General features: G+C 45.6%; 2 protein-coding genes across 4 annotated transcripts in view; one reads left to right on the top strand and one right to left on the bottom strand.

Moving 5' to 3' along the window:
* The first annotated feature begins 32,247 nt into the window (after nucleotides 1–32,247).
* On the top strand, nucleotides 32,248–129,719 carry CBFA2T2 (CBFA2/RUNX1 partner transcriptional co-repressor 2). Of its 3 annotated transcripts, none has more exons than XM_073309909.2 (11): nucleotides 32,248–32,396; nucleotides 104,408–104,551; nucleotides 108,731–108,972; nucleotides 111,686–111,775; nucleotides 112,781–112,962; nucleotides 113,767–114,020; nucleotides 114,741–114,826; nucleotides 117,224–117,419; nucleotides 119,642–119,710; nucleotides 120,646–120,836; nucleotides 126,376–129,719. In XM_073309909.2, the coding sequence occupies exons 1-11, from the start codon at nucleotides 32,369–32,371 to the stop codon at nucleotides 126,664–126,666; spliced, it is 1,773 nt and encodes a 590-aa protein (XP_073166010.1). In that variant the 5' UTR covers nucleotides 32,248–32,368; the 3' UTR covers nucleotides 126,667–129,719. The 3 variants fall into 3 exon arrangements, with proteins under 3 accessions (XP_073166010.1, XP_073166012.1, XP_073166009.1); XM_073309911.2 differs by lacking the exon at nucleotides 32,248–32,396 and adding an exon at nucleotides 64,239–65,331; XM_073309908.1 differs by lacking the exon at nucleotides 32,248–32,396 and having other exon boundaries at nucleotides 120,649–120,836.
* Nucleotides 129,720–143,547: 13,828 nt separating this feature from the next.
* The window catches only part of LOC140897363 (interleukin-17D), a 7,144-nt gene continuing 6,512 nt past the window's right edge, over nucleotides 143,548–144,179 (bottom strand). The window contains exon 3 of the mRNA XM_073309907.1: nucleotides 143,548–144,179. This exon is cut by the window's right edge and continues 703 nt beyond it. The gene's annotated coding sequence lies outside the window, so the exon portion shown is untranslated.

The raw sequence follows: 144,179 nt of genomic DNA, 5'->3' as shown, positions 1-144,179 counted from the left end.
GGCTGCAGCCTGTGGTGAGGGGGCGGGTCTCTGACCAGCTCCAGGAGGATGACATGGTAGAGCAGGCTGTTCAGCTCTCAAGGGCCTGGTGACATGCCACCCTCCATAGGCTCCCCCTTCACCTCCACAGCAAATGCAAGCTTATTGTCTTTACCTTTGAGGCCCTCTATTGCCCAGCCTCACCTGAGCTAGCTGAGCACGTAACCTCTTGTGACACCAGTGCCACCAGCATTCCCAGCCTTTGCCACCCACTGGTCAGCTCCTTCCATACACCCTCCGTGCTTCCCCCCACTTGGAGAATGCTCTCCGATGTAATCCAAACAGCCACCACCTTGTCCTGTCTCAGCCCCTCCTTCAGACTACCTCACCCAGCCTGAGGACCACAGCGAGGTGAGACCAGCGGCGACTGTCCCTTACTCTTCTGTCCTTTCCGACCACCTTCCTCTAGCCCCAGTTTCAAATAACAAACCCAGCAGTACAACCCTTGGGAGCAGCAGAGCTGGGCCAGTTCCTCCCCAGTTCATTTGCCAGTGCTCTGTATCCACGTCCTGTGCCCTTATGTCTTTAGCTCGTCAGCCCTTCAGGGCAGTGTACCCGGGCTGCTACTCGCTGCTACTGCGCCTCCTTGTGGCTAGGTCAGGGAACGTAGCTCTCGCTGTGTCAGGCGCCCCCATGCTGATGATTGCGCACTGTGCGATGGTCTGTCTTCTGGTAACTTGGCACTCGAGCCAGGTCACAGTTTAGTCCACCCCTTCCAGGGTTACAGAGGCCAACAGGACAATTGCCCAAATGCTGTTGCCAGACAGCATTCAGCCCCTCTCCAGGCTCTGAGTCCCTATATCAGTATCTGGCAGGGGAACTCATCCCATCCCCAACACCAGGTTCCAGCCCAGGGATCCTATAACCGGCAATCCAGGTCCTCAGTCCCCATCCCCTCGTATATTTGTGTAGTATTCTGATCTCCACTGTCTCCACTAACCTTAGCCCAAAAGGTTCAATCTAACAATTTCATCTTTCAGTTTATAGGCATTTCTCTGGTCACTACCTGCAGCACACACAAGTGTCGCAATGCCCGTACCATATGTGATTGGCAGAGTTTGGGCGTGGGTCGGCTCTAATTATTTAAATGTTGATTTAGAAGGTTTGGCAGCCACAATCTATAATTGCTCTTATTAGAGGCCTATACAGCATCAACAACATGTTCTTATCTGCACCCCAAGCCCCCTTCTGCTTTCAGTCTCTTGGCTTTATAGTGCTGCTGGCCCAGCCTCTCCCCAGCCAGGCTTCACTCTCAACTCACCCTGTCCCTCCCTTTCTCTGGTGATGCCAGATGGCCTAACTGGCCTCTCAGGCCCTCGTTAACCCTATCAGGGCTGGTGTGGGGCGAATACCCCATCACAGGCAGGAATGGTCTCTTGTCTTAGTTTGTACAGCACCCTGCACAATGAGGCTCTGATCCCAGCTGGAACCTTTAGGGGCCACCTGAATATAACCATTTAATAATAATAATGTGCTCCAATGTCTCACTACAGATTCCATCTGTAAAAATGAAAGCTAGCAAAAATGACTACAGGCATTTGTATCCTAGCAGCCATAAACCCCAGGGCAATGCCTGGCGCTTGTGAAATTGTTGCAGTCCCACTGTGGCATCCACATCCTATAAAGGAAGTGTGTGTTTTCACACAGGTGACCTGCAGGTGGCAAAGACCTGGCTTTGTGCTCCTGTAGAAGAGTGGCTCAGAAGGGTACTTTTCCCTACCCCACAAGTTTCTTTTTCTGGCTTTTTTCCCACTGCAAAAATATCCAGAAGGTGACATTTCAGCTTCCTTGTTTGTGCTGGAGGTCTCTTTGGAAAACCTGATCCAGAGAACTCCATTCAGACCTTTCTCAGCCTTTAACTGGAAGGGGAGAGGGTGTTTAGTCTTTAGCAAAGACCGCTTTCCTTCCAACTATTTGTTTGGCATTTGAGTTACCAAAACAAAAAGAGTTTTAAACAGCCTGACTAGATATTGCTTCCCTCTCAGTTCACCGGGTTTCATTTCCCTGATCTTTTTGATGTCACAATCATGCTAATTCTCCCATCACCCAGAGAGTTCTCCAGGAATAACAGGGTAGACAAGACCTGAATTTCTGATGTAGGAAGCAGAAAAAAATGGAATAAAAACCAAACTCTTCCAGGCCTTGTCATGCAGGCATCATAAAAGGCATGATCCCACCATTTGTTTGCTTTGAGGGTTAGCTGCATGTGCTGGGGTTACTGTTGAGCTCTGGCACCCCAATACTGTGCCCTATACCTTCCTAGGGATGGACATCATGAATGTTAGGCTCAAAGATTCTGACATTCCACACAAACTGGGTGCCCCCTTGCTTTTATTGTTGAAAATTATTTACCTGAAAAATTAACAATTAGGGAACTGAAGTTGTAGAACTGCTTGGCTATGTGGGCACTGGGGCTGGTCAGTGCAGTGTCCAGTCTGACAGCGGCAGACCTCCCACGAGCCTCAAGTTTCACAGGACTGTCCTGCTGTGACCCCGATATATCCCAGTTGAAGCAGCTCCTGTCCCTGGCTGGGCTCAGCTCCCTGCTACAGACACTGTGACCTGGCCCCTTGCACACAGGGTTGCAGCCACCACTCGTGCAAATTTGGCCCAGCCAGCCCCATAGGAAAGAAGCTGTAGAAGCCATTGCTACAGGGTGAGTGTGGGGCAGGCTCACTCTGTAACTCCCTCTCCCTGAGCTTCCCATCCCCTGGGGGCAGCACCCAACCCACACATCCAGAACTCCCCCAACCCCTTCCAGGACAGGACCTGTCCCACCTTAGCCACTTGAATGGTGGGAGGTATGCAGTGGAGTAATTGTCTGGTCACTTGTGCAGGGATTTTACCAGACAACAATCTGTGCTCCGCTGGAGAGTGAGTCCCCGTGGTTTAAAGCTGAGACTCTGTACAAGAACACTGCATTTAGCAAAAAATAACCATTTAAAAAAAAGCCAGAAAGCTAGAGTTCAAGTTAAATTAACAAGAAACCAAACGTTTAACCCAACAATGTCCCTGTGAAAATGCGGGATTCACAGTCGAGGCACCTAGATAACCCTTAACTCTCTAGTAGGAGCAACAGTCTGGGAACATCAGAAAACCACACTGGAGAAGCTCTTATGGGATCTTGAAAAGGCTCATCAGCCTCCTGTGAAGCTTGTCCAATGCTGATGAGGTACTTAAGTAAGACCCAACGTTTTGTCTACACCGGCGTTGCACCTGTTTAAAAAGCAACATGCTCATACCAGTTTCCAGAGGAAATACATTGGTTTGGCTCTGAGAGAAGTGGGTCCACACAGGGGTTTGCCCCGGTAGAGAAAGCCTTAGACTGCGGGGAGGGAGAGCAAGAAGGGAATGCTTTACAGAACCAAAGACTGTTGGGCCCCTGCAGGGGATGCAGGAGGAGAGGGCAAGCCGCACACAATTCCCTTGGTGTGAGGAGTGCTAGAGACCTCCTCCCCATCTCTCCACAGAGCTCCTAAGGCTGCTGAAGAGGGGCGTCCTCAGAATGTGTGCAGAGTGGGGGAAGGGGATGCATTCCCCCTCCGTGCCGCTCCACTCCTTCACCTCAACAGTATTGCTCGCTCTCACGCTGATGTTTTTTCTTAAAGCCTCTGCTCCTGGAGTGCTGTGATAATGTGAGAATCTCAGCTTCACTTTTTTTTTTTTAAAAAGGCAGTTTCTAAGCCTAGTGGTTGTTGCGAAAAGCTCAAAGCACAAACCCTATAAGGCTCAGAAACCAGACAGCAAATATAAGAACCTGCATTCATATTTTTTAAAATCTCATGATTTTGAAGCCAGTTTTGTGAATTTTGGGGCCTGACTCACTGTATTTGAATGCTAGAGGTTGTGAATTCAGCCTCTGGCTCTGTAAGACACCTGGGGTGTTTCTGTCTCCATGCTCTGTCTCTGCAGGCAGACGTGGCACAAAGATAAACTTCCAGCTCCTGATTATGTTAATATTTAAGATGCTAATAACACTGAAAATGAAAGTCGTAATAACAAAGTTTTTTGTCCTGTGACTAGAGCTTGACTTCATGGATCCAAGAGACAAAATTTTAGCTGTTTCCTTTCTCAAACAAACAAACAAACAAACAAGCAAACATAAACAAGTTAGAAACTTTTTTTGGATTCTGGCAAACCCTCTGTTTTTAAAGTGTCATAAATCAGGAACCACCATCCTATTTCCTTACAAGTCAGAAGGCATCCATTCTACCTCCTCCACAGATGTCCTCCTCCACCTACCAATTTTCAGGCAGATATTCCTTTGCTTGTTGATTTTACTGGGGAAGATAAAAATATCAGGCTCACCATGGATGCCACTCACAAGCTTAGTTCTGGAGCAGCCCCTTGGCTCTATAATGACAGGGTGGAAAGAAATTACTCTAGCATGACAAGAAAAAGCAGTACTTGTGACAGACAACAAACCCTGCAATTTCTTTTCCTGCCTTCCTAGGTACTTGCTTATGTTGCAGTCACACATGTAAACACCTAGTGTCTTTCTAAAGGTTTCGAGAAGCAGTTTTCTCAGCACCTTTACTGGTTGGTTCTTGAAACAGGTAATTCTGGAGCACAGAAGGGTCCACTAAAGGACAGACTAGATGGTCTGAGCTGATGTGGCAATTCCAGCATTCCCAACTCTGCAACCTGCTGATTTCCTGGGGCAGGAAGTTTCCCCATCAGCTGCCCGATGAGGCATTTCCTTTCTCCCCCTTGGCAAAATGCTGCCTTTTGGCTCTTTCACAGCCCCCTAGTTCTTGTTCAGATTAGTCAGAGGTTATGGCTACACTCAGAGACCTTACAGCTGTACTGATGCAGCTGCGCCATTGTAAGCTCTCTAGCGTAGCCGATGGGAGAGAGCTCTCCTGTCCACTTAACTAGCCCACTGCCAACAAGCAGCGGTAGCTATGGCGGCAGGAGAAGCTCATAGCGCTGTCCACACCAGCGCTTAGGTAAGTGTAACTGTCACTCAGGGGGTGGCTTATTCACACCCCTGAGGGACATAACTTACACCAACGTAAGTGGTAGCGTAGAGATAGCCAGAGACAAGCTGTCCTTCCTTTTAACAGCGCAATGGAGGCCAAAAGAGCTTCACAGAAAACATGGGCGCTTCCTCCCACTGCAACAAGTTTCTCGGTTTGTCTGGCCAGACAATCCCCAGCCAGAGACCTCACAGCATCAACCTCTCCAGCCAGGGGTGGATCCTGAGGTGCTGCGTCAGGGAGCTCAGTTTAGCACAATCCAGTGCAGTAACCCATGGAGAGCACTATTGTTTTACCAGCTGAACATTCTTACCAGAGCAGAACTAACTAGACGGTTGGCTTTAACTCAGGTAGAAGGGACACGTTCCCAGTAGACCTGCGCCCATCCTGCTCCTTGTTAAGGGATATGGGTGTATATCATTCTCCTCTTTGGCATTTGTCTCTTTACACTGCTGACCTAGGTAAACAGCTCTAGGCTGCCATGTGCCTTTTTACAGTAAGCAATTGAGTCTGCCCACCTCCTGGCTGCCTTGCATTTCCTCTCAGGCGACACAGTGGCTTGGGTTAATGGGTTTACTTTGTCATGTCTAGTAGGGAATGGCCTCTGAAAGTGGGTGTTAATTTGTTATTCTAAGCCGGCAGCTGTGTGGTGGGATGGAGAGAGCAGGTGGCAGCCCAGCGACCAAGGGCAAACAGGGGGGAGGAGGAGGGAGGGCAGGGCTTCTGTCAGAGGAGGAGGTTAGTCATGAGATCACTATGTCCTGTATCAATGGATTAAGCATCATGTGATGCCAGCCCCTGGAATGATGCCAATTATATTATTCCACCGAGAGGCAGACTTTTCCTGGGACCACCATGCTCTGCTCTGTGCCCCACCGCCGCCGTGTTTGATGCTTAATTCAATCACAACATTCTTTTGTCCTGGTCTCTCTTTCTTTAGCTTAAAAAAAAAAAGAACCCTGAGAATCTGACGCTGAGAGTTGAAAATTGCCAATTACACGCCGGAATCTGCTTGGTAAAGCCTGGAGTCCCAGACCAGCACCTGCGTGTTCTGGTTGGTCAGGAAACTTGACCAGGGGGTGAGAAAATTCTTTCCAAAAAAGAAAGAATGAGACACACGTAGGAGTCCTGAATTGCATGATGGGAGCTCGTCTGGGGAAGTGGGCGGGGAGGGGTCTATTTCTATGGTTGCCAGTCCCATGCTATTCCATCGGGACACACTCGGCAAGTTGAAAGACAGACGAAGGAAGGCTTCATTGTCTTGGGCTGGTGCTACATTAGGCCTTTTCTACCTAAAACTTTTCCTTTTCTAGCACCAGCAGCTCCAGAGCTAACGGCAATGCTAGAAACGCTAGGGCTGATAACGTGCCAGTCTTTCTCCGCTTGGAGCACGTCTAAGGCCTGATCTACACCTAAAACTTAGGTCGACCTAGCTACTTTGCTCAGGGATAGAGAGATGCAGTTAAGCCAACCTAAGCCCCTAAGTGTTCCATCGACCTAACTACCGCTTCTCGAAGGGGTGGATTATTAACTGCAGTGCCGGAAAACAGCCTTCCATCGCTGTAGCACGTTTCTACACCACGGCACTATAGCAACACAGCTGCAATGTTATAACTGTGCCACTGTCATGTCTGTAGTGTAAAAAAGCCCTAAATTAGACAGCAGTTCAATCTACTGTGGCCTTCCAGGCCTTGTCCATACTAGCTTTCCAACCATCGCTATTGCAGGGGAACCTGCCTGGCTGGTAGCAACTGGGAAATTTTAGAGGGGGGGAAACTAATGTAGATGAGGCCTCCGATCCCTGATGGATGGAGCTGGCTGAAGAGTGGAAAAGGGCTATTACAGCTAAAGCAGGATGTTATGGCTAAAGGATGGCTCAGGGTAATGGGGAGAACACCAAGGAGGAAGTGAGCTAAGGAGGTACAGTTAGGAGCAATGGCTGGAATTAGGTAGAGGAAAATGTAGGTTGATTATGACGAATGTTTCCTAACAGTGAAGTGGAATAGATTGGGAAAATAGCTCTCCCTGAAGGTTATGAAAGCCCCTTTATTTGGGTCATGGGGACAGACTTCTCAAGACGATGGCTTTAAGGAACAATTCTGCAGGGATGCACTATGACTGTGACTTAACTTCTTTCCATCTTTGCATCCTTGCACGATTGTTCCTTACAGCAGCATCTTGACATATTTCTTTACCCAAATATTAATAGTCCCTTTCTCCTGCCCACTCCTCTGTCTGTCCTGTCCATTTAGATTACAAGCTCGGTGGGGCAGCAGCTGTCTCTTGCTAAGTGTCTGTGCAGTATCTAACACAGTGGGGCCCTGATCTTGGCCAGAGGCTCTAAATATTAATGGGATACAAATAATGAATAATAGCATAACATTAACCTGTGGAATTCACTGCTGCAGGTTAATGGGGAAAATAACTTAGCAAGATTTGAGAGAGGATTAGACTTGAATTTATCTGACTAGAACAGCATCTACTGTTCTATTATTTAGTCTAAACATGTCAAGGACTTTCAGAGCTCAAATCCCTTCCCTCTACCCCCCAAAAGTACTGCACAATTGTCCCAGTGCACTGCAGGAATTTGGTCTTAATACTTAGCATTTACCGGTCTTTATATCTTCAAGGCACTTTACAAACATGAACTAAGGAACTCTCACAATGTATCCATTAGGCGAGGAAGTGTTATACCCATTTTACCAATGAGGAAAGTGAGGACGAGCTGTTATGTGCCTTGGCCAAAGCTAGAGAGTCACTAGCAGAGGTTGGATTTGAACTCGGGGGGTCCTGGCGCCTAGGCCAGAGCTCAGGCCACACTTGTTCCTCAACAAGAAGAGAAAACAATGCAACCAATATGTTGGTACTTGGTGGCATCCCAGCCAGGGAGGGCAAAACAGGTTCCCATGGCCTGAACTCCCCAGTACCACTGCACTAACTCTCACAAATCGTGCCCGCCACGGGTCAGCATCACACATGCTACACCAGAACTGCAAGCCCCACCACTCCCCACACTGCCCACCTGCTGCAGGCTCACTGGGGGGCACAGTGACGGCTGGTCAGAGGGGAGGTTGACCAGCAGCAGGGGAGCACAATAAGCAAGACCATGCACAGTGGGCAGAAGTGTGGCGGGAAGGCCTGAAGGGCCCTAAAATGTTCTGGTATGGGGGAAGGGCAAAGGAGGGAGAAGGGAGTGGGGTAAGCAGGAAGGGGCGGCACATTGCATGAGGCAAAGAGCGAAGAGGGTGAGGCAGGAAGGGAATGGGGCTACTGGAGAAGGGGACAAGAGCAGAGGACACAGGAGACAACTCGAAAGGAGGTGGAGGAGGGCTGGGAATTGGCCAGGAGAGAGGAGAACCTCAGAGTGCCAGGCAGGATAGCTACCTCCAGGACTGGGCAGGGTGGAGCTGCAGGGAAGAGCCGGATCCCCTGGTGAAGATGAGAATGGGGGTGGGGGGAGTATTCAAAAGGACACAGTGCCCCTGTCACTGCTATTTCAAACCCTGCCATAGCAGAGTGTGGGGATCACTGTGCCCATGCATGTGTTCATGGCAATCCCAGGGGCCTGGCCGGATTGATGTTCTCCTTCTGGTTTTTCGCCTGGCTGTTTGCCTGAGGACAGACAGACTCCCACAGCCCCTTGCCTGGCCAGAGGAGATGAGTGACACACAGACAGGGTGCTCTCTGCAAACGCCTGTTTCCTTATCCATTCTGGCCTCCTCTGTCAGAGAGCAGCTTAATGTTCCCCTCTCACCTTTCCTTACCCCGGCCTGTTCCTCACAGGGAAATGGCTTTAAATAAACATTTCGGCCAAAGCAGCAGAAATGGCAGGCAGGTTTCTGAGAGCTGCTAAACTCCCCGCAGGCTTTCACTTGACATGTTAAAGACACACTGCCTTGTTTACACTCGGCTGCTAACCTGAGTTAGCTAACACCTTCTAAATCCTAGCCTAGACAAGGCCCACTTGCTACAGCAGCTCAGCCCCTCACAGCAAGCCCCTGCACACACTCCAGCCACAGGAGTTCCACCCTCACTGGATAGCACGGATAGACAACATAGCATGGATGGGTATCCAGCATGCATTGCAATATAGCATGACTGGATAGTATTCATAATGGGTCTAGCTCTTCTGATCAGTAGATCTGAGGGAGTTATACAAATGAGGGCAGTATCATTATCCTCAGTTTACTGATGGGGAAACTGAGGCAGAGAGCAAGGCAGTGACTTGCCCAGGATCACCCAGCAGTTGAGCTAGGAATAGAATCCAGGTATCCTAAGTTCCATGCCAACGCTCTATCCACTAGGCCATGCTGCCTCCCAAATAGCCTGTCTATTCCAAGTCTTAGCCTCTGGTATCCCTTCCCACAGCAGTTAAGATTAAAAAGCTTCTGCCACTCGAATGACAACACAAGTGGTCTGAAGATGGGGCTTTTCCTTGAATAATTCTGACTCATAGGCCTGCTGGCCCATCTATCACTTTAATCTTTGCTCACTGGCTGAGACTTTAGAGCTGCTCCCCCACGCACAGTCAGTGAGTAGAGATTAATCTGATGGCTGAGAATTTATCAGTTTGCAAAGAAAGAGACTGTCTCTGAACCCCAGTCTGGAGAGTGGCAGGAATTTACGCTCCCTTGGGCCATCAAGGAAATTCACCCCAGTACAGAGCTGTTGTTCCTGGCATCTGCTAGGCAGAAAGATCATCAGATGCCCCAAATATCCGTTTACTTTAAAAAACAAATATTCGCTTCAGGATGCTGTTTACGTAACAAGTCTCATATAGCTTTAAGTCATCGCCTTTTGCTCATTGTCACATGCTATTATTGCACATTTAATATTTATTTAACTCTGCATGTTGTGCCTATGGCAGATGGCAGGCAGTCTGCTAGGCTAGCCACTGAGACAGATTAGTGCCACATCAAAACTAAAACATTGGATGGTTTGGGGAGCAGCAAACTCATCTGCTTCAGAGCTGTATGTCTACACATTGGAGTTTTCTTATTATCACAGATGCATGAATGTTGAAGATTTGTGTGTTGCTGTTGGGCCCAGATTCATGCTGGAGACCACCTGCCCCCGCCCCACCCCACCCGCTCGGTATCCAGGTGGCACAGGGATGACTTCTGAGCACAGGCACGGCCCAACGGCTTCAGCCTTTGCTTTTAGGCTGACCTCGGAGGCTCAGCTTGTGTTTCTGCATTAGGATGAACAATGGGAGCTAATCTCCTTAGCACTAATAAAAAGCCTCAGCCAGCTTGCCTGAGGTCTAGAGAGAGCCAAGTTCCAGGGAAAGAAAGAGACTTAAATGGCAAAGGGTCTAATAACCTACACCACTTGCTGAGACACAAAATGGGAAGGGATCTTGTGCCTCAAGCATGGGCTGATCACCAGTCAGGTCCAGGAAGTGATTCTCTTCCCTTTAACGGTGTAATGTTGCACAAAATCACGATGGGGCCTTTCTCTGAAGCAAGACGAGACAGAACCAAGATGCCAGAGCAGACAGATCAATGATCTGTTTCATTGTGGCCATTCCTATGTGTCTAGCAGCCCAAAACATTCAGCATGATGCCGTCTAAAGGAGAGGAAATAGTGTACTCAAATCACAGGGTCTTTCACTAGCAACATGCAGGGCTGACAAGAAAATACATCATAAGCTCCTCTGTTTAAAGTGCCAGCTCCAGAAGTAATCCAACATTTCAGTCTGAACACAAATGCAGATTCCTTCCAGTCCATGACTGCTACTGACAGTCCCCTCCATCATCTATGCCCCCAGAGGGGGTCTTGGCATCACAGTGGCCAATGTAAATACCACTCATGCACAGCAAGCACAAGTGATGGCAGGATAAGCCTTGCTCTTCAATGGATGGAGAGCTGAGAGGCCCAGGACAGCGAGCGACACCCCATCCCTAACAAAAATAAACTAAAAACAAGGGGAAGGGGAACAACTTGGAGTCACAAGATTTCCTAGGGGTTAATGACCATCTCAAGCCTCTTTTGGCAACCAAGATATAAGAACATAAGAGCGGCCAGGGCAGAGCAAAGGTCCATCTAGCTCAGTATCCTGTCTTCCAGCAGTGGCCAATGCCAGGTGCCCCAGAGGGAATGAACATCTTTCGGTCTTTTCAGCTGGTCATTATACCCCAGGGAGTCCTCCTCCTTGCTGGTTGTTGCTTAAACCCCACTGGTACTACTTTGCACCTATGGGGCCTCATCCTATGAGGTATGAGCACTCGTTTCAGCTCCCATTGACATAACTCAGCTACTTGTGGGATGAGGGTCATACAGTGCCTTTAATCAGAGGATCTCAAAGCACTTTACAAAGTAAGCAAGTCCTCTTCTCCTGTTAGAAAGTAACTGATGCACGACTGATTGCAGTTTAGATGCACCAGTCAGGAATCTCTCCAGTGAGAGCTGCAACGAATGGTCATGGGAACGTTAAGAGCAAAATCGCTTTTACTTACGAGCACTCTTCCATGATGCTTTTCTTCCACCCCCTTTGCTGTAGCTCAGCCATGCTGTAATCCAGGAGCAACAAATGGCGTCTCCACTTTTCCCTGAGATCCATTCTGGTTACAGAAGGTTTCTTCACCCCTGCAAAGGGTAGAGAAAGAAACGTACATACTCAGTGAGAAGTCAGGACTCGGGGTAGATTTTCCCTTATAGCTTTTCCAGTCACATACTGGCCAAGTGCAGAGCATTTCCTTAGGCCACGTCTACACTACATAATGACTTGGGTATAATGTTACTCAGGGGTGTGAAAAATCCACACCCCTGAGCAACAGAGTTCTACTGACCATAACCCCACATGCAGACAGCACTATGCTGACAGAGAGCTTCTCCTGTCGACATAGCTATCGCCTCTCGGGGAAGTGGAATAACTACGTCGATGGGAGAAGCTCTCCCATTGGTGTAATAGCATCTTCACTAAAGTGCTGCACCAGTGCAGCTGTGCCGCTGTAGCACTGTACGTGAAGACAAGCCCCTAGTCACAAAGCCCTTCCAGTGCCACTGGCTCTTTGAGTAGCGAGCAAAAAGCCAGATGGGATTAGGTTTACCAGCAGCACTGAGGAAGCATTCACTGCAGGGGAAGCTGCAGTGCTGTGGTGGGCCATACTGCGCAGGGAAGCTGCAGTGCAGTGGTGGTCCATACTGCACAGGGAAGCTGCAGTGCAGTGGTGGTCCATACTGTGCAGGGAAGCTGCAGTGCAGTGGTGGTCCATACTGCGCAGGGAAGCTGCAGTGCAGTGGTGGTCCATACTGCGCAGGGAAGCTGCAGTGCTGTGGTGGGCCATACTGCGCAGGGAAGCTGCAGTGCTGTGGTGGTCCCTACTGCGCAGGGAAGCTGCAGTGCTGTGGTGGTCCGTACTGCGCAGGGAAGCTGCAGTGCTGTGGTGGTCCCTACTGCGCAGGGAAGCTGCAGTGCTATAGTGGTCCATACTGCGCAGGGAGGCTGCAGTGCTGTGGTGGGCCATACTGCGCAGGGAAGCTGCAGTGCTGTGGTGGTCCATACTGCGCAGGGAAGCTGCAGTGCTGTGGTGGGCCATACTGCGCAGGGAAGCTGCAGTGCAGTGGTGGTCCATACTGTGCAGGGAAGCTGCAGTGCTGTGGTGGTCCATACTGCGCAGGGAAGCTGCAGTGCAGTGGTGGTCCATACTGCGCAGGGAAGCTGCAGTGCAGTGGTGGTCCATACTGCGCAGGGAAGCTGCAGTGCTGTGGTGGTCCGTACTGCGCAGGGAAGCTGCAGTGCTGTGGTGGTCCATACTGCGCAGGGAAGCTGCAGTGCTGTGGTGGTCCGTACTGCGCAGGGAAGCTGCAGTGCTGTGGTGGTCCCTACTGCGCAGGGAAGCTGCAGTGCTATAGTGGTCCATACTGCGCAGGGAGGCTGCAGTGCTGTGGTGGTCCGTACTGCGCAGGGAGGCTGCAGTGGTCCATACTGCACAGGGAAGCTGCAGTGCTATAGTGGTCCATACTGCGCAGGGAGGCTGCAGTGCTGTGGTGGTCCCTACTGCGCAGGGAAGCTGCAGTGCTATAGTGGTCCATACTGCGCAGGGAAGCTGCAGTGCTGTGGTGGTCCGTACTGCGCAGGGAGGCTGCAGTGCTGTGGTGGTCCATACTGCACAGGGAAGCTGCAGTGCTATAGTGGTCCATACTGCACAAGGAAGCTGCAGTGCTGTGGTGGTCCATACTGCGCAGGGAGACTGCAGTGCTATGGTGGTCCATACTGCACAGGGAAGCTGAGATGGTACAGAACGTGTTTAGATTTTATTGAAATCTTGTGAGTTGCTGCCACCATTAGTCTCGCTTATACCATCCATATCCCATATTGTAAGGTAATATTTGAGCATTGGTATTGGAAGCCTCTGTAACTAGGTAAATCACCAGTCAGGATGGAGACATTAAATAGTGCCGAGTGTCAATCTGCAATCAAAGGAGCTAAACCCTGCCCCACAGGGAAGGTCAAGCAACACCAGACATACTATTGTGGAGCGTTAAAGAGGACAAAAGACTTTGTTGCTCTGCTCTCCCCACTCCGCCCCCATGAAGATAAGTCATGCAAGTGGATTCCTCCTGTCAGCTGAGTTTGCAGCTCAGCACACATGGCAGGAGGGGGATAACAATAAGTAAGAAGAAGTACTGTACTGTTCACAAGAAGTAACTGTGTCTCTATGCGGCTTGGGCTCTGGAGGGCAAGGTTTTCTAGACATAAGCAAGAAGTCCCCAGCTGTTTAGCCCTAAAGGACATATAGAGCTTGCTTATTATAAAAACTTTTATTACCTTTTGAACTTTGTAACTCATTTGGGTATCTCTCTTAGGAAAAGGAAACAAGAGTTATGTATAAGGTTAAAGCAGGTGAGCCTATTAATAAATCTGCGTATATTTTATTATAAGATTGGCTACAAGCATGGGCTTTGATGTTAGATCTAAGGTGTGGTTGACCTAGGATAAGTGACTGGTCCTTTGGGACTGAGATTAATCTGACTATTGCTGTGATTCTCGGTGTAAGGGACCATCTATCCAACACAGGCAGGTTTATCTGGGTGGCAAGACAGAAAATCCAAAATTGCTGTCTGTAACTCCATGCTAAGGCTGTTATAGTACCTGAGGAGTTTACACTTAATAAGTGGTGGGTGAAATCTATGCATAGAACTCATCAAAACCAATTTGGGGTTTGGACCCTTGTTCTTAACAGTCTGCCCTGAGGCTGGTGCTCACAATGCAGGCAGCTTGACAAGGCCATTAATAATTGTCTTCAGAGCAGGCTTTGAATAGAATGTAGTAAATAAGGCCTGGTGCCATCCATTGAACAAGGAGGAGAAACATAATAATGTAATAGCTGCTCATTCAGTGTGTACTGTCTTTCTTGTGCACTGAATAACACAGAGGTCTAGTGGAAAAAATAGAATGTGATCATGTCATTAAACAACATACCATAATACATACCCTTAAGCTTGACAGGCAACCTCAATTTCGGCATTTCCTAAGTTCTGAGTGCTAGACTTTGCAACCTAACTAATAAGATTTCCTTGTTGTCTGTGTATTTATGCACACAACACTCACAGAATACAGATTGCATTTTTATACCCCAAAGTGTATTTTAACAACAGCAATTTTAATGATAAAAATGAAGATAGGACCCAATTCCATGTACCCATAAATCTCCCTAATTTATGCAGCTATTTAAAATGTATGGAACAGAAGGACATATACTAGAAAACATCAGGGGAACAGACGGGTGCTGCTCAGTTGCACACAGAACATAAATACATAGGCACAGAAAGAGGTCATTTTTTTTGTAGTGTAGCAAATAAAAACTGCTCCAATTATTGGACTGGGCTAGGATGGCAATTAACCCCCATGGGCGACTGTTACACAGGCTACTGTACTTGACTACTACACCTCAACACGGCAAGCTGCAAGACACTCCTGGTTTGTTACGGGGTTTGCAAAAGGATTCATAATCCTCACACGCAAGGCAAGTGGGTTATTGGGTGAATGACTGCTCTCTGGGGAGAGCCAAGAGGCAAAAGGGGAGGAACTGATCTCTGTTGACACAAAATGTCACAGCAGTGCTGGGGTGAAAGGGTTGTTACCGCTCCCACTGCAAACTGTGGGGATCCTGCTGTGCTATGTGTTTCTTTCAGTGCTAGGCGAGCACCTCTGTTCCGAGTCACTAGGAGGAGGGAAGGTAGATTGCTGACCAAAATAAAACCATATAGAAACCTTTCCACAACTCTCCAAAGAGACACCCAGGCATGCACTATTATTAAGATTTATATAGCAACTGGAGTGGCTGGAGCAAGAAAATATAGCTCAGACTCTTACCAGCACTCCACTGCATGGGGGTGTCACCCTGTGTACAGAAGGCACTGGCATCGCCCAGCTGCCACTGAGGGTGCAATTTTTATTATTATTCCTGGGGGTGCATGAGAAGGATTGAACCCAGCTTGACTTGGAGATTCCAAAGTGTCGACAGGGCTGGCAGACAGAAAAAAGCACTTTTAACCTGTAAAGAGAGTGCGTTCAATACGCCCAGGCCACTTTGGCTGGGAGGGATGCTGGGTTCCTTTGCAGCATTGAGTATGGTGCGCTTGCTAGGATCCTGTGGGCACCTCGTCTAAACAATTGCCTGCCATTGTAAGGACCTCAGACTTTGCTGGCACCTTGTTCTCACCTGTTCTTTGTCTGTGGACACAACAGTTTAGTCTCTTGAGGACTGAAATGTGTTACTCTAACTAAAGTCATTGGGCTCAGGATAGGGGTGTCCGGGTGAAACTGAATGGTCTGTGTTATACAGGAGGTCAGACTAAATTCTAATGGTCCCTTCCGGCCTTCAACTCCATGGAAAGCCTCTGAAAGAGAACAGACATAGAAAACCCATGATGCTTTTCAGAACTGAACTGCACTTTTCCCTAGTCTAAACAATGGAGGACACAAGCTCACTCCATCCACACCCACACAGCATTGCATGGGCCTCAGGACAGACCGGCTCATCCAGCATTTCCTTGTCTCACAGACGTTCCCTTCGGGATTCTAGTTTGTGACAATGGTGTCTGTCTTCTGTAGGACTGATGGACTCAGCCTCTGCTCCTCTTCTCAGAGAGCTCTGAGTTGCAGGTCCCCAAACACAAGTCCCCCACAACCCATCTCACGTGCCACAGTAACTAATCCAGTATAAATGTCTGGTAGCCAGACTCCAGCTCATGTCTCCTTGTCAGTGTAAAAACCCAATAGAATCCCCAAGCTGCATGCTGGGGGATAACTATGTCAAAAATGTGACGTTATTTGTGTCACGCAGTTTGTTGTGTCAGAGGGGCCCAAGCCTACTGACTTAATGCTTTTATAGGGAGAAGCCAATGGCAGATATATGTACCCTACACCGATGGTAACACACTTCAACCCCACTTCCTTCCTCTGTAGGGTTACCCCTTTGATCCATTTCACCTCTGGAAATATAGAACAGGAAACAAGCTCTAACGGTTCTGATGCATGAGTGGCACTGCTTTATCTTAGGGCAGCACTGGAAGGGACTAGAAGGATATTTTGCTGTAGATGTATCAGCAAAGATAAAGAAAGAGCAAAGGGGAGATAAAATCTCCCTATCTGTTTGGAAAATAACTGGTTAGAGACAATAAATGGGATAGAGACTTTGCAGAAGCCTGGGTTTCTGGAGTACTTTCTGCTGCATTTTGGTGCTGGTGGTGTTGGGGAATGGTTCAACTTCTTCCAGGTCCTCTTTTTAGTGGGGATCTTGATTATTCCAGCAGCATCTAGAGCTGCCAACTGAGATCAGGGACCCACTGTGCTAGGAGCTGTCCATACACAGGAAGTCACGGAGCTTGTCCCAAAGACTTTCCATTACTTTCTGATGAAAATAACACTGGTATTTCACTAATCTGTTTAGCTTTTGCAGCCCTCTTCTTGTACTTCCTTTCCAGAGCAGGCATGCCTTCTAAAACAGGCGCCATGCTGCAAGGTCAGACTGCACAGAGAAGAATGAAATACCATTGACCCTGTGAGGAGCAGCAGCAGCAGAAATTGCCAGCACAGCTGTTGCTGCACCATTTGAGTGCTGTGGCATATGGAGGACTCCAAGGCCAGATAGCACTCTTTGGGGAAACTCAGTCTGCCTCAGCTTCGGTAGTTTTCTAACGGGTCTGTGGAGCATTTCCAGATGGTCAGTAGAGCTGCTTCCGTAACATTGGTGCAGCATCTGTCAGCGTTCAAGCAGGGATGCTCCCTGGAAGCTGGAGTCAAGTCCGTGACTCTTTCAGGGTTTTCAGAGTCTTTTGCGACCAGCTAAACACAAAACCCAAGTCCTTGTCAGCATTCAGGACCACATCTCTCTGGTCCCATTAGTGTAAACTCAACCACAATCAAGTCTGCAGATGACACTGAAATTGAAGTGGTAGAAGACACTCAGGAAGACAGAACTAAATTGCAAAATAACCTGGAGAGAGACAAAAGCACTGAGAGGGTTTTGGGGGGAGGAGAGGAGAGAGGGATACAGGCTACAAAGGGAGGTTAGGTCCTGAAAATAAATGTAAAACCCAGCATTCAGGAAGAGGAAACAATCACTGAGATAAGACTAGACTGCCACATGGACTACGTTCAAAGGGAGTTAATTTTTACTGTCTTCCTTTAAAACTGGAAAAGTGACAGGACTTCTTCATGTGAAGAAACTCTGCTGTTGTGTAGGGAAGGTATGGAACCAGAATTGGGAGGACAGGTGAGTCCATGAGAGGATCACTGTCTAAGAAATGGCCAATTATATGAAAAAGTGAGATTTATTGCAAATTCTTTAAGGTAAGGTAGGGGTTCTCAAACTGGGAAGCGTGACCCTTCAAGAGGTCATGAGGTTATAACATGGGAGGTCATAAGCTCTCAGCCTCCCCCCCACCCAAACCTTGCTTTGCCCCCAGCTTTTATAATAGTGTTAAATATAAAAAAAAAGTCTAACTGCATGTGTGTAGTTTTAATTTATAAAGGGGCGGGAAGTCGCACTCAGAGGCTTGCTGTGTGAAAGGGGTCACCGGTACAAAAGTTTGAGAACCACTGAGTTAAGAGCTGTCCAGAAACTTTCCTTTAATATAACAGGAACTGAGCCATTAGCTGCAGTCACATCTGGTGAAGAGCCCATTTTTTTCTCCTGCGCTGTTCAACAGCATGCATGTTGCAATCAGACCACGCTTTCAATTATCTGAGCAGCACTGCTCCAGAGAGGACACTGTCTGCCTTTCCTACAGGTGAGTTGGCCATCTAACTTAGACACTGGACAATCAGCCTTTTGTATTTGAAGGGTGATGGTGGTGGGATGTCTCATGTGCCTCCTCTTCTGCAGGCATCTGGCTGCAGCTGGTGTAGGCAGCAAACACAAACTGAAACCTGTCTGCCAAACACATCCAGCTGTATGCGAGCTCCTGCAGATCCAACCACAGCAAAGCAAAGCATGGGATTCTACAACAGATGGGCCAGGGAGTCCGTCTCTCCCAAACTCCTCCACCCCTTGTGCTCCTTGTTCAATCCGGCAGTCCCCCACTGGTATTAAAAATAGCATCTGCTTATGGAAGACTTTTCTGAGCTCCTTGCAGTATTGGGGTCTATTATAAAACTCATTTTATATTATACCCAAGTAACTCCCCTACAAAGTTCCTCAAAGCTACAAAATGACACCTCTCTTCAGAAAGGCCAACAACTGAAAGCAAAAAGGGAGTTTCTAGCCCAAGCCATTCTGGAGACTGTATGAGCCAAACAAGATTAAAACGAATTCCAGATACATTTTTTTCAAGACACCCTAACATTTAAAGTCCTTTTCTGAATTTTATCCCAGAGAACTATCCCAGGATGAGCTGTGGCATATGGAAGTTAGTTTATTTTGTTAAGTCAGGCTGTCACAGTGTGCTCTACTCATCACTGAGTTGGCGCCTCCTTCTGGCAATCCTGGGGCTTCACTCTGCCCAGTTCAGCACTCCCTTTCCGGTCTTCCAAAGTGCAGTTCTCCTCCCACTCATGGAGTCACCGTGCAACTGTTTCATGACTTGGCCCTTCGGCCAGGTAACCCTCTGATTTGCCCTTCTGGGGGACTCTTTCGAAGTCCCTCTGTACCAGCAGCACCAGGCCGTCCTCATGTCCACTGCCTTGACTACGTCACTCCTGCAGTGACTCAGGCAGTCGTCTCATTCACTGCCCCAGCAATTCCACTATGCAGTAGAGGGTAGGGGAACCCAGGCCCGCCTTCTGCTTTGGGTTCTGTCCAAAGCCCTACAGCAAGCAGTTAAGGTTTGTGGTTATATCTACCTTACTGTTCTTGCCCCTGGACTACTTCCTACCATGCTTCCCCAAACTTTTCATTCTCCAGCCTTCCTAGTCAGACCCCTCTCTCTTAGGCCTGCAAGGTAAACTCTTGCGGGTGGGTGGTTCTTCCCTTCCCTCAGGGGGCGAGACTACAGCCTTCTTCCCTGCAGCTTTATGCTTCAGTCTTTGCAGAACCCTATCTGTTCTTCTCTTCATTTTCATCATGTCTGCAGGGGTGATAAAGTAGAAACTAAGCCTGAAAAATTACTCTATATTTGTCCGGACATTATGCAGAATAGCTGCACAGTCATTCAAAACTCCCTTCCACTCCTGCAGCATTTCTAGGGGGACTGTCTTGGTGACTAACTTCACAGAGAACCTTGCTGCTCTGCCCTTTGCCTTTTATGAATAAGGCCATTTTTTACCTCCCAGTCACCTGCCTCAGTGTAACATCATAAAAGGGCAGGAAGTCTAAAGGCACGTAGAGAGGGTTATTACCCATCTGTCCCCCAGTTACCACCCACTAACCCCCTGACATCATAGAAGAACCTCCAAGGCATAGCAAAACTGCAAAGCCAGACCTGAAACCTCCTACCTCACCACCACCATCTTTGCTTTCACGGCCGAATGGCCAAGCCAAATGGCACATACAACAGATAAAATCCCAATGCAGCCCTCCTTGCACACACACCGCTTACCATCTCGGAGGTTCCCCGAGACTGGGATTCTTCCCAGGGAAGGATCCGGCAGAAATGTGTATTGAAGTGGTTGTCAGAGCCTCTCTGAAATATGAACCATAATCACTTGTGGGGGTTTTGCGCTCGCACAGCCACAGCCCCTGCTCCAGCCAGACGCTCTAGGACAGGGCCTCTAGCAACGGCCGAGCGACTGGCCAACCTGACGCGTGTTGACATGTTCATGGCCCTCAGTACTGAGTCCCATAAACCCCAGAAAGCAGCAGGAGAGGTGGAAGCAGTACTGGAGTATGCAGAGGGAAACCAACAGGGAGGTCTCCAGAGAGAGTGGCCAAGGACAGCATTGCCGTGGCATAAAGACAGTAACGAAAAAGACTGGGAGATGAAGAGGCGGCTCCTGGAGGCAATACACAGCCACAAGGCCCTGCTGCGGCACATGGTACTATTAGGGCAGCAGGCAATGCAGTGCAAACCAACACCCAGCCATGTTCTGCAGCCCCTGGACAATACCAGCTACTGGAAACAGCAGCAGCTCCTCCCCACTGTACTCTGCAGCACTACTCCCAGGGGCCACTTCCTTCCCAGATCCCAGCTCAAGGAACTGAGAACAGTTGTGCTTGGAAGCCTGGCTCTTTTGAGCCTTCTAGCCCCCCGGGGAACTTTGAGCCTCACCACCCAACACCAGAACGGTTTATGAACAAGAAGAGGCAGAGGCAAGCATACTTGCTGGTGACATTAACCCCCTCCCCCTGTGTTCTGCCCTGTTTCATTAAAGGTTTCTTTGTAGTTGTTAGCTAAGACTGTTGTTTAATAATAAAAACCTGTTGTTTCATTATCGTTTCAGGTACAGGTAGGTTTGTTTGTTTGTTACATAATACATTGCTGTTTATTAATAATAATAATAATAACCTTGAAAACATAAGGAGTCGACAATGCATTTTACACAGAAAATGGTTACGTCTGAAATAATTCATAGGGTTAGACAAAGACACAAGGTAAAATAAAGATTCCACAATGTTACATGTTCACTACCCCTAAACAGCACCGAACTGATCACAGTCCTCCCCCACTCCCTCCCCCGGGTTAACAGCTGGATGTACAGCTGCACAATTTCAGGCCTGAGAGTCAAAACAAGAGCAGTAGACATCCCTGGCAATATTGCCCTGGCTGTTTCCATTTTCTGTGGGACACATTGCTGGATGCTGAAACCACGGAGTAAGTCTCTGCTTCTCAGCCTCCCACCCACAGTTAAGGACTTCTCAGTCACTCACAAATATTATGCAAAATACAATATGCTGCTATAATCTTTGGCACCTTTTTTTCCTGCTGTTTCCAACCTATTCCGCAAACAGTGCCACCTTCCTTTCGACTCCGCTGTCATTCTGCAGCTTCTGAGGCGATAGTTAAACAGTTTCTTCCTTCTGTCCCATCGGTCTGTGAACAGCTTCATTAACCGGGGAAGCAGAGGATAAGCCGGGTCTCCCAGGATAACTGGAGCAGTGTCCCACCATTAATGTACATAGTGATCCTGGGGCAAAACAGTCCTTTCTCCATTAAGGTAACAGAGATGAGTTCTGAGAGATCCTAGCATCGTGGACCTTCCAGGCCACTCACCATTTATGTCTGTAAACCTGCCACAGTGGCCAAGCAGCCCTCGAAGCCCCTTGGAGAAATACCCCTTTCTGTCTATAAATTCTGAGCCCTGATGGGGGAACAAATAATAGGCACAAGGGTTCCCATCAGTTGCCCCAGAAGAGTCTAGGAACCCCATGTGTGCAAAGCCATCAGTGATCTCCTGGGCTTTACCAAGTTTTATAACATGGTGCAAAAATGCCTTTACTGGGGCACCACACACCTGCAGGACAAGGGCCCCAACAGCAATCTCCTCCTCCACCAAACTGGTTGACTATGGACTGGTAGCATTCAGAGTGACCAACATCCAGATGGCAATGATGACCCACTTCTCAATGGGTGTGGGGCACCACGTTTGTACGCTGCAGCTCCAGGGTTAGGTTAGCACAGACCTCAAGAAAGGCTGCCTTCAGCATGCTGAAATTCCCTCACCATTGCTGGTCATTCCAAGTCTGCAGAACGATCCCTTCCCCAGACTCCAGGCTGGATTCCTGAGCCCAGAAATGGTGCTGCACAGCATGAAGCTCCTCCAGGAGCTACTCCTGTACTATCAGTTGCTCAGCGTCCTCCTTCTCTTCCTTGTCCTCATCCCACTTCCTCTGCCATTCAAGCTCTTTCTGCTGCTGGAGGAGCTGCTGCTACATCATCTGCTCGGTGGTGCAGCGGGTGGAGTCCAAATCTGAATTCATCTGGTTTTGAGTGCTGAAATAGAGCCCAAGCAGCCTCTGTGTCGTTGCGGCTGCCAGCATAGCGGTGAAGAGCACTGTTGCGTCTATGCTGGCTGACAGAAATGGTGCTGCCCTGCCCAGAAAGGAAGCATGCGGCCAAGGCACCAGCAACATGGCATTTTTTAAAAATTTGGACTCACCTGGCTTCTGCTATGCATCCCACAATGCACAGCGAGAAAAACCCCTGCATGCACATTTCTCAGCAGCAACAGACAATGGAATACCCTCCAAGAATGCCAAATGCTTAGTACGCAACAAGCCACTGCCATATGTACACTGAAAGAGGGCACAGGCATCCCATGTGCACTATTAGTGCAGCTTGTGTATTGCACGTTACCTGACATGCATAAAAAAGCTGTGTATTAAATTGCCCATGTAGACAAGCCCTAAGACAGCAGCTAGTTAGTTCTGGTGTTGAACAAAGAAGCTCAAGGTTATACTAGTATTGAAATGCACTCAAGAACAGCCAACTGATTTCAAGTACATGCAACTGATGGTTGCCCATGCCAGTCAGGACTCAAAGTAGGAGCAGAATAATATACTAGAGGAGCTCGGGCCATGGTGGAGCAAACGGAGGGTCCACATGCTGGCTGAGCATTGTTTGAGGGCCAAGAGGGTGTAACTGCTTCATGCCCAGATCCACCTGATTACAGAGCCCCCATTGGTCCCCATTTCTCAACCAGGCCATTTGCATTTCTCCTTATTTTCAAGGCCCTGCAGAACTCAGCCCCTTACCACAGAAACACAGGGAATGCCTTCCCAGATTAGATCAAAGGTCCATCTAGAGTCATAGGTTCTGAGGCCAGAAAGGACCATTGTGAGCATGTAGTCTGATCTCCTGAATAACACAGGCCAGAGATCTTCCACGAAATAATTCTCAGAGCAGATCTTTTATGGAAAAAAAATCTAATCTTGATTTTTAAAAGAGTCAGTGATCCACCACAACTCTCAGTAAGTTGTTCCAATGATTAATTACTCTCACTGTTAAAAATGTACACCTTATTTCCAGTTAGAATTTGTCTAGCTTCAGCTTGCAGCCATCGGACTGTGAGATACCTTTCTCTGCTAGATTGAAGAGCCCATTATCAAATATTTGTTCCTCATGTAGGTACTTATAGACTGTAATCAAATCATTCCTTAACTTTCTCTTTGGTAAGCTAAATGGATCGAGCTCCTTGAGTCTATCGCTATAAGTACCATTTCCAACTCTTTAATCCAGGGGTAGTTAATAGGCAGACCATGGGCCGAATCCGGATCACCAGACAGTGTTTTCCCCAGGAACTGAAATGTTTTTTTTTTTCGAATTTACGGGGGTGGGTGGGAAGGGCCGATGAGGGGTGAGACCGTGAGGGTGAAGGGGGGGCTGTATGGCACCATAGTAAAAACTGAAAAATGTTTCATGACCATTTTATTAGATTTAATTTGTGTTTTAAAATCATCACACAAATTAAAGTTGGCTACTCAAGCTTTCTATGAAGCACTACATCTATATCCTTCTTGGTTTGTTATAATTTTGCACAACTCTGTTAATGAACTTCTTGAATGCAGTGTGTTCATCTTTGGTGGCTTCTCGTGTGTCCGGTACTTCCATTCTTTCAGCTGATATGCTCATTAGTTCACTCACATGATCAGGCAGAAAGCGACTTCTTTCGGAACACAAAATTCTATTCAATGATGAAAAAGAACGCTCAACTGTAGCTGTTGTGACTGGGAGCAGCAAGAGATGAATTCTAACTTCTTTCATCCCAGGAAACAGAACACAAAGATCGGGTCGAGCCACGAGTGACGATAAAAAAGAAGTTGTAGTCAAACCTTCATTCATTCGTCATATGATATTCCACTCTGTGTTCAAATTCTCTATTCTGTCCTGATCAAATGGCAGCCCCATTGCTGATAGTGCCTCACTCCACTCAATTGTCGGTGTTTTAAAGGACAGGGATCTGTAAAAGCTACGTAGAGGTTGAGTAGAACCTAGAAGTCACAGTTGAAGATTTTTAAGAATCAAGTCTGGGTACTTTTTCAGTTGTCTTAACAAACACTTCTTGTCCTCTTCACTTAAGGATTCAATACAAATGCCTTCATTAGTCAACTTCTGGACTGAAGTCTTTGCTTCTTCCTGTACTTTTTCAATGGATAGCTCTCTGATTGATCCAAACGTAGCTTCTATTGCTGGACAAAGATCTACTATTGTTGTAGCAGATGCCTGGATGGCATTGTTTAATGACCCAAGTGGTTTCAACAGTAGACTTACAAGAGAGAGAATGGCAATAATCTTCTCTGAACGTAGTAGCAAAAGTAATCCACCAGCCTCACCACTTAGATCCATCCCATCTTGGTAGATACTTTCCAAAGCCAGTAATAACGGCTGGAGTAATTTTAAGACAACAGCCAAGGATAGCTCATGAGAAAGCCAGAGGGTTTTCCCAGGTTGGACTAATTTGAACTTCAGTCCCAGTGTATCTTCTATATTTTCCAAGATATTCAGTCTTTTTGGACTCTTGCTGAAAAAAGAATATAATGAAGACATTAAATTTGTAGCTTTTTTAATGTCTTTTGAAGATTCTGCAGCTTGTACTAGTGCTAGTTGGAGTAGATTGCCTCTGCAGTGTGTATAGGAGAGATCAGGCTTACGCTTTTCTCTGAGGAAAGCTTGTACTCCACCATGTCTTCCAGAGAAGTTTTCAGCTCCATCAAATGCACAAGCAGCCATCTGTTTGGGGTCCAATTGACAAGTATTTAACTCTTCTAAGATGTGGGTTGTCACAGATGAAGCCAATGTGCCTTCTGTAACTTGAACAGCTAGAAATGAATCTACTGGCCTACCCCTGACACCAAGATAACGTACACAGTGACTTAATACTTGATGCCCATTTGCATCGATGCATTCATCAGCCATGTATGCAAATTTTTTGAATGTGCTGAGAGAGTTCTTCACTTTTTCAACTGTTGAGTCTTTCACTGTTGCACCACATGCGTCTAGCCAGTCAGTTGAGTTTCTCGCAGAAAGACAGTGAGCATTTGCTGGTCTTGTTCGGAACCAGTGTTCAACTTCAGGATAAACAAGTGACAATGCACTTAACATTGGCCTCCAGTTTGTAGTGTGTGGTATCTCTTGCTTAAATAGAACATATGATGCCACAGCCATGTGTGTTCACATGAACTGTGTTGTGTCTCCAGCATTCTTAACAGACTCATTAACACTCACCAGTGTTGTCCTTGGTCAATGGAGACTCAGTTCAGAGGTGCTTTCACATGAGTTCACCTCCCAGGTGGGGGGAAAGAAGGCATCTTGCTCGTTCCTCCAGCTGCTCAGTGTTCGCTTTGGCCACTGTTGTTTGTTGAGCCACCGTTCACTCTATCAATCTGTTGTCAATGGCCCTGCGCCATCACCTTCTGCTGCCACCTGCCACTGTGACCTCTGCGAGTTGGTCTCTTGAGGTTCCACACAGCTCTCAGTGATTTCAGCTGAGCTCTCAGTGGGGGAACCTCGCTGCTAGTGCAGACTGGGCCGTCTCTTCCACAGAAACACTGTCCCACAGCAGGTCTACGCCCTTAGACCTGATTAGCAGTGATTTCAGCTGCAGTGGTCACTTAACAAAAGACTATTTATGGAGCCTATTCAGCTCTGTCTTTAAAGAGTGGAGGGGGCAGGTCAAATAGTACTTGTGACTCAGGCAGACCATCAAGCAAAACACCTGTCCCCACCCTCTCTCTTGATGCCCTCAATCAGCACAGGCTAAGTACAGTTCTACTGCTCTTTACTCATACAATAAGAATAACAAAATTTCATTTCCCCCCCTCCGCATTCAAGTGATTTGTAACAGAACCCCAGCCAAAATCTATCACTTGGGCAACACAGCTCTGTTTGCTGGATACCTAGGTAGATTAGGTGTGAATGTAAATACAATCTGGTCCTGAAGCTTTCCCCACCCCAACCCCCTAGCTCATCATTAGCTGTCAGGGAGAGCTCATTTAGACTTTGCTTACAAATCATAATTTGAAATTATTAGGTTGGCCAACATCACCAAAATGAATGTACTCACATGGTCATAAAAAACAACAGCTGTATAAGGAAGCTAGTCTATGTTCATACTTTTCAAATCTATTATACTTTTTTAGATATACGCATATACCGCATACGCTTTTAAAGTGTGTATTAATGTTTCAAGTTCAATTCACATTTCCAAACAATCACTAAATTGGCAACACTGCATGTAACTAGTTCATAAAACTGGGGGGCGGGGGGGCAGGGCGCATTGGGGAAATTCAGCGGGGGTATAGGGAAATCCCTACCACCAGATGCTTTTGAACAGACCCCAAAATCTTTTTATTTACTTATTATCATGATGATTATTATGTTTGGATTTATTTTCTCTGGAGTCTGGACCTTGACTAGACCTTGACCAAGAAATTTGGACCTTGACAAAAAATAACTGACTACCCCTGCTTTAATCAGTCTTGTGGCTCTTCTCTGAACCCTCTCTCCAATTTATCAATTATGGACATCAGAACTGGTCACACTATTCCAGCACAGGTCACATCAGTGCCAAATACAGAGGTAAATTAACCTCTCTGCTCCTCCTCAAGGTTCCCTTCTATGCAGTTAAGGATTGCATTAGCCCCTTTGGCCACAACATAGCACAGCTGATTATTCACCATGACCCCCCATCTTTTTCAGTTGTACCCTCTTGCTTCCCAGGATAGAGTCCCCATCCTGTAAGCATGACCTCCATGCTTTGTTCCTAGAGGTATACATATAGCCGGATTAAAATGCTTTACTTTGCTTGCACCCAGCTTACCAAGTGATCCAGATCCCCTTGAATCAGTGACCTGTCCTGTTTGTTATTTACCACTCCCCCAATTTTTATGTCATCTGGCATCCTGTGTCCAACATTAGGAAGTACCAGATGCTTAAAGGATGGTACAAAACCCCTGTTACTATGGAATATGATACCCATCAACATTTTTCTACCCTCCTACCCCCCTGGTTGGTTTTCATGTGAGTTTACATCCTTTCTAAATGTTTATCCTGTCTACCGTAACTGTGGATGTTCTCATTAGTCATATAAAACTCTCCCAGTTTTATTTTACTATTAACTATATACTCTCTTATTTTACTATTAACAATGCTAGTCTCAATGCCTTGGTTATCCACGTCTACAACTGTCTGTGCCTTTTCCTGTGCTGTGGATGGAATGACTTCCTAACTCTGGTCCAACAAGCCACTACACTCACTTCAGTCAAATCTCTCAAGTCCTACTTCTTCTACGAGGCCTACAAAAAGTGAGTCAGAAACAACGATTACATATAGAACTCAAATGAACCACAAAGCTATGCACATACCTACCAGGTAATCATTAGTAACCCTCACTTCTCCCTTACCCCATTCCCTCCCTGTTTGCTACTCCTATCCCATGCACTGTGCCATGTCTAAAATGAGACAGGAAAGCCTTCAAAACAGAGTCTATGTTATGTAAAGCATTTAATCCATTTCTGGGAGCTGTAATATTAATGATGGAAGCAACTCTCTTGAAGATGCAGGAGGTGAGGAGATGACTGCAGGCATACAGGAATGGTGAGAAGCAGAGGATAGTGCAACAACAAAAATGTAAATATCAAAATGCACATAAAAGGGCCACAGGGAAAATGTTAAGGAAGTGTGAAAAGGAATAGGCAAGAAAATACCAGAAGTATTGCCAACTACACAGAAGTTGCTATCACAAAGGCTTATACTTGATGGCTGGCGGAAATAACAAATCTTGCCAGCATAAATCTAATCTAAAGGAAGAACAAAGTAAATGGGAAGAAAGAACATGAATCAATTGCATCTAAAGAGGCAGAATAGATGTGTACCAAAGCTAATGGAAAATGAAAGAAAAAATCACTTTAAAAAGAATGAGACTACTAAGAAACTACTCTAAACATTAAAGAAGAATTGGAACGGGAGTCTGAAAAGCAGAATTCTAGCCTCTTTGTGAAGATTCATACAAGGGGTCAAAAGATCCATGAGGTTCTAAAGGCAGCTAAAGCAAAGGCTGCTTGTCTTGAAGTAATCAGAGGTTACAGAGGAAAAGGAAATATGGCTGGAGGTCAAAATCTAATCTGAGGCCTTTACTACATGGTGACCTAGCATTAGTAATAGAGAACTTGTCCATGTTTCACAACCTGCACATTTTATAGTATATTCATTTATAGATTTAATAAAACAAAGTGGAATAGAAAGCATTAAATATGTATAGGCTTGGAAGGATTAGACTTTTATCAGTAAATGTCAGTAAACATCACTGTGCACAAAATTTCACTGTGCACAAAAAACTCACAAAAATAGTTCCATTGATATAAATCAAAATTTACATATATGCAGTAAGAAAGTAAGAAAAATGCTGCTTGAGAACTTATTAGAGTCAAAATTCAGTGATTTCGATTTTTGAATTAAGCTTGTTACAAATGGACTAGTGAATGAATAGTAAAACAGATCTGATTTGTTGATGTAAGGATATTTACTTCGTATATTTTGACAATTTGTGTTTTAACACTTTATAAAGCTTTAACTTTTGAATCTCAATGTCTATTGTGATTAGATAATTGTCACCCCCACCCATAATTTCCTGCAACTCTGAAGATTTAAATAGATAAAAATTTAGAAGCATGTTTAAAAATAAACATCAATATTATCTGTCCAAATTATTACCAAAAAATAAAAATGCCAAGCTTAAATATGTACAATGGGGTGCTGGTCTTAGGTCTTATGGTAATACAAATAATGAATAATACAGTGATGTGCGATTTTGCTTTGAAAAGTGATCAAATAAAACATGATTTACACAACAGATCTACTATTTGTGTAATCACAGTCCTATTCTCTCCCCCCCCCGCCCACTTTTTGCTACTGTTAACACTACAGAGCTAAAACAGGTAAAAAAGTGAGTGATTCGATTCCCACTTGTGTAGTCTGAATGGAATTATTAACTCCATTCGAGTCACAATACCAAATTCAGTCGCTCAGCCTGCAATGGAATTGTACATGTGCATAAGAGCAGAACAGGTGTAACTGAAGGTAAATTGAAGACAGTAGTATTATGCAAAAAGAAAAGGAGTACTTGTGGCACCTTAGAGACTAACCAATTTATTTGAGCATGAGCTTTCGTGAGCTACAGCTCACTTCATCAGATGCATGCCGTGGAAACTGCAGCAGACTTTATATATACACAGAGAATATGAAAAAATACCTCCTCCCACCCCATTGTCCAGCTGGTAATAGCTTATCTAAAGTGATCATCAGGTGGGCCATTTCCAGCACAAATCCAGGTTTTCTCACCCTCCACCCCCCCAAATAAATTCACTCTCCTGCTGGTGATAGCCCATCCAAAGTGACAACTCTTTACACAATGTGCATGATAATAAAGTTGGTAGCCTATTTCCTCTTGTTTTTTCCTACCCCCCCCCCCCAGATGTTCTGGTTTAACTTGGATTTAAACTTGGAGAGTGGTCAGTTTGGATGAGCTATTACCAGCAGGAGAGTGAGTTTGTGTGTGTATGGGGGTGGGGGGGATGTGAGAACCTGGATTTGTGCTGGAAATGGCCCACCTTAATTATGCAAATTGTAGGGAGAATGGTCACTTTGGATGAGCTGTTACCAGCAGGATAGTGAGTTTGTGTGTGTGGTTTTTTTTGGGAGGGGTGTGAGGGGGTGAGAGAGCCTGGATTTGTGCAGGAAATGGCCCAACTTTATTATCATGCACATTGTGTAAAGAGTTGTCACTTTGGATGGGCTATCACCAGCAGGAGAGTGAATTTATGTGTGGGGGTGGAGGGTGAGAAAACCTGGATTTGTGCTGGAAATGGCCCACCTGATGATCACTTTAGATAAGCTATTACCAGCTGGACAATGGGGTGGGAGGAGGTATTTTTTCATATTCTCTGTGTATATATAAAGTCTGCTGCAGTTTCCACGGCATGCATCCGATGAAGTGAGCTGTAGCTCACGAAAGCTCATGCTCAAATAAATTGGTTAGTCTCTAAGGTGCCACAAGTACTCCTTTTCTTTTTGCGAATACAGACTAACACGGCTGTTACTCTGAAACCTAGTATTATGCAGTTATAATTGGGGACAGAATTTCATCTACAGACTACCTGTTAGAATGCATGAGAAATAAAGAGCCCAACTTGACTTTTAGGATGCATCCGTGCTGCTAGCAGATAGATTTTTTTTTTTATTTGTAAAATCAGCACATTTCATTTGGAATCACTGATACAATAACAAAACACGGAACCATATCATGTTGCAAAGGAGAATCACATTTTAATGTTATAAATGGAATCTTAACTGTTGCATTTTCCTTTTTAAATGTTAACAGCAGATGCTTACCGTTGAATTGATTATTATTGTTTGTAATGCAATAGCCCAGGGGATTGGGGCTTCATGGTTGTAGACGCTGTAAAACCAGGTAGTAAAATGACGGTTCCTGCCCTAAAGACCTTGGTCTTGGTTTATGACAATGCATAGCAGGTGGATAAAGGAGGTAAACATTAGTAACAACATGATTTTACAAAGATTAGCTCTATGCACGATTTAAAATTATTTCTGAAGGGTTAATACCTGTTATGATAGCTGGCGCCTGAGCAGTACTCAGAGCTAAGGCTGCCAAGTCTTTCCATTCTAAGTCCCTGTTTTTCCTTATTCATAGCTTTCTAATACCTTCACCTTCCGAGACAAACGTGTCCAGGCCTGGTTTCTGTACAGGGGTGAATTTTTAAAATAGACTGGTGTTGGAACGAGCTATGTAAAAACCCAAGGAAAGTGTGAGTGAGGAAAGGAAGCAAAGAGGGAATTTCTTTTCCATTCATAAAAAAAGCCTGTTTTTTAAAAACAGCTCTAGCTCCTCTGTGTTTTGGGACAGGAAGTGGAAATTCGGGGCAAAGAAGCTCTAGGGGGCGAGGAACACTAAGTGTTGTGAGTCTGCTTTGACTTGGCACACACAGAAAAAGGGGGACCACTGCAGTGGGCTTGTGCTGCCTGGGGCAGGCCCTGCACTAGCAGACCTTGCAGCGACTGGATCCCAGCAACCACCCCACACAGAGCTCACCCCACCATGGGGTCCAGAAGATGCCACGTCGTGCTGCCCATACAAATCCCAGCCCCTCCCGCCCCCGAGTCCTCCAGCATCCCCCTGCCCCCTGCATCCCTCCCGCCCCCTGAGCATCCCCAGATCCTCCCAGCCCCTCCCGCCCCCGAGTCCTCCAGCATCCCCCTGCCCCCTGCATCCCTCCCGCCCCCTGAGCACCCCCAGATCCTCCCAGCCCCTCCCGCCCCCGAGTCCTCCAGCATCCCCCTGCCCCCTGCATCCCTCCCGCCCCCTGAGCATCCCCAGATCCTCCCAGCCCCTCCCACCCCGAGTCCTCCAGCATCCCCCTGCCCCCTGCATCCCTCCCGCCCCCTGAGCACCCCCAGATCCTCCCAGCCCCTCCCGCCCCCGAGTCCTCCAGCATCCCCCTGCCCCCTGCATCCCTCCCGCCCCCTGAGCATCCCCAGATCCTCCCAGCCCCTCCCACCCCCAAGCCCTCCAGCATCCCCCTGCCCCCTGCATCCCTCCCTCCCCCTGAGCATCCCCAGATCCTCCCAGCCCCTCCCACCCCCGAGTCCTCCAGCATCCCCCTGCCCCCTGCATCCCTCCCACCCCCTGAGCATCCCCAGATCCTCCCAGCCCCCAACAGCCCCAACGAACCCTCAGCCCCCAGTCCCCTCCACCGCCAAACGGCTCCCCCACGCGGCCCAATCAGGGCTCGCGAAGAGGGGAAACGAGTCTCGCTCCGTGCGCGCTGACGTAAGCGCGCCGATCGGGGGGCGGGGCGCGGGGCTCCAGGGGCGGGGCCGGTTCGGAGGGGCGGGGCCTGCGCGGGGCCTGTCGAGCGCGGCGCTGGCTGCCCGTAGTAGCCGCCAGTGTCCTGTCCCGTCCCCGGTCCGGCGCCGCCCGCCTCGCAGCCGGAACAAAGAAGGGTCCGGCCATGGTGGGGATCCCGGGAGCCTTCCAGTGTAAGAGCCGCCTTCCCGCGCAGGGCGGGGGCCGGGGCCGCCATCCTCCCTGCCAGCGTCCCCCGACCCCCTCCGGCTCCCGCCGCCCCGGCCCCCGCTCCCGCCTCGCGGTCGTGTCCCGCCGCCCTGTCCCCATCACCCCTGTCCCCTCTGCCACCGCTACCCCCTCGCTCCTATCCCTGCCCCCGGGTCCCGATCCCTGCCCCCCTCACCCATCCCCTCGCCATATCCTGGCCCCGATCCCTGCCCCCCTCACCCATCCCCTCGCCATATCCTGGCTCCGATCCCTGCCCCCCTCGCCATATCCTGGCCCCGATCCCTGCCCCCCTCACCCATCCCCTCGCCATATCCTGGCTCCGATCCCTGCCCCCCTCACCCATCCCCTCGCCATATCCTGGCCCCGATCCCTGCCCCCCTCACCCATCCCCTCGCCATATCCTGGCTCCGATCCCTGCCCCCCTCGCCATATCCTGGCCCCGATCCCTGCCCCCCTCACCCATCCCCTAGCCATATCCTGGCCCCGATCCCTGCCCCCCTCACCCATCCCCTAGCCATATCCTGGCCCCGATCCCTGCCTCCCTCACCCATCCCCTCGCCATATCCTGGCCCCGATCCCTGCCCCCCTCACCCATCCCCTCGCCATATCCTGGCTCCGATCCCTGCCCCCCTCACCCATCCCCTCGCCATATCCTGGCCCCAATCGCTGAGCCCCCCATCCCCATCCCCTAGCCATATCCTGTCCACAGGGTCCCGATCCCTGACCCCTCACCCATCTCCTCGCCATATCCTGGCCCCGATCGCTGATCTCCCCCCTCACCCATCCCCTAGCCATATCCTGCCCCCAGGGTCGCGATCCATGAGCCCCTCACCCATGCCATATCCTGGCCCTGATCCCTGAGCCCCCCTCACCCATCCCTATGCCATATCCTGCCCCCAGGGCTCTGATCCCTGAGCCCCTCACCCATCCCCCGCCCTGCCCCCATGTCCCCGATCCCTGAGCACCTCACCCATCCCCTAGCCATATCCTGCTCTGAGCCCCTCACCCATCCCCTAGCCAAGTCCTGTCCCCAGGGTCTCGAGCCCCTCACAACATTTTCCCATTCCTGATCTCTCTGAACCCTTATCCTGGATCCTTGTGCCCTCACCCCACCTATTTCTTTTCATGCTCCGCCTCCCTTCCCCTGATCCCTCACCGCATCCCCATTCCGTGTTCCATCCCCACCACCTTCCCTGTGCTCCTCACCAGCATTCCCCTTCCCTCTGGGTTCCCATCTCCTGCCTGTCCCCTATTCCCCTCATCACTTCTGATCCCCATCCCCCTGTCTTGCCTACCCCGGGCCCACTTCTTGCCCCTGCCCCTTCCACTGGGATCTGGAGCAGTGAATTGATGTTTAAGAACGATCTAGTAAATGCCTGCCCTCTCTGTACCTCGGGGGTTTCTAGGGAATGAGCTGCTGTTGGTGCAGAGCTTTAAGGGCTGCTTCCAATGTACAGTTCTCCATGGTGGGAAGGGCGATCTAGATTCTTTCTCTCCTTGGGCTGGTTTAGTGTCAGCCCCCCTGGGTTGCCCTTGATAACCACACTGGCTGGGTAGCTGGTGCTTGCTTTGACGAGAAGGAATGGCAGCTGAAAATGAGTGTGTAAATTAATGTTACTCCTGACTGCATTCACAGTTTGTTTATTTTTGTAGGGAGATGGGGAAGGAAGTGCATTTGCTGCAGGGCTGCCTGCTTCAACAGGGTCTGGGAGATTGTGTTATGGGAGTAGATATTGGTCTCAAGCTTGAGCAGGCCGGGCAGCCCAAGATGTGATGGATGTGGGGTGGGGGACACACCGTTACTCTGGAGTCAATGTACCTTAGCATTAGGTGTGATCAAGGTGTATTGGAAACTGGGTGGTGGCAGCTGTGAATGCTTTTGCTAAGCATCTCTGCCACTTCCCCTCCAGATGTCCAAACCCACTTTCTCCCTCACCCTGGCCAGTGTTCTTCTGTTCTGTCATTGATCTCCTCTAACTTCTATTTGTGCACCAAATCTCTTCAAAAATATTGAATTCTATTGCCCTTATTGCAGGTTAAATCTGTGGAAAACTTGAAAGCCCCAAAGTTTTAATTTTTTTCCTTCAAAGGGTATTTTAAAAAAACAACACCAAAAACTTCAAATAGTGTGTTCAGCTTTGTGGAAACTTTAAAAGAAATTGCTTCTTGGCTCAGACTAACATGAAAAATGTTCATCTCCAAAGCAGCATTTTTGAGAGAGATCTGAGGGAGCGAGTGCGGGTTTGGAATGGGCCTCTTTTTGTTGTGGTGGTTGCAATCGATGACGGTTAGTCTGGCCTGGAGAAAGGAAGTCTGCAGCTCAGATATCCCAGGATTTTTGGGGCCAGTTCTTGCTCCCATTGAAGTCAATGGCAAGATTTCTGTTTACTTCAGTGAGAGCAGGACTGGGCCCATAGGGTAAAATTCACCTCTGGGCAGCGAGGAGCAAGTGCAAGGGTTTAATTGTTATATAGGCTGTGTGCTGGCATTTTGCACTGGAGTATATTTTACCCCTTGTGAGACAATGATTATTTCGAATGTTGTTAAGATAACATGCTAATCATTCTGGGTTCAGTCTAACTATTGGGCAGGTGCAGGAGACCATTACATGCCTGTGGAGTTATTGCCTTAAGTGAGGCTCTTTTGTAGACATGTGGGTTCACCCAGAAGGAATTGGGTGCAGGATTGGGCCCGTTCATCTTAAAAAGCTTGGTTCTCCCTACTTGCCTTTGGCATTTACAAAAGTGTGTTCTTAATTTTGAGCAAAACCTTTTCAGTTCTTTTTGAAGGGAAATGTTTTATGGATACCTGAGGATTGTACAATTTGTGTCTGGGAAATTGTTTTCATAACAAATGTAAGTTTTTCTGCAATTCAAGTAGATCTGTTACTTCAAGAAATTGTGCAATGTCATATTAACTTCATTTAAAAAATAATATGACTAAACAAGTGTCCGTGTGTGAATGAAGCTGTCAAATGCTTAGGGCTGTCTAGACTAGAAAAGTACCACTATAATTATGTTGGTTGGGAGGGTGATTTTTTTGACCATTATACCAGTATAGTTAAGCTGATATAGCTTTACTGGAATAACTCCCCATGTGGACACTCTTATTCCAGAATAAGAGTGTCTACGTGTGGGGTGCCATATATTAGTGTAGCTTATTCCATTTCTGAACCAAAATAAGCTATACTGATATAAACACTTTTACACTGGTATAACTCTGTCCATACTAGTACTGTTGTACTGCTTTAACTATACTAGTATAGGTAAAGTGGCAAAACTTTCTAGTGTATGCAAGCCCCTTATGAAGTACTTCCCATTTTCAAAACTCAGTGAGTATTAACTAATCCTTTACAACCCTCTTGTGAATTACTTGGGGCGGGGAGGGATAGCTCAGTGGTTTGAGTATTGGCCTGCTAAACCCAGGGTTGTGAGTTTAGTCCTTGAGGGGGCCATGTAGGCATCTGGGGCAAATATAAGGGACAGTACTTGGTCCTGCTGTGAAGGCAGGGGACTGGACTCAATGACCTTTCAAGGTCCCTTCCAGTTCTATGAGATAGGTATATCCCCATATTAAATCCTTTCCTTTTCACAGATGGGGAAATAGAGGCAAAGGTTGTCATCAGTGCCTGGCTGCAGAGGAAGTCAGTATCAGAGTAGTGTCCTGTACTGGGATCACTAGACTGCACCTATCTCTACTAGCCCACTCATCTTCATTACACTGCATGAGTTTAGAGGGAAGGTTAAAACCTGAAACTACTTGATCTTAAGCTGTTCAGGGTGTTTGCTTTAACTCTGTATTGTTCTATAGTTTGTAAATACTCCATGACAAAGTATTCTCTGTTGTAGAGCACAAATGTGTTTCAAGTCTCTCTGGGCTGGTAAAGCAACCGTATATCTGTGTAAAATGAATTGAACAGAAAGAATAGAACTGGATTGCAGATCAGACTGGAAGGTCAGAATGTAGGAGTCTTTGTTTTGCTTTCTGACAGTAATGGTTCTTCACTGCAAAATCCTAGGAAACCTACTAACTGTCATGTTTACATGTGTCCTTCCTATCAGACAAACAGCCAGATGAACTAGAAACAGAATTGTGTGTAACGGAACACTCCAGTGTTGCTATATAGCAGCCTACAGAGTGCTCCATTGGGGATAAGAAGGTGATTAACTTGGGCTCCGTTTTAACTAGCTTTACCGAAACAGGAGGTCTCCTTCTAGGAAGAGTTGCAGTCCTTTTCTTTGAAAGCTGTAAAGTTGGCAGGGCTGCAGGGAAGTACATTACTGCTGCCAGGGAGTGGATAGATGGTTAGTGTGTGTATATAGCAGTAATAGCTATATTCTTCTGTTCATTCTTCTCATCTTTTCTTATGTGTGCAGCACTTTGTTAATTTATGGATAAACTTGTGTGTTCAGAATTGATTTCAAGCAACAGTGGGCTGAGTTGTACAATGCAGGAAGAGAGAGAGATCACATTGTGATGCCTTTGTGTAACTGTGGAATAGGATGGGTGTTCGCTAAGATCAGTTAAACTGTATCCTGAGTGTGTCTGTGTTGACAAGTTGAGTTCAATGAAGCAAGGCAACCAGTGAAAGTGCATCCTGAAGTTCAAAGAAAATGAGAGAGCATTTTAAATTGAAATGTGCTGGCTTGAAAGGGAATCTGTCTAAAGACAGATGCCAGCAGTAATGTAGAAACAGCCAGAAAAGCTACATGCCTGGTTACTGAAGAAATTACCAAATGAAGGAAACTACAGATGATGGATAAATCCTTGTGGGGTGGTGGAAAAATGTACTGGGATGTGGTGGGAGTGAGGATATTATGCAATCAACCCAGTTAAAAATATTTTTGTGTCAAACCCTGCACACTCAAAACACCATATTGCCCAGGTGGCTGCTGAGAGAAGTAAACTCTAGTAGAGCGGTCATATTATAATAACATGAGTTAGATCATGTAATTACATGTCTCACATTCGCAGGCTATGCAAGAGTGTTCTTCAGCTTGGATGTGTCTTGCAAAAATAACTTGCAAAAAGTCCCATGGTGACCTGTTTGTGGCGCAGAATGACTTTGCAATCAGTGGTGCAGGCATTGACAAGAATGCATATTGGTGCAGGACCAAGCACGAGGTGAAAAGACAATCTCTTAATACCCTACTCAGAAAAGCCATTCAAGGGGGGAGGAAGGATAGTCCTGTGGTTAATGCACTAGAGTGGGACTCTGGAGACCATGTTCAACTCCTGCCTCTGCTACAAATTTTCTGTGTGACCTTGGTAAGTCACTTAGACTTGGATCCTCAAAGGTATATAGACACCTAATGCCCATTGAAATCAGGTTTTGATTCAGCAAAGCATTGAAGCATATATGTAACTTCAAGCCTGAGAGTAGCCATGTTGAAGTCAATGGGTGCATGCTTAAATGCTTGACTAGATCAGGGCCTTTTGGGTAGTCTCGGCGACACTGCAATCAGGAGATCAAAGCTAGTTCTAGTAACAAGAGCAGTAAAGTTGCAGCAGCACAACCAGTGGTAGCATGGCCAGCAGCCATTCAAGTTTGTACCCAGTATCCTGGGCAGGGTTGTACTCAGGAGGTTAGCCCATGCTGCTGTCGCTGCTACACTGCTGTTGTTACTAGAACTAGCAATGATATTCTACATCAGGGGTCGGCAACCTGTCAGAAGTGGTGTGCCGAGTCTTTATTTATTCACTTTAATTTAAGGTTTCGCGCGCCAGTCATACATTTTAACGTTTTTTAGAAGGTCTCTCTCCATAAGTCTATAGATTATATAACTAAACTATTGTCGTATGTAAAGTAAACAAGGTTTTCAAAATGTTTAAGAAGCCTCATTTACAATTAAATTAAAATGCTGATCTTTTGCCGCTGGCCCCCTCAGCCCGTTGCCGGCCTGGGGTTCCATTCACCTAGGCTGGCAGCAGGCTGAGCGGAGCCTGCGGCCGGGACCCCAACTGGCAAGGGGCAGGCAGCCAGAACCCCAGACTGGCAGCAGGCTGAGTGGGGCCTGCTGCCGGGACCCCAGACTGGCAGAGGGCTGAGAGGTTCAGCCCACTGCCAGTCTGGGGTTCCATCCGCCGGGTCCCGGCTGCCGGCCCCGCTTAGCCCGCTGCTGGTCTGGGATCCCGGCCCTGCCCACATAGAGTGGGTACCTACCTTCTCCCTGGTTCTAGCCCATTCTCTTCCTCTCTCTCTGCACTGAGCTGAGGGTGGGAGTGCACTGAGCACAGGGCTGGGGGTGAAGGAGCAGGCTGGGGGTTGGGGTGTAGGGTCTAGCCAGGAGCTAGAATGAGGGAAGAGGCTCAGGGTTGGGGCAGGAGTTTGGATGTGGAGTGCTTACCTGGACAGCTACCATTTGGTGCGAGGGGTGCAGGTGGGAATGTGGGGGTGGGGGTGGTGCAGGAGCTCCCATTTGGTGCGAGGGGTGGGGGTGGGAATGTGGGGAGTGCAAGAGTCCGGGCATGGGGTGTGGGGGGGCTGGGTATGTGTGGGGGGTGCTGGAGTCAGGGCTGGGGTTGGGGGGTGCTGGAGTCAGGGCAGGAGGCTGGGTTTGTGTGAGGGGGTGCAGGGTTCAGGGCAGAGGGCTGGGTGTGTGTGTGGGGGGGGGTGCAGGGGTCAGGGCAGAGGGCTGGGGGTGTGAGCTAGGGTCATGGGGGTGCTCCCAGCCCCCTGCCCAGAGCGGCTCACGGCAGGGGGCTGGAGGGGATATGGGATATGTCCTGATTCCACCCCCCATCCCCAAGGCCCTGTCCCCACCTCTTCTCCGCCTCCTCCCTGGAGCAGCGAGCACCCTGCGGCTCTGCTTCTTCCCCTCCCTCGCAAGGGCCATCAGCTGATGGGCGGCAGGGAGGGAGAAGAAGAGGGGCAGGACCCCAGCACTCTGGGGGAAGAGGCGGGGGAGGGGGAACTTGCGTGCCCTGCAGCACAGCTGGCAGAACCAAGCTTCTTCACCCTGCCCCCGTGGGCGGGGGGGGGGGGGGGTGTCCCGGCCGCCAGCCCTGCTCAGCGTGCTGCCGGCCTGGCAGGCAGCAGCGTGCCATTAAAAAATCGGCTTGCATGCCATCTTTGGCACACGTGCCATAGGTTGCCGATCCCTGTTCTAGATGATCAAACCTAACTCAGCTATGTCTACGCAAGCTGCAGTTAAATCTCTGGACTGCTGTTTGGACATACCCTTTGCCTCTTTGTGCCTTGATTCCTCATCCCTAAAATAGGCAGAGGAATGCTCCCCTACATCTCAGGGGTTCTGTTAGGATAAAAGTACCAATGTTTGTGAGGTGCTCAGATATTATGATGATGGAGGCCATGTAAGTAGATAAAGAGCAGGCAAAAAAATGGTGTGAGTGCCAGTTATTGTTAACCATATGGGCAGCAGCTGAACACTAAGGAGCTTGAGGCCAACATTTACCGCACAGTGAAGCGTAGTGTCTGTCCGAGGACATGTTTACATTTTGTCTTTGATATTTAGAAGAAGCAAGTCAGCAGGAGTGGGCATATAATGTCAGTAATGCCAAATATATACATTGACTTGGCTATTTGGCTAATGTTTTCATTACATTAATGAACAAATTTACTGGCTGCATTGATAAAGTACTGTGGAGGAATCCTTAAATGTTCTGTATGAAGCTGATGGCTCAGAATAGAAGTGGGAATGCAGGTGACCATGGGTGTTTGAAATTGGGAATATTCCAGATTACTTTAAAATAGATACTAGCATACCTCACTTGCATATATCTCTTTCTGGTATGATAATGGGGACAGCTCTGATGCACAAAAATTAAAACTGATCCTTTAGGGACTTGACTTTGCTTTTATCCTGGGGTAAATTCAATGGCTTTAGTAGAGTTACTCTTCCTTTACACCAGAGTAGGTAAGATCAGAAGTGGGCCCTGAATCTTTTGAACTGGCTGAACAAGAGAAGCATTTTCTTGAATATGGTGTGCGACTTTTCCGAGCACTGGATGGAAAACAGCACGTGCGTGAGGTAGAACTCATGAATCGATTTGCTTCAGAGCAATGTTGAAATGAAAAGTCACCGAACTTGAGACCATTATTAAGAATTTCATCATAAATTAACAAAATCTCACAACTAGCTCAATTTTTACGCTGTGCCTCTAATTTTTTTTTTTTTTTTTTAAAAAAAGGCCTGCTCTGCTTTCACTTCTACTGGTGTAAATCAGGAATGAGTCCATCTGTGGCGTTAGCATGGCATAAAACTGATGTAAGTGAGAAGGGAATCAGGCACCACAAGTCCTCTGGTACGGGAAGTTATGGATTCAGTGCCTTAGCCCAGATAATTGATTCACCTGAAACTCTTCCAGGCCGTTTGAAACTATTTTTCCAAGGCTTCTCCTTGCCTCCTGTGGAGAGTATCAATGAAAGAAAGTCTGTGGCAGAAAATTGTCCCTATGTCTGTCTTCTCTTCCCCACACCTGAAGCCTGTCTAATTCAACAGGGAAGATTACCATCTGATGTCTATTATGTTGTCTCAATAAACTTTAGTCTCCAGGGTTGTAATGCCTGCACCTTTCATTAGTGCTAAAATTCCCCTTCCTTTCCCCCAACAAAAAGCCCATCCTTCTGGAAAGAGAAGCACGAACTGCTACAAGTAATGACAGGTTTCAGAGTAGCAGCCGTGTTAGCCTGTATCTGCAAAAAGAAAAGGATGACTTGGGGCACCTTAGAGACTAACAGATTTATTTGAGCATAAGCTTTTGTGTAGCTCACGAAAACTTATGCTCAAATAAACTGGTTAGTCTCTAAGGTGCCACAAGTCTTCCTTTTCTTTTTGCAAGTAATGAGTCGTCCTTCAGCTGAACTTTGTTCTATAAATCAGCCTTTAAGTTATAAGCAGAGACACGAGATCAGTGGGCAGAGAACCCTGCATCCTTTTAGGGCTCAGAGTCTAGCTTTTCCCTTGAATGTACAGAATTCTGGAAAATTTGAGACTTCATTTAAAAATAGCCCTCACCCTTCTGGTTGTAAGGATGCTTTAAACCGTGTGCTACTGGCATGACTGAAACTGAACAGTGACATAGTAACACTGTTTGAAACATCTCATTCCACCCAAAAAATCATCTAATTGGGATGGTGCCAGGTTTCAGAACTAGCTGGCAATTTAAAATGTTGATATTAGCCATTTTTCTGTGGATCATCTCAGAAGGAACTGTCTAAAGCAGGTATGTACCTGATGTTCCATTAATTTAAAACAGTGCTGTAGATGAACACTGCTGCCGCTTTTAAAGACCATCTAAGCTAGTCTTTGTTAAAGTAAATCAATAAAAAACCACAATAAAGGGCTAGTTCTGCTTTCTCTAATGTCTCCCTTTCTCCGTCTGGTATCTGGGGACTCTGTTGTAATAGCAAATGCCTCCAAATATATCACCTGGGGCCAATGTAGCTCTTGTATGTGTTTGCCCAGCCATTTCTAATGCACTCATTACTGTAACGGCTAGGTGCAGATCTTGTGGTGGATCTCACCCCGCTGTCCCCCATGGACAGCAGTTGCAGGGCCTGGGATGCTGAGCAGGACATGCTGGGATGATCTACGCTCCCAGATGGACAATGGACAACTTCATAACATGACACCTTTTGCAGCCTACTTCTCCTCTCCCCCACCCTGCCCAAACTGTTGCCATCTCTGCTGTGGGGCCTCCTGGTTGTTGAGGTGGGGGAAGAGACTGATCTCAGGGCTCTGAAACTCTTGTGATGGGAAGGAGAGTGGTCCTGTGAAGAAAGTGCCGTTGGGAGAGCCTTTGCTCCCCACACCATGTGATTCCCTGTAATGAGCCACATGAAGCATTTATTGCTATTCCTATTGCTGCTATAACAGCATCCCTCCATCGTGATAGTAATGACAAGTATTTATAGAGCACCTCACTGAACAGTGGACACTTTACAGGAGTCTTGGGAGGCAACTGGTGGCTTTTTCTCTCCTTAGGTCATCTTCTGGGCATTGCCAGCTGGCCTTCCTCCCCATGCCAGATCTTTAGGGAGTTACCAAAGGGGCCCCGAGCCCCCCTCTCGCCAAGCTCAGAGCAGGCTGTATAATTTTCAGGGGCAGAGCTGCTGCAAGACTAAGGGTGAGGCGTGGCTAGCGCACTGAGCTTACAGAACTCCAGTCCCACCTTCCAGGGTCTGAGCCCAGGCTCTACCACTGCACCATGCTCGTACGCAGGCCTGTCAGATACAAAATGCTGGATTCCTGCATTGCAACCTTGGAGAAGCTGTGGGTTTTCCATAGAACTCGTTCCAACAGCAGTGAGCGCAATGCCTGCCCTTACCCTATTTCTTAAGATGTTCAGTGACCCATTTATCTTATGTTATCTAGTATTAAGACATAACTTAAGAAACAATACATATTTCCTAGATTTGGGACTCCAAGCTCACTGACTCTTGTTGCCAAAATTCCACAGAGATATCAGCATCTTGATTAGATGCTGTTCAAAGACAGAGATGCTTAAAAGCCATGTGGGCTCTCCTTTCCCTGAGGCCAGACCTCCTTGGAGCTAATGAAGGTTACGTGGGCCTGGCAATGAGAATGTACTCCAGTGGCTGTTTCTTTGTACCAAATCTTCAGTAGTCTCTGTGGTTACGCTGCAAACTAGATTTTCCGGAACGCTTATCTAGAACTTCTTGTTATCTAAAGCAGTCGTGGCTCCAGATATAGGGAGTTTCAATAAAACGATGTCTGAGTAAATGTGTGTGTGTGTGTGCGTGTGCGTGTGTGCATGCGTGTGCACACTCACATGTGTGAGGAGCCCAAGAGCCAGGGTGTGGGGTGCTTTAGCTGAATGCTAAAACACCATGGAGCCCAATGCCTCCCAGGATTTCCACCACTGTCCTGGCTCCTCTGTTCAAGGAACCCGGCCAACAGCCTTTCAGGTCTGCAGCCAGGGTCTTCCCTCCCCCTTATCCATAGCTTTGTTGGGGACCAAGAAACTGTTGGATATTCGGGACTCTATAGGGTTTTTGTTAGGGAGGGGAAAAAGTGTTCAAGGTGGTTGGCTCCCTGATGGGCCATACTCAGGCAGGTGGCTGGGTTTATCTTGTGACATCACTCCAGTGTCTGACATTTCTAGCTCAGAAACAATAACTTGTGCTAAGCTTGTCTTATCTGTGGACATGTTTTTCTAATTAAAGACAAAGCTCAGTAAATATTTTTTAAATGATTGAATTGCCAAAGTATGAAATACACATGTTGGAAGTCAGACACACTGAATACCATGTGCGATTTCCCATAGCCCTCCATTAGAGAAGGTTAGTGTGATGCAGATCTTAGAGCTGTGGATGACAGGTTTATCTGGGATGATTGGCAAAGATTTATAAACTAAGAGGAGATTTACTTTACACACACCTCTCTCCCTCTCCCCTGTTCCACCCTGTCTCAGAAATAGGAAATTGGGATCACATTAAAGTCCTAATTGGTTTGGCTCCAGCAAAGGTTTGGCGGCTGCCAAATAGTTAATTTATTGTGTGAGAGTTTGGCCATGTGTTGAGAGGCAAATTTGCTTTAAGCAAAGGATCTTTTGTAAACTGAACATCTATTCATTCAGCAGGCTCTGTTTACAAGTGAGCTCTGAGCAGGCCCCAGGAGAAACAGGCCTGTTTTACATAACAATCAGAACACAACAGGGCCCATGGACTCCAACACAGCAGGAGAAGGGAAGAGAGAAGGTTTGGGTCTTTCGAGCCCTGTGATGAGCTGAATCAATGGATGCAGGGTTTGTCCTCTCTTCGTGTGTTAGAAAAGCTTTGGAAATACTTGGGCGAAACAGTTTAAAGGGGTTTTTAGTATGACATTAATTTTAAGTCTCTAAAATGTTTGTCTTCATGAAGGTAGGGGAAGCTCTGAGGAGAAACTTTTGGAAAGAGAAGCAGGCCTAGTGCTGTCACCTCTAGCACAACCTGGTGGGGAGACCTACAGGGTCATTAGTTTTCTTTTCCTTTATGTTATGAGGAAGGGTAAACTGGAATGCACTTTTATCTGGCTGGCTTTCTGTAGCCCTGCAGGACCTTGCTTTGTTCTTGATCCCGGTACTCTGTGAGATCGAGATCGCTCTTGCTGGTGATAATTTTTCATGTTAGATTTGTTATCTCTGGCTCTTTTCTCTTGGGTCTGGTGAATCTAGTAAGGTTTGACTCATGTGAACTTGTGTGGGAAGAAGTCTCAGGCTGTCACATTGGCTTTAACTATAAACCGCTCTTATTTAGACTATCATCTTTGTTTGGTGTTCTTGACATGGAAGTTGCATGTAGTGGACAGGATATTGCAGACTGAGATGCAGTATCTCAGCATGGCTTTGGACTTGGCATATGGTTTGAAGAAACTGATAGGGACTAAATCATGGCTGTAATAAAAATTATCTTTAATTTATCACTGACAGTTAAATAACTAACTTTGTGTTAGGGACCCGCTTCCAGCTAAGAAGAAACAATGGTATTACTGAGGTGCCCAATGGCACCCTTATTGTCAATTGTCATTTCCATTACAAAATTGAGATCTTAAGGTTCAATATTTTGGCCATTTAATTTTCAGCTGTGAAATGTTCCATGCATGCTAACTACAAGGCAAGAGCTCAGAGGGGGATTTTAGGTGCTTAGCCCTGAGAAGGAATTTGTTCTTGTGCCTTCAGATATTTCAGAGTGCTGAGCGTTTAGGAGAAATTGGTAGGTGGTTGCAGCACACTCTCAGCAATACTTTTCCTTCTGTAACTTCCATCTGCTCCTCAAGCAACTTCCTTAGCTGTGCTAAAATCCATTAAGTCCTATTTATAATCCAAAGGCAAATACAATACAACCATTGATTTGTTTATGTAAATGTAACCTTTCTCCTGATAATTGTAATAATTCTGAAGACACCTAATGATAGTACAAAGTCAGTAAAGGTGTATTTTATGTATGTATCAAACACTTCCAGTGGAAACATGATCATTGTCACAACTGAATGTTAATCAATTTGTGTGTGTGTGTGTGGGGGGGAGTTGCAGAGGCATCAGTTCAACAAACAATATTAGATCAAGCCGAACCTCTTTGTACCAAAGCTGCTTCTGCCTGGGGCTGCCACATGCTATTCTGACACACAGACTAACACATTCAGGACATGTAGCACCCTCCGTTTGCCAGTTTTAGTGTTGAGATGATGGCAGGTTCAGGCAGCATTAACTGCTTTGTACAGACGAGTTGCGTGGGTGTTGGAGCAAACAATAAGGATTGTTTTATAGAGCATCTTTTCATCCCAAAGGATCCTAAAGAGTGTAAAATCTTGTCCAGGAAACTCTTCTGCACCCACCACTCTGGGGTTAACTACAGTAATTGTTTCATAGCACACAACAGTACCTAACAGTTTAGGCAGGAAGCAAAGAGGAATACTGTATCCAGTTGCAGAACAAAATAGAATTAATATCAGGATTTGCCTCAAATAGCAGAACTGTCTTCATTCCAGCTTTGCCCAAGTTGGATGAAAGTTTTCTCTCCATTGTCTTTTCTTTGTTTTAAAGAACATCGTACTTAAATCAAGTCCTTCTTAATGTAATGATTAAAAGTAGCAAATTTTAGCCAGAAATTCTTATGAGCTCCTACCACCCGCTGTGTTTGCAGTTCAGATTACTTTACCTGGGAGAGCTGTTGACCTTCCGACACCAATGGCCCAGCCTTTACTCTTTAAGCTGGTTAACTGCCTAGTTTGTATTTCACAATGTGCTTGAAAACTCCACCACCTTCATGAAACTGTTACATTCTCACTTTCAGAGATGCTTGGACCAGGAACCATTAAAAAGCAGTTAAACTAGCTTGGGGTCATGTGCCTCAGTGTAAACACCTGCCTCCTGTTTGGGTACTGTGGCTCAGGAAGGCAGCAGTGGCTGGAAGGTGAGTGTGGATCTGTGGAGGGGAATATATAATATATCGTTTGTTTGTTTTTTAGAAGTAGCCTACTTATCAATAACTGCAGTCCTCCATCATGGGGTAACTTTGTTGGAAGTAAACAGTGGCTGGGATGGTTAGAATATGGAACCGCCTTTCTGTCTGCATAAGCTTAGCATGCCAGTGGTTTGAATCTGCAGACCAGAACTCCTTTCCAACTGGCTACATTTACCAGGATGACTGCACCATCCACAAATGGGGGTGCATCAGTGCTTTTTGCACCTGTTTTGTAACACAGCAGTACAATATGCAGGGCATCCAAGTAATTTATACCCCAGCAAACACATCCTGGCATTGGGAACATGAGTTTCCATCTCATTAAGCTACTGGCAAAGCCTTGGTAATTCCAGTCACTGGTACAGTAGAGGAATTATCCCCCCAACACTGCTAGTTCTGTCAGTCCAGAAAATCACTGTTTATTCTCACCAGTTGTGTGTTTACATTTGAGGGAAGGAGAGATTGTGCTGAAACCATTGTGAACTGTTGCTTCAGTGTGGTCTGCTTTAGTGTTCTTGTTATAAGAACAAAGGGTTTTTTAAATACACATATATAATAGAGGATTTAGATGCATTGAATATAGCTCGGGGGATCTATACCTAGGTTATAATGTTAAATTTGTTTGGAATCTATGGTTTTTAAATACAACAGATTGCACTGATATTAAAGCTTACAGAGGCTAGATTGCTTAGCAGTTTATGGAGCCATTCATTTCTAGATCGACTGCAGCCCAGGTTGGCATTGGCAAAGTTATTACCATCTGACAGCTGTTTGTTGGCCTGTGTGAAATGAGTTGTTGGTTTCAGTCCATTCCTAGCAGACAGGTGTCCATATCACAGTTGGTCCCTTTTTGGCAGACTCACTGGAGATGCCAGGGATTAAATAGACCATGGAGACTGGGCTCTCAGGCTCCTAGAAGTGAGCCTCTCCAAGTAAGAGGTGAGGCATATTGATGGAAGAGTGGTATGCTTGTGTTGTGGGGTTTTTTTTGTGGTGAGGATGCAAGGGAAGTTTGCACTGCTTGTGGTTTTGCAGGTTTCAAAATATTTTGTGTACAGAAAAGAGAATCATGTACCCGTGGCCCTGTGTTTCATTACACAACTCGTAATAGTCTTATACAAAATACACTTTGGAGGTTTGTATTGCAGCCTTAATGAGAAAGGTCCATAAAGGAGAGGTCTTGCAGGTCTTTCATGAAAATCTCTGCACTTCATGAAATGCTCTGCTGTTTCTTCATTAAAACAGGATTATCTACTTGAGATTATCCATTCCACATGGGTTGGGCAAGCAGCACTCTTCCATTTTCATGTTAAAATCCTCTAGGCTACAGACAGCCATTGTAAATCGGCTGAGGTAAGGAAGAGTTTTTAGTATCCAGGAGGCTGAGCAGTGCAGAGTTTTGGAAATGTGACTTGAGATGAGAGGAGCTTTTATAAGTGTCAGTTCAATTATGTTTGACTTTTGGACCCATGGGACAGATTTGTGGGTTGTCTTTGCAAACGGCATCTTCAGCAATTCTTAACATTCAAGAGTCCTGTCTCAGAGATTCCTTCTGGCCTTCACTAATCACTTTTTTTTTTTTTTTAATCTAAACCTTAGAGAAAGAGTTCAGAGTTTTTCTAGACATGACACCAAGCAAATCAGTCAGGCAAATAGCTTCCATTTGCATAGAGATCTTCTGTATGGTGACCCCTCAAGCTTCTTTTGAAATGATGCCCTCAACCAGATTATTATGGTTGTCCTTGTTACACCCAAACATAGCATTGGCCACTGCAAAACTTTATCCCACTTCTAATGTAAGTTTATTGCATCTGATCCAGTTTCATAAAACTTAAATTCTAGTAAAGGTTCATCTCACTTGGGAAATACCTTTCACATAATCTTTTCCATATTTGGGCTGGGCAGGCTGAGAGAACTCACCCCTGTATATATGAGTACAGTATCTTTTCACCATTCTATACACCATGTCTGCAGTCGCAGTATGAACATCCCGTTTGCTTCCGTGGAAGCTTACGGGGAGTGGTCACGGTGGTGGTGAAGGTAGAAGTATCAATACATGTGGCAATCAGATTAATTACATAGTATTTTAGTTGTAATAAGAATTTGGACTCTTTAGGTCCTTTTTGAACTACTTTATTGTCCAAGCTGCAGGACCAAGTTGCACACAGGCGTAATTAGCCAACATATGAAAAATGGAGGTACTCCTTTGTTACAATGGACATGCCTTTGACATTTTCTCTAGATTTATAAACAAATAAAATAGAGCATATGTAAGGCTCTAGGTGCCTCTGCCATAAATTACAAAAACAAATAAAAACGTACATCACCAAAACTCCCCTCCCTTCTGCACATCTACCCCCAGTCAAAACCCACCCTGTTTTGTAGTATGTGTCTTGCAATGTGCGCTGCAGGCTAGCAGTCCTGGGCTATTTTAGATGTGGGGGAGCTTTTTCCAGAACTGAGGTCCCCTTTGGAGAATGCTCTAATGCCAGGCCCATCTCTTTTAAGTTATTGGGGTCCAGCTGGTGTGCCTCTGCTGATTGTGTGCATCAGTACAGCTGGAGGAGAGAGCCATTTAGGGCTTTATTGATCAAAACCAACACTTCATCTAAAGTCTGAAAAACCAACAGGCAGCCAGTGCAGATCATGGAGCACAGGTGTCATGCACTGTCAGCTGGAAGCATAACTTAATAGTGCAGAAAGCAGCAGCCTGCCTATCTTAAATTTCTGGATTGATTTAAAGTGTTAACCCCAGGTAGCAATTCTGAGGTGACAAAGACAAGGATAACAGTTGCCAGATCCACATCCAAAACAAGCATTTACAATTATCTAGCCAGGCGCAGGTGGTAAAATGCTTTCCTGGACATTAATGCTGTATGATCATTTGTGTACCAACCCAACCCCCAGATTACACTCATGCATTACAGTTGATAGCATCTCACCCTTGATCAAATATAGTGAAAATACGCTAGCTGTATCTTCCAGTTGCTTCCAGCATCAACTCACTGTCATCTGGACTGAGTTTCAACCTGTTTCCTCTCCTCTATGCTCATTCTCCCTGGGACAGTGGGCCTGACACTTAACAGCTGTCCAGGTCAAGAATATTTTTTCTGTCTGACTTTCAAACTTAATATGTGGGCCATTAAGAAACCTTTTCTTATTGATGATTAATGGATCTTGATACTTTACATTTGTGTGAAAGTTGCGTTTTTAAAAAAATTATGGTTTAGGGTTGGCAAAAAACCGACCACATGAGACTCCAAGGACTTCATTGTTTTTGCTGAACTGTCAATCAAAAGCTAAGCAAATGTAAGTGACCCTTGTTCAATATAAAAATCTATGTGCCAAATTTCAGATCAGTGGCGTTTGAAATGGCCAACATTTTAAGTGACCAAATAGGATTCACAGTCAAAATGCTGATATGGCCTTAACGACATCAGTACTATAGGGAGCTGTTATAACTTTTATCTGCTTTTAAAGCACAAGGCATGGATGTGAAAGGCCAGGTGTTTGCCTTTAACTGCAGCTGCACCATCTGAGCAAACAGGTGGAGATGCTCAGGGTAGTCATCAAAACGCAGCTGATAAAAGTTAAGAAGACATCTAATGTGCTATTTTACATGAGTAAAATGGACCCCAAGTGGAATCACGTGCAATTAAACACAGCTTTACCTTAACATAGGTGTTGGCTGGACACAGGATTAATAAAATGAACAAAAAATAATGTATGTTTCAGATGTGTTTGTTCTCTCTGGGCAGCAAAGCTGTCAAATCAAACCAGCCATTTCAAAAACTGTTTGTGGGTCACTGAACTTTGGGCAGTTATGCCTACTTCACAGGACTCTTAATGCCAAACCCTGCACGTTACTGAGAATGTTGTACTTTAAAATTGATGTTTTTTGCTGTCTCCCTTGAGGTCAATTCTGTTTCATTTAAATTAATGATTAAATTGAAAAAGATTGCATTTTTAAAATTGTTTTTTGTGTGAATTGGCCTGTTGGAATTTTCCATGGAACTATTTTGTAGGCAAACCCTGATTAACTTGAATCCCTGCACAAACTTTTGACAAACTGTTTAAACTAAACATAAAACCTCTGTAGAAGTCCTCTGATCTACAGTAGTGTGATGTTGTAATTCAGCAGATGTTTTTGTAATGTAAATGAAAATTCTACTCTTTGAATGGTCCTCTTAAAGGCTTGTACGTGTACATTTATTATTTATTGTGATTGCAGTAGTACCTGCAGGCCATGGTCTGAGCCCCATTGGGTGAGGCACTATGCAAACAGGTAGCTAACTATAAGTTAGTCCCTGGCTCAAAGTGAAAAGGAGTACTTGTGGCACTTTAGAGACTAACCAATTTATTTGAGCATAAGCTTTCGTGAGCTACAGCTCACTTCATCGGATGCATACTGTGGAAAGTGTAGAAGATCTTTTTATATACGCACAAAGCATGAAAAAATACTTCCTCCCACCCCACTCTCCTGCTGGTAATAGCTTATCTAAAGTGATCACTCTCCTTGCAATGTGTATGTTAATCAAGTTGGGCCATTTCCAGCACAAATCCAGGTTTTCTCACTCCCCCACCACACACACACACACACACAAACCCTCAAGAATGCTCAGGCATTCTTACAACTACAATACCCACCTGCGGAAGTGAAGAAACAGATTGATAGAGCCAGAAGAGTTCCCAGAAGTCACCTACTACAGGACAGGCCTAACAAAGAAAATAACAGAACGCCACTAGCCGTCACCTTCAGCCCCCAACTAAAACCCCTCCAACGCATTATTAAGGATCTACAACCTATCCTGAAGGATGACCCAACACTCTCACAAATCTTGGGAGACAGGCCAGTCCTTGTCTACAGACAGCCCCCCAACCTGAAGCAAATACTCACCAGCAACCACATACCACACAACAGAACCACTAACCCAGGAACCTATCCTTGCAACAAAGCCCGTTGCCAACTATGTCCACATATCTATTTAGGGGACACCATCACAGGGCCTAATAACATCAGCCACACTATCAGAGGCTCGTTCACCTGCACATCCACCAATGTGATATATGCCGTCATGTGCCGGCAATGCCCCTCTGCCATGTACATTGGTCAAACTGGACAGTCTCTACGTAAAAGAATAAATGGACACAAATCAGATGTCAAGAATTATAACATTCATAAACCAGTCGGAGAACACTTCAGTCTCTCTGGTCACGCGATTACAGACATGAAAGTTGCGATATTACAACAAAAAAACTTCAAATCCAGACTCCAGCGAGAGACTGCTGAATTGGAATTAATTTGCAAATTGGATACAATTAACTTAAGCTTGAATAGAGACTGGGAGTGGCTAAGTCATTATGCAAGGTAACCTATTTCCCTTTGTTTTTTCCTACCCCCCCTTCCTCGGACGTTCTTGTTAAGCCCTGGATTTGTGCTGGAAATGGCCCACCTTGATTATCATATACATTGTAAGGATGAATGCATCCGATGAAGTGAGCTGTAGCTCACGAAAGCTCATGCTCAAATAAATTGGTTAGTCTCTAAGGTGCCACAAGTACTCCTTTTCTTATTGTAAGGAGAGTGGTCACTTTAGATAAGCTATTACCAGCAGGAGAGTGGGTTTGTGTGTGCAGGGGGGGGGGGGGGGGGGGATGAGAAAACCTGGATTTGTGCTGGAAATGGCCCAACTTGATTAACATACACATTGTAAGGAGAGTGATCACTTTAGAAAGCTATTACCAGCAGGAGAGTGGGGTGGGAGGAAGTATTTTTTCATGCTTTGTGTGTATATAAAAAGATCTTCTACACTTTCCACAGTATGCATCCGATGAAGTGAGCTGTAGCTCACGAAAGCTTATGCTCAAATAAATTGGTTAGTCTCTAAGGTGCCACAAGTACTCCTTTTCTTTTTGCGAATACAGACTAACATGGCTGTTACTCTGAAACCTGGCTCAAAGTGTTCACAGTCTAAACACTTGACATCAAAAGGACTGTTCTCAGTGGTTGAAATTAAGCATGTACATAAATCTTTGCAGGATCAGGAGCCAATAATTTAATCCAAGGGGAATCCAACTGAATAGAAAATATGAAAACTGCAGGTTTTTGTCTTTGAAATATTCAGCACAGTTGTCATTTATTTGAAGTTACCTGATAGTTCATGATTTATTTATTTTTTAGCTTATTTGTCAAATACACCCTCTTGAGCACTGTATTTACACTGCTGTAGGAAGCTTTCAGTCAAGCAGTGCTGGGTGGGAGCAGGCCACTTGGATTTCTTTTAAAAATAAAGGGGCTGATGAGTCTAGTGGGGTGGGAGGAGGTATTGTTTCATGGTCTCTGTGTATATAATGTCTTCTGCAGTTTCCACAGTATGCATCCGATGAAGTGAGCTGTAGCTCACGAAAGCTCATGCTCAAATAAATTGGTTAGTCTCTAAGGTGCCACAAGTCCTCCTTTTCTTTTTGTATTATGATGATAAGGTACATTACTAATTAGTTCTATGTTGTGGTGTTGAGAATAAAACCCTATGCTTTTAATTAGAAAACGTGCATTTCTATGATGGACATATTCATGGCAGTGGGGCATTTTCCATTAATGAGGTATTTTTGATGGAAAAGTAATTTTTGAAAGCTTTGAGTATGATTTATTCCTTTGTATTTATTGATAACTCCACAAGGGACGTCACTATTTATTTGATGTGGCCAGGCGCTCATCTACCATGGTGGTGGGCAGCAGTATAAAACCCTAAAATAGACAGGTCAGCTTAATCCTCTGTCAGGAATAAGCAAAGCCAAAACACACAGATTTACACTGAAAAGTGCCAGGCTTGGAGTTTTGATGATGCTCACTGCACTTCCCTATTTGAACTGGACCCATGCTTTCTAGGTAGCTACTAATGGTTAGCATTGGTGTAGTTCTTAAGTTTGTAATGGAAGGTGGGTTGGTGTGTTCTGTCAGCATACACTTGATTTCAGATGTTTCTCCTGTGGCACTGGCTTAATATTAGTTTTTGAGACCTAACACAACATGTAAGGGAAGTTACAGTGCATAATATGTTTGTCCAATGAAATAAATTCACAGCGAGTAATGCTACTGTATTTACGGTGTTAACTTAAGTTGCAGTTTTACTCTGAAAAGGTGTCTGTATAAAAATGGCCCCATGCTACATAGCAAATCTGCCCTTGTGTGAGTATTCAGTCATATCTGCTCACTTTAGTGACTAAAACAGTTTTTTTCTGCTTTTTCCTCCTGTTCACCCTGCTGAGCCAGCACACCTAAGGGAACGAGCTGGAGTTGATATCTTTCTTGTGTATCCTCAACGGAATTGTTTATTAAATTCTAGAGACAAAGGTGGGGGAGGTAATATCTTTTATTGGACCAACTTCTGTTGGGGTGAGAGACAAGCTTGCTGTCTTACACAGAGCTGCTCTTCTTCTTCAGGTGACCCTCAGTCCCATCATAATTTTTTGTCTGTGAATTTTAAAAGAGCTTAGACTATTTTTGCTCAACGTAGCAATCCAAGAGCTCACTTAGGAGAAGCACTTCTCACCAAACTTGTAGGAATGCTAATATTGTTCCTGGAAACTTGTAATCGTGAACCTCCTCGTGACATACTTCATGGTGCTGGAAGAAAGCCTCATTTGTGACAAAAGGTGAAGGTAAAGATTTTCAAACATGTTGGCGTGGAAGTTGGGCTCCTAAATCCATATTTAGGGGTTTACAGATTTAAGTGGCCCAATTTTCAGAGGGTACTGAGCAAGGTGAAGGGCTGCTGCTGCTGCTGCTGCTTGAGGCACCTTTGCAAAATGAGGCAACCTTTTCTTTAGTTTTCTTAGTATGGATTTTGGAGCCTAACTTTAGGTCCCTAGACTTGGCATAAATTTTGTCCTGAGGTAAGTTTGTTCATGATATAGTAATAGTATCACATTTTTCTTTAGCAGATCACGAAGTGCTTGACAAAGGAAGTCAGTGTCATTATTGCCATTTTACAGATGGGGAAACTGAGGCACAGAGTGACGCAGTGACTTGCTCAAGGTCAGCCAGCAGGTCAGTGTCAGAGCTGGGAGGAGAACCCAGGTCTCACAAATCCCAGTCCGGTGATCTCTCCACTAGACCACATTGCCTCCTTAAAACAGTGCAGAATCAGGAAAAAATAACTTTGCTGGGCAGGATTTAGAACATAACAACGGCCATACTGGGTCAGACCAAAGGTCCATCTAGCCCAGTATCCTGTCTTTCAGCAGTGGCCAATGCCAGGTGCCCCAGAGGGAATGAACAGCACAGGTAATCATCAAGTGATCCATCCCCTGTCGCCCATTCCTAGCTTCTGGCAAACAGAGGCTAGGAACACCATCCCTGCTCATCCTGGCTAATAGCCATTGATGGACCTATCCTCCATGAACTTATCTAGTTCTTTTTTGAATTCTGTTATAATATTGGCCTTCACAACATCCTCTGGCAAGGAGTTTCACAGGTTGACTGTGCGTTGTGTGAAAAACTATTCTTTGCTGTGTTTGCAACCCAAACACTGAAGCTACTGGGTAGTGAGAGCCAGACTGGACCTGGGCTGACTGCCAAGATACAAGTAGTTGCTCTTGAAGATCCCACTAAGTGCTTATCTGCATCTTTAGGTTCCTAAATACCTTTAAAAATTGGCCTTTTGTACTTAGGTAGCCGCCAGTTTTTGCTCTGAGCCATAGTGCCGTGGTTGCTGCTGCATCACTATCCCAAGCAATGCTGCCCAAAAGCTATTGACTCTTCATGGCGCAGCCCGACATTGTCCGAGAAGGAGCAATGATGAGGGCTGCCGCTGCCTATCAATAATGGGGATATTTGAACAAGCAAGCAGTTAGCCATACTTCTCCCCAGTTCCTTCCTTCTCCCACTCCTTCTCCGTGCTCCCCCAGACAAAGATCCCAGCTGGCTGGGCTGGCAGGCTGCAGAGGAACAGCCTCCTGGGTCCCTCCCTCTCTCCTTTGGTTTATTGATTGAGGTGTATGCTTTTGGAGGTGCAATGAGCATTTGAGGCAGGGAATGAAGGGTATGGGGAGGTAGCTGAACTTGGCGTAAATGTGTCGGGGATGAAAGGAGTAGAATGAGTTTATTTTGGGGACAAGTGATTGATGGGGTTCTGTATGTCTAAGGAATAGCTGGGGAGTTGAGGGTAGAATTTGCAGGGATGATGGAATTTCGGGAAGGAAGAGAAGAACTTCACAAAGGAGAGAAACAGGATGGTAAAGGAAGGAAAGCGAAAAGATGCTGAAAATGTGCAGGAGAGACACCAAGAAGGAAGGAAAATTAGGAGCAAAGGGCAGTGTGAAGGGAAGAGCAAATGAAAGGGAGACGCTGGAATTTACAATCTTAAAAGTTACAAGTTGGTGGGAGAACAAACACTTGCAATAAGTTGTGCATCAACTAATATCTTTGCATGTTCCAACACCACAGCATGGCTGAAATCCGACCATTCTTTGTCTGACCTCCACTCTTTTCCCTTGGCCATTCTGGTTTTTGATTGGCTTCCTGTACTAAGTGAAACCACAACCTTTCAAACTCCTCCAGGCAGAATGAAAGGCACATGGCATCAGTGTAAGAGGAGCCCCTTGCAGTCTACTGTGCTTGGGTGGGCGTGCTGGTTCTTTCGTAAACTAATAGCTCCCAGCAGTGCTGCTAAATCAGACTTCATGGAGCCAAGAGCTGAGAGCTTGAAATACCACTGCAGGCACAAAAGGTCTGTCTCTTTTCCAACTGCCACCATTTGTTATGAGGCTAATGATCCAGAGGCCCAATTGACAACAAGAGCAGGCTGCCAAAGATTGCCTTTGGGAGGAAAAAGTTCACATTTAGATAAAAACAAAACCGAAAGTTAAGTCACCCTTTATTTTTTGTCTTTGATCAGGGAGGGGCATGAGAGAATTCCATTCAGCATTACATCTGCAAAACTAACAAAAGTTTGGCAACAATCGGCATTCTTATTTATATTACTTCATTGGAAAGTGCTACTTCAAATCCATTAGTTGGTGGTTTGCAGTGCAGTGTTGGTCACAATTTTATAGCTTCTGGGTGCACTGCAAAATAGTCTTTTAAAGAGAGGTTGTGGTTTGGGTTAGAAACTTGGGTTTTAAAACTCAAGTTATCGGGTTAGTGACTGCTGTAGTCTGCCATGAAAGCAAACCTGGACTAGATGACCTATTGAGGTCCCTTCCAGCCCTACATTTCTATGATTTCCTTCTGTGCCTCTCCAGTACCATAACATATTTAGGCACTGTAATCACGCAGAGGTAGTAAGGTACATGGGGAAGCAGCCACTTGATAGCAGATATTATTCAACTAAAATTTTGGGGTTTTTTAAATGCAATTTCAAAAGAAAACCAACAATATTATTTCTGTGTAATGCTTGTGAATAAGAAATAGAAACCCATGTTGAGGGGTTAAAAACCTCTATTAAAATAGAGATGTGATGACAAAGAAACAAAACAAGCTATTGGCTGGGTTGGGAAAAGTATCAGCCTTTAAGGAATAAAGTAATGATAGAGGGAAGTACAATACCAGGAAGTAAACTGCCTCTGTGGGACAGTATGTTTCACAGCTTACTTGAGGTGTTTGGGATCCATCACATTCATTTTATTGTGAATGTTATTCCTACAACAAGAGAGAATTCAGCAAATCACAGCATTGAAAATTCCTGTTTCAGTAGATTTTTAACAGTCTCTGCTACTGTTTTCCTAGATCTTCCGCTCTTGGGGGGGGGGGGGAGGGTTGGGAGGGGGAGGGACTAAGGTTTGAATAATTGTTTGGGGTGGGGTTCAAAGTGAATTGAGGGATGCTTCTAACAAGTCCTGTATATCCCAAGGATGTGCAAAAGAAGAGTGATGTGACTGAACATGGAAACAGGCTTTCAAAACTCTCTAAATGTGAATGCACAGTCATTTCAACCTGTGAGACAGGACTTGTGGGCACAAAGGGACACAAAAGATTGAAGCCCTTTAAATACATAGCCCAAAATGTCAAAGATTTTCAGTGTGGTTTATAAGAGAGTAATGCTGGAGGGTTTTTGAAGTGACTGAGTGTGGTGATTGAGTTTGCCAGAAAAAGATTTCAGCCAGTTTACATTCCAAAGGTGGTAAATATTCCTAATCATCCTGACTGAGATGACTAGTTAAGAAAGATAAGAGTTGCAGAAATGGGAGTTATGAGGATATATATCTTTTTAATGAACACCTGAAGTTGAACGAATCCAGAATCTTGTATCTTTTCATCCTGCCACTTGGAAAATATTGTTGTTACAGAGCTATTGAACTAACTGTTTAAATTTAATCCTCTGCAGGCTGGGTTTTACTCTTTCCAAATAGGATTACTCATATTTTCCATATTTCAGTGTTTGGTTTAAATACCCGTGACGGCTACAGGGACTTGGATTTCTGGTCAGGGCAAGGGTGTTAGATTTAGAAAAAGTTCCTTTTGTTGGAAAGGATACAAAATTCTCAGGTATTTTTTTTCTTCACTTGTGAGGTAGAGTGGCAACAATGAACAGGTAACCTTTCCTTCCATTTTTCTCATGTGGAAAACATTATCTGTACAAATTCAGTAGACTGCATTGTAGTAAGTGTCTGTCTGCTTAATTCATTGCTCTTGAACTTTCATTCCCAACTCACTTCTTAGCCCACCTTGCTGTTAAATGAAATTCCTTGCATCCCCAGTTCAAACTTTGAAATAAGTTGACATCACCTGGTGTATATTCTCCACCTACCAGACTGCGGGGGGTGGGGTGGTGAGAGCTTGGGATCTTGCAGCGGGGTGGTGGGGTAGGGGCTTCTGCCCAGCGGGGAGAGGGGTATCAAGGCTTCAGCTTCACAGGGCACACCTGCCGGGGCTTTGGGCTTCCACAGCAGTGGGGCTGAAGCCCCGACAGGTGCAACCCTGTCTCTCGAACTTCTGAAGATTGTCTTATGTGGTTCAGAGGGTCAGTAAGTTTGGTCACTCCTGACATAGTAAAACCAAATGGTAAAACCCTGACTGCTTAGTGCATGTAAATAATCAACATTAATTGCACTGGTACCAACAGGTGGCCAGCCTGTTATGGTAGACAAGCCTGCTAACAGAATCGGCCATGTGCTGGTTTAAACAATGAACTTGTTGAAACAGGTATGTTTAAGTGTACTGAATTTACTGCACACCAAGAGATCTAATCTCCAGTCAGTGCACCTGAGAGGATGGCTTCCGTGCAGCACTCTTGCGAACTTGAATGAGCATTATCCATGTTTCCCCCCAGACAGCAATAGGCAGTGAGCTTCCCCTGAACCTTCAAAAGCATCCAAGTCTGCTGTCCCTTCCTGGATCTAGTGGCTTTCATATAAGGAATAAAAGGGGCAACCAAACGTTTGACTTTCCTGCCAAACTTGGAGACTAGAAGCGGAGAAGGATTCCAATTGGTTTCCATCGCATTCCATTTAGCATGAATTTACAGTTTCCATTTACCCTGACAAATGACTTTGGCTGCCCTGGTACTTTTGGATTTATTTTCTATGCAGTGGAAAGTGGGGAGCTTAAAACGGTAAATACTTTCCATGGTTGCCATGAACAAATGTGAGGTGTCTTTCCAAGATAGGAGCCCAGAAAGCAAAAAATAAAGCCACGGTGCATCATGAAATATGTGAGGAATTTAATAGAAGTTAAAGCACGTTCAGATTTTCTCTGTTTGCCGGGGAAATGGACTGTGATAGGCATAAAAATTCCACTGGAAACTGGAAAAATTCTCCAGATTTCTCTGCTTTCCCAGAAACCACAGCTAGCAGCATATATCAATAGTCTGCAGTGTTCAAGCTTTGTTTTCATAGTTCTTTCCATGGAACGTTCCCATGTGAAGAAAGTAGAACCAGATTAATGCACAGAGACGGGGAGAGCAATTTTCCTAGCCGCTGCATGCAGTATTAGTTCTTTCCATGGTGGTGTCCGCGCACAGTATCAACATCTGGATTGCAGAATCCTTAGCGATGGCTGCTGTCAGAGCAAGCTAGCTAGTTGCCTGTTTTAACTAGGGATCCTGCTTGATGTCTGTCAATTTACATGGTTTATTTTTTCTTGTTGGTAGGTCTTGTCTTTATATTTTTTCCTTCTGCTGGCAAAGGCGCAGGGAGTGGATGGTTAGCTTAGCAGAAAATTTGATTCAAGAGACCTGCTCCAGAGAAATACCACCATAGTTGAAGGATTTGCTTTGTTTCTCAGTTGCTGAGCTTTTGTAGTAAGGAGTCACCGATAACTTATTTTGAAATACTTTCCTTTGTAAAGAAAAGTAAACGATACAAAACCATTCCCTTTTGGTCTAGTGAATGGAATACTGAGCAAGGGGTTTGGAGATGGGTTGCATTGATGGGCTGTGTGACCATGGGCAAGTCACGTAAGACTTGATCCAAAGCTCATGGAAGTCAATGGAAAGACTCCTGTTGACTTCAGCAGGCTTTGGATGAGGCCTCTAATCAAGGTTCACTCGCCTTTGTAAAGTGATTGATAGCTATAGATTAAAAAACATCCATATAAGTGCATATTTTTCTTTATTACAGTGATGCCTCTTTCTGTCACAATGGGTATATCTACGCTGCAAATAAAAACCCGTGACTGGCCTGTGCCAGCTGACTTGGGTTCCCAGGGCTTGGGCTGAAGGGCTGTTTTGTTGCAGTGTAGGCTTCCTGGTTTGGGCTGCAGCCTGAGCTCTGGGACCCTCCCACCTCAAAGGGTCCTAGAGCCCGGGCTCCATCCCAAACTCGGAGGTCTACACAGCAATGAAACAGCCCCACAGCTTGAGTCCAACGAGCCTGAGTCAGCTGGCATGGGCCAGCTGCAGGTGTCTAGTTGCTGTGTAGACAGACCCTATAAGGCTACTCAGTGCAGTGCATCTCTGTTCACCTTCATGAGAAGTGGGTATGTCTCTTCTCTTGTTTTGACACAGGCAAGTAAAGTAACATTTTAAATTCTCTTTTAAATTTGGTAAAGGGTGGGCAAATTTTCCTAATAGCTCTGTAACGCTGAATTAATATATCTGTAAACTGTTTTTAACATCCTTGACGTCTCTGATTTTTCTCCACTTAAAAACTATTTTCAGGGTTGTGAAAATAAGGGGAAAGATTTGTTTTGCCGCTGAGTGACAATTGACTGCTACAACAAAAGTTAGTGGTCTCAAAGGCATTCTTGCATATAACGACTTGAAATAAAATTTTGTAGGACATTGGGGTTTTGTTTTTTTTTCTTTAAAAATACCTAAGAATAAGTTGTTTGGGGGGAATCCTCAACAATTCATGTGCCTGTTGACAAAGTAGTTTTCTTCTGATGGCTCCTCAGAAGCTTTCTGCCATTGATGGGGTGGTATCATGAAGTGCCCTTGCTATCAGAGTAGCTTTCTGTCATTTTAATAACACTGGTACGACACATCCAATCAAAGCCACTAGTACAACAAGGATTTGAAAAACTTGTGTATACTGCAATGTGCCTCTTTGCACAGAGTATGGATGTGGTCCCAATCACACACCTCAAGGCGTGGGAATCTTAGTCGCCCATGGTTATACTCTGAAAAGTGGCTCTCTTAAAAAGGCACTGTGAGGCTTCATATTTGTATCCAAATGACTTGAGCGACTTTGCTCATGTTACAAGAAAAAAGATGTTTGACCAGATCCATCTGGGCAGTGTGTCCATATTACACTGCAACATGTGGGGAATCTGATTGTAGAGCTGGTATATTTGGCCCTGGGAGGATCATCCCACCACATGGGGGACTTATACGGTCATAGAGCCTCCTCTGCTACACCCTCACACTGCTGCCAGCATATGGGGTTGACTAGAGGAAAGATGATGTGGCTGGGACTTTCTTGTGCTGTGTCTGTTCCTGACTGCAGTTTTGGCCTCTTGGGGCCGTTTGCAGCCAGAGTTAAAGCAGTCTATGCCTGTTCTAATTTATACTTGGGAACTAGCTGTATGTACAGCAGAATTGGGTGGAAATCAAGAGCAAGCTCTATGCCATCTTTTTGTATTCTCCGCCTCCCCCGCCCCGCCCTTTAATCTGTGCTCCTTAGCAGTAGCTGACAATAGTCTGGCCTGTTTCTTTTAATGCTATATCCTGCAAACTCACTTTGAGTTCTGGAAACTGAGATGGGTTCTTTGGCTTATGCACGGTAACCAATAACAAGGGATTTTGCAGATGGAACCTAGTTGACAAAGCAAAAAAAAATAAAATAAAATAAAAATAAAAAAAATATTCAGTTCTCTCTCTCAGAGCTGGGCTAGCTACCAGGACTTAAAGGAAAAACTTTTTTTGTCACAAAACAAAGATATGAATCTGAACCACAGAGCACATCTGTTGAGTAAGGTGCCATTCTTATACAGTCATGCTTCTGACTGTATAAGGATGGTGAGATGCCCCCAGGGCCTCTGAATTTGGGGGAATACATTTGCACCGCAACAATAATAAAACAGTATTTAACAGTTTTTGTGAAGCTGTTGCATTAATATTTTCCCGGTTTCCCTAATTGTGTTGTTTAGTCCTTGGACTGAACTAGCTGTCCGCAGCTGTTGCAAATTGACTTTTCCCCTGGTGGTGTTTGGGACTGCAGGCCAAAACATGAGGAAAATAGTTCTTAAATTTTAAAATTTTGGGTTTTTTTATCTTTTTTAAACTTGTTTTTGTCTGCATAACTAAGATGCACTTTTTTTCTCTCTTGTTTTGTGAAATATTGAGAGCCTCAGTATTTTGCATGTGCTTTGTAAAAGGCGATAAACACACCCAAAACCCTAACTTTTTCAAATGAAACCTCTCATGAACAGATTAGTACTTCACCTGCTTTAATCTCTCCGATGTAAACTGTTTTACAGAACAGTTGCATAGCTGTAGGGGACTGATTGCAAATGTAAACTCTGGTTCAATTTCTTTGGGGCAGAAAGGCTAAATGTGTCAGCTCTCCAAGTGATACCCTCCCCTAGCCGTTGGAATGAATCACGTCGTTCAGATGTACTATACTAATAACAAGCATAGTTGAAAGTGAACTCTCTTGCAAAGGGAAACTATTGTAAAGGGACACTTAGGTTTACTAATTTCCATTTGAACCCTTTCTTCTCAAGGAAACTGAAATTTTAACATCATTTTGTTATAGCTAACTTTCTTATTGATGCACTGACACCTTGGTTGTCACTTCATGGGACATAGAGATCTGAGAATAGGCTGAAACTAGTGCCCCCTGTGCTGGCTGGTTGACTGACTGTAGAGCACAAATAAATAGAGGCTTTGGGGATATTTGAATAGACCTTTTTTTTTTTTTAATAGTTAAATATAGAAAACAATCCCCACCAACTAAGTTTTAAGAGGGGTGAAGCCTTGTGATTGAATGACTTCATATGTTATTTAGGAGGAAATTCTCCTTTGTGAGCAGACACCCCATTACCATGCTCTGACAGAGTGCTGCCCAAAGGGAAGGATGGCACACATGTTCGGTCCTGTAAATCCTGATTGTGGCTCTGTGGGCTGAAACTCCAAAGCTGAAGACAGAAGCATGTGTGAGTCCAGGGTGTTGTTATTACTGAGTTGGTAGGGGGCACGCTCAAGTGACTGGAGTTCTTTCCCTCAGTACCTCTAACCCCACCCTTGCTGCTTAGGAAGGACTAGCTCCGTCTCCCACAGAGAACTGTTTTAACCTTTACTTTAAAAGCTCCTCCTCTCCCTCCCTATCCCCTTCTATTCCACCCTCCCAAGAGAAATGAGGCGTTCTTGACTTGACTTGGGAATGATGAGAAACAGGGCAAACTGGGGATGAAGAGGGAGATGAGACACTGAAGTGGCCATGTCTGTTGTGAGCCTGGGGCTGTGGGTTTCTGAGGACCAGTAACCAAACAAAGCACTGGGAATTTAATAACTGAGAACCACCCTTACCAGTTTTGGGTCAGTAATTGGCCAGCATCCCTGGGTTCTAATTGTCTGAGGCCATTCATTTTCTGTATAAGTTCCAGTAGCCTGGGGCCTGTTCCTGCAAGTATTTTTATCATACATAGTACTCTCTGCCTGGAGTAGTCCCATTGCACGTTGGCCCTTAGATATCATTGTGGTAGAATCATGCAGTAAAATTCTCAGGGAAGCTAAATAACTATCTACCATCCATCATCAGCCACCTCTGCCATATTTGTGCCAATGATCTTCAGAGAATTACATCTTAATCAGGATTTCCCCTTTTTTAAGTCAGCATTTGGTAGTCTTGGCAATGTTGGGCTTTACATTGTCATTAGGTGCTGGGAGTTTTGTTGAGCTGCCTAGCTTTCAGACAAATAGATGGGAAACTTTCAGTGTTGCCCACAGGATTTTTAAAAGGGCCATGTTACATGTTTGAACCTGCACAGCTCAAGGAAGTCCCCAGAGGCAGTGTGGTGGTGCGGTCACCTCTTTCCTCCTTCAAGGAGCTGAAGCAGTGTGGAACTCAAGTAGGGACCCTTGTATGTGGGGCACTGTCTGTGGAAGTGAACTGTGCAACCCCTAGTTCCCAGCATCTGGCTCCATGTGTGAAGCACTGGTGCAATGTGATCACTGTAGCTGCTGCCGGCTGAGGTCTGTTGTTGTCCAAGGTGTATGTTGGTGAGTGGCTACAGCAAAGTGAGAATCCTGGCAGAGGTGCTTACCTGTTGCAGAGCTATCATGTCTAAGGCTATGCTTACGCTTAGTGGTAGATAGGCACAGCTGTAGCGCTTCAGTGTAGATACCTACTGCAGTTATGATTGGGGTTCCCCTCTTGCTGTAGTAAATCTACTCCCTGAGAGGCAATGGCTAGGTAAACAGAAGAATTCTTCCTTTGAACAAGTGCTGTCTACACTGGGGGGTTAGGTCAGTTTGGGGTGGTGGATTTTTCACATCCCTGAGCGACATAGCTGGGTCAATCTAATTTTTTCTAGTGTAGACCAGCCCAAAATACTTTACGGAAACACTCCAAGTTGGTTGTGTCCAATGGCTTTCTTCTATGAGCTTCCTTGATTACTGCTAAAAAAAAGATTTATCCCATGAATCCACTATACATAGCACTAAACAATAAGGCATGTTTTTCTTTAACAGTTCACCTCCTCTGTGATTAGTATGTTACGTATTTAATCACTCCCCCTCTGAGTTTTCCAGCCCTGGTTATATATTCTTGCACCATGAGAATAGTATCTTCTTATTGCTTCTAATTGTTAACACATGCCAGCTTTGCAATTTTGCAAACTGGGACTGAAATTTGAAGGCTGTTTACACGAAAGATTTACATGTACTAGGAAACCTTCAGAAAATTAATTTGTTTACCAAACAGTTTATCCAAATCCAGGTTTTAAAACTGAGTGCTAAAATTAAGGCTCTCTTCAGCACTACAGGCTGCCTACGAGAATAATTTACAACAGGCATTCTCCACAAACAAGAGCTGTGTAAGCATGAAGGCATAAAGGATTTTGGAAGGGTCAGTCCAGTTGAACGTCCAATAGTCTTATCCTTTGAAGCCCCTCTTCACAGGGAGCTAGCATGGATTGTTGTAGCACAGTATCAATGTTATTGTCAGCCATAAACAAATTATGGGTATTTAACAAGTTAATGTCAAAGTGGCTGAGAGTCACTGGTAGGTGTGTGCTTAGTGACATCAGCTGGCAAGGAGCCCTGGTAACAGAGAGAGAGAGAGAGAGAGAAAGAAGGGAGGGTGTGTGTCTATATCTGGGTATTCTGGCGAGGTAAAGAGCTGGTCTGTTTGGCTGGACCTTCCCATCTGGGATCCATCTGTGTTTCCCTGGGATCGGACAGGCGGCTCTAGTCAGTGAGAAATCGCAGATGTGAGAGAGCTGACACATGTCCAGCTAATGAAAGAAGGAAGGCTGGTCTGAGGCTGTGCTCGAAGATTAAGAGCAAAAAAAGAGGAGCATTTTATTTATGTCGAAGAAATTAGGTGAATTCTACAGCAGCTGGATTGTTGTAACCTGGATATTTCGGGTAAGCAATATTTTTAAATTTGATTTAAAAACATTTTTAAGAGGTTTAGCTGTGGGGTTTGTTTGTTTGTTTGTTTTTTTGTTATGCTGTTTTGCTGTGTGCTAATTTTTAAGAGTAGAAACATTTTTCTGTTGTGTGGATCAGTTGAACCTTGAGCTCAGATCGTGTGAGAGGGTGTATGTCTGTGTATGTGAACCCTTACATATGCAGTGCTTTGCAATGTCGCCCTCCCCTCTCTAACCATCTCATCTCGTTTAGACTGCAGTGGTTCTGCTGGTAAAAACTTCAATAGATGAGCTGATTTGGTACGTGGATTATGCAGCTAAAAAAATAGTAAACTATTTTTCTAAGGAGAACTGCGTTAGAGCTTTCTGTTCTTTACATTGCGATGGAAGGGTTTGGTTTTCCTGGGTAGAAGGCTAGCATTGATCATTTCGTTGTCTAATGGGAAATGGAAAAGTGGGAGGATTTTTTTAATGCAATGTGTTTTTCATTGTGGCAAGCTATATTCTCAGTTTTGCAAAATCATATTTTATAAACTGAGATTTATAATATAGGAGTAAATTTATAGGGTTGTGTCTCCTCCATCAGCTCCCAAATGTTCTTAATTTTAATGCTTCCCCCCACACACACATTTTTTCTCTGCATTGTGCGTGAGAATGCTACCTTTTTGTCTTTATACTCTCAAAAGCAGCTATTGATGCTACCAACATTTAAATACCTCAGTTCAGTTTTGTGATGTAGTAACATCTCTTTGCTGTTAAAATTTATATTGCAAGGCTACTGTACGTTGGATTCCATTTTATTCTACTGGAATTCCCAATCTTGCATATACATCTTAAACCTGCTTTTTGTTTTCCTTTTTTTTGCAAAGGTTCAGCAGTTTTAAAAAGGTTCCTCTGATCCATCAGGGCATACTACTGTAAAAATTATACCGTTGAACACCCGGTGAGCTATTGACACTGGGGCTGAATGTTTGTGTATTCCACTAACAATTATTGGCTCTCTTTTTGCATCACTAAACTCCAGAGCTACTGCATTTATAATCCATTGTGTTCCCCTTATGCTCATCCATGAAATGCTGCCCAGTTGCACCAAATATACCAGAATCCACACTTAAGTTCTGAAGGCTAAAAGTGAGGGTGGGAAACCTTGCTACAGAATCATAGATGGAAAATATTTGTTGGGTTATCTACTACATCTCCCTGCCAGTGCAGGACTATTCCCTATTGTACACTTACTAGTGCTTTGTACAAGCTAGTTTCAAACCTGTCAAGTGTCAGGGCTTCCCTTGGGAGAATTGTTCCACAGCCTGATAGAGCTCACTGGCAGCAAGTTTATCCCGCTAGTCAGCCTAAATGTCCCTATTCTTAGTCTCATTTCATTATTCTTACTTACATGCTCTTACCATCTTAAATAATTTTCTTTATCTTGAGTTTGCAAACATTCACTGGGTGTAGGCTGTTTCCGTATGCTTTGCAAGCCAACACCTTGGCTGATGAAAGTGACTCTGCACATGGGCATCTAAACCTTGCTGTTTGTCTCTTGATTTCCAACACCTAGGAAGTAGCTGTGAAAGCATACTGGGCAATGCTGTGCAAATTAACATCCCAGAACATGCCAGAATGAAGGAAGAATGTCACAAACCATACAAGCGTGTGCAAATTCCTAACAGTGAAGTTTCATGTTATGTTTTATTTGCATCAGTGTGTGTGCTATTTCTGGTACAGTTGGGTAGCTTCAGCTATGATGGTATTGAAGACCTGCAGAATTTGCCAGAGTTAATGCTGTTACTCATTGAAATGACTTTACTCCATTTAAGACTTGATCCTGCAGTCACTATGCAAGCAAACTCCCAGTTATCAGGAGTTTTGCCCATGTTTGGACTGCACAATTGGGCTATTAGTCTTTATTTTAAACAACTAGCCTGCCGAATTCATGTTCGAGTTCTGCAGAAGACTGAGTCCTGAGAAAGAGAAGAAGAGATTAGAACAATACTGCAGGATGTTCAGGGAACATTTGGGGGAAAAAGTGCTTAGAACAGAGGTAACATCTAGCTATGTTTTTTTTTTTTTTTTTGTTTAACACCCACGGGTTGTCCAGAATTATATGGATAATCATTATAGATATATAGGAATGGGAGAGTGCATGGATAAAATAGGATCTGGTCAAACTATTCAGCTGTTCAAAAGAAGTGAAAGTTCATGACTTTGTATTAGTCTACTTAGGACCTTGCATTCTGCCACCCTCAAGAAGCAGCATCGCCTCACTATTTCCACAACTGCTAAGAACTAATTCTGCCACATTTCAGAGTAACAGCCGTGTTAGACTGTATTCGCAAAAAAAAAAAAAAGAGGAGTACTTGTGGCACCTTAGAGACTAACCAATTTATTTGAGCATAAGCTTTCGTGAACTACAGCTCATTTCATCGGATGCATACTGTGGAAAATACAGAAGATGTTTGTTTTTATGCACACAAATCATGAAAAAATGGGTGTTTATCACTACAAAAGGTTTTCTCTCCCCCCATCTCACTCTCCTGCTGGTAATAGCTTATATAAAGTGATCACTCTCCTGGATTTGTGCTGGAAATGGCCCACCTTAATTATCATACACATTGTAAGGAGAGTGATCACTTTACATAAGCTATTACCAGCAGGAGAGTGGGGTGGGGGGAGAGAAAACCTTTTGTAGTCATAAACACCCATTTTTTCATGATTTGTGTGCATAAAAACAAACATCTTCTGTATTTTCCACAGTATGCATCCGATGAAGTGAGCTGTAGCTCACGAAAGCTTATGTTCAAATAAACTGGTTAATTCTGTCACACTAACTCACATTTAGTTAATTTGGAAGTAGTGGTGGTGTAGCCGTGTCAGTCCCAGGATATTAGAGAGAAAAGGTGGGTGAGGTATAATATCTTTTAGTGGACCAACTTCTCTTGGTGAGAGAGAGAAGCTTTTGAGCTTACACACAGACCTGTTGGAATCAGTGGTAGCTCTCGTTTTTCTGAACACCGCTATACTGAAAGACATCAGCAAATTGGAGCTGAAATCAGAAAATGATGCAAAATTAAGGATCTTGAAGGGCTGATTTGTGTGAGAAGGTTAAGAGAACTAAGCATGTGTAGCATGATTGGATGATGACTAAGGGAAATATAACCAAAACTGAGTACTAGAAGGCTGTAACCACAGAAAGGGAGTGGAATTGCTCAGAGTGGGCCAGTGGGGTATTGCTAAGAGTAAGAGATTAATTAGAGCACATCTTAAATTGACTACAGGGATACATTCTTAATCTGAAGAGTATTCCTAGACTGGAACAGTCTTCCTAGAGGAATGATGGAAGCACCATCACATGGGTCATTTAAAACTGGAAAAAACAAATACAAGTGCAATTTCACTATGAGTAGCGATTATGGAAAAGTGTTATCTTCTTGCTTCACATACCTGCTTGGTGTATTTGAATTGTGTCTGCTAATAGTGCTGAGGGCCTGATCCAGTGCCCACTGAAGTCAGTGAAAAACTCCCATCTATTTCAATGGGTTTTAGATGGGGCTCTAATTTTACAGGGTCAGTTCTCATAGGCCTACAGCGCCATCATCACTGAGGTTATGTCTACACTGCAATTAAAAACCTGTGCCAGCTGTCTTGGGTTTGCAGGGCTCAGGCTGAGGGGGCTGTTTAATTGTGGCATAGATGTTCAGGCTGGAGCCCAGGCTCTAAGACCCTGTGAGGTGGGAGAGTCCCAGAACTTGAGCCCAATTGTCTATACTGCAATTAAATAACCCCTTAGCTTGAACCCCACGAGCCTGAGTCATCTGGCACTGGCCAGCTGCGGGTGTCTAATTGCAGTGTAGACATACCCTAAGAGAGATCCGGATTTGATTTTTTCTAGGGCTTCATCAACATAATTGTTTACCAAGTCCCAATTGGTTACACCTTTGCATACCCACTTGAAGGCGAAGGCGTGGCTCACATGTCATTGAAGGCATAATTTGGCCTGCAGAACTTTTTAGTCATGATGGTAATGCACAAGAAGGAAAGAACAGTGCCTGACTTCTGGATTCCAGGTTAAGTTTGCAAGGCTGGCAGTTCCAGATTCAGCGTCTTGTGTAAGTAATTGGGATTGTAAACATGGAAACTCCCAATGCCATGTTTAGTTACTCTTAGTAGAAAATACCATGGTTTACAACCCTGATTTGGTATGGGGACGACTAAATGGACTGTTCGCTTTCCCATTTATAGTTTTTATGATTTGGAGAAAGAATCTCTAATTTGATTGGTACCCAGACACTGTTCCCATTATATTACTAGATCGCTGAGTACAATGCAACAGAATATGAAGGGACATCTGTGAAATGTGTGGAGGGAGATATTTGTTAAAAGGCTTATGGGCAGCATTAGATAATATTGTGTTTTTAAATTTGAACTGAAGAGAGTCACTTAGTGTCACCTACTCTTTTTTACATGCTAGAAGAGCTGAGATAGATGGTAAACCTTCCTTGACCAAACTTGATGTCTAGCTAATATTTACATACTCCATTGTTTTTCAGAGATTAGGTATAAAATTGTGTTCTAAGAAAAATTTGACAGTGGTCATTGGGAAAGCCATGTTGTACCCTACACAAAGGCTAATTAGACTTTACTTCTGAGATGTTCTTTTACTTACTTCACTTTTACAAAGATTTGGAAGTGGCTCCTGAAGTGTATCAGAAAATACCCATATTTCTGCTTACATTTGATAGCAGGGGCCTTGAAGTACAGGGAAGTGGTGGTCTTGTATTTAAAGTATGGAACTAGGAGTCGGACTTGGGTTCCATTCTTGGATCTGCTAGAGATTTTCTGCGTGACCAGGGGCGTGTAATTTCTTTGTTCCTCAGTTGCATAGACTGTAAGGCCAGACAGAAGCATTGTGAACTTCTAGTCTGACCCGTATACACAGGCTGTAGACTTTTTTCCCCATAAACTGGATTTCCACATGTGTAAAACTGTCACCATCCGCTCGGTATTAAGAGTCTTAACTCATTGTATTCTTATAGCACTTTACAAACCAAGTAATTTAACATTGTTCTTAACAGCTTTGGGCAGTGTCACTTTAAAACCTACCCTGAGTTTTTAAAACAAGGCTTAATGAGTTTCATTGTCCGGAATCCCCTGCTCTGATGCAGCATTTCCTCCTTTCTTAGTTGTGGCATCTCTATTGCAATTCATGATCAGGTGGGTGGACTTTCGGATAGAAGAACGTTGTTAGCGGCTGGAACTTTTAAGTGTCCACTGTTACTCTTCAGTGCCACGAAAGCTGCATGACGAAAAGCCAAAAATCTATCAGTTGGCCCACAAATCAGACGACTTTCTTCCAGTCTGACCATGGAACTTAAATAGCCATCCCTGTATTGACAGCTGTCTGTTATTTAACTAAATCTAAATGAGGAGGGAAAGGGAGTGTGCAGAGAATGCTGCTGCTTTGAAAGAACTCAAACCTGTTGCTGAGCTGCAAGCTGTGAATGTTTAAAGACCTCGTATTACTTACCATGCTGGAGGAGCGGGAAGGGAGGATGGGGGGGTTATTGTGAGGGTAACAGATGTGCCCTATGCTGTTGACGCGTGCCGGCTCTGTTCCTTTGCTCTTAACACCAGGTGCAGCTATTGTTCTGGCTGGTCTCTATTCATCCAGCCTCGTCTGTTACTCTGCTTTTTCTAGCTCATTGTTTCTGAAGAAAATTAGCATTAAAAACCCATCCGAAACCCCCATGTCCCTCAACTGCAGGTGACTGTTATTGGCTCCAGCTGCCACCCTTGCGCTTGATTACTTCCATATGGGGTTGTGGTAAGAAGTAATATCCACTTACTGATTTCCCTTCCCCCCCTCCCACCCCCTGCACTTTATTACTCACAAAGAACAATACCCTGAAATCTATTAGACCCCCCAATAGGCTCCGCATTCTACTTAGTATTAGGATGGTTACTAACATTTTACAAGTGAAGCTAATTATCCCCCCTCCCCCCCCATTCTCTTTCTTCCTCCCTCTCCTCCCCTGTAAAAGTGAAATAACCAAGGGCCGATGGGCAGTAAATTAAATCTTTGAAATATCCAGAGATGAGGCATCTTGCTAACAGGAAAATTCTGCTATTTTTTGGATGATCTTTAATGGAAACTATTTAGCTATCATCTTTTATATCCTGTTGTGCCATACCTATGAACCAGATGAGCAAATCACAGTTCAGTGAACCACAAGAGAATAGATGCTGCTATTTCTATAAGTTGATTGTTAATTTCATAAGTTTAGACAGAGGAAGGGAGGGGCAGCGGAGACGCTTATTTAAAAAATGTGGATGATATAGTTGCTAGGAGCAGAGCACTCCTCTTTTTTTAATATTAATATAACACATCTCAAGAATTGTGTGTTTTGATTTTGTTTTAAATCTAAACCATTTAAAGTGTGTTTTTACTGTAAAAATAGCACTTTGGAGCTCCCAGTTTCTCCTTGTGACTCCAGGTTAAATGTGCTTAGATTATAAAGGGGTAAAACACATTTCTGTCAGCCCTGCACCTCAGCCTAGGATCTGAAATCAAATGGCATTCTTTCTGGCTTGTGCCTCATCATCACCTGCAAAAAATCTTTCTCTGTTACACCTGGACATCCCAGTTATGCAACTATCCCATTTATTATGATACTTGAATCAGATGAGAATCAAACTCTCTCACCTTTCCTCCCGTAGCTGTGTTGACCTTGCAGAATTAATAGGAATCAAACCAAAAACTTTTGTGGTCACCAAAGTGAAGAGCTGGGACTCCTGTGTTCTATCCCTGGCTCTGCCCCTGACTTGCTTATGACTTTGGGAAAACTGTCAAGTGGTGTATTTACCTATCCTATAAAATACTGATAAGACTTCCCTACCTCATAAGGGTGTTGGGATTCCTGGTTTTATTCCCCGCTGGTGTCCAGCAGCCTAAACAACTGGATGGAGGTCAAACCTTTGTGGTGCCGGGGCTAGAGATTGCCCCTCTGGAGAATTACCCAGCATTCTCTGCTTCCAAAGAAGCCCAAGCAGCAGATTTGAGTCTTTTAACCAGTTTTCCTTTATTTTATTTTTTTAAGATAAATTAACTTTATCTTCAGCTTGGCCCCCTACCAAATTCTGACAGTGGAACCACATTCAGTGGGAGCTGAGCTTTCTGGGGCCCTGTGGCTGTTGTTTCCCTCCCCTGCCTCCCTGTCAGAATTGGCAAAATGATGAAGCAAGGGAAGAGGGCTGGGCAGGGTTGAGATGGAACAGCTCTGGCATGCAGGGGTTGCGGCAGGTAGTTCTCTCTCTGATGCTTGATGAGGAACAGGTCCAGCCCCACAGTTGGTGTTCGGGCCGGACAAGTGTCTAGCTGTAGGAGCAGCCATCCAGCTCAGACGCTTTTCTGCTCCCCAGCTCTTCGAGAGATTTAGCAGTATAACAGCAGGCAGCCGTGGCGCCTTTGCCAGTTCAGGAGTCCGTGCAGCCAACACCTCAGTGCCCAGCAGCAGCTGCAGTGGGGGAGGGTGGCAAAGCAGTTCCCTACTGGGGCCTCTGCTCTCTCTAGTGGGCTTTGCAGAGGGACAGCCTCATGACATCAACTCTCCCTTTAGGGTTTCAAGTCTCCTGCCAGGGGCAAGTGGGCTGCTCCAGCCCTTCCACCTTAGTTTAAGGCAGCTACACTTTCCCCAGGCGGTAATGAAGACGCTCTCTCTCTTACTCGCTCTCGGGTGGCAGCAATACATGGGTGCTGGGGGTGCTGCAGCCCCCCCGGCTTGAAGTGGTTTCCATTACGTACAAAGTTTACAATTTGGTTCAGTGGCTCTTAGCATCCCCACTGTACAAATTGTTCTAGCACCCCTGAAGCAATGTATGTGACATCCTACCCCACATGCCCTTATTTTCAGCTATTGCAACTTGCTACCACTCCTCAGCCTTCCCCTACAGTGGATACCTGTGGGTCTCTGTCAAAGCACTTAAATATTCACATGTGAGAGGAAACCAGCCAGCCTTCTCTGGTTTCCACTAGGAGCAAATGGCCTCCAAAGACTGAACTGATTGCCTTAGAGCCCCTAAAATGCTTGTCTAAAGTGAAACTCCTCTGTTTGAATCAATGACGCACTCATTGGTAAAGAGAAACTGGAAGTCAAGGAGGACTCCCATTAACACAAGTCAAAAAAATCCAAACATTGTTCTGAGAAAGGTCATAGAGCTTCATAACCTTCCATATTCTCCTCTCAAGAAATAGGAAAGCTGTCCAGATCTTATCAGGAGGAGGGAGCTCTGACTAGACTATTCCCCTCGCCCCCATTTGTTTGAGGCGAGGTTCAACAAGTTCCTGCCTATGCTTGGGATCCAGCCTCCATGGGTAGAGGATCCAGAACAGAGTGGTAGGGCTGGCCAAGTCACCAGAAGTGCTTTCTTTCCAAATCCAAGGAGATTTACATTTTCCTCCATCACTTGCTGGATGATCTTATCAAAGCAGTAGGATAATGCCCAGGTAAGGTAAAGGGGCTAGATAGACTGTTCTTTTTTATTAAAAAAAATGAGAGAATTTGTTACTACTGTAGCATCTGCCTTCAGAATTCTATCTGTGATCAATGCTACAGTGATCCCTATGGAAGGGGTGATTTCTGTCCAAGGAACCAACAGCTAAGAGAATAGAATCATCTGATGAAATTGAGGCCTCAGAGTCAGTCTTTAAGGCATTTGTCACTCGTACCGGCTTCTCGAGGGCCATTCTAGCATCGGCAGATGAGCTGAGAAGTACAGTTCCTTAAAAGGATAGGAAATGGACCATAATCCTCCAGAAGACATCTCTGACAGCTTTGTTTGTTGCAGATTCTTCCTTGGATTCATTTGAGATTTGCCGTCTAATCCATGGCCTCAAAAATTGTACGATGAAGATGTCTCTGTCTCTGCAAGGTGGGAATGCAGTCCGAGCATTTCAATGCTGTACACAATTGGTTTTACATTTACGATAGGGCAGCTTCTTTGGAGTTTGACAGTAGTAGATGCTCTGTAAGGGAAGATCGGATCTGTGTAGATAAATCGGAGATGAGAAAACGTGTCAGAAACATGTGAGGCTAGTAAAATGGCCTTTCGGAATATCCCCAGCAGCTTTCTTCAGACTTGCATTAAACCTACAAAGTCAAATCCCAAATTTAAGGGGTTTCTTCTCTCCAATTAAATGATCAGACCATATGGTGTTTACTGAAAGTTCCTGTAATATGGAAGGAGCCTACCTACTATATCACTCTCTTTCAAAAGAACCTGCTTTACCTAATGTCACTGTCCTGAAACCCGCAGGTTCTTCTCAGCAGCAGATGAGCTGGGGATTATTCCAGTGACCTTCTTCCTGCTGTTGGTATAACCTTCTGATTCTGCTGCTGTGATGCTGCTTAATCTTATGTGCATTTAGCAATCTCCCCTGTCTTTCACCAATATAACCAAGGTGTCTTTTTTTTTTTTTTCCTCACAGGGACCCTACCCAGGTCATTGTCTTTCACTCCCCTATAAAAAATAACTGGTTTCAGGTCCTTGGGATGAGAAGGTTGGAGCAGCATCTCTGTTTTCTAAAAATTACTAATTCCTGTCATTATTAAAATAGATCACCTCTTCAGGGGGAAGTGTGCGGGTCAGGAAATAGTAACTCTCTGACTTTTTTTTTTAAATGTATTGTAAAAAGTTGTTATCAAAGACTGCACATGGAAAGAATTTTCACATGACTTCTGAAGAGAGATTAATTAGTAATGTAAGGGAAGGAGGAAGGCAATCCGGCAACTGTTTTGCTACGTGAACTTTGCGTTTATGGGAATGGAAAAGTGGCAAAGTAATCCCTAAATCAGCACGCAGCACAAAGGACTGAAAGTGTCCAGAATTGGGGCAGTGGCCTTGGTGTCCATTTATAAGTTGGCCCCTGGTCTAGAAAATTAACTTCTAGTCCCTTTAATTTACTTGTTGGGCTTGAATGTAGCTTGTAATGAGTTCTCACTTGTCTTGCCAGTATATAAATTAATAATACTGTGACACCTTACTCGAGTCTGTCTGGTGTAAAATCACTGCACATGGCATAGTTATCAGAGATTGAGCTAATATGATTCTTTCCTCCTCCCCTCTGACCCCCCCCCCCCACTCCCACCGTTTGTGCTCCAGCATCAAAGCTTCTAGAATCAAAATCCATCGCCAAAAAGGTGCCACATCAATGTGCGTAATACTTAATGTGTAGTATGCTTGAAATGTGGTTCCTCTCTGAAGAGTGTTGCTGAAAATAGCATCAGGAGGGCACTGTGTTATCTCAGTGGTTTCTAGAGAAAGTGTTCTCAGTTGGCAAGATTCGCAAATGTAGTCTGGGGGTATGTCTTCACTACCAACGTTAAAGCGCCGCCGTGTAGTCATGGCATCAGTGTTGGGAGAGAGCTCTCCCAGCGCTGTAGAAAACCCACCCCCCACGAAGGGAGTAGCTACCAATGCTGGGAGCCCAGCTACCAGCGCTGGTGCGTTGTCTACCCTGCTACTTTATAGCGCTGAAACTTGCATCACTCAGGGGTGTGTTTTTTCACACTCTTGAGCGAGAAAGTTTCAGCACTGTATAGTGGCAGTGTAAACAAGGCCTAAGTTTTGAGAGTTGAGCTGGGTTATCTCGACTTTGCACACAATCACCAGTAATAAAGCTGCTGCGGGTTAAATGATCTCTTCAGTGACACCCAAGCAAGCCCATCATGTTCTTCTTTATGCCCTCAGTGGCACTTCTGCAGTCCCTTCAGTAAGTTTGCACAGATGTAACTCATTGGAATATAATGAATAATTTTGTTGTTAGACACAAGAAGGAACAGAATCTGTGGCTTGTTCAGTCTGAGCTGGGATGGGTCTTTGGGTAAAAGGAGTAAAATCAAGTAGTTAGAATCCGTTCAAGTTCCTTTTGAAAAGTAATACCATAAGCCAATGTCAAGTGTGTTGCAAGAAAGAAACTAATCTTGAAGGGGTGCCCCCCACAGAGGTGGCTGTGTTTTAGTGGAGATGGATCGAGTGAAGTCATGCCTGTTTGCATGGCTTGTAATTCTGCACCACACTTAGACTGAAGTCTTTTAAAATACACATACTACACGAAAAGCAAACTCTAAAGAATAGGAGTACTTGTGGCACCTTAGAGACTAACCAATTTATTTGAGCATAAGCTTTCGTGAGCTACAGTGAGCTGTAGCTCACGAAAGCTTATGCTCAAATAAATTGGTTAGTCTCTAAGGTGCCACAAGTCCTCCTTTTCTTTTTGCGAATACAGACTAACATGGCTGTTACTCTGAAACTCTAAAGAATGTTACCCTCAAATGTAGCCCCACTGTGAATATCAAGAGGACTCTCCATCTCTATCCAAAGTACCAGCAGTCAGCATAATTCATGAGCTTATTAATCTATTTTTCTTTAGGGTCTCTTTCTTGTCCTTTTAGTTACTATCTCATGTGCAAATCTAATTTGCCTAATGGCCTGGTGAATGTAATTGAAAGGCACTCTACACTTACTTGATTGTGGAAAGTCTCACTCAGATCACACACAGATAGGACTCTGCCTCTGCTGAGAGGAAATCTATAGGCACTGCTGCTCTGTGGCTGGAGATGGAAATGTCATTTGAAACTCATTTGGCTTTTACTTTTTTGAAAACACACTTTCTGATTCCGATTTCTCTAATGCTAAAGCTGGAACCTTCCTTTGCTGGACCTTGGGAGCTGGTCAGGGCTGGTGTATTTAAGTGCATCACACCATTTCAGTGACTTGTGAGATGGAATGGCATCTGTTAGTTATGCCACATTGTAGACAAGGCACTTCCAGTTTTTAAAAACAAATGCAGTGACCAATGCTATTCATTGTGTTAGCAAACTATATTCATGAAGTTACCATAGCAGCTTAACATGTGTTAAGATACACTAAACCAGATTCTCTGGGCTGCCAAGTTCACTTTGCATCACTTACACAGCACTAAATGAACTTAAAGCATCCAGTGGCTGCCCCTGGATAATTCCCTCCCATCTAGGAATATTTGGTAGGCAGCAATTATGAGGCCCAGAGTGTTCAAGGCACTCTCTCCAAAGAGAACTAACATGAATTATGATTAGATTATTCTGCCTTGGATACATGGGTAAATTGACAGGGTAGCAAGTGTGGGGCTAAGAAAAGTAGCACAAATGGAATGTGATTAATGGTTACAACAGCAAAGCCACAATTGGTTATGATGTGAGGGACATTAATATGCCACTTAGATGGTGCTGGATTCTGATGCCTTGACCTTATAAGAAATTGTGGATATTAGAGATAGGAAAGACCTATTACCCCATCACTAGAACTAGATCCGTCAGGGTCATGACTGACAGTGTGGTTTGCATGTTCTATATCAATTGGCAGGAAAGACTGAGACCCGCCTTTCTCTCTGTGTTGAAGTGATAAGGTTATGGAACTGGTGCATAAAACATTGCATAGGAGCAATGTATCTTCCAGGCAGACAAACTGTTTTACGGCCAATGCTCTCAGCAAGTATTTTCCCCAAGATTACATATGGAAACTGAACCCCCATGTCCTGGTCAGCATTTTTCAGATTTGGGGATTTCTAGAAGTGGACCTCTTTGCAACAGCTACAAACTAAAAGGCCAACAGTTTCATTTAAGGGGTGGTTTAGGTCCCAGTTCACCTTCTTACTCCCTTGGACAGGGAAGCTGTTTTATGCTTTTTCCCCCCAAAGCCTTTGATCCTCAGAGTGTTGAACAAAATCAGCCAGGAGCAGAATCATTCTAATAACCCCAATGTGGTCGAGGCAAGCATGGTTTCCTTATCTGTTGCACCTAGCTCTTTGTCCACCAATAAAACTTCCAATCACTTCTCAAATCCTCTCTCAGGATGCTGGTCAATTGGCACATCCCAATTTAAGTGTTCTTTGCCTCAAGGCGTGGCTCCTCTATGGTTCGCAGGACTACAGTCTTCCTGTTTTGCAGACGAATGGCACTTATCCTTAAATAGTAGGAAGGTTTCTACTAGAAATACTTACTTTTAAAAGTGGAGAAGATTTAGTCACTGGTGTGAACTCCAAGACACTGTCCCATAGTCTGCACCACTTCAGCTCATTCTGGAATATCCGTTGCAGCTAAAGAAAATATGGCTGTCACTTAATTCTCTCAAGGTTCCTCTGGCAGCTGTAACAGCATTTCATACCACTCATGTTGAGGGGTTCTCCCTGTTTGCCGTAACTGCTAGGTTCATGAAAGGCCTGGGAGATTTCTTTCCACCAGTGCAAGTCCCTACTCCTGTTTGGGACCTTAATCTGGTTCTTAAAAGTCTCATGAAAACTCCCTTTGAACTGATAGTGACCTGCTCTTTATCGAATTTATCTGTGAACAACAGCCTTCCTAGTGGCTATTAGCTCAGCCTGCAGAGTCAGAGAGATTGGCCCTTTAATGGTGGATCCTTGTTCCAATTGTTTACAAGGATAAGGTTTCCCTTTATCTGCATCCCTGGTTCCTTTCTAAAGTGTCTTCTAAGTTTCATCTGAATCGGATCATTTACCTGGTAGTTTTCTTTCAGAAACCACCAAGTCCAGCGTGCAGACTGCACTCCATACTCTAGATGTCAGAAGGGTGTTATCTTTCTGTCTACGTAGGATTAAATCATTTCATAAATCCCCTACACAGTTTGTTCCATCCGCAGACAGATCAGAAGGCTCTGCTATTTCTACCCAGAGGTAATCAAAATGGATTTCTGGATCTATTATAGCTTGTTACAGTGCAGTCAACATCCCCTGCTGCTGGCGTGTCAGCTCGCTCTGTGAGGTCACAGTGTACACCTGTGGCTCTACTTACAAAATGCCCCTGTTGCTGAGATTTGCAGAGCTGCTACATGGCCTTCGGTACGTGCCTTCTCCAGACACTAACCTTCAGACGACGATGCCTCCAGATCGGATGCGGCAGTTGGCAATGCAGTTCTTTCCTCTGTAATGGACTCAACTCTGAAGCTCCCCCTCCTCCTGATGGGGACACTGCTCGGGAGTCACCTGACGTGGAGCCCCAATAGGTGCTACTCGAAGAAGAAAGAGAGGTTACTCACTCTGTGCAGTAGCTAGTTCTTCGAGAGGTGTGTCACTATGGGTCCTCCATTACCCGCCCTCCTTCCCCTCTGCTTTGGAGTTTCCTTCTGAGACTCAGCGGTGGAGAAGGACCTGATGGCAGTGCACCCGTGCAGCTTGATATAGTGGCAGCATGGGGCATGGGGATATCAATGGCACATGCATGGGCTGAACAGACACGGCTAATGAAAATCTCCTATGGAAAATACATGCAGGGGGCGGGGCGGGGTTGCGTGTTCCTGAAATGGAACATCCATCGGGATGCATTTCGAAGAACTACCGTTACTGCGCTGGGTGTATAACCTCCTTTTTCCCTGGTCTTCAGCCTGCGGTCAGGGAAACAGGGTTGCCTGTTGAACTCGGCCTTCTGGTTTGAGAAAACTTCAATACAAATTTTCATTCCTGGGGACAGTTCTTGTGGTGGTTTGTTCATTTTGTCCTGGTCGTTCTTTTGTTGTTAATTCTCTTTTGTGTTACTGGTGTGACTTCTGGTTCTTGTTTGGCAAACCTGATCTTGGCTTGTACCTGTTTTTTCATCCAAGCCAGCAGGTATGACTTATCAGTTCCTGGACTGTCAGTGCTCTGATTTAATGAAATCTGACTGGTTCAGTGCTTCTGTGCTTGTTATCTGGGAGTTTTGATAATAGTGTACTTCTGGGGTGGCACCCTTGGTTCCACCTTATTAGTAGGCATCCTCTAGATGGTCCTATATTTATTCACCTGTGTTCAGGTAACTAACTGATTTTTCTTTTCAATGCTCCCTGCTCCTCTTTTTATTTAATTATTAATGATTAAGACCGTGTTATTCACCACGCTGTTTAGTAATTATTCATGACACTTGGGCTGTTGATGGGGATATTTTCCAGCCATACATTTGACACTATTTTATCTGCAGTCTGTTTGCTCCTCGTTCCTGGGTTACCTGTTTTGGTGATTGACACTCATTGGATACACTTGTCTTTTGTCACCAGATCTGTTAGGACCCATCCCTCATAACCTTGTTTGTCCTTGGGGATCTGTGCACTCAGACATCTCCCTTGTTGGAGATAATCCAGACTTGCGTGAGGTCTGGCTGCTTTTCAGCAATGTTTTCAGCTTAGTTGATAATGACTGCTTGGGATCTACCAAGCAGCAGGGATTTTAAAATTTTTGTTTGAATACTCTGATTTCTAATATCCTTTCCACATTTTCTGCTGAGGTTAAAGTTTCTTCTTTCAAGCCTTTCGGTGGTTTGCTAGAGGGCTTGTATGATGAATTTGCTGCATCTGTTCTTAAAGAGGGAATATTTTCTTTTCTAATAATTCTCAGGTTGTTTTCCTCTTGTCTTATATTTTTTACCTTCTTTGGTCTCCAAGGATGATTGTGTCTATTGCTGAGGTCAGACAATAACACTCTGCAGTATGTAAAACCATATGTGCAGCTCTGATTTGTCTTTCGTCCAGCCTGGATGGTTCAAGGACTAAGAATTTGGTCACAGCTGGGAGATGGAAAAATCTAGCTATGGCAAAATGGATGTGCTGCTGGCAGGTTAGGAAGAATCACCTCAAGGCTATGATATGGGGGTCAAGAGTGCCTGGTTTCATTACTAATGGGGTTTTTATCCACTTTTTGTGAAGGAAGCTTGTGGTTTGGATTTGCTTTTGAACTCTTCAGCTACTCCTGGATTCTCTTGGGGGCATCGGGGCCAAAAAAGTCTCTTTGTATCTGGTATGAGAGTTTCTCTCAGATGTGGACCTTACCACAATTATCCACACCTTGGTGACCTCTAGACTGTTATTGCAAAATGCTTTGCTTGGGGCCACCTGGAAGGCGCAGCTTGTGCAGAACCATGCCTCACTGTATCAGCAGTTGGGAGTACCTCATGGCTGTGCCAGCTCCTTTGCCTGCTGAGTGAAATTCAGAGTGATATATAAAGCCATGCATGGGTACTGGCTGCCCGAGAATCATCTCTATGTGACATGAACACAGCTGAGATCAGATGGGGCTTTTAAAGTAGGGGTGCGTAGAGTTGAATGGTCTAGAAGTGCAGGGCATTCTTAGGGGAGAGCCCCCGATGATCTGGCAAATCATCTGAATACCTTAAAATGCTTTATAAACATTAAAGAATTGGGCCTCTTTCATGCACGTACATGAGCTCGATACTTTATTAACTCTGTTTCACAGATGAGGAAACAGGTGTGGTGACGTGCCCAAAGTCACACAGCAGGTCTGCAAGGCAATGTTGGGGCCAGGCATAGGAGCCAGATGTTCTGACTTCCAGCCATATCTTCCGCTGTCACTGGCTTCATTTTAAACTTAATTTCTGAGAACAGTAAAAGTTCTTGAAAGGAAAATTTGCAATGCGTTCTGAGGCACATGCACAAGCCCCTGGGTCACTAGCTGTGCCACACATGCATTATGGGGAACAGTGGGTCTAGAATGGCCTTCCTTCTTCAATTTAGAAATCGGTTCCTCTCATGGGGCCACACCCCTCAGGTTCACAGGCCGTCTGGTGCTCAAGTTTCTTTGCGGGGTTGTCTGCAGTCCAGGCTGGATCATCCTTCCAGTGCTACAGGGTTGAGCAAAGCCTGGTTCTGCTGAAGCTGGCTTGTGCAGCTTCTCTCTCTCTGGGTTCCCCTAAGGATGCCATGGAGAGACATCCTTTCCCCTCCTTGACCTTACTCCATCCCTGCCTGGAGCCCTCTGGTGCAGACAGGCAGGTTACATGAGGGAAGCTCCCTAGATACTTCTGCTCCCTGATGTGTTCAGATACCATCCAGAGGTTGGGATGAGGCAACAATCAGCGGGAAACCCAGGCTGCATAACTATTTGTGCTGTTAAATAAACCACAGTGGCCCTGGAGCAAAGAGCTAATGTTCTCTGTTCTGAACTGGAGCAGCATCTGCTGGCGTGGGGCTTTGTCTCTATAGTCTATATCAGCTCTTATAAATAGAGTTGAGAAAGGACACTGTGGCTGGAAAAATTCCCTCCATTCCTCACACCTTCTTTTTCCTGCCAAATTCAAGAACTAGGGAATAAAACAATGGCTGGTGAGCATGAAGGGTGAGCAACTCAGTAGTCTGATAGCTAAGAACATTCCATCATAAAGTTCTGCAGCCCCCAGGGGAACAGGCTTCGAGTCAAGCACCACAGAAAGAAGTCCACAGTGCCAGGTGGAAATTGGTTTGACAAATGTGTGAGTTGTTTTATACTCTCTGCAGAGCCAGTTAGGGCTGGGGTTAGCTGGGTATTTGTAAAAGACATTTTGCTTCCATGGAAAAATCGAGGAAGAGGTTGACCTGCAGATGTTCGTCCTTGTTTTTAGCTGCAGCTCTGCACGGAGGAGGGTGGGTGCGTCTTTGGTAAGTATTGACGCAGCGTTGTAGGAGTGATCGCATTGTGCCGTGGTGAATTCTCTTCAGCTCAGTCGATTATAAACATAATGAATGCACCACAAGTTCACTATTCCCGGTGCCACAGAAATGCTTTTCAAAGCCTCCCATCACTGAACTAGTGAGATAAAGAATGACAAAAAAAAATCCGAAAGGTGGATGAGACTGGGAAGAGAAAGTGTTTCAGACTGCGTTAAATGGAGCCCAATTTGGTGCTCATTTGGGATTTTTAAGGGGTTTTGTTTGTTTTTAATTGCGCCACTTGTTAGACTTTGGTTTGTTACCTTTTAAAAATAGCTCCACAGCTTAAGTCTCTTGCATGGTAAACACTGCAGAAAAGCAGTGCAAAAGGCAGTGTCCTCCAGGAATATTCCCCATTAAACATCTTTTAGCAGTTTAGACTTGAAATCTGACCTACTTTAAGCATGTAACCTCACCAGGCATGCCCACTAGCTTCTAAATATTGTTTTATTGCAAACGTGCTAGTGTGATTAAGAAACTAAAAGGAAACATCATTACCATGGCCCCAGTCCTGCAACATGATTCACTAGCAGGAGCCTCTGCAACTGCCCAGAGTCCCACTGACTTTAGTGGACTCCCCATAGACACACAGGTCTGCACCAGCAGGCCCTGATCCTCCTTTGCGATCTTTGTTTTGATCTTTACTATGAGCCTGATCCAAAGCCCACTGAAGTCAATGGAAAAACTCCCAACTGCACTGTGCTTTGGATCAGGCCCTTTTCCTGACTTTTAAGAACACCACATGTTCGCGGCTGCTTCAGAGCTAATTGGGACTAGACCTGCAGGATGAAATGCTGTTCCCAACACTGCACTGGCAACTTTACTGTTGTTGCTACAGCAATAAAGAAGTTAACAGAATGGCGCTTGCCCTTCATCACGGAAGCGGGAGAGAGGTGAGGATGTTTATTAAAAGGGAAAAGATCAGATTTCAAGATGTCAAGCTTTTAACAGGAATGAAAGAATGCTAAATAAAAATAAACACCAGATGCTCTCCCCAAAAACCATTACAAAGGTAGAAAACGCTGCGAAAAAACTAGAGTTTGTTTCACCAATGCACTTGCACATATATCTGCACCAAAGCCATGACCTACTACAGAAAACTACCTTTACAGAAACTAAAGTTATTGCTTTATACACTGCTTTAACTGCAAGAAGGGCAAAAAAATCTCCCACAGAAATCATCACTCTTAGGGAAGCAGTAAACAGCTGCGTGTCCTTCCACCTAACCTTTGGCTTTTTGATACAACAAATGAAATGTCCTGACTGGCACCTCAGCAAATCTTTACATTGATTTTGTTTAAATTCAGCTCTTATGAAGTTGCGATGACTGTAAATTTGAAAAAAAGTCCGACGTGGCTTCTGAATCTGTCATTTTTCAAAGCGATTTGTCATGCTCCTGAGCTCTTCCCTCATTAGTCTTAGAAACAAGCAAGCAGGATAATAGTATGCAGTTTAACAGGTGATGTTCTCTGGAAAAGGCACTCAGGATAAAAGCTGGTTAAAGCGAGTGAGCGACTTACCATTTTTTTTGGTTTCAGAAACTCACTTACTAAACAGAAAACAAGTTCTTCTTCGAGGGATTGCTCATGTGTATTCCACAATAGGTGTGCGTGCTCGCCACGTGCACCGGTGCCAGAAGTTTTTCCCCTAGCAGTACCCCAAGGGGGGGAGCACCCCCCACGACTCCTGGAGTGGTGCCTGCCTGGCGTGGTATAAGGGGAGCTGCGCGTTTCCCCCACCCTCAGTTCCTTTTTGCCGCCAGCGAAGGTGCGTCGGAACTACTCTGCTCCAGCTTTGCTGTAGCTCGATCCCCAGTCCTGTTAGTTTGTTCAGTGTTAGTACCTGTAGTTAGTTAGCCGTTTAGTTAGTCAGCAAGCCCAGGCCGGGGCATGCCCCATGCCCCAGTGTTTAAGTCTTGCGGCTCCTGTAGGCATTCTATGCCAAGAAGTGACCTGCATGCAGACTGTTTGCGCTGTTCAGGAGAAACCCATATCAGCGAAAGGTGCAAGATTTGCAAGTCGTTTAAGCCTTGGACCAAAAGAGAAAGGGACATTTAGGCGCTGACTCCGACTCCGGCACACCGCTCCGAACCGGTACCCAGCACCGCGGCGTCGGTACGCAGCAACCCTCTGATACCATCAACCGGTTGGCACCGCTCCCCATTCACAGGGCACACCAAGAGGACCAGGAAGACTCCCTCTTCACAGCAGCACTGAGGGAAATCTGGGACAGAGGCTAGACTCATGTCGGGCAGTCCTCGCTCCACACCGGGCTCCAGGCTTCCAACTCACATTGAGCAGAGTAGCTTGGCCCCTTTGGAGCAAGCCTCTACGGATGTCCGGATGCCTTCCACGCCTGAAGCCTTCCAGGCAGCCCTGGACGTTATGTCCATGCCGGTGCCCGGAGTGCCACCGATGTTGGCCCCACGCTCCATAGGCAATCCGCCGCTGGGATTTCTGCAGTCGCCTCCGGCTCGGTCTTGGGAACATTCCCGACACCATTCATCGCTCAGCGACCACTCGGGACAGAGTCCAGGTGGCTCGCCCTCAACGCCGACCAGACTGTGTGGCTGGGTTCCGTCCGGCTGGGACTCTCGGCACTGCTCATCCTCAAGGAGCGATTATCGACAGGATCGCGGCAGGCGCTGCCAACGGTCCTACATCTCAGAGGGGGTACCACAGCCGGTCACGGCATGGTCATCAACACCATTCCCGCTCAGACTCCCTCTCCAAGTCTCTGCCAACACATTGCAGCACTGGGCGTCAATCGCCGACATCTTGCCGTCGCGTGTCTGCCCGTTGAGGTCGTTCGCGAAGTAGTGCTACCATCAGTACTGGTCGTCCACGTCGAGATCGTGGTCCCGTGGCCGACGTCAATCCCGGCACCGCCGCTCCTCCCCATGCAGAGGCAGCAGCAGATCGTACGCCAGCCCGGCCTCTGTTCGTAGCCGTCCTTTGGTGGGCCAGGCCAGCCCAGCCAAGCCAAACAGCTGGCCCCGCTGGTGGCACAGCAGGTGCAGGGGCACTGAGCGTCGTGGCGGGCCCAGTGGTACCAGTGGGCACTGTGGCCTCTGGCGCAGCCCCTGATCGGGGCTCGCTTGGTGGCTGGAGCTTCAGAAGCACCATCGGCCTCCCTCTCCAGACCCCCAAGGAAGGAGTCAGTGGGATGTGTATCCTCGGCACCGTTCCTGGAATCCGACCAGGTGGTGGTGCCGGCTGATACCCAGAGCACAGCACCGGCCTCCTCCACCCACCCGGAGGAGGCGATTGCAGCCCTGCTCCCCTCCGCCCTGCAGGAGGACTTCAGGGCCCATCAAGAACTCTTAAAGAGGGTGGCAGCAAGCCTTCACCTCCAGGCAGAGGAGATGGAAGAGCCCTCAGACTCCCTGTTTAACATGCTTTCCTCGTCGGCACCGGGTGGGATGGTCTTGCCTCTCCATGAAGGGGTGGCTAAAATTTCAAATGCCCTGTGGCAGACACCAGCCTCATTGGCCGCTATCTCTAAGAAGGCGGAACACAAGTACTTTGTACCCACCAAGGGGCATGAGTACTTGTATACCCACCCGGTGCCCAACTCTCTGGTGGTTGAGTCGGTCAACCACAGGGAACGGCAGGGTCAACCAGCCCCAACCCCAAAGAATAAAGACTCTCGGAGACTGGACTCTTTCGGAAGGAAAATGTACTAGTCTTCGAGCTTCCAGTTGCGAGTGGCAAATCATCAGGCTCTCCTGGGCTGGTATTAATTCAATCTGTGGGGCTCCCTGCCCAAGTTTGAGGACTCCCTCCAGGAGCGTGATAGAAAGGAGTTCAAGGCGCTAGTGGAGGAGAGGGCAGCGGCTGCTAGGGCATCCCTGCAGGTAGCATCGGATGCTGCGGATACGGCCGCATGATCCATGGCTTCCGCGGTGTCCATGAGACAGGCATCATGGCTCCTACTCTCTGGGCTTTCCAGCAAGGCACAGTTCTCCATGCAGGATCTCCCGTTTGATGGGAAAGCTCTGTTTGTGGAGGAGACAGATACAAGGCTGCACGGCATGAAATACTCCTGCATGACCCTCCAGACTCTGGGCCTATATGTACCGGCTCTGGCAAGACCCAAATTCAAGCTGCAGCAGACTCCCACCCAGGCCACCCTCCCGAAGTCTGAAGCTGCCCACAAGAAACGGCATGACTATAAGAGATGCCCTCAGAGGCAGTCTTGGCCGGCCCCCCAGCCTGGTTCCTCTAAGGACAAGCAGGCAGGGAAAAGGTGCTTTTGGCGGGCCGCTCGGGGCACTCCGCCAATCCTCATCAGGGATCCACCCTCAATAAAGCTCCTCTTCTCCAACCGGTTGTGTGCTTTCCTCCTGGAATGGTCACGGCTAACCTTGGACCGATGGGTCCTCAACACCATCTCCCAGGGTTACACCCTCCAGTTTACTTCCCCCCCCAGCCCAACCACTCCCTGCCCCCATCCCTATTGGGGGACCCCTCGCATGAGGCTCTGCTCGAGCAGGAGGTGGGGCAGCTCCTAGGACTAGGAGCGGTAGAGGCGGTGCCTTAGGAGTTCATGGGCAAGGGGTATTACTCCCGATACTTCCTTATCCCGAAGGCCAAAGGGGGGTTCAGACCCATCCTGGACCTGCGAGGTCTGAACCAGTACTTGGTGAAACTCAAGTTCCGCATGGTTTCCCTGGCCTCCATCATCCCCTCCGTGGATGCCAGGGACTGGTATGCTGCCCTCAATCTGCAAGTCACATACTTCCACATCCACATATTCAAGGGGCACATGCACTTTCTCCATTTCGTGGTGGGACAGAATCACTACCAATTCACGATCCTCCCATTTGGTCTGTCCACTTTCCCCAGGGTGTTTACAAAATGCATGACAGTGGTAGCGGCCTACCTCAGACAGCCATGGGGGAGTTCAGATTTTTCCCTATCTGGACAATTGGCTGGTCAAGGGCACCTCCTGGTCGCAGGTGAGGGATCACGTGGCGCTCCTACTGTCCACATGCACCGCCTTGGGCCTGTTTGTAAACAGCACCAAATCCATGTTAGTCCCAGTCCAATGCATAGAGTTTATCGGGACGCTCCTGGATGCAGCGTCAGCCACAGCCTCTCTCCCACCAGACAGATTCGAGACCCTGAAAGGTCTCATTGACTCAGTTTCAAAGTTCCCGGTGACAACAGCCAGGGTTTGCCTGCAGCTCTTGGGTCATGTGTCAGCATGCACGTAAGTGGTCCATCACGCCAGAGTCAGAATGAGGCCCCTCCAACTCTGGTTGCTCTCGAAGTTCTCCCAGGCCACGGACAGGATGGACAAGGTCCTCACCATGCCGGACTCTGTGATCACCTCCCTACGGTGGTGGTCCACCCCAGACAACATGCTCCAAGGGGTCCAGTTCAGGGACAGGGCCCCATTGTTGGAGCTGGCGTCGGACCTGGGTTGGGGAGTCCATGTGGGGAACTTTCAGACCCAAGGCCTGTGGTCGGCCCAAGACCTGACCCTACGTATAAACATCAAGGAACTCAGGGCGATGCGGCTGGCATGTATGGCCTTCCACTCGCACCTGGAGGGCAGGGTAGTCAGGGTCCTCACGGACAACATGGCCTCGATGTTCTATATCAACAGGCAAGGTGGGGCCTGATCCTCTGCTGCAAGGCCCTCGGGCTGTCGGACTTCTGTATAGCCCACGACATCCACCTGAAGGCCTTCTCCCTACCGAGTGCCCGGAACAAGAAAGCAGATCGCTTGAGCAGGGACTTTTCCTCACAACACGAGTGGTCCCTCCACCTGGAAGTGGCCCACCAGCTCTTCTGAAGGTGGGTAACTTCCCAGGTGGACCTATTCACGACTCGGCAGAGCTGGCGATGTCCCCGGTTCTGCTCTGGGGGGGCCTAAAGAGGGGCGCTATCTCCGATGCCTTTCACTTGTCCTGATCAGGCCAGCTTCTCTACGCCTTTCCCCCGTTCCCTCTAATCAGCAGGGTCCTGGAGAAGATAAAGATGGACAGGGCCCGGGTCATCCTGATTGTCCCGGCGTGGCCCAGGCAAGATTGGTACTGGACCCTCACAGGCCTGGTGGTAGCTCTGCCGTGGCCATTGCCGCTCCACCCGGACCTGCTCTCTCAGGACCAGGGCCGCCTCCTCCATCCCAACCTAGCAGCTCTTAACCTCACGGCGTGGCTGCTCAGTGGTTAAGTGGAGAGCAGAGGACATGCTCAGAACATGTTCAGCACATCCTCCTTGAAAGTAGATGGCCCTCCACTCGCCATACTTATTTGGCGAAGTGGTCCCATTTTTCTAGATTGGCAGTGGACCACGGTGTCTCTCCCGTGACCGCCCCAATCCAGCTTATTTTTGACTACCTCCTCCACCTGAGAGCCCAGGGCTAGGCGTCTTCATCAGTCAGGGTGCACCTGGCAGCCATATTGGCCTTCCATCCGCCAGTGCAGAGACACACTATATTTTCCCATGCTATGACTGGCCAGTTCCTCAAGGGGTTGGACCATCTTTTCCCATATTCTAGACCCCCGGTCCCGCAGTGGGACTTGAACCTGGTGTTGGCTCGTCTCACGGGGCCCTCTTTTGAACCACTGGCCACATGCTCCTGGTCTCACCTCTCGTGGAAGGTGGTCTTCCTGGTTGCAATCACGTCGGCCAGGCGAGTCTTGGAGCTCAGGGCCCTGACCTCCGAGCCGCTGTATGCGGTTTTTCATAAAGATAAGGTGCAGCTCCTCCCACACCCCGCATCCCTTCCGAAGGTGGTCTCCACTTACCGCATGGGTCAGGACATTTTTCTACCGGTCCTCCGCCCCAAGCCCTGGGCGTTCAGTGAGGAGCACCGTCTCCATGTGCTCGATGTGCGACGGGCTCTGGCTTTCTACCTTGAGCAGACCAAGCCGTTCAGAAAGTCCTCGCAACTGTTTGTCGCCTCAGCCAAGCACATGAGGGGCCAGCCGATTTCCACTCAATGGCTTTCCAGTCAGATCACTTCGTGCATCTGTACCTGTTATGAACTGGCAGGTGTTCCCCCCGCTGCCCATTGTGAGGGCACACTTGACTCGGGCGCAGGCCTCATCGGCTGCCTTCATGGCCCATGTCCTTATTCAGGACATCTGTAGGGCCGCCACCTGGTCTTCAGTTCACACGTTCACCTCGCACTATGCGATCGTCTCCCAAACCAGGGATGACGCCGGGTTCAGCAGGGCTGTCCTCCGTCCTGGGAACTTGTAAACTCCTACCCACCTCCAACAGATATAGCTTGGAATCACCTACTGTGGAATACACATAAGCAATCACTCGAAGAAGAAAAGACCTTTACCTTTTCCATAACTAGTGTTCTTCGAGATGTGTTGCTCATGTCTATTCCACATCCCACTCTCCTTCCCCTCTGTCGGACTTATCTGGCAAGAAGGAACTGAGGGTGGGGGGAGCGCACAGCTCCCCTTATACCGTGCCAGGCAGGCGCCGCTCCAGGGGTCGCGAGGAACCCCTCCCGCCCCTCACAGGTACTCCTAGGGAAAAAACTTCTGGTGCCGGTGCACATGGCGAGCATGCACACCTATTGTGGAATAGACATGAGCAACACATCTCGAAGAACACCAGTTACGAAAAACGTAACTGTCCTTTTTAAATTAGTTCCTCCAAAACCAGAGAATAACATTGAGGAACTCCAGGGTACTAGGAGCCAGAACGGTTGTGACTTACTCAGGACCACGCAGAGCCAGCAGATTTCCCATTGAAGTCAAGGGGACTACTCATGTGCTTAAGTACCTTGCTGAAATGGGGCCTAAATGAACAGATTTTGTCCACATTACATAGTATTTAGAGTAGGACTGGATTTACATAGGTATTTAAGGTGCCTAAATATGTTGCAAATACTGGCCCATACTCTTTAAAAAGGTCTTGGTAGAGATTTAAGGAATGTAACAGTAGGTGCAGCAGAGACTTGGACGGTAATATTTCGAAGGAATTCTTTTCCCAAAGTGTGTCTGAATGGCATCGCCTGTGCACCGTCTCCATATTTATCACGCCAAGGATCTCAAGGGAGAGTTTCTATGTTTGTAACGTAGTAGAAGCACATTTGCTGGATTATGCAGCGAATAATTTCAGAACATTTGGAAGCTTAACGGCAATTTTTTTTTAAAGTGGAATAATCGGGCTTCCTCTACACATGTCTCAAATTAGCACATACAGCGAAGGTGTGTATAGACCATAAGTAGGGTGATTATCATAATTTTAACATTCATCTTAAGTTTTTGCTTCTACTGTACACAATATTTAATGTAAATGTTACCACTGTATTCTGTTTTCCATGTACCGTTTTTATGTGCATACACTTCACACATACATGCAGGGAAATTACCCTGAAATCATCTTTGATTCAGTGTTGGGTGACGGCTCAACAATAGAAACTGCTGTTCTTAGTGTTCTTAGGTTGTTTCCCAGCTTTACTTGTTATGTCTGATCTCCGTTGGACTTAAAGTCATTAATCTTCCTCATGTTTTCGCCAGTAAGGCAAATACAAGACAGATGTCCACATCTGGAAGGTTAGTTCCAGCCATCATTATTGCACTCAAATAGTTTAAATTACAGTAAGACTATTTGGAGAGCAATAAAGTAAGAGGAAATTTTTAAGAACTCTGAATATGTTATTTTGGTATCCATTAAAAATGTTTAGCAGCTGTAATTTTTCATTCGAAATGCTGTTAACCTAGTGAATAAATATTGCAGAGGATTAAATATCTGTGTTACATTAGAAATGGATTTTCAACTTATTTTGTACCCCTGTATGCAGTAGTAAACAAACAAAATGTTACCAAAATGTTTAGAACTAACTCAGCTAATTAGTGAGGATCTTTTGCTTACCTTGACCCTGGTTGGCCATCCAAGGTCTGGGCATTATATTTCTGGTTACAGTATTGGACAGCTAGATCGTGATGGTGAATGGGGTTTTGCTTTTTGTGGAAGGAAGCAAATTCCTCTGCAGAAGGGGTTCAGAGGTATTTCATCATTCTGTCACTGCAGAACGCCAGGCACAAAGTCTAGACAGGTTTATTGGCTACTTTCAACAGTTCAGAAAGGAGAAAGATGGACTCCTGAGGGAAGAACTGCACTAACTTTATTCTTGCACTTCTCAGTGTAAGTTGTGCCTACAGGGCATATTTTTATAACAGAAACGTTTATCAGGGTGTGCATTAGGTTCCTCTCGATTCCCACTTCAGTTGCATTGTGTGACGAAAGGCCAAAAGCCACATGCCTACAGCTGAGGGAGAAGGGCCCCAGTAGCTGTCTAATGCACCCTTTGACATAGCAGGCAGTATGGCTCACTAACCCTAATTTTTCTCCAAAACACTTGTGAAGCCTCATGCAAGGTGTCCTGCTGTGGAAAATACTGCATAGCAGAAGAACAAGAGGAAATTATTTTTTCTAACCTTTATTTTACAAATGGTCTCTGGCTGTTCTGGAGTCCTTCTCCCTTCCCCTGGGCCCAGCAGCCATTTGTGACTCAGCAGCCCTTGCCCTTTTAATTATAAAATCTAAATGGTGACTACTGAAGAACTCTTCATTTGGCATTTCCAATACAAAGTGAGTATAAGGGCTCCGGAACCATGAACTGCTGTTGCCAGGGCAGCTTGGCATTTAGACAGCAGGAAAGTTTAAAATGTGACCTGCTTCCCCGCCCTTCAGCTGCCTCCCTTCAATTATTCCACCCCCTCTCCCAGGCCACGCTGCTAATATCTCCCCCACACCGCATACCCCTCCATTTAAAATAATGGATGACGATGCGGGTTTCGTTCTGCAGTGATTCCATCCCAGCCATGTCCCATTGAGAACTGGTACATAGCTGTAGAATGATCAAAAACCCAACCAGCTTCTGTCAATGTGTCCAGCCATGACCCCTCATGTCTATTAGGGACGAGGCTGAGACTGCTAAATGTATTTCAGTTGGGCTCCAGGTGAAAGTCAAAGCCGTTAACTATTTTGCCATCAAGCTCCATAAGTCTATTGAATGAGCAGAAAGAAACTGTATATTAAGCAATGCTCCTCAGACCTTTTTAGAGAATCAGTCCTCTATGATGCTAGTCAAGTCATCAGCAAACTTCTGTTGGCAGAGATTCATTTGTGCATGTGAAATTAGAGAAGTGATTTCTTGCATACCCTGGCTATGTATTTAGAGATTCTCAATTAGCTGATCCAAGCTACGTGTCATTAGGTTGTGGACCATATTTTTGTGGCAGTTTTATCTCCTAAGCACTAAATTTGCTCTGAGTCTGGAGACCAGAACTGAGCCATAGACTCTCAATGTGTTCTTGAGCCAGTTGCATGTCATGGTTGGTACTGTACTATTTATGCAGGAGGAAAGCAAGATCTAGCTGAAATGATAATGCTGAAATTAAATATGTGACAACAAAATAGGAAGAATCGCTATAAAACTGAGCAAATGCAGACAACTTTATACTGCCAAACACATTAATAGGTTTTCATAAAATCATTGAAGGATAAGACCGAGAAGGATAGCAATCAGCCTTAAAGAAAAGAAATTATTAATCTTATTTTCCTTATTAACTGCTTTCTTGACTGGTTGCAAATGATAACATATTCTGCTATTTCAATTTCTTATAGCTGAGTTCCACATAACTGAGCTTGAAAGTGAAACAGCTGTGTGTGGGAGATGGAGATGCATGCATTTATTTTTGATTTGTGCAATGTCTATCCCAAACTCTAGGGGCTTAGTCCTGCAAGGTGCTAAGCACTGCTGTGAGGTGCTGAGTCCCCTCCACTCCCACAGCATCTTGCAGGCTCAAAGCCTCTGGTGCTTTGTAAACTGAAATATACAATACAAAAATGGATTAATCATATTCAGTGAAGTACCCAGGCAGGAATCTTGTACCCACCCATCACAATAGGACCCATAGTAGCTCCTTATAAAACTGTCTATGTATAAAGGAGGATGCATTGGGCATCAGTAGATCTGGGCTCACCCAGATTGACCACTGATTTATTGTGTGACCTTGGACATGTTACTCAACCTCTATATGCCTCAGTTTTTTTAACTGTAAAATGGAGTACTGTAGCAACATTTGCCATCTTTGCAAAGAAGCTAGACAAATTCGGACTGGAAGTAAGGCAAAGTTTTAATGGTGAAAGTAATTAACCATTGGAACAATTTACCAAGGGTTGTGGTGGATTCTTCATCACTGACTATTGTTCAATCAAGATTGGATGTTTTTCTGAAAGATCTGGCTAGGAATTATTGTGGGGAAGTTCTCTGGCCTGTGTTTTATACAGGAGCTCAGCCTAGTTGATCACAATGGTTCCTTCTGGCCATAGAATATATGAAAGCACTTTGAGGCCACTGGAAACCTAACATTTTTACCCTGTACATTTTACGACGTTTTTCCTCTTCCCTGCTCCAGTTAGGTATTTTGTAACAAAATACAATTCACCTTTTCCTCCCCTTAAGGCTGCTTTTATTCATTGTCTTTATGCTGCTCTCATTAATGCTTTGTATATCTAATCCTTTCCTCTTTTTCCCACCTTTTTATGTAATTATATTGCCAAATGATAAAAGATTTGCTCTTTTCTAGGCAAACTGATTTTCATTGGAGCTTGGGAGATGCTACCAGCTATCGGGCTGTAGGCTGATATATTGCTGAGCTATTCGAACAGGGTGGTAGTCTGACTAATAACACAAATGCTTTGCATTCATATAGCTCCTCTCATCTGAGTATCTCAAAGCACTGTGCAAAGGTGGAAAGGTCTTTATAAATGGCTTGAAGCTCTCAAGGGGAGGAGACAAGACAATCTCAAAGAGCAAAGCAAAGATGTTAAAAATAAAATTTAAATGTAATTCTTCCCATTTCTCAGTTCCTAATGTGAAAATTATTAGCTTGGTGGAGACTGAAAACAGATGGTGAGCAGTTTGGAGCAGATAAGCACGTTATTCAAAATAAACATTCGCTGAAGCTGGGAAGGTGACCAGCTATATTTCACTCCACCCTATTTACATTATCAGGTCAAGTTACAGTGATGCGGCTTTTAGGCTGCATTAAAATTAACAGAATCTCCTGGAAAGCAAGGAAATTGCAACGTGTCCTTTTAATCATGGACTCATTTGGGCTGGAATGGACATCTAATAAACCCCTCAGCTTCAGGGCAGTATTGATTTAATTATCCTAAACCATCCCTAGTAGATTGTCAGCAGGATCTAGTTAACAGCCGAATAGCCCCCAGAGATGTTAACTCCATCCCCTCCCTTGCCCTCTTGTTCCTCTTCTGAACCATGTTTCTCCTAGTGTTCAAACTGAGGGCTTGTCTAGTTGGGATGTGGGGCACGGCAAGCCAGTGGGTGAATCTGCAGCAGGCTAGCTTGCTGCACAGTAACATCCTGTCTGGACAGTTCTACAGCACGCTAAAAGTTCTAAAATACATAACTTTGCTTTATCTTAAACCTCTTGTTCTGTCCTGTTCAACTATGAGTCCACAAAGCAGCCTGAAGGGATGTCTTAAGTGGTCTGAGTCTCCACTTTGAAGTATTCACAAAAAGAAAAGGAGTACTTGTGGCACCTTAGAGACTAACAAATTTATTTGAGCATAAGCTTTCGTGAGCTACAGCTCACTTCATTGGATGCATTGTAACTTCAGGTTCATGACCCTGCAGGATCATCTCAATCTTTTTTACTTACACGGCAGATAAATGTGAGTTCCATGCATTTGGCTTTTTTTCGGGAAGGTGGCTCTTTAGGATGAAAGACGGTCCTGTCTGCTCTGCAGGGATCAGTGATCCCTGGGCACTTACTGTATAAGTAGCATTTTGCCCTGCTGTCTCAGCTAAAATGTCCCCTTTCCCTACTTCTATGTTATGTGCTTCTCCCACCCTTACCCACTGAAATGCAGCTTCTTGAGTGAATGTATACAGAATCCTTCACTCCAGAAAGGCATCATGTAAAAACAAAATATGGCTACTTTACAGACTTTAGAATCCAATCATCTGGTGGCAAGTGCCTGGCTGACTCTGATCACTCCAACTGTGATGAACAGTGGGTGGAGAGGGAAGAGGGCTCTTTGGATATATGGTCGGTCTTACTATAAACAAACCTGTGAGCATTCATTTACTTTGCGTGGAGATGCTCTCCTGCCTTGCTGCTTCTAAAATATTTTGTTTTTAATACAAAATACAGAAATCAGTTTAATAGCAAAGTTGGTTGAACCCAGCAAACAGGTTTGTGTGTTGCAGGACAGACACTGTGCTGGTTTGTAGTTAGGATCTACAAACTAAGGGCTTGTCTACACTTGAAATACTAGACGCACAATTGCAGCTGCGCTGCTATAGTGCTTCAGAGTAGAAACTACCAACGTGGATGAGAGGGGTTCTCCCATTGCGGTAGGTAATTCGTCTCCCAGAGAGGTGGTAAGAATTCTTCCGTCGACCTAGTGCTGTCTATACCAGGGGTTAGGTCGGCTTAACTATGTTGCTCCAGGGTGTGGATTTTCTACTTCTGAGTGACGTAGCTGGGTCAGCCGACTCTTTCAGTGTAGACCAGGTCTAAATTCAGATTGAGGCATGTACTTCCTTAATTGAATTAACTTTTCCAGCACTGAATCAATTAAATACATGTACAAACTGGAATAGCCTTATAATCTTGAGCTTATTAATATATAAAAGGCAATTACATTGTCTATGTACCATATTAGCCTTTGTTCCATTCTTCCCAGCACTGTATGCTTGCCTGAAAGCTCACTGCTCTGGCTTTTGTACCAGGATCGACAGTTACTCTTCCACTTCCACCATTACTAGCTTAATGCTAGCAGCCAGTTTTGTCACTGGGAAACTGCTTGTGCTCACCTTTTAAAAACTAGATTATTCCACATTGTGTATTGACCAGGCGATGGATGTGCCTATCCCAACATTCTGATTCCTTTCATAGCAATCCAGCCTCTCTCTCCAGCTACCCCCAAACAGCATTGCTTAACAGTGTGAGGTCCGTGGCACAGCATCCTCCCACCATCGGTTCCACTTCGCTTCTAGTTGAACCTTCTCTTCCCTAGATGACTTCCCATTTCTCCCAGCAACACTACCTCCGTCTATTGGGACGTGTTTAGGTTTCTTCTGTCCCGCTCCAGGACTGTGCAGTCCTCAAATATGCCAGGATGCCAACTTTTTTATACTGGAGCTTAATGTTATTATGTAACAGGTTCACAAACACTTTTTATTAACACATGTAAATCGCACATCCTGATATTATCCTATCAGCCTTTTGGAGTCATCCAGTCCCTCCACTGGCCATGGTTATTTCATACTATACTTCTTCTTATCCTCACTTTGAATTCTCGTGGTAGCTGCTTATCTAGCTTTTGTCCTGCAGTCCTTTATTTCTTGTGGTTCTCAGTTTCTTTCTTCATTTCCAAAGACTTTAAGATAGAAATTAAATGTTTAGAGTCATTTAGACACACCCTAGCAACCCAGCTATTTTGATTGTGTTTTTTACCTTTTTCAAAACCATATGAATGCAAAGGATTATTAAAACATACTTTTCTTTTTATAGTTTACAGCGTAAGTAGAATTTGGCTATTCTTCTGAGGTCACCCATCATAGCAACACTCTCCTTTTCTTAAGTGCAATAGCAGGAAGGTTTACTTAAAGAAAGTAAATGTCTTGAAAACCTGTCTTGGTTGGTGTTTAAACTGTTGAGTTGAAAAAGTGTGTATATTGTGGACACAATAGGGCATGTTTAATGCTCAGCTGTTGCTGGAGAGCTGAGGGGAAGAACTTCTCTGATTTGTGAGTGAAGGCAAAGGTGGTCTGACAGCTTCTTCCAGAACCTGTTCTAGCGTATTGTTCATTCTGGGACTTGATCCTCCACTAGAACTTAGCCTGTGCTTGTTAAATGAGAAGTTGATCAGCAGTGCTACTCTTAACTGTTGTTCTTCTTTGTCTGCTACATTAAGACAACAGTTAGGGAGCAAAATAAAATACAATGCAACTCGCCTAGAAAATCTAGTCAAACCAATTACTGGAGTGCCATGTAGTATATGTTGCAGTTGGCGGGCAGGGGGGTGTCATGGGGCATACTCACTGCTGGTGGCACCTTCTGTTGGCCATCCAGGGGATTAGTTCTGCAATGTACTGTGTTCTCCTCCAGCGGTGTCTCTCCCACTGTCTTCTCATTCTGAGGCCCACTTGCTCCAGGAACTGCAGCCTCCTTTTCGTGACTCAGCCTTCTGGCCAAGTCACAACATTGTCCCACCCTTCCGGGGGGCAGGGAGGGGTGTGTGTAACAGTCTTTCCCAGACCAAATCGTCCCAAACAGTCCACTCTTCTCTGCCTCGTATTTGCCATGTCTCTAGTGGCTGGTAGGGGAACCGGGGCCCACTCTCTACTCCAGGTTCCAGCTCAGGGACCCTCCAATTAGCCAAGGCCTGCACTGCTATCCCTTGCTACTTCTCCTACCTTCCTGGCTTTTCCCTTCTTTGGGTTCGCCAGGGAGTAACTGTTAACTACCCTCTACAGTCCCAACACACCTCCCTCTTCGCAGGGAGTGACTGCAGCCTGCCTTCTTGCAGCCCCTTTCTGTTGCCAGCTTCCTGGTTTATATAGGCCCTGCCCAGTTGAGCCTTGTGTCTAATTAATCTCTGCTCCCTGGCTCCTCCTCCAGGTGCAGCCTGGACAGTTAATTGGGCCTGATTTACCCTCTCAGGGCCAGTGAGTATACCCCATCACAGCAGGATACAGTACAGCTTTGTGGTCAGCAGTTCCTTGAGTGGGCACAAAATCAATCCAAGCTCTTGAATGCATGGATCAGCATTCATATCACACTCCCAGTCAGTGCCCGGCCCAAGCCAGGGAAGCTAATGATCCAACCAGTGGACCAAATTCAGTGATGAATCCTGGTCCCGTGTCACCTGAGGCACGTTGCGCATACGCTAAGAAGAACAATGCACTGAAATTGATTTTCGCCACAAGGACTTCCTTAGTGGCACCCCCCAAACTAAACGGCTTCCTACCTCCAGGCCATCCAATATACAAAATCACAAGCTTTGCTATTACAGCTGAATAACGTGGAAATCAGCTGAAATCTGTATTGATTAATCATTGTAAAATCTGGTTTTCAAACTCCCTGTGTCTCTGTTGCTTTTCTCCATCACATTTGAGAGGATGGAGACCCTAATGGTTGTCAAGTAAAGAATAAAACAGAATGTCAATGGCCAGGATTCTTTTAAACAAAATGAATCTTATTCCCTGGTAACACTCCAGATTGTTTCAGGCCAGTTCAGTATAGTTTTCCTCTCATCTTGACACTGGCAGGAATATTCTCTTGTTCATTCAGCACATCTTCATTAACCAGTCAACATTTGCTATCTCTGGATGTGAAGTCAACACAAGTCGTCATAAAATTGTGATGTTTGGCAGCTTGATGGCAAAAGCTGTGTGCTAAAAATATGTTCAATCTGTGTCCTGCAGGCAGTGTTTGGAAAATAGCGAATTCATAAATGTTTCTAAAATAGATCCAATCAGCACCTTCAGACCAAACCATGTCAGCTAACATTCCCACATGAGACAAGGAACAGCGAGTTTGATAGCTTTGTAAAGGAGCAGGAGTTAGCACTGAAGTTTGTCTGGAATTTGGAAGAAAGCCTGTTTGAAGTATAACAGATTAAGATGTCCAATTTAGGAAGTGATGCTAAATGGACGTTCCGAGTAGTCAAGCTATTAAGTGCAACTGCTTTTCTTAAAGGGGGGCTGCAAGAACAAAGGCAGGTTTGGAGGAAGAACTTCAGTTTGCCAATGTTGTCTTGTTTGGTGCTTCTTATGAGCTTTGTACGTCAGGGAGCTGAAAAGCATCCTAACTTGGATGTGCATTTGGACTGAGCTCATGTCTCACTTCCTGCCTCCAAACATGCACTTGATTCTATTCAACTTGATTTCAGATAACTGGCAAATTCTATGACTTTCACTCAGTTTGAACAGCCACTGGGTGTCCCCTCTCCCTAACCACAACTGGAGATCAGCAGTTGGAGACTGAATTAAAATCCTGTTACTGATGAGCCATCAAACCTTCCTGAACAGTTCAGTGTGAGAAGAAAGCAATGTTCCTTCAGCCCTTGATGGGAGAGCTGACCTCCTCATCAGTGTCTGCACTGCCTCATTTTAGCTCATTTTTCTCTGTGTGAAGTTGAGTAAAAACCCATATTATTCCCATTAAAGGGATATGTAAAATCAGAATGTTTAGAAGACAGATATGTCCTTATCTGGGTTACAACCACCACAATCCAGTAATCGAAAGCTTGTGAAATCTAACAGCACTGCTTGCTTTTTGTATTTCTCTCATGGTGAGCCATGAAAACAAGCCACTTGATTTCTTGTGAGTTTTGGCTTTCAGATTCTTATGGACTGCCACAGAGCAATGCAGTGTTTCACAAGTTATTACAAGTACATGGGATTGTTTATTGGAGGTTGAGGGGGTGGGAATTCCATTGAACTTTTATTATAACTGACAGTGGCAATATTTCTGCTTGGGCTTTGTTTAAAAAAACCAACCAAACAACACTTTATTTTTAAAAATGTGCCCTTGGTAGTGTTTTGACAGTATGTTTAGTATGTCCTGCAAATGGTTTGGAAAGAGAGATCATCAAAGTCAAGGTTCCATTCCATGCTCTAGTGAGATCGTATGTCTCGTGTTATGTTCCCCATATGCAGTTGTGGGAACAGGTTTCACAGGAAAGGGGTGAAGAAAACAGAATATGAAAGGGGTACTGTGCATATGTTTGCATGTAAGCCGTCTTGTTGGAGATAAAGGCAGGAGAGAATATTGAATTTTGTAAAGCTAGAACGGGAAGAACAATTTACAGTGAATGACATTTATCAAATGTAGCTTCTTTTCTGTTTTTGTGAATTATCCTGCCAGTCGATTATAATTTCCATGAGTTAGCTCACTCTTTGCATTTATTCAAATGATTTGTGCAAACATATTTCAGTTGCTGGGTAGCTCACAAACTATGGAGTAAAAGTATTGGATGTTTACAGTTAGAACTGTTTTGACTGAACGCTGTAGAATCCCATGGTGTGTTTCTGTTCCCTGAACAGATGAGTGCAACTCTTAGCATGACGTTTCTGGTGTGAATACTTTTGGATTGCAAATTCAAAATTTGTTCTCTGTGAATATTCTGGAATGCTCGTCTGATTCGCTGTTGGTTCTCTTCCCCTCCCCCTTCCCCCTCCAATTTTCTGTCAATAAACTTATTTGCTAGAGTATTTGCAGGAAGTGAACACACAGGAAAGATGCACACATTCAGTATGAATTAATGTAAAAGTGTGAACTAACACTTGCATACAGAAGTGTACAGTATATGGCCAGTGTCTTGAATAATCTCTCTGGTCGCTTTCTTGGCGGATGGGAAGCTGAGATTTGAACAAAAAATTACTGATGTGAAACAGGGTTTATATAAACTAAAAGACACACCTGCTGCTATATAAATACTTTAGAACTGCAGATTTGATTTGATTTGATTTTTAATTGTGAGCGATCCCAAATCCATTGAAATGGAGGGAGTTTCTTAATTGCTTGAGTATGGGGGTTTTACTGTATAGTCATCTCTGCTCACGCTGCCAATGTCACCTCTCTAATCTCACAGAGAGGGAGATTGTTGGAGTGCAAGATCCATTTGTTACCTTGCTGACCTTAAGGATAATTTTCCACAAGGAGAATAAAGGAGAAACCTGTGGTCTGGTGTATGCAGGATTGCCTTGGGGATTTCAGGCCATCGGTGATAGTGCCAAGTGGTTGGTGCAGAAGGGCTCTGGCACCAGGTTGTTCCTTCTATGCTTTCACAAACCAGCACCTTTGCTGAGGAGAACAGATTGTTGCCATAAACTGCAAAGCAGCAGGTTTTGTGATTATAATTCAGTGAAAAACTTCTCAGTTCAATCAGTTTCCCTTTTTTAAAAATAGGATTGTTCCACTCAGAGTTTAAGCCCTGGTACAACTGTGTTCTTTAGTGCTGATTGATAACTTGCAAAAATGACATCAGTATGTAGTATTTATGTATTTATACAGCACCTAAAGTGAGTTAAGCACAGCTCTCAGTGGGCAGTTCCTTATTAAGTTTCTCTCAATAGCTTCCATCTCCAGTCTAGAGAAGTGTAGTTGGACACAGGTCTGGGAGCCAGGAATTTCTGAGTTCTAATTCAGAATTGGAAACTGATTCCTTCCAGGGCTTTAGAAAAGTCACTTCACCTCCGTTAGTTTTTTCCGGTTGTAAAAATGTTTGTGCTTCTTACCTCTACTGATGGTTAATGCTTTGACAATGAGAAGGGCTGTTCTAGCGCTAAGTATTATTTGATGTTTCTAATTGGCCCCAGAGGTCTAGGTGGGTCCTTTCTGCCTTTTAAGTCCTCACTAGTAATACAGATTATGCTATCAGAAGCTCACGGACCATTCTCTTGTTGCTGCACATGGCGGAATGGATTCCAGCTTGCTCTGCAGTGCTGATAGAAGTTAGATTTGTTTTTTGGCAGTGAAGGAGCTGTGAGTAGCAATTTGCTGTTTTTCTGTCGTGCCTTCCTAACATAAACATGCTCTGAACTCTTTGGTGGGCTTGTTAGACAGGAAAGTGCTTCATTATATATAAACAAAAAACTGCCCAGCTCTCCTTCATGACAAGGGAAATGCCCCATGTGCCGTGTCACCTTTCAAAGTTCCAGAATGCTTTTTCCTTTGCCCATAGCCAATCAGCATTGAAGGCAATTAGTTTCAGCTGTTATAAAGGTATCCAAGCAGCTGAAGTTTTTTTGTCTTACACTAGAAAGAATCCAAACTTTTCAGTCAACGCTTCTGGAGGCATTTCAGTGCATTGCTTGTGGGCTGTGTTGAATTCCAGCTTATGCCAAGTGGTGAAGGTTGAAACATGTCTAACTACTATGCTCTCCTCCAGGCCTTTGGCAGCCTTGCTGAAAAAGCAGGTGGTCTGCAATGATGGTTCCCTTTGGGTTCTCACACACTGCACACAACACATAGAAGTGAAAGACAACTGTCAGTTCCTTCCTTCCCTTGCTCCCTCCCCTCCCCGTCCCTGGCCAAAAAAAAAAAAAAAAGTACCAGGGCCCAGATGGATGTGCTGGAAATCTTTCAAGGATTTTAGGAAGGGCATGCTACCACATCATCACAACACATTCAGGAACTAATCAGATGAGACAGGCATCGGTTTCAGGAGCAGAAAGTGGTCAGCACATTGTTGAGGGGGATGATCTGGATCACATTGTCTCACATTACTCCTTTTGGGTCACACACTTATGGATGAGCTGCATGCCAGTGTCATCAGAGCAGCAACAATAAGCATCCATGGTCTCTGAATAATATGCTGGCGGGTTTTGGGCTTTTTCTGCAGGAAAGTGGAGAGCTATCTCAATATCAAATCCTAGTGGAAACAAGAAACAGAGTTTTTATTGATGTAACTAGTTGAGCTCAACCCCTAGAGCCCTCCACCTGGGGTTGATCTCGACTAGCTATATCGAGATTAAAAACTATGGTGCCGTGTCTCCACTAGGATTTAACAAAGAGTTAACTGTCCTACCTTTTTTGCAATGAAGACATGGCCTTAAAGGTGAAGTGGGATGATGTTTTATAAAAACTAATAGTTTTAAGAACCCAAATCCTTAGGAAAATACTGTACTGTATGTGCATCCATACATTTTATAGTCTTGATTTTCAGTGCCCACATAAGTACTCATCTATTCAGATGTACTTATCTGAATGTTCACACATCCTTCCTTTTCTGTGTGCTCGGGTAGCCCTGTATTTCTACAAGGGTGCACAGCCCATGCTATTCACAGAGGGGAGGTGTTCATTTGACACCTGCAAACCCACACCTGCTGGGGCACTGAATATCAAACCCTGAACAAAAGAGCTTTACAAATGTCTCCTTTTCTTACCTGTCAAAGCCAGAGTTTGTTTTTTCCACCAGCCACCTGTTGGCATCACAGGCGCCTTGTAAAGAATGTAACTCTGCCTTGCGTTGTGTGATGGTGGTTCCCTAGAGCTATGTGCCTGACCTCAGGGTTTAATGAGGGATGGAGATGTGAAAGTCTTTCATTTTCACCTGCCTTCTTTCAAACTCATTGGGCTCTTGTATTCTATGGGTGTGATTTTCAAAAGCGTCTAAGGGACGTGGCAGCATAAATCATACAGACTTTCAATGGGACTTGTGCTCGTGAGTCACTTCTCAAAATCCCACCCATGTATCTACAGTGTGCTGGCAGGAGTAGGCCAGCGTTGCCAGGCAGGCTGGTTACTTTTGGAAAGATTTAACAAACAACCAAAAAAAACACTTGGAACAGTGTGTGTGAATGTGTGCACGCGTGATCAGTCCAGACTGTAGTATGCGCCATATCAGTATCCTGCCTGCAGAGGTTTTAACCTGTTCTATTCAGGTTCTCACACCGCCCTCATCACTGCAGCATATGAGCACCTTGCTTTCTCTCCTTCTGCCCCGCAGCGTTGTGAGTTCAGAGGAATGATCTGGTGTGGGGCTGGTGTGTGTGTGGTTTTGACCTTCAGTGAGCTTTAAACTCTCTTTTTCTTCTCTTAACAGTTGCTAGTGAGAAGAGGGTGCCAGTGATGCCTGGATCGCCTGTGGAAGTGAAGATACAGTCAAGATCTTCTCCTCCAAGCATGCCACCACTGCCACCTGTGAACCCAGGCGGACCCCGGCCAGTGTCGTTCACTCCTACAGCATGTAAGGCTTGTCTGTACCTGGGTCTGATCTGATGTTAGGAAACTGCTTTTCCCCTTGAATTTTCAACAAGACTCTTAATCTCGACGTGGGGGAAACATTCAGTTTTTAAAAATTGCTGCCGATATTGCAGCTGTTTTTGTGTGCTGATACCTGGACTAGAGAGTGAGTTGTGCACCGTAGAGGTAGCGAAGAACTGGGAAGGGGGATTGAAGCTCTCCTACTAGGTAGTTTATCCAGTGCCTCTCCCTACTGCTGCAGAATTGTTCACTATGATACACTGACTCAAATACAGAAGTGCTTTTTCCAGATTAGTTTTAAAGAAGACCAGGGCTGGCGCTCGCACTGCTTCCCTTGGGAGATTAGTCCACGGGTTGATGTATCTCACTGCCAGGAAGGTCTCATAGCTCCTCCTTATTCACCCCAAATCATCTCTCTCCATTTCAATTATTTATACCCTTCCAATAAGGGTTGAGTTTCATTGCCCCTCCTCGACATAATTCAGTCCTCCATACCCCTGCTCTGTTTGGTTGCTGTTCCAGCTACTCCCTCTAGTTTTTCTTTCTGGTAGTGTGATGCCTAGAAATAACACTCTTCTACCTGCAATAACACCAGTACAGTACAGAGGGGTATTTCCCTCTCTGCTCCCTCATGCCTCACTTATGCAGTCCAAAGGAACTTGGACTTTTTTGCTCCCATTATGACATTGCAAACTCGTATCCAATTTACCAGTCGCTATCTTCCCAAAGCCTTTCTCAGCATTACAGCTTTCCACTTTTCTTCCTTCCATGTAACAGCTGAGTTAAGGGTTATCTTTCCCCAGATGCACGAGGTGCATTTTTTTTAGAAGGTTGATTCTCCTCACTGTTTTCTGCCCACACTTCTCATCTCTCTAGCTACCTGTGTATTATTTTACTCCCCTCACTGATGTTTGCAACCCCGCACAATTTAGTGTCATCTATGAATTTCACTTACCCCTTAACCTCTCTGCCAGAATGCTTAATTAGATATTCCAGAATACTTCTCACTGGGCTACCACATCAGACTTTCGCTTGCCCTCATCTTTGATACATTGGTTTTTTTATGGCATCCTAGTTTATGGTTATTCAGTCTTATCTAAACCATTTTGAATTAATTTTTCAAGTAAGGTTATGAATCACACAGTCTCAGATGTTTTACTAAAATCCTACTGGGGTCTAGTCATTCGCTAACTTAGCTTTTACTGTAATTGCAATGAAGTAGGTCTGGTGAGGATTAGTCTCATTATTTATATTCCAGTAGTGCTTAAAGGCCCCAGCCAATGTTACGGCCTCTTTGTGCTCGACTCTGTACATACGCTATAATAATCTGCCCCCAAAGAACTGATCATCTAAACCGAACAGGCAGACAAAAGATCCTGCGGAAAAGACTTGTCTGACTTCACCCAGCAGATCAATAACAAGGCTAGGAATAGAACATGGATCTCCCGTTCCAGTGTCCTAGCCAGTAGGCCATGCTACGTCCCTTGCTTCTTACTTATCGTTGTTTTTTTTAATGGTTAGTTATTGCATTTTTTTTTTTTTTACTATGAATAGATGTTAATTATGGGGAAATAATTGCCAGGATCCTCCTCCTTGAAATTCATTAAGACATTTGCTTTTATCCAGTCTTCTAGTACTGTCCCAAATACTTCTCTTGGATTCATCATGCATGCTAATATCATGTAATGCCTGTCATCTAGTTTGGCTTCTTTGAAAGTGTTTAAATGTTCCATAGATTCCTTTACTTTTTATTTTTTAAATAGAAAAATACATTTTTTAAAAAACATTCAGATCTTCCTTACCCGTAATGATGACACACACAACTCAAAAGCTCATCTTTATTTTTCTTTGCAGGTCACCTTTAAAACAAGAGCTCAGCATGTTGTCATTAATTTCATTCCTTCTTCCTTTATTAATGGACCTACCTTCCATCTAGCAGTACTTTCCCTCTGTAGCAGCCCTTTCGCCCCTTTCATTAACATGAGCAAGCTTTGATATTTTTTTTTCTGCCCTTATCTTTCCTGTGAATCTGTAACTGACTCTGGTTATTCTTCTTTGGTTGTCTCCCCGCTTCTCCACTGCCACGACAGGTGTGTGGAGCTTTTATAACCTCAGATCTCTGAGCAGCCCTTGAGCGGTTTAACTGCCCTAATCCTTCCCTTCCCGTCATTTGAAAAGGTCTCACTAGGGTAGTCTTTTGAAGTTGAAAGGCTCTCATTTTAAGAGAACACAATAATTTTATATAATTCTTATTAAACTACCATAGTTTTCACAATACTAAGTTTATAAATAATTTTTCCATGCTGTTTAACATGGTCCAATTTGGTAAATATTGCTGGATTTCCCTGTTCTTTAAATGAAGATGAAGTGGTCATATCTGTTTTTCTTGAACAGCCATGTCAACTCTCTGTTTCTCTCTCTTTAGGCATGTGTACATGTGCATGCATCAGTATCCCAGAAAGACAGCATAGTCCTGGGCATTCTTTCTGCAGTGCTGCTCCAAACAGTGCCCCTTAAAAGAGGACTTGTCATATTTTTATACTCTTTGGGGCCTGATCCTGTGTTACTTCCTCAGCCGAAACTCCCAGTGACTATAGTGGGTGTTGGGGTACAAGGAGTCCAGTATTGGGGCTATAATTTTGAAACAGTGGATTGACTTAAAATATATGTTGAATATGATGTACTTTTCCACTCTGCAGTTCATGGTTTGGATCGCATTAGGGCCTGAATCATATGCCTGCTTTAAACGTTTCTCAGACAGGACCTCAGATTGCACAAGAGCTGTATCGGGATCTGAACAATTTTTCAAATCCCTCCTGAAGCCCCTAAACATCAGCAGCTTTGTCTAATTTAGTCAGAAAGCATGTTGAAATAGACTAACAAGCTCACCAACATGATCAGATCAAAAACACCAGACACTTGCAAAACTGAGGCTGATGTAAATTTCCTGGGGAGAGGCATGGCCCTGATCCTGCAGCGGGATCCGCCTGGATGGACCTTTACACCTCAGCAAAGGCCTCTTGATGTCCGCAGTACTGCATGTGGGTGCAAACATCTGTGCTGTCAGATGCTTGGCAGGACTCAAGACTAAGTGAACAAAATTGATTTACCTTGAATTTGTCAGGTTTCAGAGTAACAGCCGTGTTAGTCTGTATTCGCAAAAAGAAAAGGAGTACTTGTGGCACCTTAGAGACTAACCAATTTATCTGAGCATAAGCTTTTGTGAGCTACAGCTCACTTCATCGGATCCTGCATCCGATGAAGTGAGCTGTAGCTCACGAAAGCTTATGCTCAAATAAATTGGTTAGTCTCTAAGGTGCCACAAGTACTCCTTTTCTTTTTTCTTGAATTTGTCAATTTTTAAGGCCAGAAAGGACCATTGCAATCATTTAATGCAGGCCAGAGAATGTCACCCAGAAATTCTGGCGTGCAGCCCCTAATTTCTGGGTGAGTTAAAGCATATCTAAGCCCTTGATCTGTATGTGAGACACTATTCTGCCTTACACTGTTAAACCTTATGAAGCTCAGCTCCCCGAGAGGTATCACAACCATAGGTATTTATTTAGAAAGCATTTGTTTTTAACCCTAATTGTTAGTAATGATTTCATGTCTTTGGAAGTTAAGATAGGTCTTTGGAGTCTATTAAAGTCCATGCTCTAAATTTCAATAGGATTCAGATGAGAAAAACATTTTAAAAAACAGCTGACAGGTAGGTTTAAAAAAGAAACCATGGACAGCTGATCTGGCCTGCAAACTTTTACAGCTGGTCTACAAGCGGCTGAATAGTTAAACTTCCGTATCAGAACAGAGCCAGAAATGGAAAGGTTAGAGTGCTGAAAAGTAATGGGTATAAATGCCATTCAACAGAGCTGTGCCTGCATCCTTGTGTTTGAGTACATCAGCAGGAAATGTCCTGTGTTTTCATGAGCACTTAGAGAAACAGGTACAGGGGTTGAGGAAATAAACTCATTGTGGCCATTTTAACATGGTATTTTTGCTTTAACCCACAATTCTGGGGTGCTCTGCTCTGTTTCTAGTCAGTTTTCTTTTCTGAGTCTCTCGAACCAGAATGGAATTGTTGTATGCCCCTTTTGGGTATTTCTACAGTATGTTGCAGCAGTGGTCACTTATGCTTACGTTTTGGTTTGGTTCTGCATTTCAGTGCCCAATGGGATTAACCATTCTCCCCCGACGCTGAATGGGGCACCCTCTCCACCCCAGAGATTCAGCAATGGTCCTGCCTCGTCATCTTCATCCTCACTGACCAATCAGCAACTCCCAGCAACCTGTGGGGCCCGGCAGCTCAGCAAACTCAAGCGCTTTCTTACCACCCTTCAGCAGTTTGGCAATGACATTTCACCAGAGATTGGGGAGAAGGTCCGGACCCTCGTTCTAGCACTAGTGGTAAGCACTACAAATGGAGTCCTGGAAGCTGCTCAAGACTAAAGCCTCTCAAATGGCCTTTGGGGCTTTTCTGGTGGGCCAGAGCTCTGCTAATGATGGGAACCTGGCAGCCGACATGTGTATATATTGCACAATACTATGCATTTGTGGCTTATGGGAAAGCTATTTACCAAGCAAGTCTAAACTTTGTATAATGTTTACCCTGTCTCATAACTTTTCTGTTTTTCATCATCTTCATTTGGCTTCAATAAGCTGTTGGACTCTCATCTGTATTTATCTTCAGCTACTAGCTGGATGCCACTAAGCTCCATGAAATCCAGAGGGGCTTGGGCTAAAAATCCTACCTTACAAATCACAGGCCTGTTCTGTTTTTTTTCCTAACTGAAAGGAGAGTAGCAGGTCTGATTTTTTTCAAAACAGTAATTTCCTATGATATAAATCTTCTGCTAAAGGGTCCTGAACATGCTCTCCTCAGCCTTCTCTTGCAGATAGAGCTTCCTTGCAACTGAGAAGTGCATGTTATTTTTTTGCTAGATAAACCGTCTCCTGCTCATGTCTTGTTGTAACCCTCTGGAACATGAAGAATTCCTAATTTTCCTGACTCTGGCTGCTGATGGATTTTACTCTAATCTGCTTCCAAACGAAGGAAATGCCAGTTTGACACACCATTTGTTAAATACTGTCATGGCTTCAGTGTGGTCAAACTTAATATTTCCTTGCTGCGTGAGGCAATGTGGTCTAAAGGAATGTGCAGAGGGGAGAGAGAATCAGGAACTCACAAGTTCAGGGTCTGCCACTGACTTGTTGTATGGCCTTGGGGAAAACCGATAATGTTTCCTTGCTTCGCGGGGCTGTGGTGAGAGTGGACTGATGTTTGGTGCAGTGCTCTGAAAAAGTGGTGATGTAAGTGCTAGGTCTGATCTATACAGGCCACCATGATATTTTCTGTAACCGTTCAGTATGTGGCTGACTGGTTGAATGTATAAGCTCCTAAAGATATGGAGAGAGATCTCTGGCAAATCTTGGGGTCCTCTGGCTACCACTGTACAGGGATAGCTGCTGTAAATTCACTGATTCAGTCACTATTTTAGAAAAAGGTAAATTCTAAGCCTCCAGTGAGCGGAGAGACTCATGTCACGCAAAATGCTTCTGATGGGATACATAGCAGAACACATGATGTGTATTAATGGCTGTTTGCTCTTAATGCCAGGTTTGGGCTGCCCCGCATAATTTAATCCAGATACACTAGGAGAGCAAACGAAAATAGTGCTAAACTCTCGTAAGTGTTGAAAATTAGCCTTAGCAAATGAAGGCTGAACTTTCAGTGTCCTTCTTGTTCACATGTGTGCACGTACTTGCATGCACTATACAAATTTGTCAACACCTGTGCAGACTCTTTCAATGGTCTTGGCACCTGGGTAAGTATTTGAATACAGTGCTGGTGCAAAACCCCTGGCTTGGTTGATACACACCTGTGTGTGCATTGGGATTTGTATTTGTGCAAGTGTTAGAAGTGGTTATAGTGTATGCAGGCTGTCATAAATATACAGGGAAGGCTGACCACCTTTAAATCCCTCCTGGCCAGAGGAAAAAACCCTCTCACCTGTAAAGGGTTAAGAAGCTAAAGATAACCTCGCTAGCACCTGACCAAAATGACCAATGAGGAGACAAGATACTTTCAAAGCTGGAGGGGGGTGGGGGGGGGCAAAGGGTTTTCTCTGTCTGTTTTTTGTTTTTGCCCGGACCAGGAATGCAGGTTAGAACTCCTGTAAAGGGCTAATAAGCAATCTAGTTAGATATGTGGTAGATTCTGTTTTGTTTAAATGGCTGAGAAAATAAGCTGTGCTGAATGGAATGGATATTCCTGCTTTTGTGTCTTTTTGTAACTTAAGGTTTTGCCTAGAGGGATTCTCTATGTTTTGAATCTGATTACCCTGTAAGGTATTTACCATCCTGATTTTACAGAGGTGGTTCTTTTCCTTTTTCTTCAATTAAAATTCTTCTTTTAAGAACCTGATTGCTTTTTCATTGTTCTTAAGATCCAAAGGTTCGGGTCTGTGTTCACCTATGCAAATTGGTGAGGATTTTTATCAAGCCTTCCCCAGGAAAGGGGGTGTAGGGTTTGGGAGGATTTTTTGGGGGAAAGACGTTTCCAAGTGGGCTCTTTCCCTGTTATATATTTATTAGACACTTGGTGGTGGCAGCAATAAAGTCCAAGGGCAAAAGGTAAAATAGTTTGAACCTTGGGGAAGTTTTAACCTAAGCTGGTAAAAATAAGCTTAGGGGGGTTTTTATGCAGGTCCCCACATCTATACCCTAGAGTTCAGAGTGGGAAAGGAACCTTGACACAGGCATTTTTACCTACAGAGTAGAAGTGATGGTCCCCAATTAGTGTTTCTTACCAATTTTTAAAAGCCATGTTCGAAATCACTATGGTGCTTCCACAGAACTCAAGCACTTCCTATTGTATTTTAGGTTGTGGAGTATGTTTTATGGATTTGGAAAATCTTTCAGTCATCCTCTGCGGCAGTGGACTGGTAGGCCAGTTAGGGGATAAGGTGCTGCTGACTAAAATCTGGTGCAAACGTTACTGATCCCACATGGCAAATAAAAAGGCTAACTTCAAGTTTCATTGGTTTCCTTCTTCACACAGAATTTATTTTAAGGACTAAACTATGCAGAAGATGGAGTTTCATTTTGTTTCTTTTTACAGAACTCTACAGTGACAATTGAGGAATTTCACTGCAAGCTCCAAGAGGCCACCAACTTCCCTCTTCGTCCCTTTGTGATTCCATTTCTGAAGGTGATGGTGAAACTGCAGGGTCTCGCTAATGTCACATGTTGAACCCAGCAGCCTGTGTTGTTTGGCAGCACTGCAGTTGCTGGGAACCAGTAAACCGGAAGCTCATCAGAGCAATTACACTTAACGTCGCAGGAAGACGGTCCACAATATACAGTCATGTTGACCTAATATGACCAGCTCAGAGGGAAAGTGTGACTTTGTCATGGACATCATTAAAGATCCTGTATTGTCCATTTCCTCTGGGCTGATTGCATCTGAAGGTGATGACTGAACTTCCCAACACATTTTTTAGCATAATCTCATTTTTCCACACATTCTCTTTAACTCCAAGTATCATAATTTATTTCTTGTTTACTCCATAACTAATTTCAGCAGACCAGCTGGGCATGTATTGAACAGAGGAAATACAAGTACTTAGGGAAGGGAGTTTCTGAGGTTTCAGAGAAATTATGCACTCCATCAAAACAAGTAATTGATATGTAATGTTGAATGCTGTCATCTTTTCATTAGAGATGCACTAAAAGCATAAAGCATATGTTCTAAATGTTTGTTTATACAGCAATCTGGGATAGCCCTAACAGCGTATTAAGTTCTATAATAGCCTATCATGTCTATTTGTGTGTCAGAAAAATAAAACAGAACAAAATTCAGCAGTGATCTAATCAGGTCTTGCTTTCAGATTTTCAAGGCCCTGAAATAGACAAGATGCTGGAATCACAAGGAAGGTTATTGTGTAACATTTTGTTTCCTAACGCAACTCGTTTCAGGGCCTCTCTAGTTCTCAAGAGAACAGTTTTTTCACATAAGCACGTGTCACCTATACAAACATCATAAAGTGCCTTTTTAGTGCACAGCAAGGCTATAGCACAGGCCCCATTAATTTTAAACTGTGGACGCTAGTCATGCCATTTTGACAGATAATTGGAGTCAAGTAGACAGACGGAATCAACACTGCTGTCAGACTTTACAAACCAAAACTGCAATGCAGTGCAACCTGTTTTCCAGGCCAACCTTCCTTTGCTGCAGAGGGAGCTGCTGCACTGTGCCCGGGCTGCCAAGCAAACTCCTTCCCAGTACCTGGCCCAGCATGAGCACATCCTGCTGAACACAAACACCACATCCCCAGCCGACTCCTCTGAGCTGCTGATGGAGGTGAATGGAAATGGGAAGAGACATAGTCCAGACAGGTAAAGGGAACTGCATGTTCAATTCAGTTTTTAAGTAGTGGCCCTGTTCCTGGAGCAATGAAGTCAAAGTGAAACCTAATACTGTTGGAAGATGTTGTTCTTGCCTTGTGTTAAGCCAAGTGGCCTGTTCAAACTCTCACTCGCAGTTAATGACCCCTCTAATTCGCTCTCAGTGCTGTGTCCAACGTGGCTCCATAAAAATGCTCCAAGAGAATGGTGTGCTTGTGAGGACATTGCGCCGGGCTTCACAGGGTTTTCTTCAGGCACTGATACGCTTTCAAGCAGAGTCTGCCTGAGAGTGCCTCGCTGGCTAGAAGCATGTCTTCAGTCTGGCCTAAAATGCAAGAGGTGGCTGTTCCCTGAGGCTTTCCCTGGAGGAGTGGAGTGCGTAGGGAATGGGAGGCTGTTCTGGAGGAGATACTGGGAGTCAGGGAGGGGTGTGTTTCAGAAGTCTATTTTAAGCTTTGCTAATTGTATTTTGGATACAGTTTTGTGTATAATTACATAGAATGTGCCTGGAGTTTAGAGACGAGCAACTGGAAATAATCTACATTAACAGCTTCTTTTCTCTTCCCCCTTCTCCTCCCCCACCCCCACATGGCAGTGTGTCCTGTAGTTGTGTTTTGGGTTTTTTCAAGTGTAATACATTTGTTTTGGCTTCCCAGCTTGTTCCTGCTAAGTTCTGCTGCTCAGAGTCCTGGTTTGAAATCTGTTTCTCTCTCTGGACAGCTGGGTTCATCTCTTTCCCTTTCTGAATATGTTCTTAGTGCTGACAGAAATCCACCTCTTTTGGCATGTTTGCAGAAGAGAAGAAAATAGTTTTGAGAGAGACCCGCTCCCATCGGAGCCACCTGCCAAGAGAGTGTGCACCATTAGTCCAGCTCCGCGACACAGCCCTGCCCTGGCTCTACCCCTCATGAATCCTGCTGGGCAGTTCCATCCAACCCCACCTCCACTCCAGCACTACACCTTGGAAGACATCGCAACTTCCCACCTGTACAGAGACCCCAACAAGCTCTTGGAACAGAGGGATATGCGCGACAGACATAGCAATCTCGGTAAGAAAGCCCTGGCCCCTTCTCTGTCCCATATGTGATCTTGCCTGATCTGTCATACTAGGGCTCCTATGGAATGGTCCAGTACACAGCTGGGCAGCATACTGAGGAGATCCGCCAATAAAATGCACATTGCCGGAAATCGCTTTCTGTAGGCAGATAAACCTGTGGGGGGGGACAGGGCAGGGCAGCTGTATCTAAAGAACCAGTTGCAGGAGCTCTTTAGAATACAGTATAAGTGGAGCTATCTGCTGTCATCTGAGAGGTCCCTCTTGCTGTAGACAGTACAGGATATGTCTGCATTGCATTGGGGAGTGTGCCTCCCAGCACGCATAGACAGACTTGTCTTAGCTCTGCGCAAGCTGGCGCACTGAAGTAGCAGTGTTTACACTGTAGCTTGGGCTAGCCACCAAAGCTTACCCCCAGAAGGTCTGGTGGGCTTGGACTCAGGTGACTAGCTGCAGTGTAGCCATGTTCCCAGAGACCAGTTTCATAGGAAGTACGTGCATTTGGCATTAAAGGGAAAAAATACTTGTTCAAATGAAGATTTTTCTCTTTTCCACGCCACTGCTCTTCACTATTGAAACGTATATTTTTTCACTTTAACGAGCCTTATTTGTTATCCACTGGCTGGAGCTACCAGATCACGATTTGAAAGTGGGGTAAAGTCTAATGGAAGAAATCATGCTGTCTGGTCCTAATTTTGGGTGTAATTTATAACAGGTTTAAATGGCGGCTATCAGGATGAGCTTGTGGACCATCGCTTAACGGAGAGAGAGTGGGCTGATGAGTGGAAGCATCTTGATCACGTAAGGAACCTAAAAAAAAAATAAAATCCTTTTCCAGCAACCAAACCACCAGCTGCTTCATTTTATGTGACTGTGTCATAGGTGGTGTCAAATCAGCATTTTCTGAGTGGCCTATTTTAGTGCACACTAAAAATGTTTTAAAACTGCTGCCGATTTTTCCCTAACCAGTCTCTGATGTCCTGTGATAATCTGGGTTTTGGCTAAAACGGCGCATCCTACGGATAAGGAAACAGCAGGAGGCAATATATTTTCATGGAAACTGCAGTGTAATGTAAAGACATTGTAATTCCTATTGCTAGTTAAAGAAGAACGAATACTTTTTTTGCTGCTGTTGATAATGCAATGTTAACTGAAGCTGGGGCACAGCTATCTTCTTGGGTCTGTTTGGAAATGAAGGGCTGATTGTGACATGGACAAGTGGCACAAACGTGTATCTTTGTGACAGCTGTCATCTTGGTTGGCACTGTGGGGATTGAACATGGGACCTCCAGAGCTACTGCAGCTTGAGCAAAAGTTCGGTAGCTGAGTCTGTAACAGACTCATACCCTCTGTGGGGCAGGCACAGGAGACTCTGTAACATACACCCACATGTGGGTTACACCTGCACTTTGCAGGCACAAATGCCTGTGGGGCCTTACATTTGTTTATGACCTCAATTAGTAACCATGGCACCTGCAAAACCAATTGGACCCAATGCTACCACTTGCATGCACCTACAGGTACAAGACTATTTCAAGGGTACATACAAATATTAGCATTTTAACAGGTGTTTCCATCTGCAAAGTGCTGAGCAAATTGTGGGGTAATTTTGCATGTGCACAAGTGGAAGCTGGACAGAGACCTGGCTGGAAATTTACCCCAAAATACTGTTCATTCTTCTGATACTAATCCTGGATTCTGGGACTCTGTGAAGGCAATGAAAACTATTAAATTGATCCCTGCATAAAACATAATTGTGATAAAATTGTGTTGTGAGAGGGGAGATGGTATCAAAGCACTTCCAAATTCTGCACAGCTGGGATATGGCTAGTTACTGACAACAGAGATTGTAGAAATCCGTTTGCTGCAGAAAAAGGCATAATTTGCATTTTTACAGAGAATCTTTAGTTTTTACATTTTGTGAAAAAATAAAAACATATTACTTATTCACTAAATTTTACTGAAAGTACCAGTGACACTTATTCCAGAAGTTCTCAAACTGGGGGTACGCCCACTGCGGGGGGGAAGGGCGGGTGGAGAGTCTGGAATGCATTCTGGGATGGTGTGAGAAGCTGCTGTTTGTGGCACTGCCTTCAGAGCTGGGAAGCCGGAGAGCAATTTCTATTAATTTATTTTATTAGAATGATTGATGGCTCTAGTAGGTTTTGAACTTGCTTAAAAATTGTAACTATATCAATAAAACATTGTGTTCAACTGATAACTTATGTATGGGGTTAGGGAGACTAAAGTTCAGTGTTTCATTTTAATCACAGAAAAACATGGATTTTTATGTTTTTTTTTTATTGGAGAACTTTGGGGGGTTTTATAAGGGAAAACTAGGATCCCTGCTGACAACTATCTGTTCCCTAAGACAAGGTCAATCTAACTGGCTGATGGAGAATCCCTGGGTACACACTGCATTCCCTTCTGTTTTCTGTGCAGCTCCAGATGATGGGAGTTGGTTAGAAATTTGAACACAGTATGCTCTCTTTTCAGGAAGAGTTTTAGAAATTTTAAGAGTGTCAGATTTCAGCCCTCTTTCTCATGGCTGATGTGAAATAGCCAAAAATTGTGTTGCAATAAGAAATTTCACTTCTGTAAATCCATGACTTGATTAGAGCTGCAGACCAATAAAAAGAAATTTCTCACTAATTCTGTCCCACACTGTTTCAAAATGGGGTTTTCCACCAAATGCCAGGGGAATGAATAAACGCTATTTTTGAACAATAATTGTGTGAGTGTAGCTGATATTATTTCTTTCTTTCTGGCTCTCTGAGCATATCAAGGACCTTCCAATGGTTGAAACTATGCCAATAATTGATCCAAACAGGGACAGATCAGATCCCTAGTCTTGTCTGTAGATTTATAGAAAAGAATAAGGAGTCAAATAGGAACCTGCTGTCATAGATCTGATGATGCTAAAGCAGAACTCATTTGAATAATACTTTAACAAGAGAAATCTCAGCTGTTGAGAGAATGTTCTGCTTTATTTCACTGGGACTTTGAATGTCTCTGATTTTCCCATTGCATTCAAATGATTCTGCGTTCTTTGGTCTACATAAGCAGGCTGGGCCTGTTGTTGGGAAGTACGCTCTCAATTTGACATTTTCCAGTAAGAAACCATTCTCTGCTATAGAGAACGTCAAAGAAACAGGCATCGGTAACCAGTTCTGAAATTCACCTTTCTCTCCCCAACAGGCTTTGAATTGCATCATGGAAATGGTGGAGAAGACTAGGCGCTCCATGGCTGTTCTGCGGCGCTGTCAGGAGGCTGACCGGGAGGAGCTCAACTACTGGAAGAGGCGGTGCAGCGAGAGCACAGAGACAAGGAAGGGAGGGAGTGAATTCATCTCGAGGCAGCACAGTCCCGGGAGTTCTGACTCCATCAACAGTGGTAAGAGAGGGAGCCAACTGCTGCCACATAGTTACAGGGTGGCTTACTGGTCACTTGAGGCTGTGGTTCCACAGCAATGTCCTCCAGATTTGGGGGAGACTTAAACCTAGAGGCTAAAAAATAGTTCCCTTTGGTTCATCGGATGTGTCAGATCTAAAAGCAGCAGAATGTGAAATACTGCATGGCAACATCCGGTTGGATCAAGTGCTCTGAAACTTACATGTGTCAGTGAGTGACTGGAGGAAGAATACATTGTTCATATGCTCTGAGACTGAAAGGGTTTCTCCAGACTAGCCTTTTCCCTACTTTGAGAGTATCCTATAGATCTGAAACTTGAAAACCAAGTTGATATTGAGTTTCAGGTGCACCCCAAAAATAGAGAATGCTTTTTTAAAAAATTTTTTATTGGAAGCATGGTGAACTTGTAGCTGTCTGTAATTCTGAAATGACTTGAGCAGCTTCCCCCAAACTTTGCAAAAATTAAAATTTCTCTATTGAAATTTCTCTTTAGAAACATTTTGGGAGGAAGAGGACTGAGAATAGAGTGCAGAATGGTTGCAGTCATAATTATAAAACCAGTACTAATTGGCACCCTGATATCTCAGAAAGTGCCAAGGAAGTGTAGGCTTTGTTGTAGAAGCAGGTTTTCATTAGGAAGAAATCCTTTTCATTCAATCTGTTTAAAGCCATGAAGAAGGTATACCCTATGAATGGCCACTCTTAATATATTGGAAGTACAGTCTTTAATGGCATGCCAGGAATTATTATTCTACTCTGCTGTACTCTATCCTTAGAAATAGCACTGTGGGCTTCTGTGTTTGTCACTCAAATTCCAGATCACGGGTGCTTAAATTACAAGTAAAAAAAGTGGGTTGCTTTTTGTTTTCTCTACCTGCCTGCCCTACAGACTTACCTGGGGCTCTGAGAGTCAAGCTGGACTTATCCATTCATTTCTTTGCCATGCATAATAAAGATTCTGCAGGACAAATGATTCCCTCAAGGACACCTGTGCAGCCCTGTTGCCTTCAGTTGAGTTTTTACAGGTTTAACTGACCAGAGCTTAGCAAATAATTCTGTTGACAGCACAAAAGAGACAGAACCCAGTTCCCTCTTTCTTATCAATGTTGATTCTAAGTGGAGCAGCAAAGTGGTAAAAAGTCACTGGAGTCAACAGATGGTAATGAATACACAGAGGGAGCAAATCTGTTAAGTACAGGGAGTACCACTGAACGTCATTGCTTCTCAGAGTAGAACAGCCTTTTAAAGCTGCTCAGGACGAAGGTAGCTACAGCACCAAGGTGTTAAAAATGACTTAAAAGAGCAGGAATCTTGTTGAATTCTCCCTTAAGAGGCTGTAATATCAGGGACTGTAATACCGGTGTGTTTGAGCTAGAGGGTGCAGTTAGATCAAAAACCTCCATGTCAGTGAAACAGCTGGTGTATACACTGCAGAGTTTTGTAAGAACCTATGGAACAACAAACTCTGATATTTCTGCCTTTTCCATTACCGTTTGACTTAGTTTAGTTTAATTTTTCTGAAGTCATGTGAACCTTTAGAAAAAAACATATTTTTAAAAAACATACCAGAAAAGATTGTGTGTAAAAGCCATACTACTAGATTTCTAAAACTTTTCCAGTGGAAATATATTTTAAATTGCTGAGATCACGTGATACCAAGTAAAGAAATCGTTTACCAGCATCTGTCACATTATATCTCACTGAGCTTGTGTAGTATCAGGTGTGTTTGTACACCTATAGCTTTGAGATGCATAGTTTGTATTTCAGTTTTAGTCTGGCAGTTGCCTTTGGGATCTTTGAAAATGAAAAGTGCTGTATTTAATGTAATACATTGTTAGTATAGATTGATCTTCACAATCATTGCACACAGCAGATGTTTGACGAGGTATATTTATAAATATAGCCTGTGATTATAAAGTATCGGAAGATGGAAGTGGATTACACTGTGCAATAAATCATGCAGGACACTAATTAAAAGTTCATTTATCATCTTGCCATTTGATGAATGGTCTGAGCTGCAGAAATCACTTGCTTGGGTTTTAGCTATTAAGCCTATCGTGGTCCCTTGGTGCTTTAGCTAGGTTTATAGACACTGTCTGCAGGTTCTCGTAGCTTTCCTGCAGGGTTTGGAATGGCTGTTTAAGCAAAATAATTCAAGGAGAGGAGACACTGCTGATCCGTCAATGCATTCCTTGTTTCCACAGATTCCCAGCGGGACTTCAGCAGCCGGTCCGGGACAGGCTATGTTACTGAAGAGATATGGAAAAAAGCTGGTAAGTATTTGTAGATGGTCACTTGATAGAGTTACCATAAGCTTAAGGGATAAATGCAGATCGGACACAGGGCCAGATGCAAAGTCATGCTTTGTAGAAAAGCATCTTGAATGTGTGGTTCCTTTCCTGGCTGGCTGGTTATATGCTGACCTAGATTTGCAAAGAGGCTTGCACCTGAGCTGAGCGCACACTTGATGTGTGTGTGCAGTTTGGGAGTTTGTGTGCCACATTGAATGCATGCCCAGCCCCAGAAGTATAAATACCTGGGGAGACAAGCTTGGGAAGCTGTTGGAGACGCACTTGGGAAAACGTAGGTGTGGACTTGATGCGCCAACAGCTGAGTGTGGAGGTTTGGAGTAATACGTTGGGGAAACAAATCCCATTGCAACGTAACGCAGCACCATTTCATCTAAACTAATCTGGGTCCCTCCATTTCTTGGGCCTTCAATCTGCGGGGTGTTCTTAGCCTTTTTTTGCCTACCCTTGACCTTCTCCTGTCTGGATTTCCAGTACTCTTGGTTTTCAGTGGCTATGAGCTGATAGGCTAATGACCAGAAGTAGTTGGCATCAGGGCTGGTCAGAAGGCTGTGTAGAACCAGATGGTGGATTTAGACTGGTTCCCAGTAGGTAGGCTTATCCTAGTAAGCATCATGACAGTTGGCAGTAACTAGGCACCCTTGTTGTCGGCCTCAGCAGAGCAGCCGTAGATTGACTTGCCCATGGTGACTGAACTCCCCTCTCTCCCTAGAGGTTGTCTCTTCAGCTCAAGGGTGAGGTTCATTGGCACTTATTTTCTTATTGTCTCTTTAGTGTATCACCCTAACATTGAATGGTGCTGCCCGGCAGGATTTTTCTTCCCAGTCTCACTCAGTCGTCTTTGTCCAAGGCTTGTTTTGCCAGCGAGACTGGTTGATGAGACTGTTGTTTTCTTCCAGAAGAAGCCGTGAATGAGGTGAAGCGCCAGGCCATGTCTGAGGTGCAGAAAGCTGTGGCTGAGGCAGAGCAGAAGGCATTTGAAATGATTGCATCCGAGAGGGCCCGCATGGAACAAACCATTGCGGATGCAAAGCGCCAAGCTACTGAGGATGCCTTCCTAGTGATTAATGAGCAGGAAGAGTCTACAGAGGTAAGAACCCATGGCCGTATCCCTGCAGTCTGGGTTGGGAGAACGAATGGGCAGTGTTCTAGGGTGAGATATAGTGCCCAGTTCGCAGTGGGCGTTGGGCTCTGAACTCCCGTTTTGTTTCTTTGACAGTGGGATCAATTTAGAAATGATTCCATTGGGCATGCTGTGAAAACTGTGTAAGAGGCTACCTCGTGTATGTGAAAATAGTGTTGAAGGGCCAGTGTGTATGAGGATCCTGAGTCGGAGCAGCGCCAGAGTAGCTACACCAGATTTATCCCAATACAAGAGGAAAATCAGAGCTGTTGAATACAGTTCTGTTCCACTTTCCTCTGAGTACAGCCACTCTTTCACAACTTGCTTTGTTTCAGTCCCTGGAGAGATTTTTTTTAAAAGTTGCTTTTGTTTTTCTTAACGACTTTAAAATAATAATTAATACCTAGCTCTTATTTAGTGCTTTTCATCTGTAGTTCTCAAAGCACTTTACAAAAGGAGATCAGGATCGTTACTAGGGTGACCAGATCTCCAATATTATCGGGACTGCCCTGATACTAGGGGCTTTGTCTTACACAGACAACTATGCCCCCCCCCCCCCAAAAAAAAAAAAAAAAAGAGAGAGAGAAAGAAAGTAAGTATCCCTGATTTTTCATACTATCTGGTCACCCTAATCATTACCCCCATTTTACAGATGGGGAAATGAAGGCACTGAGAGGGGAAGTGACTTGTCCATTGTCACTCAGCAGACTAGTGGCAGAGCCCGGAATAGAACCCATATCTCCTGAATCCCAGCCCAAGTACCCTACCCACTAGGCCACACTGCTGCCCAAAAGACAGGCAACATCCTAGCTTGATGCCTCACTTAATTCCAGATGGGCATTCAGAGACTTACATGGCTCTTTATATAGCAGTCTGTAAGTGTGTGTCCATGTGTCCATCTGTCTGTGCAGACCAGCGTGGTGAATATCCTCTTGGATATTGGGGTTTGTGTTGTCTTACAAAACACATGCTGCATAACAGATTCCGTCTGAAATAAACACTGAACTGCGCTCCGCGTATAGCCCCAATATTTTTCTCATTCGTGAAAACTCATAAAGCCGAGTGGAGCGTGAGCAATCTTGAGCAGGTCAGTGCAAAATTTCAATTTGATCCTTCCAGGACTCAAAAAACCCACAAAATATACCCAACAGGGTACTTTCATGTTTTCTAGACAATGACGTTTGATTCCTTCAGAGCTAGTGGGCACTGATGGGTAAGGATAGACTTTATGAAAATGAATTATCACCTTCCTCATTAATAAAGCCTCCCCTTATTACAGAGGAGATGTAGTTTATTTGCCTTTTCAATTCCCCTCATCTTAAGTAAAGAAAATAGCTTGGTCCATTCTTTTTCTCTCAAAACTTCACTATTAAGATTGGATCTATTGTAGGGGAATATTTAACTATAGTGCTAACACTGTTTTCCCTGGTCTCTGTCCATCACTGGCAACAACTCTGCTGTCCTCCCCATCATTCAGTGGCTCAGCTTTGGGGTTATCTTGGACTCTTCTCTCTTTCTGTCCTTGTCTCATCCAGGCTCTTGCCAAATGACATTCCACCATTTTCCTCCTGATGCTGATTTACTTAACCGTGTTCTTCCCCTCCTTAGTGGGCCCTTTGAAGTGTGTTGTGCATGGTGAGTAAGGTCATGGGGTTCTGTATGCATCTGTATGGAGCTAATGGAGCAGGGAAACTAGTTTAACACTGAAAACAACAGGAGATGCACATGAGGCATGGAGGAAAAAAGACTGGAAAGGGGAAATCCCAAAGATACTCTCTCTTTTTTTTTTTTTTTTTTTAAAATGAGGACTCTTAAGATTCTCAGCACTAACCTAAGAATATCAGAATGACCATATTGGGTCAGACCAATGGTCCATGTAGCCCAGTCTCCTGTGGGAGTGTACAGAATGTGGCAATTTTAGAGAGATCCACTCCTGTTTTCCCCTCCTGGGTTCTGGTAGAGGTTTAGGGTCACCTTGAGCACGGGGTTGCATCTCTGACCATCTTGGCTAATAGGTGTTGATATACCTATCTTCCATGAGCTTATCAAGTTCTTGTCTGATCCCAGTTATATTTTTGGTCTTCACAACATCCCCTGGCAATGAGTTCCACAGATTAATTGTGTGTTGTGTTGTGTGAAAAAGTTCCTCCTCTTGTTAGTATTAAATTTGCTATTAATTTCATCAGGTGACTCCTGGTTTTTGTATTGTGTGAAAGGGTAAATAACACTTCTCTATTCACTTTTTCCACACCATTCGTGATTTTATAGACCTCTGTCATCTCCTCCTTGTCATTTTCCTAACTCTAAATTGAACAGCTATAATCTTTTTGTCTCCTTGTGTCAAAGCTGTTCCATACCCTTCATCATCTTTGTTCCCTTTCTCTGAACCTTTTCCAGTTCCCCTATGTCCTTTCTGAGATTGGGTGACTGAAACTAGACACACTATTCAAGGTGTGGGCACACCATGGATTTTATACAGTGGCTTTATATTTTCTGTCTTATTTTCCATCTCTTTCCTAATAGTTCCTAACCTTTTGTTAAGCCGTTTTGGCTGCTGCTGCTCTTTGAGCTGAAGTGTTCAGAGAACTATTCCACAATGACTCCTAGATCTTTCTTGAGTGGCAACAGCTAATTTAGAAGCCAGCACTTAACTGTACATCTTAAGAACTGAAGTGGGTTTGTGATATAAAGAGGGGCGGTGGTTGTTTTTTTAATGAATACACAGTCATTTGCAAAGTCATGTCTGAAAGACTAGTGGCAAGTATAAACTGCTTCATTGCACTGGGAAAGTAAGAAGGAAAGGAGCCGTGCTCCTGTCTTACTCACTTGTTGAGGTTATGAAATATTACTGCTCAAATGAATAAAAGTAAGGTTCCTATGGCTCTTGTTGTTATTCCAAAGGATCCCAAAGCACTTTGCAAACTCTGGAATGAACATGTGTGTCCACTGATCTGTCTTTGTTTTTTTCCTACCCTTGTTCTCCCAACAACAGTTGCATTTCTGGAGCATCGCTGTGTTGGTGTTTCTGGTTTGTTTTGGCTCTGTAGTTTCTGGGGGAGAGTATGGTGAGCACATGGAGTTTGTTTTGCTGTGAATTGTGGAGACCAGCAATAGCCCCCTTGCTCTCATTATTTCAGGGGTTTGTGTGGTACCATGACTGTCTGAGTCTGGGAGGGAATGAGAGAGACAAGATGCTGGGGGGGTGGGGGGGAGGGATAGCTCAGTGGTTTGAGCATTGGCCTGCTAAACCCAGGGTTTTGAGTTCAATCCTTGAGGGGGCCATTTAGGGATCTGGGGTAAAAATTGGGAATTGAGCAGGGGGTTGGACTAGATGACCTCCTGAGGTCCCTTCCAACCCTGATATTCTATGAATAGCTTTTATTGGACCAAATTCTGTGAGAAAATAGCATTGCCCTCCCCATCTGCTTGTTCAGGTCTCGGGCATCAAGAAACAAGAGTTTCCATTCCAAAGCATAGAAACACTGGTCTCTCTTGTGATTATGGTGTCTTTCATTGATGTAGATGGAATATGGCTCCTCATGGGGTGGTTATGTGGTTTGTGAGGATACTGAGTTAGCAGCCTGGAAGAGGCCTGTTTGGGCAACTCTCCATAGGGAGGCAAGCCTCACTGATGGCACCAGTCACCTCATTCTAGGATCGTGCAGAAAACCCTCATGGTCCCACTGAAAAATATTGATGTAGCCCAAACTGGACAAGGTAATTCAGATTCCTCCTCCAGGAATGTCTCGGTAATGTCCAATCTGCAGTGAATAAAGCCATCACTACTTCATGGAGGGTCACACAGTTCTACCAATCGTTGAGCCATGATTGGATGGTATTGCATGCCCGGTTCTGACACAGCTGGCTCCACCCAGTACACAGGCATGCTTCAGGATGAAAAGAGCTATATATTTATTACATATTATTATGCAAGAAGACAAAAAAATGTAATATAGATAGATGTTTAGCCAAGAAATATATAAGGGCAGGGTGTAGCAGTCACTAAGCATTGAAGGATGCAGGTATTAAGGAGCAGGAGGAATTGGTTAACAAGATACAGAAGTTATGAGATAAAATTAAGTAAAAGAATGATTTTTAGGCTAAATAGCAAGGCAGACTTTTTGCCAGCGAGATCGGTTTGAGTGATGCCCAAGGGAAGTGGCGGAAGCACCACCATGTGATACAGTTAAAACTAGATTCTTGAAACCGCATTGGAGCATAGAGCTGCAGGAAAACCCTGGACTGTCCAGCTAGCAGATCTTTTTGTCACTAACCTCTGTGATTCTTCTGTGGAGTGCATTATTCTTCAGCCACCACATTAAAAAGCTGTGTCATTATTCCAGCGTATCCTGTAATCCATCAAATATGGTCGGAAGCAAACTATTTTAGGCAGGAGTATCAGTGGCTTTCAAGCTGTGACTCAATTTCTCAGGCTTCACATGTCAGTGGAGTATTTTTCCACATTCTTCTTCTGGAAGATCGACTCTCTCTCCTGTGTGTGTTGACTCTAGAGCAGTTCTGCTACCAATCAACTGAGTTAGGCTTTTTGCTACAAGCCAGCAAAGTATTGCCAGGAGCAAATGGTTGAGCTATGAGAGCTGCTAACATGCATCTTTCCGAGCTTCACGTGCAACATGCCACCAGAGAAACTCTCAAGGCTACTTCCCTTTCCTGCTCTCTTAGCAGCTTTTTGTGGGCATTGCAGAAGCGTGGTGATTCGTGAAATACATCTTGCGGGGTGGGAGTAAGGGGGCACACGTGGAATCCGGGCAAAGCTGGTTTTTCACAGCAGACGTTGTTGCTCTCCCAGTATGGTTTTGCTAATGCACAAGTCCAGCTGCAGAAAGCTAATCCTCCAGTTCCGCTTCTATGACCAACTGCAGTCACAGCTCCCAGTTTTGGCCTTTTGCCCTTGTGCTCCTTACAAACCAGTCACAGATTGTAAACCCGCCAGCTGACATATCTTCCAGAGTCCAGAGAGGCTTTGCTTAGCTTCCCGACTGAATCTCACCCCCTGGGAACAGTTTCACCTGGTGGATAAGCTTTTAAATTAGCTTTTTCTTTTCCACATTAGCCCATTGAAACCTCTTGTGTGGATAAGCAGGATCATAGGCAAATGTTGACTCTATAGGAGTGTTGTTGTAATCTCTGTGAAGAGCCCTTGGATAGTAAAAGAGAGCTGCTTAAAACAGGAAGTGAAAAGAATGTGTAGCAGCATTGTGCTCTGATTTCCTTGGGTGATGTTGCCTGCACTTGGGGTGGGATGCCAGTTGGATAGAGTGTGGCAGGTTGTTGTCATTCTACCACAGAGGCATGGTCTGTTCCCTGGTTAGAATGTGTGTGAAAGGGCTAGAAGTGGTGGGTTTTTTTACATTTATTTCTTCTGGGACAAAGCAGTGCCTGCAAATCCTGCAAATGCCTAGTAAGCCCTGTCTTGCTGCCCTCCAAACTATATTAACGTCCTCGGGAAATTATATTTTAAAGTCAAGTGTTTTCTGTCTTGCAGAGCTGTTGGAACTGCGGTCGCAAAGCCAGTGAGACGTGCAGTGGATGCAACATTGCCCGGTACTGTGGCTCTTTCTGCCAGCATAAAGACTGGGAGAGACATCATCGGATCTGCGGACAAGGGTTACACAGCCAGGCCAAGCCGCTTTCCCTGCCAGCAGGGCGATTGGCCGCCGCCGCCGCCAAACCAGCTGATGGGGTTCCAAGTCCTGCCCTAGAGAAGACCTCTGCAACGACCTCCCGATCCTCTACCCCAGCTTCCGTGACAACAATAGACACTAATGGACTCTAAATCTTTCCATTCAGTTCAGTAGGTTTTATACATTTTCCTGTTTTTAAACCTAAAATACACTTGCGCTCCACAGAAGGCTGTAAAAAGTCCACCGGCTACTCTAGAGCCCTGATGCTCCAGCTAATCTTCATGAGGTTTTTTCCGTTTCATTATAATCCATCAGCAGTTATTAAGAACCACATGCCAGCCTTGCCAATGGGACCTCAACACTGCTCGCTTTTAAGTCTTGGCGCCAGAGAGCACGTCACTTGGACCTTCAGGACTGTGGCCTCTTCCTCTTTGTTTTAATTGAACTTCTTTGGGAAGGAGCTCCCATGTCCTGCCCTGACATGCAGGAGACTCCAGGAGAGCAGCACGCAGTATCCAAGGATGAAGTGTGGTGTTCTTTCTGCTGGATGGCCAGGCTGCCTGAGAAGCTTCCCCATGCAACTTGCTACTCCTCCTGTTTCATCAGATACATATTTTTCTTCTTCCCAGTTGGCTCTGTACTTCCTAACTCTCTGCAATGAACTGTCCACCCAAACTGATTTTCCTTGGGAGAACTTCTCATTCTCCAGCATAATGAGAAATAAGCAGTTTCTTGGTTACAGATGTCTGCTTTTCCCCACGTCTGAGCTGCAAAGTGACTCACTAGGATTGCAGGGGTTGGGCATTCCCTGGAGGAGAGGAGAATTGTGTTCTGTTGAGGTGGGAAGCTAAACAAATCTCTGTGCTGAGCGGGAACAGTTGATCTTTTTTATATGGCCCATTTTAAACCCTGTTCTCTAACTGGACAGTCCATTGTTTATCAATCAGCTGGGTTAGGAGCCTCCACTCTCCTTGTGTGCTGAATATTTCAGACCAAATCTCGACCTGTCATTGTGGCCTGTTGCCCCACAGGCTGGGTTGGGTTACTTCACTGTGCAGGAAGGATTTTTCCACTGCATGGAAACTCTTAGTTTTAGATTTGTTGACTTTGTTTTCACCCTGTGAATCTCCTCCACACGATTGCAATGGATCGTTTACAACCTGTTCTTTCCAAGCATGTTGGCGCAACGATTTTAAAAAAAGTTTCAGAATTTTGCAACTAATGTCAATTTTTTAAACATCCAAGCCTAAATGGGATTACCAGAGCTCTGTTGTGTGCTGAACTCTTGGTTCCAGACCTATATTCCATGCAGAGAAGGGCAACCCCATCAAAGCACCTGGTTGCACTGCTCTAGATGACAGAATTCACTAGCAGTGCATTTATAAACCAATGTATATCACCTTGTCCATCATTTAAAGCCGGTCTAGAGATAACTGCTCAGAAGGGTGCAATCTAGTTGGGTTGTGGCGTGCTGAACTGGCTATTAGTAGGCTGGTTGGGCCTGAAGGCAATGTTCTAATCTGGTCCAGAGGGGAGGATTGGTTTGGTGCATGCAGAGAAACGCAGTTTGCCCAGAAGAATTTATTTTATGAGTCCCTTAAGAGCTTGTTATATGTGCAGCTAATGCAACAGGAATCGGAGCATGCTCGCTTTGGGAGTCCCACTGGCTTCTCATGCTGCTCATGAATAAGGGCTAGAGTATTGGCCCTTTACTGAGGTTTTGTTTTTGAGACTCTGTTGTTCTTCTGTGATCTTTGAATTAGAGCCAAACAAGGCAAATAATTCCTAAATTATATTTGGTCACTTTTTAAAATGGCAGCTGATAACGAAGATGTAGTTTACTATTCCTTGGGCTAGCGATGGGAACAGGCTTGCTGTCGACTGGATGTTGTTGATATGCCACGGTAACAAGAGCAGGTTAGCTCATTGATCTGGCTGTGGTCCTTAGGGAGCGTAATTTGGAAACTGCAGTCTCCAGTAATGAAGTGGTTAACTCACATGTCTTAAAAGTTTTAGCTCACAGGCAAAAATCTTCTCATTGCCAAAATTCCATATTAAGAATCTCTAGTTTTTGCCCTGTGAGAGATGGTTACTACCACAGTTCGGAGCCCGGACTCAGTCACAGCCTGTAGATACAGATTGCAGGTAGATGAAAGAGCTGCTTCTCTGGTTCAGACTCTTCTGCTTCTTAAAGGAAGAACAGATCAGGATTGCAGGGTGCAGAGATAATTGTTGGCAGTATTCCTTACTTGTCTGAAGTCCTTCTCCATGGCTGTGTATACCTGCCTCAAGTACAAGAGCTGGGGCCATCTCTGGGGTTGAGGCTGTTCCATAACCATCTGTACTAACCTCAGAGAACAGCTGATGCCTCCTGGATAATGGAAACCTATTTGCAAACAATTCCTATTCTGTGTAAGGTTCTCATCTCTGTTCCCTTCATTCGCTACTGCTATCAGGATATTTCTGCAGAAACAGCATCTCAGGGGTGAAATCCCTTCAAAGTCCTGTTCTTCTCTTAAACTATCAGACCTTTCCAGTGATGATCCATTACCCATCAGCATTGTACTGGGTTGATAAGGAACAGAGAGAAGCCACAGAGTATGTGGTTTTCATGAAAATATCCTTCATAACAGAGGACTGGATTCTGCAGTTCTTACTCAGTCAATGCACCCAATGGGAGGTTTGATTAAGGTCCCTCTTGGTATAGTGGTAACCCTGAAAACCTTTTCAGTTGCCTCCGCTAACTAAATACCATTGCCTCAATGTTTGTAGCTACAAATACTGAAGTGGTACTAGTTAGTTGCCTAAGGGCAATCACTAAGATCAGACCCCAAAAAGGATGAGAGCAATACAGTGCTCTAAGGAATTATTTGTAAATAAACAGTCTTCCATAGTTTTCATTCAACTTCAATGGCTCTCTATGTATTAAAATAAAATTAACCCCAATGTAAATAAATGAAATACTAACAGTCATGATTAGAATGATTTTTTTAAACATGGAATGATAAATGTGAAATTCTGGTATGGGAAGACTTGTTGGATTGAGTTTTCTATATTTTTTGTCATTTAATTCTGTAATAGGAATTTGTTACTTAATTCCCATGCATAACTTATTTAATGTACTGTATAAAGGAACCCAAACTGTTACAGATGTATTTAGTTTGTTCTACTCAAAGTAGTCAATAAAAAGACTATATTCATCTTACCACTCCTCCTTCATCTCTCAAAGGGAATAGAATTTTATCATGATACATGTAACAGGCTTAGATTCCTTGAGGTTTCTGTAGGAACAGTGCCTCACAGTCATGATAAAAGTCATGGCTAATAAGGGTTGTGGGAAATGAAAGCATATGTCCACTTCAAAGCTGAGAAACCAGGCAGCCATGCCAATCTTCTGGCACATGCATGGAGCCCAAAATGAATCCCCAAAGTCAAATACAAATGCAGAATTCCAACCTGAGTCATGCACAGAGGGTTTTTTTTAAGTGGTTTAATTTTGGTACTCAGTCCAAGATGTTTATTGCAAAGGATATTCTCTAGCCCCAAAATTCCAATGATCTAATATGAAATTCCCTCCCTGCCGTCTCCCCAGATTTACTGTCATATTCAACCTGCTGAAGTCTCAGTGTTTGAGGAGGAGCACCTAACATTTAGAAACAAAAATTGCTGCTTAAAGCTCGGCACAAATTGGTTTCTCTGGGACAAATAACATTTTCAGTCACTTTAGTTTCACAGTCTGACATTTCTCTTGTAAGTAATTAGCAGAAAGCGAGGATGCCAGATTCCTGCTGGGATGGAGGTCCATTGTTACCCAAAAGAAGGGACTGGCAAGTCACTTCATCTTGCTGATCTTCCGTTCCTCACCTTTGACTGCAGTGAGATGCTTCGTTGATACGATTCTTGCTTTGAGTGCAAGGGATCCTGGGTTCAAATCCCAGATGAACCCAGTTAACCATTGGAACAATTTACCACGGTGTGTGGTGGATTCTCCATCACCTTTTAAATCAAGATTGGATGTTTTTCTAAAAGATCTGCTCTAGGAATTATTTGGGGGAAGTTCTCTGGCTTGTGCTATACAGGAGGTCAGTAGATGATCACAATGGTCCCTTCTGGCCTTGGAATCTGTGACTCTCTTTTTTGCTTTTATGTAGACCTTCTTTTCTCCCATGGTTTGACTGCCTTGTCTATTTAGAATATAAACTCTTGAGGGCAAGGAACATCTCTTCCTGTGTACAAACAGTGCTTTTCATGCTGGAGCACTTATGTTGGTTGGGATGTCTAGAAGCTATTGTAAATAATTACAATAAGTACCTGCATTCCAGAATGAGATGTGGTTGCAAGGTGATGGGACATTTCAGGTAAATAATTCCTTACTTACAGTCTTTTGCAGTCAGAAGACCTGGTCCCCACAGACTGTATTGCATAAGGAGTACATCGCTCCTGAAATATGATTGTCTCTGGGGTGGAACACATCTAACAGTGTGCACCTAATGATGGTGTGCTGCTGTTTAGGACAGGAAGTGAACAATAAATTCTCTATCTGATACTACAGGAGAGGATTTGGGAGGCCACAATCATCACCTTTGCATGCTCTCCGTCTTGGCGCACATTCCAGCCATGGCTGAGGTTCGGTCTGGAGATTTGGATAGCTATCTCTGCTATTCTTACATGCTGCATAATCCCAGGATTTCAGCCTCCAGGGCTCTGTCGGGCAATTTTTACAAACAATTAATTTTGTTTAACTTAAATTCTAAACGTGGAGAAAAACATGCATTTGTATTTGGCAGCCAGTGTTTTACCCTGCTGGGCGGAATGCATTTTAATGCATTATTCACAACGGTAAAAGCTTAGACCATAATTTGCTCTAATCACAGATTCTCAGTGTGAATTTGCATCTATTCTTGGATTAAGTCTGAATGTTAAGCTGTTGCGTTCTCTAGAACGAGTGCAGTGCTCATTCCTGCTGTAGGCTCGCTCGCTTGCTAGCTCTTTAATTGTGAGGCAACCCAAATTGTCCAAAGAGCAAATAAGCCTGCTCTCCAACAAGAAACCTCTGGCCAGCCTGCTCTACCTTCTCTCACCATGGCATGTGGTCTGTGATCCACATTTCTTCTATGCATTCAGCAGAAAGGCACTGGCTACTGCTGTGAATGGTTCTTCGGCGAGTCTTGCTCATGTCCATTCCATGCTCGGCGTGTGTGCACCATATGCACCGTTGCCGGAGATTTTTCCCTTAGTAGTATACACTGGTCAGGCTCTAGCACCCTCTAGCCAGGCGTTTATGCACTGGTATAAGGTGCACTGCCAGCCCCACACCATCTCAATTACTTCTAACTGCCTATGAGGGTTGCTGGAACACCCCTTCTTGCTTTGGCAGGGCTTCTTCCTAGTGGTTTTTGGACTTGCAGTTAGTGCAAATAGTTCCTATCATAGAAGGACTTTGCCCCAGGGGCCGGGCATGCTCTGGGCTTCAAGCCTTGTGCCTCCTGTGGCAAGCCTGTGCTGGTGAATGACCCGCACTCGGGCTGCTTAAAGTGCCTGGGCGAAACTCACACGAAGAACAAGTGCCAGATCTGTCGGGACTTCAGACCGTGCACCAAACGTCAGACTGACTGCTATCCTCATCCAAGCCGCTCAGACCTGTCTCAGAGCCAAACCGCTGTGATTCGGCGCCGAGTACTTGAGCATTAGTGCAAAGCGTTTCCCTGGCACCGTTCTCCCTCTCCGAGGAAGAAGCATTAGAAGCAGCACACGGAGAGAAAACGCTCACCGGTGTGGAAGAGAGACAAGCAGGGAGAAGGCAGTTTAGTGAGACCCATGCTGGGCCGCTCTTCTACCCCCAGACCTGCGTCAGCAACATCGACTCTACAGAAGGGCATTGAGCCCAGTGAGACCCTCTGCCGACACCAGGAAACCTGCACTGCGGTGCCAGCAGACATGATACCATCGACCCCAGAGGCTTTTCAGGTAGCTAGGGACCTTCTCTCCTGGTCCCACCAACCCCAATGGGGCATCTACGAGCTCCGGAAGCAGGAGGGAACAGGGTACGTTGGGCGCCTGGCACCATCTAGGGTCAAGCCCCACCTGATCCCAGCATCTTGATCTCTGGCACACCACTGGTTCCCGGAACCCCGGCACCATATGGAGGTGGAAGCAGGTACCGCTCCACCATGGTTGCTGAGAGAATAGTCTTTGGCATCCAAAGGGGAATCTTATGTGCTGCCAAAAGCCCACCATCAGTACCCAGCCTATGTTCCACTAAGCGTCAGTGCTGGACCTCTAGCAGGCTCCTGGCCAGCAGGTCACTGGCCGATGCTGCCACCTGGAATGATCCCTAGTTACGTCCTGAAAGTGGTCTGGCTGGATATTCCGTTTGTTCATTGCTGGCAAACTTATTACGACACCAAAGCTTTTGGCAACCACATGATCACTGGCCATGTAGCAGCATTCCTTGGTAAACACCCTTGTAATTTGTTGGTCTTCCATCCTAATATGTCCATACCAAGAAAACTGCCAAAACCAAACCTGTGCTGATGGAGGTAGTTACGGGATTCTGCTACAAATATCCTCAGTGCCGAGTGTGTCCTTCCACTTCATACGGAGCAGCTGACAAAGACTATGAGAATCGAAAATGTCTATCAGCCACTCTTCAGCCTTTCTCAGTGCCCATGTTTCATTGCCATGCAATAAAGAGAGTTGGCATAACTGTGGTTCCGTAGATGTGCAGCTTCGTAGCAAGCCTGACGTCACAGCGTCTTCACAGAGGCTGCTGAAGGACTGGAAACACGGCAGCTGCTGCTTCTATCTGAGCATCCACATCTTTGGAGACTCCAGTGCAGAATAACACATAATAAAAGGTTGAGTTGGATCCATTTCCACAGGGAACTTCTTGACCCACTGCAAATATAATTCACTCCTCCATTTGCCCGCCCTCCCACTTACAAGTGTGAAAGTTACACTGGCCTCCTGCCTGTCAGATTTCAAGCTATAGAGGTGCAAACCTGGCCAGTTCTCGCATGGGATCCTACCTTAATTCTCATCTGCCTACAGGCTTCCTCTATTTCACCTAACATACCTAAGTCCTGCCACCTCTAGGGCTTAAACACCAGTTCAGTCTCCTTTGCAGGTTTGGTCCTTGGCCTCTCCAGACATACCCCAAGGATGACAGGTGCTGTGATGGTTTGGCATGGTGCCTGCTAGGTATTGGGTTCAGTTCACAGACTGCCACCGGTGTGACGTCGTTCGGGACCAGAAGTGCGCACTCGCTTACCCAGAGCTGCAGAAGAGCGTTGTGTGGCTTGAAAGCTGGTCTCTTTCACCATCAGGGATTGGTCCAATAAAAGACATCACCTCGCCCACCTTGTGTCCCTAATTAGCACAAGCATGTTAGCTAGCCCTGCAATTGTTCACAGCTCTGAATATATGGCCCTAAATTGCTCCTGAGCTGGGCCTGCTTGGACCAGCACCCATCTCCCCTTCTTAATCCCTGGATCTAGCCATTATTGTAAAGATTTCCTAGCAGTAGTTGTACTCAGACTATGACTGCCTTCCATCTTGCTTGTATCCTACCTCCTTTTGACTGGGCCCCTAGAAATCCCATTGCAGGTCGTTGTTGGCCTTAGCCCCACCAGCAGGGAAAGGGTGGACATGTGGTTTGGGCACTGGATTGGGGTACAGGAGTTCTGGGTTCTGTTCCTGACTCAGGTGCCAACTTCCTGGTGACCTAGGGCAAGTCACTTAACTGCTCTGTGCCTCAGTTTCCCCATAGGCAGAATGGGAAGAATATTGCTTCTTTGGTCTGTCTTGCCTATTTAGATTGTAAGCTCTCTGGGGCAGAAGCAGCCTTTGATTTTGTGTGTGTGTACAGCACCACTCAGGGCATCAAGGCAGTGCAGTAAGGACGTCCAGCGGTTAGGGTGGCAGTGGACGTGGGAGACCTGAGTTCAGGTCTGTCACAGACTTTGTGTATGACTTCTGGACCTCAATTCTCCATCTGTACAATGGGGGTCATTGCACTTCCCTACCTCAAGAGGGTGTTGTGGGGAAAAACCATTAAAGATTCATAGATTACGAGGACAGAAACATCCACTGTGGCCCCTAGCCTGACCTCTTTATAACACAGGCCGGAGACCGTCCCTGAGATAACTCATGTCCGAGGTGCGCTGTGTCAGCACCTTAGATAGAAAATACAAATAATTCACAATAAGCAGTTAGGACCATGGCTCAACGACGGCCCCACCAGCTGTTTCTGAGGCAAATATGTCATTAGAAATAACGTGTGTAATACGTGTTGAGAGAGCCAGGGTGGCAGTTGGTTCAAACAAGTTCTGCATGTTCATTACCAAGCCCATCTCTTGAGTAATCCCAGACCTTTGTTAATGGTATATGTTGTGTACATCATTCGTCAAAGCAGCCGTTCTGCTCTCTGCTTTAATGAGGCTGCCTGCTTTCCAGAGTAAAAGCCTGCGGAGTTGAAGTTCTCGAATACAGCAGCTTATGCAGAGGGAAAGTTTTAATTTTGGAAAGTACCCGTAATCAACGCAGCCAAGTCACTGCTCCGGCCTCCTGGAGCACCCTTCTAATTGTGCTCCTTCCATTTACTATGGCACTTCTGCAGGTGACTGCAGACAACAAGATCAACAGCGACCGCCTCGAATTTTCAGCCCTTGCCTTCCCTCTTCTCAGCTCAGAAAGGTTTCAGAGTAACAGCCGTGTTAGTCTGTATTCGCAAAAAGAAAAGGAGGACTTGTGACACCTTAGAGACTAACCAATTTATTTGAGCATGAGCTTTCATGAGCTCGTGCCCAATTGTTCCTTGGGGCTCGTTCAGCCAAACCCGGAAGGCTCCGCTGTCTGTTGGCTGTATACAGTTTGTCCTTTGGCCCTTCCAGTGATCTGCCCCTCGGGGAGACCTGCTGCTATACAAATCGTGACAATGGCGCCTGGGTTGCTGAAGCAGTGAAGGAGAGAGATGATTGGAGAGGTGTGTGAATCTGTCACTTCCTCACGGAGTCAGACTAGTGTCAGTGTGAGCTTTTTACTGCCTGCACACCAGCGTCACCGGGTGCTGTCAGGAGACCATGGGGGACATTAGCTGTGGAGAACTGTTTGAATACAGTATGAATTTCGCTTTGCCAGCTCAAACTCGCCCCCTTGAAGTGCCACTGCTTGAGAATCCACCCAAACCACCTCCAAACTGTGCTGTAGATCGGGTTGTAAAATTTTCAGTGGGCACAATATGGGTTTGTTACATATGTTAGCCACTCAGGGAACAGAGCCTGCACCACGTGACTGGAATTCTGGACCTGTTCACAGAGGGCCTGCAGAGGAAGAATCGCTGCCTGAAGAACTGTGCAGATAGTTTTGGGTAATGGCTATTTCTAGGACTTTGGCAATTTGTTTATGAGCAATTGTCCAACAGCAAATTAGGGGAAGTTCCTGGGACAAATGATTAGTTGTGTATTGCTTCTTGAACTCTAACAAATATCAATCTGGATTAGATAGATGGTAGAATTGGGGTAAAAACTTTAACCCTCAATGGAGCTGCTGTCTCACATCATCAGGGTTTTGTTGTTTCTAATGAATGTTTATCGTGTACGTGTGACTAGAGATCAGCCAGGCTGGCCCCCGCTGTCTCAGGCACTGCATAAACATAGAAGAGGACAGTCCCTGTCCCAAGGAGCTTATGGTGTAGAGGACAAGACCTAAGAGCTGGATGAGACAGACAAGAAACACAGCAGGGCTCATGGGGCAATAAGCTAGGGCGTGAGCAATTCTTACCCAGGCAGGGCAATGTTCACAGTTCACCCTTGTCTGTCCTCACAGTACTTCAGCAGGGATGGAGTTAATGTTTAATGCATAACTCTGACACTGAAGGCTGTCCTCCTCTCCCAGCTGGGCTCAGAACAAGGCTCATAAAATGCACCCAGGTTTCCCCATTTGCATTATTGCCTACCAGTGCTGAGGTGACAGGCCCATGGGGCAATCCTGACAGCAATTGTGTCTCCTTCTTTCCTCCATCCAGCAGCACGCACTCCCCAATCACTGCAAATCCCAGGATCAGGAGCCTGCTGTCTCCTGTTCTCCCAACCGTCCAGATTTGGATTGGATCTGTATAAAGCATCAGCTTCCATAACTCCCATGCAGCAAATTACAGCCTCTGAAGTGACAATCACTTAATAGCAACATAATTAGGTAAATAATCTTGAATCAGCTGCTGGAAGATTGGTCCCCCAGTGCACAAAGAGATCAGACTGAGCTTGTGAGTTTTCCTTCAGGGGTTTTGCATTTCCATTTGCCTCATTTCCTGCAGAGGGATGGCACTTTTACCAACATTGTCTAAGCAGAGAGTTCTCGAAAGCTGCTGACATTTCACTTGGTTAAATAGAAGAACGGAGCTCCTTCCCTTGTTTGTCCACATGCCATGGCTCTAGCGAGTCTGCCGGTTCCCTTCCTTATCTCTGACAACCATAGAAGTAACGTTTACCATTTCCATGGCGCACTCAACCGAAAGGATGCTTTGCAAAGTATAAATGAGCTTCCACATCATCCCTTGTTGTAATGCAGTCACATCTTGTGTGAAACGCAGTGTCACAGCAACAATGGCTTAGGACAGGAAAAGAAGAATAGTGTGTGCAATGAAAAACACAAGGGCACTTTAGGTTGGTGGTGTGCAATTATCCCCACAGGAACCTGGCTAGAATGCGGGGTTAACTCATATATTCTTTCCTAAAGTACCCTGATCTCACTGATAACTATTAGTGGATCAGGGCCTCAGTGTTAGGGCTCAGCTGAGCAAGAGGCCCTCCAGTAACACAGTGCTGGAGCCATGGTTTATTACTGACTCAAAGGGATGACAGACAGGTGGGGGCAATCCCTTCAGCATATAATAACGTTGCTGGAAAATGCGAGGTGGCAACGCTAGTCACCGGCTCGGATCGGATTCAGCAAGTGGCTTCGGCTTAAAAAACCTGAAAAAAGCAATTTGGAAATATTTCAAAAGGAAACATTTGGACTCTTTGTTTCTGGTTAGAAATGAGGCTAATTTTTAAAAACAAAAAGGGCAAAAAACACATAGAAAATTACTCGAAACTGAACAGAAAAACAACCACCAAAATCTGCATTTCATTTCTAAGTGAACCAAAACAAATCTGTTTTGATTTGAACTACAAGGAATTTTTCAGTTTGGCCCCTGCACTGAAAAGGCCACTGTTCTCTCTGCACAAGACAGCGCCCCCTAGTGCTTCACCAGCACCACCCGCTCCAGCACCTGCCCTCGCCAGGCCCAGGAATAACACAAGCCTGCAGACCAGACTGGAAATGAAGCTTGATGATCTATGGAGACCGGCCCTGGCCCAGCTCCACTGGGAATGACCAGACGCTCACAGACTCCCGGGGGCGGAATTTGCTCTCGAGAGGGCAGGGCCTGACAGTTAATACCAGGCTCTAGGCATGTTGCACCGAGGGACTCCTTTGTTCATTGTGTCTCCAGGGGGCGAGTCTGGAGGTTCCCAGACTCTGGTATCAGATGGCCAGGTTTATGGCCCCTGCCTACGTGACAGGCAGCCAGGCTCTGCCGCCGGGTCCATTAACTAGGTCAGGGCTTCTCAAACTTTATTGCACTGTGACCCCCTTCTGACAACACTCGGGCTGCTGCTTCAGCCCTGGGCGGTGGGGCTCAGACTTCTGCTGCAGCCCCGGACCCCAGCAAGTCTAACGCCAGCCCTGGCAACCTCATTAAAATAGGGTCATGACCCACTTTGTAGTCTTGACCCCCAGTTTGTGAACCGCTGAACTAGGAGAACACAGCCCCACTCCGGCACTGTACGTTGCTGAAGGCCATAGGGTCAGCAGGGCCGCTCTGACCTCAGACATTGCACCATTCACTTGCCAGCATGTTCTGGGAGCCTTTTGCAACCTTCTTCCTGCTCCGCTGCCTCCCACACGGATTCCTGTGGGTTTATCTCAAGGTCAGCTGGAGCCACGGAAATGCCTGGGCTTGTAACAAGCCTCCCGCCCCTTGGGAAGCCTGTATGGCAGGGCTGCAGCCACCTGACTTTGTGCTAATGAATTCCTTTCCCGGCCCAGCCGTTCATTGCCATTTCTTCTGCCCCGTGCTGCAGCCCTGGTGGGATGGGAGGGGTACTAGGAAGGCAGCTGTACGGGTGATGCAACCAGCTCTAGGGAATCACTCAGGGCACACCCAGCCTGCACCGCTTCCCATGCTGCCTCTGCACTCACAGCAGCAACTGGCAGGCCAGCTGTGGCTCACTGAGACTGGCACCTGATGTACCAGCCTCTCCAGAGCTGCCTGGTATGAACCCTGATAAAAACCAGCAGTGAGAGGTGCCCTGTCCTGCCATTTCTGGGGTGCTGGGCAGTAGTTTGGCTCTGCAGGCAGTACCACGCAGACTTCCCCCTGATGCGAACAGGGTGGTGTCTGCCGTCTCCCAGCCTGGCTGAGCCTGGGATTGTAGATGAGCAAGGTAGGTGCGACTCTGGGGGAAAGAGCTGGAGGGTATGGCAGGGTGCCTCCTGCTGCTAGTCCTGGATCCACGAGACTTGCACGTCAGGGGGTGACCTGGGAGCGCTGCCTACTCTTGGAGACTCCAGCGGTGTCTGACCAAGAGCATCCCACTTCTTTCAGTACCCCTGGTACCTGCCTGTCTCACTGACCAAGGGCTCACTAAGGCACCTGTCAAGTAGGCCTAAGCTAGCGGGAGCTGGTCTTTTCCAGGCTGGACTGAGAGTGAGGTGTGTGAGCCCACCTGCCCCTGCCCCTGCCTTAGCTACCTGCTCTGTGGATCAATCACATCTTTCACCAGCGCTGAGTCCAGCAGAGAAGGAGCTCCCAGCTGTTGAGACAGCTGGGGCTTGGCTTTCAGGGTTTGCCAGCTCCCCAGCTCAGCCTTCAAAGCCGACCCTGCCCAGCAGCCACCCAGGGAGCATCACACCATTGGCTGCTCAATATTGTAATTTATACAGTGATTCCATCTGAGCCGGGCCTGACCTCAGTTAATGATCTCTGACACCACCGCAGCTGGGAGCAGGGCTAATTGACTGCCTCTCTCAGTCCTTCACAGGGCAGGAGGCGGGTGTGTGATGGGAATGAATACAAATAACTCAATCCATGGAGGGCGATAGCTGCCACCTGGGGGCCTTGTGATCAGAGCAGACCAGGGCCCTGGGGCAGGTCTCTCACCCCCTGAGCCTGCAGGAGATAGGGTAGCCCTAACAGCTCCCACCTGGGAACTCCAGCCAGGCCACAGTACAGCTGCTCCTTTGCTTAGGTGGGTTCTGGCACCTGTGCTCTGGAGCCTGGCTTCCCATGTGCTCCTGTGAGCAATGCAAGGTGTTTTTCTTGGTTTTCTAGAGCCCTGCCTGGGTTCTCATCCATATACTGAGAGCTGGGAGCAGCCAGGAAGCTCTTGCTACCAGCTCCCACTTTTGCACCCTGGAGAGTTGTGGGCAGGAGGTGCTCACTGGGGGCCTCTCCGCTCTGCTCTCTGGCCCCAGTTTGTGGCTGCTGCTTGCAGATTCTGCCTGGCTAGCTGGGAGCTCTCTGAGCAGGCTGTGCGAGTGGCCCTTGGAGCACTCCCGGAGCCGAGTCCGGTCAGATGCCGTTCCATTTCAGGAGGGTGGTAAATGTGGCCTGGAGACCGGGCTTCCCAGATCAATAGACCCATAAACCAGTGCCACCACTGCAACCCACTGGCCAGTCTTGGAGCTGGGGCGATGAGGGGCTTACCCAGAAGGTGGCTGTCCTGGATGGGACTGCGAGCTACAGGGACGAGGGGATCCCTTTGGAACTGCCTCCTGCTGCCCTAGAACAAACCACCCTGACAGGTGATAATGTGACTCTTTATCAAATACGTCCTGCCACATGGGGCGACCTGGGTAGCAGGAAACTCTCCTCTGCTCCTGGGCTTCCTGCTGGTAACTGGATCCGTGTGAGATGGTTAATAGTGTTTATTTAGGTCAGGGCCCGGAGCTGCTCTCCGCCCTCCCCTGGGGATTGGCGCAGGGAACAGAAGAGATTTTTACCTGTGGCAAATGATCATTCGCCATAAAGGGAAACAACAATTAGGGCTGAATGGCTTTATTAGCTGTGGTGAGATCTGTCAGGCTGTGGAATGCTCTCCAAAGAGAGAAAGCACTGGAGAATATCCATAGGGAACTGGCCTGCACCTGACCCCAAGGGGAGGAATGACTGTGACCTAACAGCACCCGTGGAGTGAGCTGAATTGTCTGGATTCACTCACCCACACACCTGCTCCGTTGTGATGTGCAGTAACTTAGGACGCTGGCCTCTCAGCTGCGTTGACTCACAACAGAACCCCAGTGAGTCACGGCCCAGCATGCCTTTGCAATCCTGCGTTGTGTCGTATAACACTGGGAGAGGTCACCCCTTGGTTGGAGGGAGATGTGGCCTAGTGCCCTGGGACAAGCCCCGCAGGAAGTTCTGGGTTCTAATGCTGGCTCTGGCCTGGGGAAAGGCACTTAGGGCTGGATTCTTCAATGTTAGCCCTGTGCATTTGCACTTCCCTCACTTCTGTGCCCCAATACTCAGCGGGCACAGGGAACTCGCGCTGCCAGAGGGAACTGGGCTGCACCTAGGGCAGGGTCAGCACCACAGCCTGTGATTCTCACCCTGGTGAAGCTGGTGGAAGGGTTTCTTCTGGGCATCAGCACAAAACACCCTGAGGCTTAGAGGCTCATAATTCAAACCCCATAGTTGCCCGGTTGGCACAACAAAATGGAGCCGAGGTGGGAGGCTCCCACTAACCGATGGCTACGTAGCTGCTGGCACCGCGGCAGGGTGTGAGGAGCAGCAGTGAAACGGGTGGAAGGAAGGTGTGCGGAAGCTGCCAAGCTGGTTCCCCTCATCCAAGCTACACAGGACAGAAAGCAGAATGCTCCGTGGGGATTGAACCAATGTGCATGCCCCCTTAGGAAAGGGCTTCTGGGGTCCTCACTCTGCACAGACCTGTCACAGCATACTTCATGTTATAAAGGGCGGGGGAATCTCACTGTCTTTTCAATTTGGAGATGAAGCTCTTGGTACAAAGAGGTGGCTGTGTCTGTGAACCAAGCCGTGCGTTTGTCAAGGGACTGCTCTGCTACCATGCCTGCTGCTTTATCATCCCTGGGGAAGCGAGTGTGCTACTCCGCTGGGGTGTGCACCCCACACCAGCCTGGACGGGGTTAATGAAGCTGAGAAGGAGCCAATTCACCAGCAGGGCCCCAGCTGAGGGGAATTGGGTGGCCCACTTAATCCCCTGAATGATGACAGTGCCCTGCTGAGAAAGAACAGGTGGGGCAGGATAAAGCCAGGAAGCTGGTAGCAGAAGGGGGCTGCAGTGAGGCACCTGTTGCTGCTCTCTGGATATCAGAGAGGGAAGGAAGGAATCCTAGGGCAGAGGGTGTAGGAAAAGGCTCAGGAAGATGGTGCAGACCTTGGCTGCAGAGTAGAGGGTCCCAGAACTGGAACCTGGAGTAGAGGGAGGGCCTGGATTCCCCTACTCATCACCGGGGACGTGGCACCATCTGGGCAGTAAATGGGAAGATTGCTGAAGACAGTTTGTACGGAAAGACCAATACCCTGGAAGGGGGAAAACACCTAGTGACTTGGCTGGAGGGCCAAGCCATGAAGGGAGAGCACCCGGAGTCTCAGAGAGTGAGAGGGAGGCAGCAGGGAATGCAACCAGTGGTAGAAGGGGGCATCAGACCTGGAAAGTGCTAATCCCCGGAGCAACCAGGAGGAGGCGGTGATTGTATTGCATGACAGCAGCCTTCTCTCTGTAGAGGGCAGCCTTTAGGAGCCCGTGAGCTCCTCCAGCAGCGCTGATCAGCATGCACAAAATGCCTTCCCATGGCACATGAAAGCGCTGCAGTCGTTTGGTACAATACCACTACCTCCCGCGAATGGCTCTTTCCATCCAAACCTAGAGGAATCACATTCCGGTGATGGAGAGTCTCCCATCTCCAAGTTATCCCCATCCACAGCCTCCCGGTGAAAAGGACAATGGCACTAAATTGCATCTGAGGTGAGGCAATAAGGACTGATGAGTTGAAAGCGAGCTCATGAAAAGCAGGTCAGGCTTCGTACTGGGGGATTCAGTGTCTTGAGCTTTGTAGATGCTGTGCAATTAGAGCCCACACATTTTCGTGGGTCTGCAATAGGATACGGCCTGTTTTTAGTGATGGCTGGACCCCGCATCACTGGATACATACCAGGTGGATATGCACCTGGATGATGGTCTAACCCCCTCCCAAGCCTGAAAACCAGGCTGGGATTCTCCTGGTAATTCCCCTCTTCTGTTGGTGCTGCCCGGGCGGGAGCCTGGAAGTGCTGGGGCACTGGGAACATGAAAAATGAGGAAACTTTGCCCAGGTGGTTTGTGAACCTCCACGAGGGCTTGGCTGGGGAACCAGGAAGGGCTCCGCACTGCTCCTAAATGGCTCCGCTCTCCCAACACATTACCAACTGAGTCTCTGCTGGGACAACCTGCCTGTTACCAGCAGTTAAGGCCCCGTCCACCCCACAAATACCAGAGTTTTTAACCAGTTCTCGTCCGTCTTGGGGACAACAAGCATGGCTGAGTTGTGCACACGCAGCCACTTCAGTCCCAAGCTGTTTTTCTGAGTTCCCACCCAGCCCGATGCCAGAATCCGTTTGCCCCAGAGCATTGTGGGAAGAGCCTGGGCAGCTACCCCAGAGTGCCGCAGCAGGAGACATGCACCGAGAGCGGTGCCGGCAGCATGTGGGGCAGTGCATTCTGGGATGTCCTGCAGGACAGGAAGCGGGGAGTGAGTGGCACTAGTCATGCCAGGCCCTGGGCACACAGCAAAGGAAGAGTGGTGTAGCCTGTACCCAGACTCCAACCCGCTGCCAGCCTCAGCCTTGGGCAAGGGTGAGCTGCGGAAGCATTAGCTAAACACTGAGCAGGTGGGTGCAGACACACAGCATAGGTACAGCCAGCCTGGTACAAACTCAGTCGGAAGCTGTTGTGTCCACCAACAGCTAGGCACCGTGGCAAGGGGAGAAACATTTATTAGTGGAGAGGATTAGCCATACGGTCTCCCTGTGCAATGTTGCCTCGCAGCCCAGTTCAGTGGACCCCTGCTGTGGGAGGAAGCCTCCTCCCCCTCCTGCCTTCTGGAGGCCTCCAAAGACAGAGCAGCAGGACTGCATAGTCTGATTGCACCTGACTAGGAACTGAGCATTCCCAAGGCCTGGGCAGTTGCCAACCTTCTAACGCGCCTCAGCCCACTGGCTCCACTTCTGCTCTGGCTCCTCAGGCTGCAAAGACATTTCTGGCGACAGCAGCACCGCAGACCAAGCACATCCCGTAGGATCATCCTGAGTGGAATCCACTGGTCGCGTCCATCCCAGCAAAGCAACTCCCCTCTCCTCAGGACCCTGGAGAAGCAAATGAGGGGCAGGTTGCTCTTTGTGGTCTCTGAAGCTGTGTGTGACCATGAACGGGGCACTCAACCATTGCCTAGCCAAAGACCGTATGGGCAGCCTGCCCAGAGCTCGAGGGCTGTGCCCTTCCAAGAAAGCAGACTGCAGTTCTCTTCTGTTTAACGTGGAGGTGCAGCTCACAGAGACGACAGGTCACAGCACGTGAAGCCCCTTCTTGAGCGAGAATCCGCTCCCTGG

Source organism: Lepidochelys kempii, chromosome 13 (genome assembly GCF_965140285.1).
Source record: "Lepidochelys kempii isolate rLepKem1 chromosome 13, rLepKem1.hap1, whole genome shotgun sequence".
Classification (NCBI taxonomy): Eukaryota; Metazoa; Chordata; order Testudines; family Cheloniidae; genus Lepidochelys; species Lepidochelys kempii.
This window is presented reverse-complemented; position numbering and strand designations above follow the sequence as displayed.

Bases quoted from the DNA above. Each gene is read 5' to 3' on its own strand.
- CBFA2T2 (XM_073309909.2), top strand. From the start codon at position 32,369: ATGGTGGGGATCCCGGGAGCCTTCCAGT. The intron at 32,397-104,407 runs GTAAGAGCCGCC...TTCTCTTAACAG, and splicing joins GATCCCGGGAGCCTTCCAGT to TTGCTAGTGAGAAGAGGGTG. The intron at 104,552-108,730 runs GTAAGGCTTGTC...TCTGCATTTCAG, and splicing joins GTCGTTCACTCCTACAGCAT to TGCCCAATGGGATTAACCAT.